This window comes from Girardinichthys multiradiatus, chromosome 4, assembly GCF_021462225.1.
Source record: "Girardinichthys multiradiatus isolate DD_20200921_A chromosome 4, DD_fGirMul_XY1, whole genome shotgun sequence".
NCBI lineage: Eukaryota > Metazoa > Chordata > Actinopteri > Cyprinodontiformes > Goodeidae > Girardinichthys > Girardinichthys multiradiatus.
Genome location: NC_061797.1, coordinates 10,707,820 through 10,811,713, shown reverse-complemented (window position 1 = coordinate 10,811,713; position 103,894 = coordinate 10,707,820). Strand labels below are relative to the sequence as shown.

Genomic DNA, 103,894 nt, shown 5'->3' with positions numbered 1-103,894 from the left:
TCAAGCAGGAGAAATATAATGGAAGTGGAAATTAGTAACTGATCTTCTGTTTTTTCTCACCGTCAGCACACTTTTGGGGATAAAGACTAATGTTTGAGTGCTGCTGTACAAGAGTCAGGGGCTTCACATGAGGGGGAAGGTTCCTCTTCAGTTAGGCCAAGCCCTAACGGAAGACACGAGGCCATCCCCAGTGGGCCCACCACCTACAGGGGAAACCATGAGGGACCGGTGCAAAGAAGATCAGACAGCGAATGAAGGTGAAGACCTTGACGACCTGATCTCCGGATGCTTAAACTGGCTCTAGGCACGTGTAATGTCACCTCGCTGGGGGGTGGGAGGTGCCTAAGCTTGTGCGGGAGGTCTAGAGATATCGCATAGAAATAGTCGGGCTCACCTCCACGCACAGTGTGTGCTCTGGAGCCCAGCTCCTCGAGAGAGGTTGGAGTCTCTTCTACTCTGGAGTGTCCCGTGGGCTGGGGTGGGTTTGCTTGTCGCCCCCCAGCACAGCCGTGTAGTGTTGGGGTTTACCCCAGCGGATGAGAGGGTCACATCCCTGCGCCTTCAGGTCGGGGAGATGTCTCTGACTGTTGTTTCGGCCTATGGGCGAGCAGTGGCCTCCCCAAACTGAACTTGAGTGGTGTTTGATTATTGGACTGTGCCAGTCACGGATTGTCCATAATGAGTAACCATGTTCAAGCATAAGGGTGTTCATCAGTGCACCAGGACACCCTCGGCAGGAGGTCGATAATTGACTTTGTAGTCATGTCTTTGGACCTTCGGCTGCATGTCTTGGACACTCGGGTGAAGAGAGGGGCTGACCTGTCTACTGATCACCACCTGCTGGTAAGTTGGATCAGCTGGAAGAGGAGGAAGCCGAACAGACTTGGCAGGCCTAAGCGTGTAATGAGGGTCTGCTGGGAACGTCTGGCAGAGCCCTCGGCCAGGTATGTATTCAACTCCCACTTCCGAGAGAGCTTTGACCAGATTCTGGGGGAGGTTGGAGACATGGAGTCTGAGTTGACAATGTTCTTCACCTCTATTATCGATGTGGCCCCCGTACCATCTCAAGAAGGAGGACCAAAGGATGTGTTCCAACAACATGGGGATCACACTCCTCAGCCTCCCTGGTAAGGCCTATGCCAGGGTGTTGGATAGGAGAGTCTGGCCGATAGTCGAAAATCTGCTTCAGGAGGAGCAGTGTGGTTTTTGTCCTGGCCTTGGAACATTGGACCAGCTCAATACCCTCTACAGGGTACTCGAGGGTTCATGGGAGTTTTCCCAACTGGTCCACATGTTTTTTGTGGACCTGGAGAACACATTAGAGTACGGAGTCAGTGGCCCTTTATTAGGGCCCATCTGGTGTCTGTAAATGAAGCCGGTGCTAAGTCGGACTTGTTCCCAGTGCATGTTTGATTCTGGCAGGGCTGGATATCCTGTCCATCACCGGTCCTGATGGACAGGATATCTATGCGCAGCCAAGGGCCGGAGGGTGTCTGGTTGGGGGACCAGTGGATTTTGTCTCTTCTTTTTGCAGATTATGTGGTCCTGCTGGCCCCCTCTAGCCAAGACCTACAGCATGCACTGGGGCGGTTCGCAGCCGAGTGTGAAGCAGCCATATTTCTCTACTGTGAGGTGGTTTGGGGATCTGTATCGGATGCCTCCTGGACGCCTCCCCTAGGAGGTGTTCCAGGTACGGTCCACCAGGAGGAGGCTCAGGGAACGGTCCAGGACACACTTGAGAGACTATGTCTCTCAGCTGGCCTGGGAACACCTTGGGTTCCCCCTGAGGGATCTGGAGGAGGTGTCTGGGGAGAGGGTAGTCTGGGCATCTCTACTAAGCCTGCTGCCCCTGCGACCCACTCCTGGATAAAGCGGAAGACGACGGGTACGAGTAAAACAAATAGAAAGATCAAATAACAAAATAAAAAAGGGGGAGCATGTTACATGAATCAAAACATGGGAGCCTACTGAAATTGAAGCCAGCTTAAGAGGACTTGACAAAAAAACTTGCCATCATCAGAAAACATCCTGGAATTCCACGTCATGCCATGTCATATCTTATCTTCTCAAGTTTGAGAAAAAAATAGTGTATCCCTCAGCCAATAAGCGATAGTGGGAGCTATGTTTTGATTCTGTTTATTTTGCGGAACATTGCCACATATTGAGACATTTTTTTACTGTAATCTTTTAAGAGTTGAAACATAGGTTGCATGAAATGCTTGAAGACTCAAAAGCTATTATAAATTGTTTTTAAGGCATCTACATCATTTTCCTTCTGTGGCTCCATGAATCCAATTAAGTCATCAGAAGACAATGACGTTGCTTAGTGGAGCATCTTTCGCAGCTCTGATTGAAAGGGTCTTTAGAGAGAAACTCCTGCAAATTAATTTGCAAATTATCATACAAAATACAACACCTGACAACTGCAAAGACATTCAGTGCAACATCCTGCAAATCAATGGCTGTCATTTAATTTTGCTGTGCACTATGTTTGCAGTAAAGGCCAAGGGGAAAAGATGCAGACTGCAGTTTGCACAACATGAAGAAGCCAGAATGTTAGTGAAACAAATTATTATGTGTCTTTGTGTGTATTTTTTTTTTCTTTTCAGCTATTCATATTAATTATTTTGTTCTTGCTGTGCAGCACTTTGGTGCAACTTGTTTGTTGTCACCTGCTACATAAATAAAGTTAACATTGAGAAAACTTCCAAAATTGGTTAAAATGGACAATTTTAGGGCTACACAGGATTAACTGTGGACGCAAGAGGAAGCTGTCTGAAAGGGATGTTCGGGTGCTAACCCGATTGTATCCAAAAAACATAAAACCCCGGCTGCCCAAATCACGGCAGAATTAAATGTGCACCTCAACTCTCCTGTTTCCACCAGAACTGTCTGTCAGGAGCTCCACAGGGTCAATATACACGGCCGGGCTGCTATAGCCAAACCTTTGGTCACTCATGCCAATGCCAAACGTCGGTTTCAATGGTGCAAGGAGCAGAAATCTTGGGCTGTGGACAATGTGAAACATGTATTGTTCTCTGATGAATCCACCTTTACTGTTTTCCCCACATCCAGGAGAGTTACGGTGTGGAGAAGCCCCAAAGAAGCGTACCACCCAGACTGTTGCATGCCCAGAGTGATCTCATGGCATTCCCTTGGCCCAATACTTGTGCTAGATGGGCGCGTCACTGCCAAGGACTACCGAACCATTCTTGAGGACCATGTGCATCCAATGGTTCAAACATTGTATCCTGAAGGCGGTGCCGTGTATCAGGATGACAATGCACCAATACACACAGCAAGACTGGTGAAAGATTGGTTTGATGAACATGAAAGTGAAGTTGAACATCTCCCATGGCCTGCACAGTCACCAGATCTAAATATTATTGAGCCACTTTGGGGTGTTTTGGAGGAGCGAGTCAGGAAACGTTTTCTTCCACCAGTATCACGTAGTGACCTGACCACTATCCTGCAAGAAGAATGGCTTAAAATCCCTCTGACCACTGTGCAGGACTTGTATATCATTCCCAAGATGAATTGTTGCTGTATTGGCCACAACAGCAGGCCCTACACTATACTAATAAATTATTGTGGTCTAAAACCAGGTGTTTCAGTTTCATTGTCCAACCCTTGTATATATATACACACAAGGGTCTCGAGGGGCAAGGCATGATATATGTCCCAATTTATTGATGAGGTGAGTCATACCATTAACCAGGTTGGCAGGTTTCCTCCTACATATTTTTTAATGTCAGAATTCCAAACCCATCCAGAGCTTATAATCCATTCGGAAATTATAAATACCCAGGTTCACTGAATTTACTGACTAATAAACAGGTGGATGAGCCATAACTTGGTTAAGATCACCCTCTAGTGGCAAAGAGAGGATCTGAACACAAGTTTGAGAAATACAGACCCATTTTATCTCTACTGAAAACGCAGATTAAACACACTTTATTGCAAAAAATATTGGGTCACAGCACCAAATCCATGTCCAATCACTTCCTTGGCTACAGGTGTATAAAGTCTGGTGTGGAGAAACTTGACTGGCACAGAGTCCTGACCTCATCCTTCCTGAACACATTTGGGATGAATTAGAGCAGAGGCTGCAGTTCTACTTTCCTCATCTAACTTTAAACACACCACTAAATAATTCAGTTAACAAACTTGGAGAACAATTCAACTAAAACTACCAAGCCAAATGATAGAAGAAAGAAAACCAATGAACTATATACAAAGAGGGAACAAGAAAACGAATAAAAATGGTTGAAAACCATAACCATAAAAAGATGTAATATTACAAATTTATTGTTATGTATGTTTGAGAACTAATATTTATCTTGAGGAATTTAGAAATGAGAACAAATCAGTTTTGTTCTAAAATTAGTCTTAGAACTAATTAAGAACAATAATTGTCATGTCTTCAAACAACCAATAACAATGTAAATCTTAGTAGATAAAACATTATTTTAATAATGTAATATTTTAATGGATGATGAAAGGATGGTCACAGGCTGTATCGAGGACTGAAGCCTCTATCTATGGGTCGCACACTTTTACCCCAGCACCACCACCTCGCCATGCATTAGTGATACTAAATGTTAATCTATCCCTCTTTTTCTTTACATCACTGGCGCTGGCATTAGAAATAGCTTCCCGATGTTGAATGAAAGTTCTCAATAGGCATGGCAGAGAGTGCGGGAAATATCCCCATGTCTTAGCAGAAGTAATTGAAGAGAAGACAAAAACACAAAGCTTTGTTAAGTAGTTTAAAATGAAAGCTGAACCATTCAATGATAGTAACAGTCTGGTATCTATAAGGCTGGTATAGCAGATGAATCCATAAACCATCCCCCAACCCACATTTTCACACCCCTACTGGGCTTCAGAATCTCAACACCTGTTTTATTGTGGAGCTAGAAACAGAGATATGTTACAGCTCCATGTTCAAACAAATACATGCACACGTACAGCATATGAAGCATTTCCGGGTCCTTCTGGGTTGCAGCTTGGATTTTTATTTGACAAGGAACAAGTGACAACAGTTTTGTTTAAAGGTATATTTTTATGTTACTTGGTTCTCTGAACAGAAACCTGAATTAGTTTCAATAATTTGAATCCTATGGAAGTAAAATAGTCTCATTAGAATCAGACATTTTTTAGACATTGAATTTATAACACTGAATTTTTATCCTGTGCAATTATGTATGTGAATTTTGTTTGTACTTAAAATTTGCCAGCAAAAATTCACCTGCAAGAATTCGCATGAAACAATTCACCTGCAGAAATTTACCTGCAGAAATTCACCAGCAAAAATTGTGAGTGATGAGATTTTTCTGCCAAAAATATATAATTACAAAATGCTAGGTAATTAACACCCATTTGAATCTCATCAATGATCTTCATTAAGCCACTATCCAGCAAACTGTTGAGACTCGCCTCTGCCCAAGGCATTGGTGTGTCACGTGATCAAAGAAGCGTAATCTGATTGGCTAAAAGATGCTCGACTCGATCTAGTGCTGATTGCTTTGGCTTGAGTCACCAGAAGGTCAACACATTTGCAGGTGAATTTTTGCTGGCAAATTTTAAGTACAAAAAAAAATTCACATACATAATTGCAGAGCATAAAAATTCAGTGTTATAAATTCAATGTCTAAAAAATGTCTGATTCTAATGAAACTATTTTACTTTTACCTTGTTAGACCATTCAGTTAGCTGCAGTTAATCTTAATAGAAATTGGTGCCACTGTGTATGACCCACCGAGAATCAAGAGTAGCTTAGTTACAGTAAAAAATATATATTATGTTTAGATCTTTTTGATGTTCATTATTAAGGAAGGTATTACAAATTGACACCAGACCTTATGTCAGGTTGCCGATCTGTAATGTCTCTGGTACCAAACAAAAACAGAACACACTAGTGAATGTTTTTTACATTTCCTTTATTTAAGTTATTCCAGTTATTCATTCTTTCACATGAACCTCTGGAATATGTTTAGAACATTTTCATTCATCTAATACATTGTTAGCAGTTGTAGAGCAGGTTGATCCTTGTGATGTCCCAGCGGGACAATCCCTGCCATTGGCCAATCTGGACATTGGGATTGGGGATGGGGGTGATGGTGTCCTTTCCATAAGCGATGGCGAAGGCATCTCTTCCATAGTGCATGATGGAGGAGTAGTCGTAGGGAGTGTTCAGGTTGTTGGTGTCGTGCTTGTAGAAGTTGTTGGCGCTCTGTGGGATGATGTTCTCCCAGTTGATCCTGACATAGGAGTCGCGGTCGCTCCTGGTCTGCTCGTGCTGGAAGCCCAGAGCGTGGTTGAGCTCGTGCTGGGCGATTCCACTGTAGACGCAGCCCTGCTTGTCGAGTGAGAGCTCCTGCATGCCTCCTGTTCTGCCAAGTTCAGAATAGCATCCCTGTTTGCTCACAATGCTAATGAAGTCGTTCTGATTGGTACGGGGTGTGAAGTGGATGCAGGTTTGGCCGGCGAAGGCCCTCATACCACCTTCGATGGTCTGCCTCTCATAACTGCTGAACTCCTGGCCAATTACATAAGGAACCACCACTTTACCACCGGAGTCTTTTTTCCACAGGCAGCTGTTGTACCAGCACTTCATGGCATTTCTGGATTTGGGAGCCACTATGTCTCCTTCCAGCAGAATTTCTTCTGAGCCGTTGTTGGCGATCAGAATCCTGGTGGTCATGTCAACAGTGTCTGCTTCTTTTTGTTTTGTCTCTTCCTGTTGTCCTTCCTCCTGGAGAGGAAGAGCCTGAGAGACGCCAAGCAGGAGCAGCAGCAGGAGGCTGGTGGAGGGAATCATCTTCAGGGTCGATGTGGAGACTTAGGAGTTTCTGGAGAGAACTGCTGTGGAGAGACTCCTCGAAGCGTGATGTCTGACTCTGTTCAGTCCAAGATATTTATACTCTCCTTTACAGGTGTGTCTGCAGGAGGATTATGGGTTGGGGTTTGCACTGTTTGGTCTAAAATAAACCTTTAAAGGGAGGAGTCTGCAGACAAACCTAGTCTTTAAACATGGTTTGTGATCACTGGTTATTGAATGGATAAAACAGCATTAAAGGCTGGGTCTGGTTGTACTAAACACTATTTGCTCTTTAACAAAGAACATGTCAGCTGTCAGAATAACATTAAAACAAGAAACATACCAGTGTTTACCCTTTTTAAATTTATTTTAATTACTTTTTCAATTACATTATTAATTTGTGTATTACACCTTCCTGAACAAAATCTTAACAACTATTCACATTTAATGTTGGTGGACTGTGACCAGGTTTCACTTATATGTTGATATTGATTTGGGCTTAACACAATTCTTAATACAAAACTTAAAGCAGAGATAATTTGCCATTCATCTTGTCTCCAATCTGCTTTTTCCCCTAGCATACCCCAACTGACTAACCAGGAAGATGGGGGAATAGATTTGACTCGTGTGCCTCTTGAGTATCATGACCTTAAGGGAGTATTCAGCAAAAAGAAAGCCCTATCCCTACAGCCTCACAGACCCTATGATCGCGCAATCAACCTTCTTCCCGGTGCACCGCTACCCTCTAGTAGATTCCATAACATCTCACATCCAGAGCAAAAATCTATGGAGCATTACATAAATTAATCCTTATCTGCAGGTATCATTTGGCCTTCCTCCTCACCACTTGGGGCGGGTTTTTTCTTTGTTGGGAAGAAGGATGGTTCACTACGTCCCTGCATTGATTACAGGGGCTTAAATCAGAATACAGTTAAGAATAAGTACCCACTTCCCCTCATCACTTCCGCTTTTGACCCCGTTTATGGTGCCACCGTTTTCTCCTAGTTAGATCTTCGTAATGCTTATCATTTGGTCAGGATTCGCTAGGGGGATGAGTGGAAGACGGCTTTCAAGACCCCGCTGTGCCATTTTGGATATCTGGTTATGCCCTTTGGACTTTGTAATGAACCTGCCGTTTTCCAAGCCTTAGTTAACGACGTTCTCAGAGATTGTTTGAACATTTTCGTTTTTGTATACTTGAATGACATTCTGATTTATTCAAGGAACATTCAGGATCAAACCTATGGTCTCCAGTGACTCGTCAGATCTATTGCTAACATAATTCCATTATCATGGCCAAAGAGAAACATTTGTAGGGAAGATGCAATGTCCTTCAACCTGATTTTGACTTTATTTAACCCTATCATGGCACAGATTATGTATGGAAAGAAATAAAAGGTATAATTGGCAGCACTGACAACTGATTATTTCAAGGGTAACCCCTTTAAATGTACCATCTCAATTTTTAAAGGGTCCTTGCAGAACATGAAGATTAACAACAGTAATACGAATCAAACAAATATGAAAATTCACACAGAAATACCCACAACATTCTCAAGGACCCATAAACACACACTCTCACATCCACCAGCATGGCAACTGCATGGCACATACACTTAACATCAAGACACAAAATAAGACAACACATACAGATGCAGAGTTCATGTGCATATCTCTGTGAGGATTAAGTCCAGAATAAATGAACCGTTATTCTTACTGAAAGCAAGAGAAAGATGTTTTACAATAAAGTAAATATGAATAGCAGTGATACAGCTAAGTAACTCAGGTAAAGTATTCAAGCTGATGAAGCTTTAAACTGAAATGCAAAACGTCACATTTTTCCTAATTCTTGGTGTAAAACACAAAAAAGATAACTGATCAGTATTTCTCAGGCCATATTGTGAATTAAATTGGATTAAGTATTTCTAAATACGGAGTACTTGAAAGTTTGAGGGGATAAAGATTAGTTTCTGTGGCATGGCCATTAATAACATCAGCGTGTTCTAGGATCGGCAGCACCAGTTGTGGAAAACTCTTTTACGAGCTGGAAGGGAAAAACATTCAACAGAACGATAATGTGACAATTTTAAGGCAACAGGCTTTCGAACACTATGAAATTTAAGATTTTAGCTCGACCAGTTAGACTCAGATTTTATCCGACTCCAAAAGATAATTTTTTTTGAAAACTTTACAACAAATAATTGCAGTGATTAAACTTGGAAAAACTTTCACTCATTTAGGACTTACAGTAGGAGGTAAAATGATTAAGTTTGTACAGAATACGCTAATTACTTTTATCTAGAATTGGGGGTAGAGGTTATGGGGAAGGACTCTAAAGGTTTTATTTAGGTAGATATAATCAAATTATCAATGTGCTTGAAAGTAGATTGTCCAAAATACTGGACACCTTCATGCTAAATGATGCGAATACTTTGTTCTGGGGATGATTTCAAAAATTATTATGGAAAATAACGGTTTGAACATATCTAACAATGGCTACTAGTTAACAGACAATAAATTAGCAACTAACTGGGTTACAATATAAATATGATTTTTGGTGAAAGGTGAGAAGAACTGTTATATTATCTACATATAAGATTCTCATGAAAACAGGTATTGGAGCATTTCCTGTTCCCCGACAAGCCCTAAAGGAAATTGTTATTGATTTTATGGGTTCTGACAACAGAGTGAAAGGATGTAGAGATGTGCTTGACACTTTCACCAGGTCAGCTGAGAGAGCTGATCACACAATCAAAAAACGATTGGGTAAAGTAATACAAAAATGAAGTGCGCTGAAGATGCGCTGCCCTTGGTGATGTTTTACATAAGATCATCACCCACTGAGCTCATGGGTTTAACTCCCCATCAGCTGCTGACAGGAAGAACCATACCCTGACCTTTCACCTCCTCTCTTCAGTCAGGTGTGCACCCAGTCTGGATTCACAGAGAGAGCAAATGATATGCTCAACGATTCTAATCTGCTGTAAAGTTTTTGTCTCATAACACACAGGAGGCTCTAACCAAGAACCAACAGGAGAAACAAACTCTGGATGAGAGCAAAACTGAGGTAAGCAGATCATATAGCAGGAAGGTAGAGCCATCCTCCGAAGGAAACCTCAGAGAAATCAGAAAGCACCTGAGGAAGGACATACGAATAGGTTCTAATGGATATCTTTTGACTTAACATTTAATTTTCAGCTAACACATCAAAAATGTGCTTGTGGAATTAAATTAATTTATTCCAGTAACCATAATATCATAAGGTAAGATTAACTCATCTTTTTGCTTTCAACTAACAAAATACTATTATGTGGAACCTGTTTCATACATTTTTGAGTGGGCTGGGTTACTTCAACCGAGGGAACGTGATAAAGAAATAAACAATAAAACTTCTATTTGTTGAGTTAAAGCTTGAAGGAGTATGTCCCGGTAAATTTGAAAGGAGGTCACAAAATCACAAATCACAGAGGGCAGAAGGATTTCGAAAGTAAAACTGTGAATAATCAACAAACAAATGTTTACTTCTGTGAATGTGGGAAATAGTGGAATAAATTGCATAAAGGGTTAAAGGAGTGTTCAACTATTTAATCAATTCGAATAACTTCATGAATACAAATGATAACTTCCCATGTGCCTCTGAGTTAATTATTTATAGATGATGATATTTGTAACTTAGATTGTAAATTAACTTGATACAAGGCCTTGAACTTTTACTTGCTGTTGAACAGAACTGATTTAGGGGGAATAATTGCTTTAATAAGCAATAATAATTGCTATTGACTGGACAGGAAAGATGTGCCCTGGTTTCCCTCTCCATCCAGGACGCCCTGACACCGATTGGCCTACTTCGTCAGGGGGGAACCTTTCAGAAAATGTGTTTTTGAATTTGATATGTCTGCTAGAATACAAACTGCTTCCTGTTAGAACCGATTCTAATCTTTTAAATGACACCAAGGCAAAACAGGAGAGACAGCTGAAGGCTGCTTAAACAGGATGTTGAAATTATTTCTTGTCAAAATAGAATAGCTTTGGATATGATCCTAGCAAAAGAAAAAACAAACAAAACAAAAAAAGACAGAAAAATGGTTATGTGGGGTTTTTGGAGAGGCTTGTTATTCTTTTATTCCCAAACATTACAGCACCTGATGGATCTCTAACGAAGGCCCTAAATGAATTGCAATCACTATCCATTAAATTAAAATCGCACTTAGGAATCGATGAACAATTCACGAATATGTTTGAGACGTGGTTTAGAAAATGGGGAAACCTACTGGTGAGTATATTCACTTCATTGACTGTTGTTGTGGTGATCGCAGTTTGTGTTTGCTGTTGTGCGACGTGTATTCAAGCTCTCATACTTAGGGGCATAACTACAACCATGGATTCAGGGGGTCCAGGAGTGCCAACCGCCTGTCAGATGCAAATAGTTAAGGGGTCATGCCCCTCAAATCAAGGATGTAAGAAAGAGGGGGCCATGATCAGGCTCACTGGATTGACAGAAGATAACCCATAAGTGAAAAAGGGGGCCACCGTCTGATATCGGGTCTGACCCGTCTGACCCGATATCCTTTACAGGGATTTCTGTGACTTAATGAATAATGTTGATATTAAAAGAATCAGAATATTTTATTTAATGGTATGAATGATGTATCAGATAAGTTAATGACAGATTGATTAAGTGAAATTAGTTAAGCACATGTCATGAATGAAAGTATTAATAGGACCTCGCAGGTTATTTTTGATTAGGTGTTCACCTCTCCATAGGTTGATTTTATGCCTGACAGCTGGAAGGAAATTCCCTGGTCATATATAGGTTTAATGCATTCATACAGGGTTGAATGATTGTTTCTGGGGGTGGGTACCCAGTTGCGGGTGGTCCAAAATCTACCCAGTGCCTAGGGGGTTAACTGATCTAAATTAGTTTCGGTGCCTTTAAATGACACCTCATCAGGGGGGTTGTTAGGAATAACCTTTATTAATATCATTCATAGCTGGTTTTCCCATTTATGCCATAGTAATATAAAACATAAGTTCTAATGTCTCTCTTTTGTTACAATAGGATAAGAATGTTCATAAATATACAGTACAAGAATAAATGGCCCAAAGTTTGTCATAAATGACCTGAAGCTGGGGTACTGGGGTAGATAGTGGAGCAGCCGGTATAACTGGTTTGATTAGAAAGCTACAGCACACTTAGATTAAGTATGGACACCCTCTACTGCACAACCTAACAGATAGACACCACAATGGTGACACATAGTCTACTGATAATCACTGAGGGAGTGAACATCCATTGCATTGGAGTGCCAGATGTAAAACTACATGTGACCTTCGTTTGGGGCTCTTCATCATCCTTTTACAGACTGCGACGGTACAAGACCGGAGCCTCAGCGCTGATCTCTGTAATCATTCCTCTGCCTAATTTAGATTAAAGGAGCTGAAAGTTAGAAACTGTTTGAGAGTCATTCATTTGATAGTCAGTGTTAAATAGAGTGTGTGATTGCTTCTGGGGACCAAGTACCGGAGGAACTCTGAGACGTCTGACCGCCAACAGGGTACGGTAGCTCGGACAATATTGTGACATTACAACCACACACATAAATATATTTTATTGGAACTTTATGTGAAAGACCAACACAAAGTGGTATACAATTGTGAAGTGGAAAGAAAATTAATTGTGTGATTTTTAAGTAATTAATTTGCATTTTATGGCATGATATAAGTATCTGATACATCAGAAAAACAAAACTTAATACACAGACACAGTCAGTAGAAGGAAACAAGCGCACCCCAACTAATTCTGTGACCTAGCAGTTGCACACTGTCATTCTATTGGCTGATATGGTTGCTAGGAGATGATAAGACTTTAATCTGAGAGACAGCAAAAGGAACTTGCGAGCAGGGAAGAAACTTGAGAGCGCAGTTTTGTTACGAGCAGAGAGCAAGTTTGCGCGCATGGCGGATGAAGCAAGCAGGAGAAGAAATTATCTATGCAAGAAGCATTAGATCAGAGCACAGAAACAAAGATTTGAGAGAGAACAGAGTATATTTGAAAGAAAGCAGAAGTTTTGAGTGCAAGCAGAATGAAATCCTGCTCTCAAATTGAAAATATATGCTCTTGATTTTTGGCAGTAAATTTCCCCCATTGTTTCTCCGCTATTTCCCATTGTTACAACTTTGCACTTTAAGGTGACACATTAACACACACAGCTACTCTACAAACAGACACTAATATACAAGTTCACATTTACGCAACCCAAAGGTTGAAGGTCATACAAACCCAAGTTCATATTTAATTAATGCATCCTGCCTACTTTTTACGTTTTAAGCAAGGCTTCAAAATGCAAGAAGAAAAAACTGGAGCAACAGACAATGTAAAAAAGCAGGTAATAAATTAAAGCAGGCTACTCATCAGCTGATCAAAAGTTTAAAAACATCCCCCTAAACAGTTAAAATCTGTTCATATATCTGGGTTTTATGCTGTGAGATCTGGGATTGGGTTGGCAGTGGCAGACATGGAGTCATATCAGAGAAATATAACCTCATATATATTCAAAATACATTATTAGAAAATATAAAGAAATGTGGATGTTTGTGTTTTGTTAGTCACCTTTGTTTTATATTTATATAATTTTGAGTTGTAATTATTTGTTGGTTTCAGTCAATTCCAGCATTCCACACATTTTCATTGATTCTGGTGTGTTCTTTGATTTCTGTATTTGTTTAGATTAGAGTATTTGTGTCCTGCTAAATTTCCTTTTCTGTGTTCAGCTGGGGACACACTACCCACACACCTTTATTCTCTTTAATTATTTGTGTTTGTCAGTTATTGAATTACCTTTATGACACTGTAATGTACTTTTCCTATCATGTCCTTTCTCTTTTTTCATGTACTCTTTTTTTCATGTACAGCACTATGAATTGTCTTGCTACTGAAATGTGCTATATAAATAAACTTGCCTCACCTTGCCTTACCCAACCTTCACAGATTTTGAAAAGACTTGGAGTCAACTCTAACAGGCTGGTCTCAAGCAGATCTTTGTTTCATGACTGAAAAACTGGGAATCACACACTTAACAACTGCACCTGCTGAGGGATCACCAACTACATGACAGGTCAAACCAACTAAAGCCAAATAAGTGTTTAAACTCCTGAGGGTGACAAACATACCAGTCAGGGACAATAATAGAAGATATTCTTAGAATTGTTAGAAACACTCAAAGGTTGTCCCACAAAAAAAATCGGATTCAATTGATGTTGAGTTTGTTCTAAATGAGGTTGGATTGACTTTTAGTGTTGGCCCTATTCAAATGAAAATGCTACTACTTCTACCTCAACAGACAAAACTGTAATGTTTGGACTAGATTTGCTACAGAATTTTTTAATTTAGTTATAATGAATACCTTGATTCTAATTGCAAAATATTTTACTCAGAATTGATGATGAAATGATTTAAGATAGGGCCCCACCAAAACCACTTTATTTTGTAAATTACTGACACCTGTTAATTTAGGAGCATTTTACCTTTATGTCCAGTATTTGTAATGTGTGGGTTATCTTCATGAGACCCTTGATTATTTAGTTTACTCTAGTCTTAAATATCTATGTATCTCTCTGTTTAATTTTATTTGATGTTTTAAGGCTTTTTTTCTATCACTATCTGATTGTAAGTAGTTAGTTGATAAGTCCGTCTTATGTACACTGTTCTTTAGCTTTTACGTTTATATTGTGTAGACTTAAGTTGCTGATGTTGCATCACAGCCTCTGTTTTTATACTTGGCGGTTGGCAACACATTTTCGGAGCGGCGTCTGGACTTGCACGCTCCAATCTTCACCTTGTGTCACACTAACAGGTTTTTGTGCCAATTAGCCCTGTGATTGTCTGCAGCAATTGAGGACTCAACTAAAAATCAGGCTCGTAATCAGGCAAGAAACTGTATGGTGTGTCCCCAGTTTTAGTCATGTTAACTCAGCCCCCCTGTTCAGATCCTCATCCAGCTGGACTATTGCAATAGTTTGTTCAACCTGGTACTCATGACACTCAATCACCTCCTAACAATAACAGTATACACATGGCAGGCAGAACTGTCACTGCTAACACATAAACTTTGTAAGGTTAATATAATAATGCGTTATAGTGCTCAATGGGCATTTGTCGATTACCAGTATCAAGGGGTACCAAAACGTAAAAACATTACAGTTTTAAACATCCTAAAAATGTCCATTATATCTTTAAGAATGGTTCTACAGGTCTGCCAGTAATAAGGCCTTGATGTGGATACTGAATTGAACACAATTTTACAATTTAAAGTTATTCAAAAGTGTTGAACAGTTAAAATATATCTTATATTACTTGGATCTTTTTGATGTTCATTATTAAGGAAGGTATTACAAATTGACACCAGACCTTATGTCAGGTTGCCGATCTGTAATGTCTCTGGTACCAAACAAAAACAGAACACACTAGTGAATGTTTTTTACATTTCCTTTATTTAAGTTATTCCAGTTATTCATTCTTTCACATGAACCTCTGGAATATGTTTAGAACATTTTCATTCATCTAATACATTGTTAGCAGTTGTAGAGCAGGTTGATCCTTGTGATGTCCCAGCGGGACAATCCCTGCCATTGGCCAATCTGGACATTGGGATTGGGGATGGGGGTGATGGTGTCCTTTCCATAAGCGATGGCGAAGGCATCTCTTCCATAGTGCATGATGGAGGAGTAGTCGTAGGGAGTGTTCAGGTTGTTGGTGTCGTGCTTGTAGAAGTTGTTGGCGCTCTGTGGGATGATGTTCTCCCAGTTGATCCTGACATAGGAGTCGCGGTCGCTCCTGGTCTGCTCGTGCTGGAAGCCCAGAGCGTGGTTGAGCTCGTGCTGGGCGATTCCACTGTAGACGCAGCCCTGCTTGTCGAGTGAGAGCTCCTGCATGCCTCCTGTTCTGCCAAGTTCAGAATAGCATCCCTGTTTGCTCACAATGCTAATGAAGTCGTTCTGATTGGTACGGGGTGTGAAGTGGATACAGGTTTGGCCGGCGAAGGCCCTCATACCACCCTTGATGGTCTGCCTCTCATTCCTGCTGAACTCCCGGCCAATTACATAAGGAACCACCACTTTACCACCGGAGTCTTTTTTCCACAGGCAGCTGTTGTACCAGCACTTCATGGCATTTCTGGATTTGGGAGCCACTATGTCTCCTTCCAGCAGAATTTCTTCTGAGCCGTTGTTGGCGATCAGAATCCTGGTGGTCATGTCAACAGTGTCTGCTTCTTTTTGTTTTGTCTCTTCCTGTTGTCCTTCCTCCTGGAGAGGAAGAGCCTGAGAGACGCCAAGCAGGAGCAGCAGCAGGAGGCTGGTGGAGGGAATCATCTTCAGGGTCGATGTGGAGACTTAGGAGTTTCTGGAGAGAACTGCTGTGGAGAGACTCCTCGAAGCGTGATGTCTGACTCTGTTCAGTCCAAGATATTTATACTCTCCTTTACAGGTGTGTCTGCAGGAGGATTATGGGTTGGGGTTTGCACTGTTTGGTCTAAAATAAACCTTTAAAGGGAGGAGTCTGCAGACAAACCTAGTCTTTAAACATGGTTTGTGATCACTGGTTATTGAATGGATAAAACAGCATTAAAGGCTGGGTCTGGTTGTACTAAACACTATTTGCTCTTTAACAAAGAACATGTCAGCTGTCAGAATAACATTAAAACAAGAAACATACCAGTGTTCACCCTTTTTCTATAATAATATACATTTTTGTATTGCACCTTCCTGAACAACGTCTTAACAACTATTTACATTTAATGTTGGCGGACTGTGACCAAGATTTACATAGAGCTTTAAAATGCAAAAAAGATCAAACTTGAGCAAGAGACAAATGATACAGAGACTTTTTCCCTCTCTCAGAAGAACGACAAATTTGGCGGTTTGAAAATATTTTAAATCGTAATGTGGAGATTGAAGGAGGACCACCCATCACTCCTTTTGTAGTGTGAGTTTGGGTTTTTTTAAGTGAGGTTTAATAAATCACGAGATTGCTGGGAAAATTTTTCAAAACGTTTAAGAAAGACCTGGAAAGCACAACTCAGTGTGATGCAGTCTCTAAAAGTTTACTGTTAACTGAGTTAGAGCTCTGATCTTAAAGGTATTGTTCGATAACTACGGTCAAAATGGAATATATGTAACTGACTTTAAATTTGTCTGTAAGATTTGACTGAATGGGTTATATATTTCTGTATATAAATTGGATCATCTTAGGATATTTGAGATGCCGTTTGTTGTGAACTGGCTCTATATAAACAAATTGAATTGAATTGAATTGAATTGAAGTGATAAGTCTCAGTGGATCTGATGGACTGATATCACCACTGCACTTAAGCAAGGTAACACTACATAGTACAAAGAACGTTGTTGTGATGAACAGTACAGCACCAACCTTAACAACACTATGCCAGTTCACTCTGAATTGACATCTGTCTGCTACAGTTAAAGGGAACTATTACCAGTAATAACTTTACAGAACCTCATTTTGAAAATTTGTGAACTAAACTTTTAATTTGACACCTTTTATTTGGCAAGCTGTTACTTAATAAATAGTGAAACAACATAAATTTGTTCTCTTTGTGTCACTGCTCTGTTCTTTCTCTCAAACCTCCAGTCGGTCGTGGCAGATGGCTGCTCACACTGAGCCTGGTTCTGCTGGAGGTTTCTTCCTGTTAAAAGGGAGTTTTTCCTCTCCACTGTCACTACATGCATGCTCAGTATGAGGGATTGCTGCAAAGTCAACGCCAGTGACTGTCCACTGTCTCTACATGCTCATCCAGAAGGAGTGAATGCTGCAACTCACTGACTGGATGCAATCTGCTGGGTTTCCTTAGACAGAAAAACGTTTTATCCAATGTGAATAAATAACTGAATCTGACTGCACTGTTCAATGATTAGGATTAATTGGAATGTATGTACCTTACTGTTGTGAAGTGCCTTGAGACAACATGTGTTGTGAATTGGCGCTATATAAATAAACTGAATTGAATTGAATTATAAGAAGGTGCAATAAATGCTTCAAAAGTTAAATTTAGTGGAACTTTATACTATATATTTAATCAAATCTATCAATCAAGCTAAAATTCTACTGAATAAACATTGTTAACTGTATTAGAACTGCAATAATCAATGGCATGTTAACAACAGCAGGAATAACAGTTGGTATTGTGGTTTGAAGAAAAGTGATTATATCATGTTGTAGATGACCATTATAATGATACTGTGGAATATCATACTTGTACCAAAAGATTTTCTTCTTTTTTTTAAATCACTTTTGAAGAAAATAATTCTAAAGTAATTCAAAAATGTGTTTCCTTGGTGGCTATTCTTTGTTAACATTTTGACAACTACAGCAACAATATTATTTTGTCTTTTAAAATCTTTTACTGCTACACAGGTATTAAACATTCTATAGTTCATTTTACACAGCTCTTATCATAGAAAAGCAAAAATCTAGCATTAGGGCTTTGGGAATTACGTTGCTTATCTTCTTCATCTGTGTTTGATTATTTATTGGTTTGCTTGAGCACAAATGGATTATGACCCTCTTCTCTCGGTGGACCTTGTGATTAAGAGGCATCCTAAAATAATGTCCTCAGTGGGCTTGTTCTGCATCGGCAGACACCGTGCTGGATCTTAAATCACAGCTGCTACTCTGAGGGACGCAGTGAGAAATGGACGCCCAGTCTGCTGAGTCCACACTTCACCTGATGGATTGTCCTTCCCTCAGATGCTATCGAATCAGTCCTGATCGGGCATTTTAATTGTTCGAATATTGTGAAAAAGAAAATTGCATGGTGGTGATGGTATTTGATCTCAGCACTCAGTATGCATTTATTCCTATATTAGAACCTGACGCTTTGGGTTTTTTGGATGTTACTTATTTATTCATCCATTTAAAGTGGATTCCTAACAATTTGAGGTATTAAAATTGGCCAATAAATGTACTGCACCCAACTATCTTCTTATTAAGCCCATCTAAGGCTCAGAATCAACACCCTGAGTGGCAATGTAGCCTAAAGCTCACATCTTGAATAAGGTGTTCCAAAAACATTTCAGAAAAGGGACAGAAATGATTTGGTTCTTGGATTAGTTGCATTTGTTGCATATTTCGTGTCATGTTTTTATTTGCCTTGCTTAGTAGATGCTAATTTTGAAGGTAAAAATATTGTTCTGAGTGAAACAAATAACAAACATCTGGTTTCTCTTTAACCAAGAAGTATGTTAAACATTTCTGATGTAGAACCTCACAACATTTTTTCACACACTGTATGCACCAGTATGTTGAAAATAGTTAATTCATGAAAAAGTCTCATAAAGCATAAAGCCTGCTGCAGAATAAAAATACTTTAAAGTTTAGAGACCGAAAACCCCTCATGCATTCTGGCCAAGACTTTGCAAAAGGTCTACGTTATGATCTTATGGGGAGCTAAAATAAATGTCTATCTTGCAGATAATTGTAAAACATAACACCTTTATGAGCCTGAGCTATTAGGATTATTTATTATTTTGTTGAATGCCAGATACATATCATAGTAACATTTAAAGTTAATGCTCATATTCTGCTAGTTCAGTAAGCTTTTGAAATGATCTACAACAAACTCACATGTAGTTATAACCTTAAATAGCGATTCAGTGTACAAGGCCATGGGAAGTAGTGGTGCGGGAGCATCTGCATGGATAACATTGTTATGGTGTGTGGAGGTGAAGCAGGACCGAAGTGCATACAGGAGGAGGGGGCATGGTGAGTAGATGAATGATTTAATAATAAAAAATGGATAAACTTACAGGATGGAACTTAGGCAGGAATACAGACTGGAACACAGATACATGGAATGGGAAAATCAGCAGTACGATCCAGTGACCAGAACAGAAAACCAAAGAGTCTAAATACTGAAGGAGGGAGGAGAATCAAAGGGAATCAGTACCAGAACCAAAACACAAAACTACCCGACCAGGGCGAGTGGAGGGGGAAGATCTGTATGGAGGAGTGGTCCAAAATCCCTGCTGCAGTGTGTGCAAACCTGGTCAAGAACCACAGGAAACATCTGATATCTGTAATTGCAAACAAAGGTTTCTGTACCAATTATTAAGCTTTGTTTTTCTGATGTATCAAATACTTATGTCATGTAATAAAATTCTAATTATTTACCTAAAAATCACACAATGTGATTTTCTTGATTTTTGTATTAGATTCCATCACTCACAGTTGAAGAGAACCTATGATAAAAATGTAAGACTTCTACATGCTTTGCAAGTGGGAAAACCTGCAAAATCGGCAGTGTATCAAATACTTGTTCTCCCCGCTGTATGTGTATATGTATATAAAATTGTTTTGTTTTTCTACACATGAAGTTTCCATACCACTGCATTATAAGGTATCGTTGCATGAATGCATCATCTGAACTAGGAACTAGGTAATTTTTTATGTTGAACTGAACAACGCATCAAGTAGCCTGTCTGCTGAAGCTGCATGTTTTGGTTAATATTACCAGCACTGTTTCTGTTCTGGACATAGGTACTAAGGAAATACTAAAAACATCTGTCCACATGTGGAGGCTCCATTTTTTTCAAGTCCATTTTTAATGTGCCAATAAAATGGTAAAACCTGTTAAGTTTTCTAAACTTACATAGAGACAACAATCTAATTTTCACCTTTCACAATTACTACATTTAACAATCTTACACGCTCCTTATGGTTAAAGGATATATTAAAGCTTGAATAGCTTTTGGGGTTGGGGTAGATGTTGCAAAACCATAATTTCACCTAGGGCACCAAAATGACTAGAGCTGGCCCTGGCTGCTTCCCAGTATATTGCTTTATTCAGTAAATAAGTAAAGAACCCTAATGTATAAATGAAGACCTAAATACACAGATGTGTAGTAATAATGTATTACTACAAAGCTCAATGTTTTACAACTGCATGGCTTGAGTTTATTAAATTTAATTTTCATTCTAATATTTAAGTTTGTGTCATTTTTATTTTGTGTTATTTTGTGTATTAATTAAATTAGCATAAATAAATTTATAATAATGACTACAATTATGGCATTTAAAACCAATCCAGCTTACAGGCATTTTAAAAGCAGAGATAGAAGCAGGCAAGAATTGAATCCCGAATTTACGTTTGTGGGAAAATCAAAAGAAAAATATACTTTTGGTGTTAGAGTGTCATGCTTTGGTTAGGAAGGACTCACAGAGCAGAAGTGAAATCAGGCAAAGGGCTTTAATAATAAAATCATAAAGTAACTTACAAAAATGGCTTTGGACAAGGGACACATGAAGCACTGTAAATACTGGGCATGGAAACAAGCAAAACAACAGGGAAATAAAGAATATGCCAGAGAGTGGCGACAACAGAAGAGTCCAGCAGAGAACAATGAGAACCAGTGATCTTATACAGGTCCTTCTCAAAATATTAGCATATTGTGATAAAGTTCATTATTTTCCATGATGTCATGATGAAAATTTAACATTCATATATTTTAGATTCATTGCACACTAACTGAAATATTTCAGGTCTTTTATTGTCTTAATACGGATGATTTTGGCATACAGCTCATGAAAACCCAAAATTCCTATCTCACAAAATTAGCATATAATTAAAAGGGTCTCTAAACGAGTTATGAACCTAATCATCTGAATCAACGAGTTAACTCTAAACACCTGCAAAAGATTCCTGAGGCCTTTAAAACTCCCAGCCTGGTTCATCACTCAAAACCCCAATCATGGGTAAGACTGCCGACCTGACTGCTGTCCAGAAGGCCACTATTGACACCCTCAAGCAAGAGGGTAAGACACAGAAAGAAATTTCTGAACGAATAGGCTGTTCCCAGAGTGCTGTATCAAGGCACCTCAGTGGGAAGTCTGTGGGAAGGAAAAAGTGTGGCAGAAAACGCTGCACAACGAGAAGAGGTGACTGGACCCTGAGGAAGATTGTGGAGAAGGGCCGATTCCAGACCTTGGGGGACCTGCGGAAGCAGTGGACTGAGTCTGGAGTAGAAACATCCAGAGCCACCGTGCACAGGCGTGTGCAGGAAATGGGCTACAGGTGCCGCATTCCCCAGGTCAAGCCACTTTTGAACCAGAAACAGCGACAGAAGCGCCTGACCTGGGCTACAGAGAAGCAGCACTGGACTGTTGCTCAGTGGTCCAAAGTACTTTTTTCGGATGAAAGCAAATTCTGCATGTCATTCGAAAATCAAGGTGCCAGAGTCTGGAGGAAGACTGGGGACAAGGAAATGCCAAAATGCCAGAAGTCCAGTGTCAAGTACCCACAGTCAGTGATGGTCTGGGGTGCCGTGTCAGCTGCTGATGTTGGTCCACTGTGTTTTATCAAGGGCAGGGTCAATGCAGCTAGCTATCATGAGATTTTGGAGCACTTCATGCTTCCATCTGCTGAAAAGCTTTATGGAGATGAAGATTTCATTTTTCAGCACGACCTGGCACCTGCTCAGAGTGCCAAAACCACTGGTAAATGGTTTACTGACCATGGTATCACTGTGCTCAATTGGCCTGCCAACTCTCCTGACCTGAACCCCATAGAGAATCTGTGGGATATTGTGAAGAGAACGTTGAGAGACTCAAGACCCAACACTCTGGATGAGCTAAAGGCCGCTATCGAAGCATCCTGGGCCTCCATAAGACCTCAGCAGTGCCACAGGCTGATTGCCTCCATGCCACGCCGCATTGAAGCAGTCATTTCTGCCAAAGGATTCCCGACCAAGTATTGAGTGCATAACTGTACATGATTATTTGAAGGTTGACGTTTTTTGTATTAAAAACACTTTTCTTTTATTGGTCGGATGAAATATGCTAATTTTGTGAGATAGGAATTTTGGGTTTTCATGAGCTGTATGCCAAAATCATCCGTATTAAGACAATAAAAGACCTGAAATATTTCAGTTAGTGTGCAATGAATCTAAAATATATGAATGTTAAATTTTCATCATTACATTATAGAAAATAATGAACTTTATCACAATATGCTAATTTTTTGAGAAGGACCTGTATACTGAGGCAGGGTTGTGAAATGACAAGCAAATCAGATTAGCTACTCAGAAGAAATGAGTTGCAGCTGAGGCAGAGAAAGGCAGAGCACCTAAAGGCAGGAGACCATTTAACACAGATGAACTGAAAAGAGATACAAGGACTATAAATCAAGCGGAGGCAGAGATAAACAGAGATCTAAGAGGAATACAACTAAATGTAAAAAGACCACTAGAGTAAAACACAAAAGAATGAACTTCTAAGGAAAACACCTAACAATAATGAGTACAGAGAAATAATTGTAAGAAAGCAAAATCTTAAGAACAAATTAAACAGCAAAGAAATGGTCAAAATACAAAAAGAACAGAAAATCAAAACACCTCAGGATTGTGACATAGTGTCTATTTTGCAAAGGATTTTCTGAGAAACAAGTTTGTGACTGGGATAACTGGTGTTCCTGCTTTTGATGTTTAGGTATTTTTATTGATAAACAGTTATTTTAATTTTAATGAATTAATAAATAAGGGGAATAAATCACAGGAATCACCTCCAAGCAATCCACCAGGGAGCCGTTCGCCTTCGACCAGGAGGTGTTCCTCCACAACAGCAGCCATCTTCAGCTGGTATCAGCAGACTTCTTTAGTGAGATCCAACCTCCAGATGCTCTGTCTGTTCCCGCAGGTTGTTCTCTCAAAGTTACAAGAAAGACTGACGACTTCTAGGGCCCTTAAAAGTCTCCCTGCATGTCATCTCTCATTCTTTCCAGTGACCTTTGTTTTGTGTGACGCACACATAACAACAGTTTGGTACATGAAAGGGCCTGTAATACGTAAACTTGCACATTGCACCAACTAATATAGTGATTCTCTAGTAACAGATGCATCCTCAAAGGTAGGAAGATGGATGGAGCCAAATACAGGGCAATCTTGGAAGAAAACCTGTTGGAGTCTCCAAAAGACTTGAGACTGGGGCAGAGGTTCAGGACAATGACCCTAAACATAAAGCCAGGGCTACAATAGAATGGTTTAAAACAAAAAATTGAACGTGTTAGAATGGCCCAGTCAAAGACCAGACCTAAACCTAATCAAGAATCTGTGGCAAGATCTGAAAACTGCTGCTCACAAACGCTCTCCATCTAATCTGACTGAGCTTAAGATGTTTTGCAAAGAAGAATGGGCAAACATTTCAATCACTATATCATGTATATATATATATATATACATATACATATATATATATATGTATATATGTATATATATATATATATGCAGGGGTTGGACAATGAAACTGAAACACCTGTCATTTTAGTGTGGGAGGTTTCATGGCTAAATTGGACCAGCCTGGTAGCCAGTCTTCATTGATTGCACATTGCACCAGTAAGAGCAGAGTGTGAAGGTTCAATTAGCAGGGTAAGAGCACAGTTTTGCTCAAAATATTGAAATGCACACAACATTATGGGTGACATACCAGAGTTCAAAAGAGGACAAATTGTTGGTGCACGTCTTGCTGGCGCATCTGTGACCAAGACAGCAAGTCTTTGTGATGTATCAAGAGCCACGGTATCCAGGGTAATGTCAGCATACCACCAAGAAGGATGAACCACATCCAACAGGATTAACTGTGGACGCAAGAGGAAGCTGTCTGAAAGGGATGTTCGGATGGTAACCCGGATTGTATCCAAAAAACATAAAACCACGGCTGCCCAAATCACAGCAGAATTAAATGTGCACCTCAACTCTCCTGTTTCCACCTGAACTGTCCGTCGGGAGCTCCACAAGGTCAATATACACGGCCGGATTGCTATAGCCAAACCTTTGGGCACTCATGCTAATGCCAAACATCGGTTTCAATGTTGCAAGGAGCGCAAATCTTGGGCTGTGGACAATGTGAAACATGTATTGTTCTCTGATGAGTCCACCTTTACTGTTTTCCCCACATCCGAGAGAGTTACGGTGTGGAGAAGCCCCAAAGAAGCGTACCACCCAGACTGTTGCATGCCCAGAGTGAAGCATGGGGGTGGATCAGTGATGGTTTGGGCTGCCATATCATGGCATTCCCTTGGTCCAATACATGTGCTAGATGGGCACGTCACTGCCAAGGACTACCGAACCATTCTTGAGGACCATGTGCATCCAATGGTTCAAACATTGTATCCTGAAGGCGGTGCCGTGTATCAGGATGACAATGCACCAATACACACAGCAAGACTGGTGAAAGATTGGTTTGATGAACATGAAAGTGAAGTTGAACATCTCCCATGGCCTTCACAGTCACCAGATCTAAATATTATTGAGCCACTTTGGGTGTTTTGGAGGAGCGAGTCAGGAAACGTTTTCCTCCACCAGTATCACGTTGTGACCTGGCCACTATCCTGCAAGAAGAATGGCTTAAAATCCCTCTGACCACTGTGCAGGACTTGTATATGTCATTCCCAAGACGAATTGACGCTGTATTGGCCGCAAAAGGAGGCCCTACACCATACTAATAAATTATTGTGGTCTAAAACCAGGTGTTTCAGTTTCATTGTCCAACCCCTGTATATATATATATAAATCATCAGAACACATCTTCTAATTTATTGAATATGACTTTATAGAGCACGTTAGCCTTTCTGGGTGGTAATGCAGCATCCCGGATGTAGGGACGCAGCATCCAATCACTGTACGTGTTAGAAGCCGTCATCCATACACGCGCAGCTACGTAAGCTGACATCCACTGAGAGGACTGCTGAGGAGGAGGAGGAGATGTCTCTGACGGTCTCTGTGTTTGTGTACTCCTGAGCGGACCGTGCTCTTCTCTACATCCCTGCCGACACGTTCTGTCCGGAAAGGAAGGTTCGGTGTGGTTCTTCTCGCAGTAGGACTGTCTCATTATCATCCTAACCAGATGCTCTCCGCCAGACCGGACCCGCTTAGTTTCACACCGACCGACCCCAGCGGAGCCTGAGCTGAAGGATGCAGGTTAAAAGCCAGATTTGCACAGAGAGGAGCAGTACGGACGACCCGGAGCAAGATGACAATCAGAAGAAGACGTCCTGTTTTTCCAACATAAAGATTTTCCTGGTGGCGGAATGTGCGCTCATGCTTGCACAAGGCACCGTGGGCGCCTATCTGGTGAGTTAAATGTTCGTCTTATGGAGGGTCACACCAACGATGCGGCGCTTCATCTGATGCCATATTATTCCCATCCCATTACCATAATGGCATCCTTCAGTAAACACGGCTATTGATTGATGGCTTGCTGCTTCATCCATCAGGGCCTGTGTGCGGTCTGGGTGACACAAACCGCGTCACAGCGCCAGTGTGCTCCACGTTGTTTGAAAAATATCTCTATTCATCTATGGACAGTGCGAAGCAGACTATGAAACTGGGGTTTATCCATCTACTGGTTCTGCTCCCCTCTGCACAGAAATGCCTCAATAAATAATGCAGGGGGCCTTTCACACTGGTGTACACAGGCCCAAGAGATGACGTGATCTCCACAACACAAGACACAAGAGATTTATTTCCTCATTAACACCACATTTCCTCTGACAGTGCCTTCCCCACTGCTCTAATATTAATATATCAGTAGCAGCATTAAGTGTCAACTCTGTTCTATACGAAGAAAACTGTAAAATGAGTTTATGACCTCTGGAAGAATTCAAATTTAATACCTCTGATGACATTTTGATGCAATGATAAAAGGTTGTGACTGAAGCTTCATCCTCAGTAGAATGCTTTCTACAGGACCACTTGTTCCTGCACAATCACTTTCTGAAATTCCCTATACAATTTATTTTCCTTATCAAAGCTAAGCCCACTGATAGCTTTCAATACAGACTGATTATTGTAAACTCCTGCATGTTCAATACAAGATTTAATTGAGCACACAAAAGCTTTTTTTACTTGTCTTTGAATGCGTCCCAAAGTATGAATAGAAAATATTTAAACTGAGTCACTATCAGTATAGTTGTGAAAATCATTGAAAGCATGAACGTCTTTTTAGATTAGAGTTTTAAGTCAGTTAATTTGGCGTTTAACTTGGGAAACTTGGGAATAGGCTGCATTTTTGACAATTTGGGGTGCTCAATTTTTTTTCCCAGAATGCAAAAGCAGACCTACAAGTGACATCCTATCTTTCACGTTTTTTTTGTTGTAATGTAATCTGGAGAAATCTATGAAAGAAGTCTGCCCCTAAACAAACTTTAGACTTTGACTGGCCACTGAAAAACCTTGATTCCCTTTGAACCATTTAGAGCTGGACTGATCATTGTCCTGCTACATAACTCAAGTCCAATTGAACTTAAGGTCATACACTGATGGAAGGACATTCATTTTTAGGATTTTCTGATAGAGAGCAGAATTTGTGGTTTTATTAGTTAAGGTAAGGTATCTAGACCCTGAAGCAGCAAAGCACTCTATCTGTTTTGTTTTTTGTCAATGCTGTGTTGGTTTTATGTGGGATGTAACAAGTCACACCTACCAAAAGGTTCCACTTTTATCTCATCAGTCCACAGTGTATTTTTTCTAAATGTTTTGGTGGATCATAATATGTTTTTTGACAATTGTGAGGCAGGCCTTTGTGTTGTTTTTGGTCAACAGTGAGTTTGGCATTGGAACTCTCCCATGGATGTCATTTGTAACCAGTCCCTCCTTGTTATCTGAGGAACCTTAACCGAGGCAAGTGAGGTTGAATTGAGGTTTCCGAATCCTTTTGTGACCTCCTAGATGACTTATTGATGCGTTTAGCAGCCATTCTGGTAGACCTGCATTACCTTGGAAATTTCACCACTGTTCCATGTTTTCTCCATTTGTAAATAGTGGCTCTCACTGTGGTTCACTGCTGTCCTAAAGCCTTAGAAAGTGCTTTGTAACCCTTTCCTGACTGATAGATGTCAATCACTTTGTTTCTTTTCTGTTGTTGAGTTTTTTTTTAGATCAGGGCATAATGTTTTAATAACTTTTAGCCTACTTTAAGTTCTCAGACAGATTCTATTTAATGGGTTTCTTGATTTTGCAGGTTGATACATGTGTTGATTTGAAAAAAATAAAATCAGAATATTCAGTATTTGACCTGCCAATCAAAAGATCAGAGGTGATCAGAGGAAGACGGGTAGACTGATTGGTCGACTTATTTTAGACTTAGGTCTAATTTTATTCTTCACCTTGAACTAACTCATGACCTGTCATAAAACCCTAGTGTTATCACAGTGCACACTACACAGCTGGTTGGCTAAATATGTGTGTGTGTTGTTTAATTAGAACAGCAGTAGGAGGCTTTTATGCTTAAAACCACGCACATTAATATCATTTCTCAGGCTGACACCAGTCTGTCTTCAAGTGTACTGTATGAGTTTGACTGAATAGGACGGTGAAGGAGATGATAAAGCAACCCAGTCTATTTAGCTTTTAGTTTACTGTTTACTATCAGTTGTTCCCTATTGTTGATGAGCTCAGAGGAAACAGAAGTTAACATAATTTTACAGTACGTTACAAAATATCTTCTTATTGAGACAAACATTCAAACAGACTTGAAAATACACCCCCAAGAATAACTGCTAGAATAGCACAGAAAGTGTCTGAAATAATGGGGCCATCTGGTCACAATAATGGTACTGGCTACTACCTGTAACACTCGTTCTTTATCTGTTTCCCTGCTAGGTAAGTGTTCTAACAACTCTGGAGAGACGGTTTAATCTCCAGAGTGCCGATGTGGGCGTCATTGCCAGCAGCTTTGAAATTGGCAACCTGGCCCTAATCCTGTTCGTCAGCTACTTCGGCGCCAAGGCCCACCGGCCCCGGCTGATTGGCTGTGGGGGGATTGTCATGGCGTTGGGGGCACTGCTGTCAGCTCTGCCAGAGTTTTTGACTCATCAGTATGAGTATGAGGCTGGGGACTCGTGGCACGCTGAGGATGGCAGGGACATCTGCTCCAACAAATCCAGGTCAGAAAATCAAGACTCTGGGTTTAACTGCGGCAACCGAGCCAACACCAACATGATGTACCTTCTGCTGATTGGAGCACAGGTTCTGCTCGGCATTGGGGCCACCCCTGTCCAGCCTCTGGGAGTGTCTTACATCGATGACCACGTCCACAAAAAGGACTCTTCATTGTATATAGGTGAGTCACACAGAGTTACTTTAAGGTTACAAAATGATAGTAAAATGTTTCAGTACACTATTAGATTGTAAGGTACATAAAACAATGTCAGCTGGATGAAACATTTTTAATGGTTGGGCTTGTACCTTTGACATCCATCCATCCATCCATCCATCCATCCATCCATCTATCCATCCATCGATCCTCTGCTTATCTGAGACCTGCTATAATATCTATCTATGTCCACGAACAATCTCAAACCCATTCTGAGGGATTTCAAGTTGTTCCCTTGGGATATATATATATATATATATTAGTGTCACCACCCGCACCTCTCTAGCGATGGAGCTCATCACCCTCTCTATAAAGCTGTGCCCCAGAACCCTGTGGAGGAAGCTCAGTTCTACTAATTCTATTCTGGATCTCGTTCTTTTGGTCTTAATCAATATGTCATGAGTCAGGTGAGGGTCAGAATGCAGATGGACGACTGGTAAAATGAAAGCTTTGGTCTTAGGCTAAGTTGTTTATTTACCACAACAAGGGAAAGCAGCACCTGCTTTACTGCCGACCAGGTCCTAATCCATTTAACCATCTCCTGGTCCGTCCTATCATTACTGATGAAAGAGACTGCAAGGTACTTGAACTCTTCCAATTGAGGTAAAGACTAACCCCTGGCCCAGAGGAAGCTGTCAACCTTTTACAGGTTGAGAACTTTAGCTTCATTTATGTATTTAAAATGGGACAATGCATATTAATTAACATGAACACAAGTTCACATAAAAATGTGCCAGATTTAGCCATTAAGGCTAATCTGGCAAATTCAGAGGAGCTTGCTCTCATCCTGTCCACATACACTGATTGTGGTAAAAAATCAAGTCCATGTTGCTTCACGGTAATATGGAAACTAAAGAAAAAAGAAATTCCTAATGAAATTCCGAGGCTGTTTTACTCTTAAACGCACCTTGATAGTCCAAGTGCTAAAAGTACCAGTGCCACATGGTTCTATTTAGTAGCTTTTGCGGTTTGACACAGAGGCTGTCAGATGCTGCCAGTATAGGATGCTGATTGCACACCTGCTGCTTTTTGATTTGTAAGGTAGTGTGATAAGCTGCATCATCATTAGCATGCTGGACTTAGCTATTTTAAAATCCGTGCACATTATCACAAACTACTGAGGTAGAGTTTGGCCTTCACAACAATATTACTTCCTTTTTAAGAGAATGAATTGTGTAAAGAAAATCTGCATCGCCACACCAGCTGCAGCAGCCTGGACTGATGTCTCAGGGCATGTTGGTTTTTTAACATTGGTGCCAGATTCTAAGTTTACCATCTGCTGTGTCTGCAAAACGAGGAAAATTATTTTCCAGCCTTTAGACTGCATTTCTTTTTTGGCAACCACAGCAAAAGCTAAACATGTTTTACTCAGTGTGGAGCTGCCTCAAAGTTGGATGTTTCACATGATTAGATGGCATTTTGCTTACCAGTTGCAAAAAGAGGTTACGTGGGGTCTTAGAGCCGGTCACCTCTAAGTCTCAGTAAAGAGACAATGTCATCTGAAACACCACCGCTCGTGTTTTGTTTTGTTTTCTTTTGCCGATTTTTATTCAGATTCCTTTACTCTGAAACCACAAAATGAAATCCTTTGTAAAAAAAAAAAAACTGCTTTCAGAAGTCACCTAATCAGTAATTAAAGTCCACCTGTGTTTAAATTAATCTTGGAATAACTTCAGCTGTTCTCTGAAGGCCCTCAGAGGTTTGTAAGAGAACATTAGTGAACAAACAGCAAGCGAGAAAGTAGACCTCAAAACTTTATCTGTGCAGTTAGTTCTTCAAGAATGAGCCTACATTGAAATGTTTTTTCGGAGTTTTGGGAGCAGCGGAGCTCCCCTTATAGGTTGGCCTGGTGTCTAAGCTAAGCTAAGCTAACAGGGTGCCTGGACTGGGACTTCCCCACTAACCGCTGCCTGATATCGAAATCTTTAGTACCAAAAAGTAAAACTGAAATATTGTAGGCATTAATTATAATGCTGCCACTTTCTTTTTTAATACAGTGTTAATGATCAGAGCACATGTACATACAAATACACAATTCTCTAAGATTATCTTTTCATGTTAACCTAACTTAGTGGAGTGTGAACTCTTTAGTATTTTTCATAGTTTTATGCAGACGGTTCTGCAGGAGAAGAGACAACAGTTCCAGGTTTGGATGCAGTCTCCCAGAAGATCTGTGCATCCTCTTCGCCCTTATGTCCTGCAATCCTCTAATCCATGGTCTATGCATTTTCTACTTTAAATTAATATTTGGTTATGATTATGGATTCAAGGTATCAATTCCCTTTAGCTCATGACTGATTATCAGTTTTTTACTCTAATAAGTAAAATCTTTACTAAAACATGTTCTGTAGTTAAATGATATGACTTTAACAAATGATAATAAAAGAAAAATAAGAGTGCTTATTAGTGTTTAGTAGTTATTGTACATGAATCATGCAGTTGTAAAGCAACAACTCTGGTCAGATGCAGGTTGGTAAAAAATGTAATGTAAAATAATAATTTAGACTTTTCCTGCTTATGGATCCAGTTCAAGAAATAATGGAAGGAATAAATCAACTGTATAACTAAACCAACTCATCATCATCTATTATGTATCAGTTGAAACAAAAACAGTATTGCAGGTGTAGTGCAGTTTTCTTCACAACTTCCTCATATGTCATTAGGCTGATTTAAATAAAAGGTCTGTGGAAAAAGCAAGCACAGAATTCCATTCTATTACTTGGGTAAAGCAAATCCTGGGGCTTTAAATCCTGGGGCTTTTGATGGAAAAAGGCTAAAGGAAGCTGCTCAGATTTGATGGGAAGATTCATGGTTCTAAATGCAAGACATACCTCTCTGAAATCTTGTCAGTGGGTGCAAAAGACTTGACACAGGAAAGCATTTTCACATTCCGGCAGGACAAGGTTACTAATCATGCAGCCAGAGCCATGGTTTAGATGAAAAATAAGGTTTGTGTTAGAATGGCCCAGTCAGACCAAAATCCAAAGAGGAACCTATGGCAAGACATAACATGACAACTAATGTTCCCAGATGTTCTATATACAGTGCCTTGCGAAAGTACTCGGACCCCTTGAACTGGTCAACCTCTTGCCACATTTCAGGCTTCAAACATAAAGATATAAAATTCTAATTTTTTGTGAAGAATCAACAACAAGGGGGACACAATCGTGATGTGGAATGAAATTTATTGGATGTGTCAAACGTTTTTAACAAATAAAAAACTGAAAAGTGGGGCGTGCAATATTATTCGGCCCCCTTACTTTCAGTGCAGCAAACTCACTCCAGACGTTCAGTGAGGATCTCTGAATGATCCAATGTTGTCCCAAAGGACTGATGATGATAGATAGAATCCACCTGTGTGTAATCAAGTCTCCGTATAAATGCACCTGCTCTGTGATAGTCTCAGGGTTCTGTCCAAAGCGCAGAGAGCATCATGAAGACCAAGGAACACACCAGGCAGGTCCGAGATACTGTTGCGGAGAAGTTTAAAGCTGGATTTGTATACAAAAAGATTTCCCAAGCTTTAAACATCCCAAGGAGCACTGTGCAAGCAATCATATTGAAATGGAAGGAGTATCAGACCACTGCAAATCTACCAAGACCCGGCCGTCCCTCTAAACTTTCATCTCGAACAAAGAGAAGACTGATCAGAGATGCAGCCAAGAGGCCCATGATCACTCTGGATGAACTGCAGAGATCTACAGCTGAGGTGGGAGAGTCAGTCCATAGGACAACAATCAGTCGTACACTGCACAAATCTGGCCTTTATGGAAGAGTGGCAAGAAGAAAGCCATTTCTCAAAGATATCCATAAAAAGCCTCGTTTAAAGTTTGCCACAAGCCACCTGGGAGACACACCAAACATGTGGAAGAAGGTGCTCTGGTCAGATGAAACCAAAATCGAACTGTTTGGCCACAATGCAAAACGATATGTTTGGTGTAAAAGCAACACAGCTCATCACCCTTAACACACCATCCCCACTGTCAAACATGGTGGTGGCAGCATCATGGTTTGGGCCTGCTTTTTGTCAGCAGGGACAGGGAAGATGGTCAGAATTGATGGGAAGATGGATGGGGCCAAATACAGGACCATTCTGGAAGACAACCTGTTGGAGTCTGCAAGAGACCTGAGACTGGGATGGAGATTTATCTTCCAACAAGACAATGATCCAAAACATAAAGCCAAATGTACAATGGAATGGTTCACAAATAAACGTATCCAGGTGTTGGAATGGCCAAGTCAAAGTCCAGACCTGAATCCAATCAAGAATATGTGGAAAGAGCTGAAGACTGCTGTTCACGAATGCTCTCCATCCAACCTCACTGAGCTCGAGCTGTTTTGCAAGGAAGAATGGGCAAGAATTTAAGTCTCTCGATGTGCAAAACTGATAGAGACAAACCTCAAGCGACTTGCAGCTGTAATTGCAGCAAAGGGTGGCACTACAAAGTATTAACGCAAGGGGGCCAAATAATTTTGCACACCACACTTTTCAGTTTTTTATTTGACACATCCATTAAATTTCATTCCACTTCATGATTGTGTCCCACTTGTTGTTGATTCTTCACAAAAAATTAGAATTTTATATCTTCATGTTTGAAGCCTCACATGTGGCAAGAGGTTGAAAAGTTCAAGGGGGCCGAATACTTTCGCAAGGCACTGTGTGTGTGTATATATACAGGTCCTTCTCAAAATATTAGCATATTGTGATAAAGTTCAATATTTTCCATAATGTAATGATGAAAATTTAACATTCATATATTTTAGATTCATTGCACACTAACTGAAATATTTCAGGTCTTTTATTGTCTTAATACGGATGATTTTGGCATACAGCTCATGAAAACCCAAAATTCCTATCTCACAAAATTAGCATATTTTTTCCGACCAATAAAAGAAAAGTGTTTTTAATACAAAAAACGTCAACCTTCAAATAATCATGTACAGTTATGCACTCAATACTTGGTCGGGAATCCTTTGGCAGAAATGACTGCTTCAATGCGGCGTGGCATGGAGGCAATCAGCCTGTGGCACTGCTGAGGTCTTATGGAGGCCCAGGATGCTTCGATAGCGGCCTTTAGCTCATCCAGAGTGTTGGGTCTTGAGTCTCTCAACGTTCTCTTCACAATATCCCACAGATTCTCTATGGGGTTCAGGTCAGGAGAGTTGGCAGGCCAATTGAGCACAGTGATACCATGGTCAGTAAACCATTTAGCAGTGGTTTTGGCACTGTGAGCAGGTGCCAGGTCGTGCTGAAAAATGAAATCTTCATCTCCATAAAGCTTTTCAGCAGATGGAAGCATGAAGTGCTCCAAAATCTCCTGATAGCTAGCTGCATTGACCCTGCCCTTGATAAAACACAGTGGACCAATACCAGCAGCTAACACGGCACCCCAGACCATCACTGACTGTGGGTACTTGACACTGAACTTCTGGCATTTTGGCATTTCCTTCTCCCCAGTCTTCCTCCAGACTCTGGCACCTTGATTTCCGAATGACATGCAGAATTTGCTTTCATCCGAAAAAAGTACTTTGGACCACTGAGCAACAGTCCAGTGCTGCTTCTCTGTAGCCCAGGTCAGGCGCTTCTGCCGCTGTTTCTGGTTCAAAAGTGGCTTGACCTGGGGAATGCGGCACCTGTAGCCCATTTCCTGCACATGCCTGTGCACGGTGGCTCTGGATGTTTCTACTCCAGACTCAGTCCACTGCTTCCGCAGGTCCCCCAAGGTCTGGAATCGGCCCTTCTCCACAATCTTCCTCAGGGTCCGGTCACCTCTTCTCGTTGTGCAGCGTTTTCTGCCACACTTTTTCCTTCCCACAGACTTCCCACTGAGGTGCCTTGATACAACACTCTGGGAACAGCCTATTCGTTCAGAAATGTCTTTCTGTGTCTTACCCTCTTGCTTGAGGGTGTCAATAGTGGCCTTCTGGACAGCAGTCAGGTCGGCAGTCTTACCCATGATTGGGGTTTTGAGTGATGAACCAGGCTGGGAGTTTTAAAGGCCTCAGGAATCTTTTGCAGGTGTTTAGAGTTAACTCGTTGATTCAGATGATTAGGTTCATAGCTCGTTTAGAGACCCTTTTAATGATATGCTAATTTTGTGAGATAGGAATTTTGGGTTTTCATGAGCTGTATGCCAAAATAATCCGTATTAAGACAATAAAAGACCTGAAATACTTCAGTTAGTGTGCAATGAATCTAAAATATATGAATGTTACATTTTCATCATTACTTTATGGAAAATAATGAACTTTATCACAATATGCTAATATTTTGAGAAGGACCTGTATATAGGGGTTGGACAATGAAACTGAAACACCTGGTTTTAGATCACAATAATTTATTAGTATGGTGTACGGCCTCCTTTTGCGGCCAATACAGCGTCAATTCGTCTTGGGAATGACATATACAAGTCCTGCACAGTGGTCAGAGGGATTTTAAGCCATTCTTCTTGCAGGATAGTGGCCAGGTCACTACGTGATACTGGTGGAGGAAAACGTTTCCTGACTCGCTCCTCCAAAACACCCCAAAGTGGCTCAATAATATTTAGATCTGGTGACTGTGCAGGCCATGGGAGATGTTCAACTTCACTTTCATGTTCATCAAACCAATCTTTCACCAGTCTTGCTGTGTGTATTGGTGCATTGTCATCCTGATACACGGCACCGCATTCAGGATACAATGTTTGAACCATTGGATGCACATGGTCCTAAAGAATGGTTCGATAGTCCTTGGCAGTGACGTGCCCATCTAGTACATGTATTGGGCCAAGGGAAGGTCATGATATGGCAGCCCAAACCATCACCGATCCACCCCCATGCTTCATTCTGGGCATGCAACAGTCTGGGTGGTACGCTTCTTTGGGGGTTCTCCACACCGTAACTCTCCCGGATGTGGGGAAAACAGTAAAGGTGGACTCATCAGAGAACAATACATGTTTCACATTGTCCACAGCCCAAGATTTGCGCTCCTTGCACCATTGAAACCGACGTTTGGCATTGGCATGAGTGACCAAAGGTTTGGCTATAGCAGCCCGGCCGTGTATATTGACCCTGTGGAGCTCCCGACGGACAGTTCTGGTGGAAACAGGAGAGTTGAGGTGCACATTTAATTCTGCCGTGATTTGGGCAGCCGTGGTTTTATGTTTTTTGGATACAATCCGGGTTAGCACCCGAACATCCCTATCAGACAGCTTCCTCATGCGTCCACAGTTAATCCTGTTGGATGAGGTTCGTCCTTCTTGGTGGTATGCTGACATTACCCTGGATACCGTGGCTCTTGATACATCACAAAGACTTGCTGTCTTGGTCACAGATGCGCCAGCAAGACATGCACCAACAATTTATGCTCTTTTGAACTCTGGTATGTCACCCATAATGTTGTGTGCATTTCAATATTTTGAGCAAAACTGTGCTCTTACCCTGCTAATTGAACCTTCACACACTGCTCTTACTGGTGCAATGTGCAATCAACGAAGACTGGCTACCAGGCTGGTCCAATTTAGCCCTGAAACGTCCCACACTAAAATGACAGGTGTTTCAGTTTAATTGTCCAACCCCTGTGTGATATATATATATATATATATATATATATATATATATATATACACAGTAATTTTAATAAGTGGGATTTCAAGCCTTATAAATGGGGTTGGGAGTCTTGGGACCATCAGTTGTGTTGTGCAGGAGGTGGATACAATACACAGCTGATAGTCCTACTGAATAGACTGTTAGCTGCTTTTTTCTTGCCATAATACAAATTCTAAGTAAAGAAAAACGAGTGGCCATCATTACTTTAAGAAATGAAGGTCAGTCAGTCCGAACAATTGGGAAAACTTTGAAAGTGTCCCCAAGTGCAGTCGCAAAAACCATCAAGCGCTACAAAGAAACTGGCTCACATGAGGACCGCCCCAGGAAAGGAAGACCAAGAGTCACCTCTGCTGCGGAGTTCATCCGAGTCACCAGCCTCAGAAATCGCAGGTTAACAGCAGCTCAGATTAGAGAACAGGTCAATGCCACACAGAGTTCTAGCAACAGACACATCTCTAGAACAACTGTTAAGAGTAGACTGTGTGAATCAGGCCTTCATGGTAAAATAGCTGCTAGGAAACCACTGCTGACGACAGGCAACAAGCAGAAGAGACTTGTTTGGGCTAAAGAACACAAGGAATGGACATTAGACCAGTGGAAATCTGTGCTTTGGTCTGATGAGTCCAAGTCTGAGATCTTTGATTCCAACCACCGTGTCTTTGTGCGACGCAGAAGAGGTGAACGGATGGACTCTACATGCCTGGTTCCCAGTGTGAAGCATGGAGGAGGGGGTGTGATGGTGTGGTGGTGCTTTGCTGGTGACGCTGTTGGGGATTTATTTAAAATTGAAGGCATACTGAACCAGCATGGCTACCACAGCATCTTGCAACGGCATGCTTTTCCATCCGGTTTGCGTTTAGTTGGACCATCATTTATTTTTCAACAGGACAATGACACCAAACACACCTCCAGGCTGTGTAAGTGCTATTTGACCAAGAAGGAGAGTGATGGGGTGCTGCGCCAGATGACCTGGCCTCCACAGTCACCAGACCTGAACCCAATCGAGATGGTTTGGGGTTAGCTGGACCGCAGAGTGAAGGCAAAAGGGCCAACAAGTGCTAAGCATCTCTGGAAACTCCTTCAAGACTGTTGAAAAACCATTTCAGGTGACTACCTCTTGAAGCTCATCAACAGAATGCCAAGAGTGTGAGGAGCAGTAATCAAAGCAAAAGGTGGCTACTTTGAAGAACTTAGAATATAAGACATATTTTCAGTTGTTTCACACTTTTTTGTTCAGTATATAATTCTACATGTGTTAATTCATAGTTTTGATGCCTTCAGTGTGAAGCTACAATATTCATAGTCATGAAAATAAAGACAACTCTGAGGTGTGTCCAAACTTTTGCTCTTTACTGTATGTGTATATATATATATATATATATATATATATATATACACACACACTGTATAATATATACTGTATATATTCTTTTCTTTGCACTTCACAAATATGTGCTCCTTCGTGTTGGTTGGAAACATGGTTCCACTAAGTACTGAGTCAGGATGGCTTAAAACACGAACTGTAAAAACATTTGGGAACCATTTGATGTTTTTCTTTCACTAAAAAATTATGGAAGAATCTGTAAGTTGGCAAAAAACAATCTTATTCTTTTAAGGCAAGTTAGGAAGAAAATTGTGTCTTGTACTTTGCTTGCAGTCATATAGTTTGGGATCCCAGGAGAAAATCAGGTTCTGCAAACATCAGCAAACTTTCCCAGGCCGGCAGAAGAGCAGTGACTTACAGTAACAACCAGGAGGTTGACATAACTTTCATAATAGGCTATGTGTCAATGCTGCCAAGGTAACAGTGGAGAGAGAGGCTATGTGCCATTGCCGTTCTTCACACACCTCAGCAACTTGCCATTAGCTGATTGCCATCTGAGTAAATAGGGAGAAGGAAAAAGGACAGGGCAAAAATCCTTAGTTGTTTCAAAATGAGAACTTTGAATCAAACTGTATTGTTGAAGCCATAATTGCAGTGCCATGGACAGACACCTTCCAGCATGACAAACCTTTGAGTATCAGGCACTGGATAACCGTCACTGCACTCTAACCGCTCTCTCAGCATCTTGAACACAATATTTTTAGGTTGCTTCCATCAGGTCAACCATCAGACGACACTAGAAGATATAAGCCTATTTATTCCTGGAGCTGTTTCCATTGTAAAAAAATGCAAAACAAAAGGCAACACAGAACTAGCGGATTTTGCCCAGTATGAAAAGGCACAGTAAACAAAATATTGGCTCTACATCACTCAGCAGGCCCGACACCGAACACTGCTTGGGGATTTTTAAACACCTGGTGGTGTTTATAGTCTATAATTCAAAACTTGCTCAGAGTTTATCTACCTAGCTGTGCCTTTTAAGGTTGTACTTTTTTTTCACATAGAAAGTACTCCTGGATCACTGCTTCTGTGTTCTTTTTGTGTCTCTGCTCTGTTCTCTCAAACCCCCAGTCAGTCGTGGCAGATGGCCGCTCACACTGAGCCTGGTTCTGCTGGAGGTTTCTTCCTGTTAAAAGGGAGTTTTTCCTCTCCGCTGTCGCTACATGCATGCTCAGTATGAGGGATTGCTGCAAAGTCAATGCAAGCGTCCACTGTGGCTACATGCTCATCCAGGACGAGTGACTGCTGCACGTCACTGACTAAATGCAAACTGCTGGGTTTCCTTAGATAATAAACTATACAACTAATTTGAATATTAGATAATTAGGTTTAATTACAATCTATGTACTTGACTTAGAATCTGTATGATTCGACTGAACTGACTTTGTAATATGCTTTGAGACAACATGTGTTGTTAATTGGTGTTACATAAATAAACTGAATTGAATTAATTTGAATTTATTTAGTGACACTTATTTAATTCCTGCTAGCATCTGATATGCACAGTTAAATACAGAAACATTTAGCCCCGAAATTATTCATACCACTATCAGATATATAAGGGTTGGACACCAGGTCACTACGTGATACTGGTGGAGGAAAACGTTTCCTGACTCGCTCTTCCAAAACACCCCAAAGTGGCTCAATAATATTTAGATCTGGTGACTGTGCAGGCCATGGGAGATGTTCAACTTCACTTTCATGTTCATCGAACCAATCTTTCACCAGTCTTGCTGTATGTATTGGTGCATTGTCATCCTGATACACGGCACCGCCTTCAGGATACAATGTTTGAACCATTGGATGCACATGGTCCTCAAGAATGGTTCGGTAGTCCTTGGCAGTGACGTGCCCATCTAACACAAGTATTGGGCCAAGGGAATGCCATGATATGGCAGCCCAAACCATCACTGATCCACCCCCATGCTTCACTCTGGGCATGCAACAGTCTGGGTGGTACGCTTCTTTGGGGCTTCTCCACACCGTAACTCTCTCGAAACCGACGTTTGGCATTGGCATGAGTGACCAAAGGTTTGGCTATAGCAGCCCGGCCGTGTATATTGACCCTGTGGATCTCCCGACGGACAGTTCAGGTGGAAACAGGAGAGTTGAGGTGCACATTTAATTCTGCCGTGATTTGGGCAGCCGTGGTTTTATGTTTTTTGGATACAATCCGGGTTAGCACCCGAACATCCCTTTCAGACAGCTTCCTCTTGCATCCACAGTTAATCCTGTTCGATGTGGTTCGTCCTTCTTGGTGGTATGCTGACATTACCCTGGATACCGTGGCTCTTGATACATCACAAAGACTTGTGTCTTGGTCACAGATGCACCAGCAAAACGTGCACCAACAATTTGTCCTCTTTTGAACTCTGATATGTCACCCATAATGTTGTGTGCATTTCAATATTTTGAGCAAAACTGTGCTCTTACCCTGCTAATTGAACCTTCACACTCTGCTCTTACTGGTGCAATGTGCAATCAATGAAGACTGGCTACCAGGCTGGTCCAATTTAGCCATGAAACCTCCTACACTAAAATGACAGGTGTTTCAGTTTCATTGTCCAACCCCTGTAGCTTTACAATTATTTTCATTTGACCAACCATTGTTTTGTGATAGATAATGAGACAGGCATCTCATAAAAGATACTAAACCAATCTAAAAGTGCCAATTAAAATACTTGTACCCTTGTAACCAGTGGAAGAACCTTTATTAGTAATACGGCAATCAAATCTCTCTTATACTGTAATTATTGACAAGCTTTTTGCATGCTTGTTGCAGTGCTATTTTTAGGATTTATCTTTGCTGAGCTCCAAGTCTTTGGGGTTGGAAGGCTTCCTTGCCATCACTAATCACCTAATCGTTAGCTCCGTATTCAAACTATGACTGTGGCTGCTTCACTTTATGACATTAATATTACTTCCAGTCAGGAGGAAAATGTTGGAAAAGTTAAAAGATCCCTTTAAACCTAAAATTTCTTGGAATGTGAATAATGTTGCACTAATTGATAATATATAACTGACTTTACATATATCCATCGTAAGTTACCCCAAAACTTTGTAAATGGATAATGATATCTTTATAGGTTTATAGTCAGTAATGCACAAATATGCACTGTTTTGTGTTAGTCCATCACATAACATCCCAGGAGAACATGTTGAAGTTTGGTATTGTAACTTGTCAAATTTGGAAAGGTTTCACAAGGCAGTGCAAAAGTATACCATGCAAGCTGTTAAAGCCATGTTTTGGTGCACCATGAACGCATCTTCTGCAATAGAAATCAATAATATAGTAACAAGTATTGCAAACTAAACTGTGGCAAAATTAGACGGAAAAGAAACATTTCCTGGGTATGGTAAGCAAGGCAACAACCTTAGAAGTTAAGTCTCTGAGCTCTTAACTTAAATAACCAAAAAGAAGAGTAAAAAGGATTTGTTTGTTTCATTTTTCTCAATCCTGTGGTGTCTTTCTTTTACAACATCGGCCAAGCCTCTCCCTTCAACACTTAAATGTAATATATATCAATCCTTTCTCACCACCACCCCCGCTGCGTTCCATGTTTCTGTGTGCTATCTGATCAACCAGACATGTTGATCGCTATGGCTACATCCTATGGCGGTGCTGCTGTTGAGGTGCCATAATTGCATGCTTTTTTAAAAGGTACTCGCATGCTTTGTGCTGCTCTGTTATTTTTGCTGCCACTATTTAAAGACAATGATGTTGTTTGACAAGCTTGATGTGTGAAAACGAAGTTGCCTTAAATCAAGTGACGTGACAGAAACAGTTCAGTTCAGTTTAGCAAATACCTACACAGATGATTAAATATTAAAGCAGCAGCTCTGGTGTAATGAGTGAGATGATCAAAGAAGAGGCTGCTCTTTAGAGATCACACCTTCACCCACATGGATTAATGCAGCCTGAATGAGTAATCAAATAAACACCCCTTGCCCTAAGTGAAAAAGTAATTGCCCCCTAAACATAATAACTGGTAGTGGTGCGAAGAGCTAACATCAAGCTCCTGTGATAACTAACAGTATGTCTTTTACACCACTTTGGAGGAATTATGACCCACTCTGCTTTGCAGAATTGTTTTAAATCAGCAACATTGGAGGGTGTTATATCAGGACAGCCTGTTTTATATCTTGTAACATCTCAATTTGTATTTATGTTAACTAACTAGGACACTTCGAAACCTTCTTTTTGGTTCTTTAGAGCCATTCAGAGTAGCTGGACTAGCTGCTGTGCTGTAAACCATTTTTTTGCTGCATAACCCAAGTGCTTGAGCCTAAGGGCACAAACTGATGGTCAAACATTTTCCTGAAGGATTTTCTTTAGAGAGTAGAATTCATGGTTCCATCAATTACAGTAAGTCGTCCTAGTCTTGAAGCAGCAATATATTCCCAGACCATCACACTACCATTACCATGTTTGACAATGATGTTCTTTGTCTGAAATAATATTACTGAGTACTAAGTGTAAACATGAGATGTAACAAGACACCCACTTTTCAGAAAATTGGAACTTGTCATTTATGCCATTTTTACCCAGTCTTTTTCTTATTGCTAAACCATGAACATGGATCTCAAGTGAGGCAAGTGATCTCTGCAGTGCTTAACATTTTTTGGGGTTTATTTTGTGACCACCTGGAGGAGTTGTTGATGCACTCTTAGAGTAGTTTTAGTAGGCCTGCCACTCCTATGACGGTTCACCATTGTTCCATATTTTCTCCATTTGTGGATAGATCTCACTGTGGTGCACTGAAGTCCCAAAGCCTTAAAAATGGCTTTGTAACAATTTCCAAACTGATGGATGTCAATAACTTAATATGTTTTACATATTAGTTATTAGTAATAGTAATAATAGTAATTTTTTAGATCCTTTAGCCTACTTCATGTTGACTGACATGTTCTGTTTGAGGGAGTTCCTGACTCAACAGGTCTACATTAATCAGATTTGGTTGTTGCTAGTCAAATTGAGATCAGCTTTCCCATAACTGTTTTGTTAATTACAGTTAATTTATGATTAAACAAGGGGGGTATTTACTTTTGCACATAAGGCTAGGTTGGGTTCGCTAGCTTTTTTTCTGTATTAAATTAAACCACCATTTGAAAACTGCACTTAATTTTTGTTTGATACTAAAATTTGTTTTAAGATCTGAAACATGTGATCTTAAGTGGGACAAAAAGCATCTATAAGGGACCAAATTCTGTTTCACAGCCCTGTAATTGGACTGCATCTGCCAAAACAGTTTTCTAAGTCTTGTGCACGTCCTTTGTGTGTTTTTCTGAGTGCTTCTATCTTTCCTAATGTTTTTCATTCAGTGGCCAATGCATCAGATCATTGTACCTGCTGGCAGATTAAAGTGAAGCAAAAATAGATTTAAAGCTTCAAAGTATGCCACATTGTTATGGGTAGAAAATGGCTGCTCGTAGAAAGCCTAACCTGCTCTTTAGCTGTGTAGACCCTAATGTCGGAGCCAAATTGTAATTGGATTATTGATTGCTGTCCCCCACTTGACTGATAGGCTGAAGTAAGTATGCTTTAACAGGAAACAAGCGTCCCATCAGTCATTCACCACACTAAGGTTCTGAACACAGAAGCATCCATTACTGATATATTTTATGGCATTTTTTTGTGACAGCAATGCAGACCCCAAATAGTTTTACATGCAAATTGAGTTCAGTGTGTGTATTAAAGAAGATGCTAATCACGTCCAGCAAACACTTTAGCCTTTTGTCAGATTAACAACAATGTGCACGTGTTTATTAAATGCAAAAGGCTGAAGTAAAATAGGTCCCACGGATAACCATGGAATTTTGATGAAGTCCCTTATGTAGCTTTAAATGTTTTAATACAGCTACAACTGAACATCTGTATCTAAAAGAGCATGATGCCAATCATCTGTTTGTGTTCAGTTGTTTAGGACTGGAAACTGCCACATTGCAATCTGTGGTTTAAAGATGCAAAGGTGCCGTCGTTGTGTGTTTTTGTGTGTAGAGCAGAGGGAGGTGGTTTAATAACTGTAGCCCCTTGATATGCTGCAGACTGTTGTGCCACAGTGCTGTGCCAAAGAACCCAAACACTCAACAATGTTGTTCTGGGGTTGGACTCACAGTCCCTAAACACCATGTATTCATACACAATGAACCTTAACTTATTTTATCACATTAAAAACAAACTTCAACATATTTTAGTAGGATTTTATATGACAGACCCAAAAAAGTAGTGCATTAGTTATGAAGTGAAAAATATTACCTCATTATTGAATGTTTTAAAGATAAAAATCGTTAAAGTGTGGCATTCGACAGCCCAGATTTAACAGTGCAGAACCACTGTTACAGCTGCAGGACTTTTGGGGTAGGTTTCTATCAGATTTCCACATCTGGAGACTAAACGTTTTGGCCATTCTTCTTTGCAAAATAGCTCAAGCTCAGTCAGATTGGATGGAGCACATCCATAAAATAATTGTTTTTTATTCAATTCATAAATATTGCTATGGATTCCCAATTGGATTTGGGTCTGGACTTTGACAGGGCCATTCTAGCACATGACTATCCTTCGGTTTAAGCCATTCCATTGTAGCTCAGGCTGAAGGTTAAGGGTCGTTGTCCTGCAGGAAGGTGAATTTCTGCCTCTCTAATCTTTTGCCCTGAATTATTTTCGTTCATCTTCCCATTAACTTTGACTAGCTTCCCTGTCCCTGCTGAAGAAAAGCATCTCCACAGCATGATGGGACCATCACCACAACTCACCATGGCGATGGTGGGTTCAGGGTGATATTCAGTTTTAGTTTGGTACCGTACATCGAGTTTCACATGAGGCCAAACTGTCTGACTAGAGTCCCTTCTTCAGCATTTTTGCTTGGTCTTCTGCATATGGCAGAATGCACGTGGGAATTTTTTTGGATTTCTTCTTACTATTTTTGATAAGATTTGAAGTGAATACAAATAATATTTATGTGTCAACAGATTCTCCCCTCAGAGCTATGGATCTCTGTAGTTACCATGGTTCTCTTGGATACTTCTCTGATTAGTTTTCTCCTTCTGTGTGTCAGTTTAAGTATATAGCCACGCCTATCATTTTCAGATGATAGACTGAATGAGATGTTCAAAGCTTGGGATGTTGTTTTATAGTCTAACCCATCTTTAAACTCCTCCAAAACAATGTATTATATGAAACACTAATAAACCTCGTGAGTAAGTTTTGTTTTACGAAATCTATGCAAAACTCCGCATTCTGCTAGTGGGTAGTGACGATATGTGTGTTTGTTACAGTTTATAGTCCCTGCAGTTTGAATGCTTTCTTTTGGTGGTGTCTAAAAGCATCATGGCACCACAAAAAGATGAGAAATAAGTGACTTAATAAAGGAAGTTCCTCTAAAACGTAAATTACTGGTAACTTCTACAGGCTCTGACGGCATGCGTAAAGTCAGCAACTTTGGTACAAGTCTATATATTCTTTTATTTTTTCTATTTAGCTTAAAAAGTTCCTTGCTGTTATTTTCTACTAAAAGGATCTTCAAATTCAGTCTGTATCAATGTTTCGGTATGAAATGAATAATCTCAGGCTGTGAACTTTAACATCAGTTTATCTAGAGTACCAATCACCGAGCAAGGGTGAAATGTGAAAACGTCACATCTAACTAGCAGATTCATACAACGGAAAAAAACAGACTATTGTTAGATACCATAGATGTGTCATAGTAGCTTGATCTTTTCTGAAAGTGCCATGTTGAACAAACGTTTAACAGACGTTTGCTTATCAGGAATTTCTGCAGAAAGTTGGAGTGAAATAAAAACATGGCAGCAGCACGGTGCAAGACTGCAAGAATACAGCCAAATATAATATCATGTAACCCACAATATGTTGAAGTACAGCGAGAGTAGTCTGCCAAAAGTCCAGCTCTGAGTCTCAACAATTCAGCTGCTTTTTCCCCTGCATCATATCTCGGCCTCCGTTCATCTCTGTAATACGTCAAATGAAGCGGTGTGAGGCAGCGAGTTGAGAGTCCACTGCAGCAAAATGTTTTTACTCCGCCGGGGTTATTACTCTTCCACTGTAGGACAGCGGGGGAAGGAATGGACACTGACTCAGCACACTCGGCCCGTTCAGGCCAACCCAGGTTGTTTTATGTGAGCACCTTTGCCAAGAAACGAAGGGCCAGCGATTGAACTGCACTCTAATGTGAGTCTGAGTGTGAAATTATTCATGTGCAGGGAGCGTGACCAGGTAGAGCAGCCTTGTCCCACACAGTGTGACCTCTCTGCTGCTCTATTTATGACTGCTGAGCACAGAGGACATATTATGGCTCTGGAATTACTATCATCTCCAGAATAATTCCCGCTATTCACTTGTGGAGACACCATATTTTATTTGGTCTTTTTGTAAAGAAAGTGTCTGATAAATAAACATCTCCCCTTGAAATGTGAAAACGTCACATTTCAGGCATTCTGCATATTAAATGGTAAAAACAGTAATACCCCTACAACTTTTTCACAATCTGTCAAACTCCAATGCATTTTATTGGGCTGATATGTAGTAGACCAACACAAGGTAGTGCATAATGATAAACTGGAATTATTTGTTATTTTACAAATACAGATTTGGCATGCATTTGCAATCAGCCCCTTGATTTAATACTTTAAGGAACCGCCTTTTGCAACAATTTCAGTTGCAAATCATTTCATGTATGCCACGACCAGCACTGCACATTTACAGACTTAAAGTTTTGCCTGTACTTGCCTTGTGCACAGGTATGTTTACCCAATGTGCAGAATATTCTCAAAAGGAATATCCTAGACTCTTTGGTTAATTGAGGTCACACTCCTATAGTTCCTCGGTCGGCAGAAAAGCATTAAAGCCACGACAAGTAAAACTGTACTGAAGCTTAGCTAAAGACATGAAGAGCAGTCTGGAGCCTTAGGTACCCTGCATCTGAACTGCAGCAAGTTCTCAATAATGTACTTACTGCATCTAATGAGAAATGTTAGGATCTAATAAAACAAAGTGTGCACATACCATTTTAAGATTGCCTTGTAATCTGAAAATAAGTCTAGTACTGTAAGTGCTGATGTTTCCACAATTAAGGAACAGTCTGTGTTCAGTTGTCAGTTTATTTACTATCATGGGAACAAAAAACGTTTTAGTGACTGTCAGTAAAGTCATTGATTATTACATCCTTGTTGTTTTCTTCTGGTTTAAGAAGAAACGAATATTGTAAATAGCAACCCGGCGCTGCTAATCCAATACACTTGACTGATCATCAGCAAGTCTGACCATATGTATGAAGGTGGCACGTTGCTGTTCTGAAGCATACTGTGTTAACACATGCCAAGAAGGGAAGACATCAGCAATGGCCTTAGAGAAGCTATTGTTGCTTATCTTTGTTCTTTCTCTTATGACAATGTCAAAGCTGTTGGCATTATTGCCTTGCAGCAAGAATCCTCTGGGTTTGAATCCCAACCTGGGATCTTCAGGCATGGAGTTTGCATGCTCTCCCCATGTGTGGGTTCTCTCCCAGTACTCTAGCTTCTACCCACAGGCTGAAAGTTGGTGTCTCTAAACTGCCTTCAGGAGTGGGGGCTTTTGTCCATGGTTGTTTGTCCTGTGTGTTTTTGTGTTGCCTTGTGATGGACTGTCCACCTGTCCATGGTGTACCTCTCGCCCAGTGACTGTTGGATGTAAAAAGAATATTTTTGAACAAATGAGTGTAAAATTAAATTTTTTGACACCAGAACCTCTATTCCAGAAAAATAACCACATAACAACTGTGAACCATACAGGTTGGAGATGCTTTGCTTCAACTGGATCCGGCAGCTCACCATCACAGAACCCACCATGAATTTTACTCTGTATTAGAGGGTGCTTGAGGAAAATGTGAGATCATCTGCAAAAACAATAAAGCTGAATAAGAACTGGACCCTGCAATATGACAATGACTCAAGACACATACCAGTAAATCGTCCAAGGACTGGCTGAGAATTAAGAAATGGAAAGTGAGCAGAGTCAATTCCAGATCTTGATCTTATTGGGATGCTGTGGGGTGACAGGCTGTGCATGCAGGAAACATCTCACAGCTGAAAGTGAGGATCAGGTCTAACATTCCTCAGAGAAATGTCAGAGGCTGATAGGTGGCTACATTAACAAAGAAAATATATGTTGCTAAATTGTTTCAGTGAGTACAACAATATTAATGTTTGGTGTTTAACTGTAATTACACTTAAATCACAGTTTTTGAAATCTAAAAAATATGCTGCGACATTGATATGTGAAAATACAGTATCTTTTGAAGGAACTAAATGTTTAACGGGTTTTATCTTTTAGGCTGTCCTAACTTTCACAACTGTAAGTTTTAGGATTTAGGTTGACTGAGTTACTTAGTCTTTCCAGCAGAAGACAAACATTTAAAACTGAAATAGTGGCTCACTTCTTCAAAGCCTCGGTAACTTATCAGGTACCACCCTTTCTTGGCCACTGACCTCAGTGATATTTCCAACCAGAGCAGCAGTTCACAGCAGATAACCATTCATTCCAGATGCATTTCCTAATTGGTTCAAGTGTTTTTTTTTTTTTATTCATTGCCACTGCATAACAAAGCTTACTGCACATCTGTGTCAACATTATTGCTGCTGTTATCATCAGCTGTTTCACTTTGGAAGTTGCTCCAGGCACTTAGCTTTGTATCACTTTGTATTGCGGTTGGTTAGGATCCATTAAGGGTAGGAGCATTGGTGTGCTGTTGATCAGATCATCTGGGTGCCTACTGCTGGGTTTGTATTTACCCACCATCCCACTTCACATACTGTACATCATTGATTAAACATCATGTGTTGCCTGTTTGGCCCCCGGTGGAGGCAGAGGGAGATATATAAGTGTGTTCATTGGTCCGCTGTATAGTTGTCCCAGCATGAGCTAGCCTGCTGAACTGAAATCAGCTGACAGAAAAAGACAGGCCGACTGAGGCTGCTAATGGTCGGGGTCACGTTTAATTGCAGATTGAATCAACTGTAATATAGGTTAATGACATATAGATGGACCTCCCGGTTGGATCTGTGACAATTCCAAAAAAACATGATTGAACCTTTTAAATAATTTCTGAAAGAATAACTTTTGATATGTTCTAAATAAGGTAAAACAAGCTATTAGAGGGCTTGTACCTCATTTAGCAGATAGAGGTTTGTTGCATTGTTGTAATCTTCAAAATGTTAGTGCACAGAACAAACAGGGAGTGATTAAATTAGAGAAGTGCGCTAGTGTGTTTTTCCTCTTTATTGCTAATAAGTGTTACATAAATGTGCATGAAGTAAAGTCCACAGAAGATAATTAAGAGCATCAAAGCAGTGCTTTAAAATAGAAAAAAATTACAGAAACACATTCACATTCATCAAGATCTCGGTAGCCTCAAAACCTAAATTTGCAGTTCTGTGTGCTTTTTAGATTCATTCCAGTAAATGTACAGCATAGTGCAATTACTAGTGTCAGACATTTACAAAAACTCATTGTAGGGATGAATGCCACAGAAATCGGGGGCTTTTTTTGATGCATTTGAATTGTTCTGTTTTTAGGGTGCATTTGTATTACGGCATACAACTTTAATCAACTTAAAAACAAGAACGGGGTGCATTAGACTGAATTTATCATGGATTTTCTCTATTCCATGTGATGTTCAGGGTTTACCCCGCCTATAGCCCAATGACCACTGGAGCTCTTCTGCAACCCTGACAGGGTATAGAAAATAAAATAGTTGGATGGATGGATGGATGGATGAAAGGATTGTATTTAGCTCCCTTAAGTCTATACCTTGTAGAAGCCCCTGTTGCTGCAATGGCAGCTGCAGGTCTTTTGAGGTATGAATCTACAACCTTTGCACATTTAGACCCTGAAATCTTTTCCCGTTCTTCTTATAAAACAGCTCATGTTCAGTCAAACTGGATGAGGAACATCTGTGAACATCAATTTTCAAGCTTTGACACAGACTCTCATTTGGATTTAGGTGTTGAACTTTAACTGGTACATCTAAACAAAATCATAAAGGACCTAAACCATTCTATTGTTGCTCTCTCTGTATGTTTAGAAACGTTGTCCTGCTGGAAAGTGATCCTCATCCCCAGTATCAGTTTTTTTTACAGCTCATGCTTCCATGTCCTGTATTTACCTCCGTTCATTTTCTCATTAACTGATCGGCTTCCCTGTCTCTCTTTCCATTTTTACATGTTGGATTGACTTGACCCTGCTTTAATCTTCTTCACCACTTTTCCCTGACCTGTCTGCTGGTCGTCTCTCTAACAAACCTCTGAGGCGTTCACAGAACAGCTGTGTTTATGCAAAGATTAAATTATACACAGTTAATGTGTGGTAACAGAGTAAAAGAGGCCAAATACAAATTTTCACCTTTTTTTTTTAGAAAAAACAACCAAACTTTGCACATGGAACTGAAACGGGTGCATAGGAAAAATAGGGCCAACACACTTATGAGATTGTGTTAATTGATTCATTTCTATATATTTCTTGTACACTTTTTATGATTGGATGTGATTGGTCAGACACAACCATATCCAATTTAGGTGAGTATTCAATTATTGGAATGTGTTTGCCTGATGAAAGTCCATGACCAAAATGCTGCATATTGAAGTTTTGAAGGTTTCAAAGTGTAAAGGAGTTTTCCTTTAAAAAAAACAAAACAATATATATTTCAACGAGTTTTCTTTATATTCATGACTATGAATATTGTAGCTTCACACTGAAGGCATCAAAACTATGAATTAACACATGTGGAATTATATACTGAACAAAAAAGTGTGAAACAACTGAAAATATGTCTTATATTCTAGGTTCTTCAAAGTAGCCACCTTTTGCTTTGATTACTGCTCCGCACACTCTTGGCATTCTGTTGATGAGCTTCAAGAGGTAGTCACCTGAAATGGTTTTCACTTCACAGGTGTGCCCTGTCAGGTGTAATAAGTGGGATTTCAAGCCTAATAAATGGGGTTGGGACCATCAGTTGTGTTGTGCAGGAGGTGGATAAAATAAAGGCCACTAGAGTCAAAAAAATATATCTAAAAAGAATTTGTATTATGGCAAGAAAAAAGCAGCTAAGTAAAGAAAAACGAGTGACCATCATTACTTTAAGAAATTAAGGTCAGTCAGTCCGAACAATTGGGAAAACTTTGAAAGTGTCCCCAAGTGCAGTCGCACAAACCATCAACGCTACAAAGAAACTGGCTCACATGAGGACCGCCCCAGGAAAGGAAGACCAAGAGTCACCTCTGCTGCGGACGATAAGTTCATCCGAGTCACCAGCCTCAGAAATGGCAGGTTAACAGCAGCTCAGATTAGAGAACAGGTCAATGCCACACAGAGTTCTAGCAGCAGACACATCTCTAGAACAACTGTTAAGAGGAGAATAGCTGGTAGGAAACCACTGCTGAGGACAGGCAACAAGCAGAAGAGACTTGTCTGGGCTAAAGAACACAAGGAATGGACATTAGACCAGTGGAAATCTGTGCTTTGGTCTGATGAGTCCAAGTTTGAGATCTTTGGTTCCGACCACCGTGTCTTTGTGCGGCGCAGAAGAGGTGAACGGATGGACTCTACATGCCTGGTTCCCACCTTGAAGCATGGAGGAGGAGGTGTGATGGTGTGGGGGTTAGGAACGTATGGAACAATCAGATCTCTGATGTATGATGGAGCTAGATCATTAAGGGCTTTATATGTGAGGAGGAGAATTTTAAATTCTTTTCGGGATTTAACAGGGAGCCAATGAAGGGAAGCTAAAGTAGGAGAAATATGATCTGTCTTTTTAATTTTCATCAGAACTCTTGCTGCAGCATTTTGAATCAGCTGAAGGCTTTTAACTGCATTTTGTGGACATCCTGATAGTAAAGAATTACAATAGTCCAGCCTTGAAGTAACAAATACATGGACTAGTTTTTCAGCGTCACTCCTGGATAGGATATTTCTAATTTTGGCAATGTTCCGGAGGTGAAAGAAGGAAATCCTAGAAACCTGTTTTAATATGGGACTTAAATGACATGTCCTGGTCAAAAATAACGCCAAGGTTTTTTACTTTATTTCTGGAGGTCAATTTAATGCCATCCAGGTTAAGTGATTGACTAAGCAGTTTCTTTTTTAAAGACTCCGGTCCAAAGACGACCACTTCTGTCTTGTCTGAATTTAGAAGCAAAAAATTTAAAGTCATCCAAGTTTTTATATCTTCAAGACATGCTTGTAGTCTATCTAACTGGTTGGGTTCATCAGGATTTATGGATAAGTAAAGCTGAGTATCATCAGCGTAACAGTGAAAATGTATCCTATGCTGCCTGATAATTTGACCTATTGGAAGCATATACAGGTCCTTCTCAAAATATTAGCATATTGTGATAAAGTTAATTATTTTCCATAATGTCATGATGAAAATTTAACATTCATATATTTTAGATTCATTGCACACTAACTGAAATATTTCAGGTCTTTTATTGTCTTAATACGGATGATTTTGGCATACAGCTCATGAAAACCCCAAATTCCTATCTCACAAAATTAGCATATCATTAAAAGGGTCTCTAAACAAGCTATGAACCTAATCATCTGAATCAACGAGTTAACTCTAAACACCTGCAAAAGATTCCTGAGGCTTTTAAAACTCCCAGCCTGGTTCATCACTCAAAACCCCAATCATGGGTAAGACTGCCGACCTGACTGCTGTCCAGAAGGCCACTATTGACACCCTCAAGCAAGAGGGTAAGACACAGAAAGAAATTTCTGAATGAATAGGCTGTTCCCAGAGTGCTGTATCAAGGCACCTCAGTGGGAAGTCTGTGGGAAGGAAAAAGTGTGGCAGAAAACGCTGCACAACGAGAAGAGGTGACCGGACCCTGAGGAAGATTGTGGAGAAGGGCTGATTCCAGACCTTGGGGGACCTGCGGAAGCAGTGGACTGAGTCTGGAGTAGAAACATCCAGAGCCACCGTGCACAGGCGTGTGCAGGAAATGGGCTACAGGTGCCGCATTCCCCAGGTCAAGCCACTTTTGAACCAGAAACAGGGGCAGAAGCGCCTGACCTGGGCTACAGAGAAGCAGCATTGGACTGTTGTGGTCCAAAGTACTTTTTTCGGATGAAAGCAAATTCTGCATGTCATTCGGAAATCAAGGTGCCAGAGTCAGGAGGAAGACTGGGGAGAAGGAAATGCCAAAATGCCAGAAGTCCACTGTCAAGTACCCACAGTCAGTCTGGGGTGCTGTGTCAGCTGCTGGTGTTGGTCCACTGTGTTTTATCAAGGGCAGGGTCAATGCAGCTAGCTATCAGGAGATTTTGGAGCACTTTATGCTTCCAGCTGCTGAAAAGCTTTATGGAGATGAAGATTTAATTTTTCAGCACAACCTGGCACCTGCTCACAGTGCCAAAACCACTGGTAAATGGTTTACTGACCATGGTATCACTGTGCTCAATTGGCCTGCCAACTCTCCTGACCTGAACCCCATAGAGAATCTGTGGGATATTGTGAAGAGAACGTTGAGAGACTCATGACCCAACACTCTGGATGAGCTAAAGGCCGCTATCAAAGCATCCTGGGCCTCCATAAGACCTCAGCAGTGCCACAGGCTGATTGCCTCCATGCCACGCCGCATTGAAGCAGTCATTTCTGCAAAAGGATTCCCGACCAAGTATTGAGTGCATAACTGTACATGATTATTTGAAGGTTGACGTTTTTTGTATTAAAAACACTTTTCTTTTATTGGACGGATGAAATATGCTAATTTTGTGAGATAGGAATTTTGGGTTTTCATGAGCTGTATGCCACAATCATCCGTATTAAGACAATAACAGACCTGAAATATTTCAGTTAGTGTGCAATGAATCTAAAATATATGAATGTTAAATTTTCATCATAACATTATGGAAAATAATGAACTTTATCACAATATGCTAATATTTTGAGAAGGACCTGTATATAGTAAAGAGAATTGGCCCAAGTACTGAACCCTGTGGTACTCCACAATTAACCCTGGAGTTTAAAGATGATTTATCATTTACATGAACAAACTGGAATCTGTCAGACAGATAAGATTTAAACCAGCCTAGCGCTGTTCCCCTGATCCCTACAGCATATTCCAGCCTTTCTAAGAGAATATTATGGTCGACTGTATCAAATGCAGCACTGAGATCTAACAGAACCAGTACAGACACAAGTCCATTATCTGAGGCCATAAGAATATCATTAGTGACTTTCAGCAGAGCTGTTTCAGTGCTATGATGAGCTCTGAAACCCGACTGAAACTCTTCAAACAGATCATTGCTGTGTAAATGCTCACACATTTGATTAGCAACTATTTTCTCAAGAATTTTAGATAAGAATGGAAGATTGGATATAGGTCTGTAATTTTTCAAGTCATCTCAATCAAGCGAAGGTTTCTTAAGTAAAGGTTTAATTACAGCTACCTTAAAAGCTTGTGGTACATACATACTAAAGAGATTAATCATATCTAAAATGGGGCTGGTAATCAGAGGGAACACTTCCTTAAATAATTTGGTTGGGATTGGGTCTAACATACAAGTTGAAGGTTTAGATGAAGCTAATATTTCTGATAACTCAGGAAGCTTCACAGGATCAAAACAGTCCAAACACAGATCAGGTTCTACAGTTACTTCCAATGTTGTCTCACTTGCTGAGGATGAAGTAATCATCTTCGGGAGTTGTCAAAGATTTTATTTTTAATAGAATCAATTTTATTTAAGAAAAATCCCATAAAGTCATGACTGCTGAGAGCTAAGGGAATGGATGGCTCAACAGAGCTATGACTCTGTGTAAGTTTAGCACTGTACTAAAGAGAAACCTAGGATTATTCTTGTTCTCTTCTATTAACGATGAGAAATAAGCTGTTCTAGCTTGGCGAAGTGTCTTTTTATACAACAGTAGGCTATTTTTCCAGATTAAGTAGGAATCCTCTAGGTGTGTAGAGCACCATTTTCTCTCCAATTTTCTAACATTGTGCTTTAATGTATGCAGCTCTGAATTAAACCAAGGAGTTAGCCTCCTATTAATGATTACCTTGTTTTTCAAGGGAGCTGCATTGTCTAATGCACCACGCAATGATGGAGTAACAATATGAACAAGAGAATCAATTTGTAAAGGGGAAGAAACAAAATTATTGCCCTCCACTGTGCTTTTCAGTGAAAATGAGGAAATTAAAAGTGGAACAGATTCTTTAAAGGTTGTTACAGCATCGCCTGATAATGATCTACTATAATGAAATTTTCTTTCAGGTGTGGAGTACTCAGTTAAATTAAACTCAAAGGTTATTAAACAATGGTCAGACAGGACAGGGTTATGAGAAAATATTGTTATGTCTTTACACTCAATGCCATATGTCAGCACAAGGTCCAGAGAATGAAGACAAAGGTGGGTAGGTTTGTTAATATTTTGATCAAAGCCAATTGAGTCTAAGATAGCATTAAACGCTATATTTAGGGTATCACTTTTAGTGTCAACATGAATGTTAAAATCCCCCACTATAATAACTTTATCTGTATTTAACACTAAATCAGATAAAAGGTCTGAAAACTGATCTAACAATTGAGAGTAAGGGCCTGGTGGACAGTACAAAACAACAAACAGAAGAGGTTTTAGTGCTTTGCAATTTGGATGAGGAAAACTAAGGATTAAATATTCAAAAGAGTTGTAGCTATTGATATGTCTGGGACTAATCAATAAATCGGACTGAAAGATGGTTGCTACTCCTCCTCCTCGCCCAGTATGTCGAGGAATGTGAAAATTTAAATAATTAGTAGGAATTGACTCATTTATAGTAACATAATCCTCTGGCTGCAGCCAGGTTTCTGTGAGGCAAAATAAATCAATCTGATTGTCACAAATCAGGTCAATAACTAGCAAAGTCTTTGAAGAAAGAGATCTTGTGTTCAGTAAGCCAAATTTAATTGTTTTATTTTTATTTTTAGTCGGAGTTGTGTTTATTTTTATAAGATTTTCATGATTTCCTCCTTTTAGATTATTTTTTAATCTATTAAATTTTGACTGTGGCCAAGACACTGTCTTAATAGGGTAATGGGTGGGTAGCAGTACAGAAGCTGCAGAGAGGAGTGTTAAACTACGACCCTGCTTCCTGGTCTGAACCCTGGGTTGTCAGAGTTTTGGAGAACTAATAAATTCGGCCAGATTCCTAGAAAGAAGAGCTGCTCCATCCAAAGTAGGATGGATGCCGTCTCTCCGGATGAAACCAGGTTTTTCCCAAAATGTTCGCCAATTATCAATGTAGCCCACATCGTTTTCAGGACACCACCTAGACAGCCAGCAGTTTAATGACAGCATGCGGCTAAACATGTCGTCACTGGTCAGATCAGGAAGGGGACCAGAGAAAATTACGGAGTCCGACATTGTTTTGACAAATTTACACACCGAAGCAACACTAACTTTGGTGACCTCCGATTGACGTAACCGGGTGTCCTTATCGCCAGCGTGAATAACAATCTTACTGTATTTACGCTTATCATGTGATCATGAAATAATTTCCAGAAGGGTTGGATGTTTGGTCTACCAGGAGCGAGCAGCACCTCCTCTGCTCTGGGCTCATTATTAGCAGACATTGCTTCCTCTTGTTGCACTTATCATCCCCATTCTCTATAACATATTATTTGCTCCAAACAACACACACACACTCGCGCGCTTCTACCCAGTCTGATAGCTAATGGAAAGCTCTTAGTCACGGCGCCAAAGAGAGGCTACTTTTTGCATTTAAGGTTCAACTGCAGCCACTGTATGAGTGATTCTCCATCCCCCTGATACTCATTCACTAAGAAGCCATTTCCTGCTTGATCAGTCCTGATGCTGCTGCATTATCTAGTCTTAGATCAATAAGTCTGTGCATGGTGTTGACTGCGCATCAATGTATCCATGGGAGACATAAATTTTGGAACTGGACAAAGAGGAAATGGTCTGCATCAGGCTCTTTGTAGAAGCAGTCATTGTTGATACAATGCTGCTCTCTGCTGGAAGATGAGGTAAAACACTGGTTCCCTTCCCAGCTTTTCTTCGATTTAATTTCACATGGTGGGAGGGGTAAAATAGAGAGGTGTTGCTTTCTTCTGCCTTATCTGATATTTAATATTCATTTGTGATTTTCTTGTTCTTTCAGGTATCTTATTTTCAACATTAGTTTTCGGCCCAGCTTGTGGCTTCATTCTAGGTTCCATCTGTACCAAAGTCTACGTTGATGCGGTTTTCATCGACACCAGTAAGTAGAAATGAAATTAACAGAACACAACTTTAGAATAAATGGAAAAAAATATATATTTTTACCACAGACAGTCATTACATGCTCAGAGTAAGTTCTAAATTGCCTAAAATGTGTATTTTTTTCTTTCACTCACATTTTTTCTATGTGGTTGTATTCCCAGGAACAAACCAGTAGAAATGTAGACGTCTGGTGTTGATCTTAAAATAATACCAACTTTTTGTTTACAGGATAACCATTGAAAACATTCAGTCACTTCCTCAGTCTTTTTAGGATTGCTTAGGCCCAATTTTAAAAACTGAGCCATTTCTTTCCCATTTTTAAACTATCAACAACCGTAGCCAAGTGAAACACTATACAATTATACTCTATTTTATAAAAAAATGTATATGCCATATTTTCTAAAAATGTCCCCAAAAGGTACAAGGTGGATTTTAAAAAGAAGAGGATCTAAGAGATCTGAGATATACCACTCAAAACTGGTAAAGCTTGCCATGTAAAATGTTTTAGCTCTGAATACTGATTGCGGACTGAGATGTACGATTTAAATCAGGCATGTGAAGAGTCAACCACACCAGATGTTATAAATCTTGGGAAATTGTGTCAAAGGTAGAGCTCATAGCAAACCACATTATTGCACCCCAGAGTTAGCTGCTTTTAGTAGATTATTTGTAATTTTAAACAGGGCTGTCTCTGTACTGTCTAGCAGCTGAAAAACAGACAAGAACTACTCAAAAAGATGACTACTAATAAACTAAGAGTAGACCTGTGAAGTAGCAGTTTTTTTATCTGTGTCCAAGTGATAACAGGTTCTCAATGGGGTTAAGATTGGTTAGTTTTACTTATCACCAAAGCGTTTATTAAAGATTGTTGAAAAATTCCCAAACTTCTTTTCCAGGTAAGCTGGACATCACCCCAGATGACCCTCGCTGGATCGGGGCGTGGTGGGGTGGCTTCCTCCTTTGCGGTGCCTTACTCTTCCTGTCGTCCCTCTTCATGTTTGGCTTCCCCCAGGCTCTGGATGAGCAGGACATGGTTGCTCAAGGGGAGAGTGAGCAGGCCATGCTGCCTACTTCTTTAAGCCTGGAGAGCCAGGACTCTAAACCCAACGGAGACTTTCGTGGCTTCGACATAAACAGTGGACTCTCAGTCTGGGAGCATCTGAAAGGTGAGGGGGTGATGAGTTGGTTGGAGAAGTTGGAGGAAAGAAAAAGAAAGACACAATACTTTTATTCTTATACCTTACTTTTTTTCTCCCTGCACACAGTGATCCCACGGGTAACCAGGCACCTTCTCTCCAACCCTGTGTTCAGCTGCATCACACTGGCCGCCTGTATGGAGATAGCTGTGGTTGCTGGCTTTGCTGCTTTCCTGGGTAAATACCTGGAGCAGCAGTTCAACCTCACCACCTCCTCAGCCAATCAGCTGTTAGGTAAGATGGCCATTTTCTTGACCTAATTTTGGAAAAAAAACATTTACAGGTATATAATGTAATATCATATATTAAAATTTGTTTTATCTTTTTAATTTAGTAAATTATTTTCCATGATTTATTTCCCTAATCAGTTTGGCCTTTTTATTAATTTAATTAATCGGAAAAAGTGAAATGGAGTAGCCAAAATTTAGATCCAGAAACCTTACAAGCTGCTGTGAAAACTCCGCTTTGCCTGCAACCTCAGTTAAACAGCAGTTTGCAGCTTAGCAACTGTGACTGAGCATGTACTGTTGTACCAGGTATATGCACTACCGTAACATTTAGGGGGTTTTCAGTGTGTGACTTTAGGAAAAGCAAGTCTTCAATGTAACATAAGGGAGAGCAGCAAACCAACGCCACTGGAGATAATATGCTAACTCAGCTAAGAGCTGTGCTTACTTGTAGTGCATAACAAAAGTATATTCATACCTACTTTTCCACGTTTTATCACATTGTAATCACCAAGTTCACATAAAAAGAAAATAGTTTTCTTTTCTTTTTTGATTAAAATCTGAAAAGTGTAAATAAAAAGCAGTGCTACCAGTTGTCTTCAGAACTAACCTAATTAGTATCTGAAGTCAAGCTATGATTAGATGAATCCCAGTATAAATCAAGCAGGCATGTGGAGGTTTCACGTGTTTGTTAGAGAGCATTAGCATGATAAACAGCATCATAAAGACCAGGGAACACATCTGACAGATCAGAGATACTATGTTGAGAAGTTCACCGCAGGGCTAGGAGAACTGTTTAATTCATTATGTAAAAATGGAAAGAGGATGGCACAGCTGCAACCCTACCAAGACATGGACATCCACCTAAACTGACAGGCCAGGCAAGGATAGCATTAACCAGAGAAGCAGCCAAGAGGCTGAAAGAATAATGAAACGAAGCACTAATAATGATCATTTAAATTTTGCTACAAGTCAGTAGGGGACACAGCAAATATGTGGAAGAAGGTTCTCCAATCAGTTCAGACCATAATTGAAGGAACTGACTTATGTGTAGCAGAAAATGCTGCAAATCACCCTGGACACAGAATACCCACTGTGAATGTGAAACATTTGGGTGGAAGTATCCTTTTTGGAGGTTTTCTTCTTCCACAGGGGAAGAAAAGCTCATCAGAATTCATAGCAAAACGGCCGTAGCTAGATTCAGGACAATCTTGGAAGAAAGCGTCTTTGAAGCCTGTAAGACTTGAGTGTGGAGCAAATGTTCTCCTTTTAGACAACTATCAACATACAAGCCGAACCTACAATGTAGTGGTTTCGATCAAATAAAATTCATGTGATAAAATGACTCAGTCAAATACAGACCTAAATCCAATTGAGAATCTGTGAAAAAACTTGGAAATTGCTGTTGACAGATGCTCTCCATCCAATCTATGAGGATTTCAGACACGAGATGTGCAAAGCTAGACATACCCAAACAGACTTGCATTGAAAGGTGGCTCTACGAAGTATGACTGGGGATGGGTACATTCCACATTTCAGATTTTTATTTGTAAACAATTTTGTAAATGTATGATTTTCTAATTTATTTGACAGTTATGCACTGCTTTGTGTTGGTGTTTTACATAAAACTGTGCTAAAATAAACTGAAGTTTGTGGTTGTGGCAAAGTGTGTAAAATGCATGGGGTATGAATACTTTTGCTTTGGCACTGTATATGATGCTGATGAAATGTGTTTCAGGAGTTTATCCTGATACATTTTTCAAAAAGCTTGGAAATGTATTGTGTGCCTTCATTTACTTCTACGTCTTAATTTTCCTAATTCCGTCATAAATTTAATTTTAATAATCAATGTTATTAAAAATTGTATAAATTAACACCAGTATATTTGGAGAACCCTCTGTTTGTAAAGAAATGATCCAGTTGACATCTTTGACTTCTCCAGGTATGACAGCTATCCCCTGTGCCTGTCTGGGTATCTTCCTTGGAGGGCTCCTGGTTAAGAAACTGAACCTTTCAGCTCTGGGGGCTGTCCGCATGGCCATGCTGGTCAATCTGGTGTCCACAGCCTGTTACGTCTCTTTTCTCTTCTTGGGTTGTGACACGGGTCCTGTCGCTGGGGTTACAGTGGCCTACAACAATGAGTAAGACCTTTAACTGACTAAAATGTGAGGAAATAAATCCTGATAGAAAAAGCTGTTTATTTCTCTACATGACCTTCACATATTATGTAGACTGTATGTTCAGCATACTCACTGATATAATCTTCCAACACTTCTGTAGGACGCTGCAGTCAAAGAAACAACCTGAGTCAGCCTGCAATAGTAACTGTAACTGTTACACAGCCTCAGTGAGTCCTGTCTGTGGGTCCAACAGAGTCACCTACCTCTCAGCCTGTTTCGCTGGCTGCACCAAACCAGTGAGTGGAGACAGAAAACACCCAAAAGAAAGAAAGGAGCTGTTCATGACTTTTCACTGGACAGTGAGGAATAAACAGTGCTTATAACCCACTTCTTTTCTTTGTGTCAGAACCTGAGCAGCTGTGGGTGTATATCCAGCATCAGTGACGAGAACGTGGCTTTACCAGGGAAGTGCCCCAGCCCTGGCTGTCAGCATGCATTCCTCACCTTCCTGTGTGTTATTTGTGTTTGTAGCATGATCGGAGCCATGGCTCAGACACCCTCTGTCATCATCCTCATCAGGTATGATGCCAATTTGAACACAAGAGGGAGCCACTGACATGTGGAGCTGGAAGAATGTGTCGCTAAGATTATAGTAGTGATTCTTCGGAATAGGTGTCATGGAGAGATATACAGACAGACAGGGGAATGTTATATCACATATACATAAAAACGATTACAGTTCCAAAGATGACATATACCAGTTGTCTAGATAGGTGTCCATTTGGGGGCTGTTTGTATCTGAGCACATGGTGTCCATGATGTCTAGGTTTGCTTTCCGCTTACATCTGCCTCTTTATGCTGTTTACATACATTACGGGTCAAACATTTTAGACACGCTTTGTCATTTAATGGTTTTCTTTATGTTTCTGACTATTTACATTATACATAGATTCTCACTGAAGGCATAAAAACAGTGAATGAACACATAGAATTATGTAGCAAACAAAAAATTGATGACTGGAATATTAACCCTTGGGCGTCTCTCAATGAACTTCTGGAAAGTTCTTCCAAGACTCTTTGGAAAATCATTTCAGGTGACCAGCTCATGGAGAGAATGCTGAGGGGGCAAAGTAGTAATCAAAGCAAAGGGTGGCTAATTTTAAGACTCTAAAATATAAAAATGTTTAGAGTTATTTCACACTTAGTTTACTCCATGATTCCATGTGTTTTCATTCATAGCTTTGTTGCCTTTGGTGAGAATCCACAATATAAATACTCATGAAAATTAGGAGACCCATTAAGTGAGAAAGTGTATCTAAAGATTTTCACTAGTGGTGTATTTGACAGAGCATTCCTAGAACCATGGTTTCAAAGTATTAAACCGGCTTCTTCCATACAGGGTCACGGGGGAGCTGGTGCCTATCTCCAGCAGTCTATGGGTGGGAGGCAGGGAACACCCTGGAGAGGTCGCCTGTCCATTGCAGGGCAGCACAGAGACACACAGGACAAACAACCATGCACACACTCATTCACACCTAAGGGCAATTTAGAGAGACCAATTAACGGTCATGTTTTTGGACTGTGGGAGGAAGCCGGAGTAACCGTAGAGAACCCACGCTTGCATGGGAAGAACATGCAAACTCCATACAGGAAAAGTTTGGAGTTTTATATTTTTTTGGTAAACATGATGAATGCGCAGAATATTGTTGCTTTGTGCTTCTATGCTCTTTAAAAAGTGACACTGGGAGTCTAAAAAGCTGATATTAGTTGGTGAATTAGCCAAGCTATTGGTTGAGTTGGCTCGCCTGGCCTGCACACTGCTGCTTAACCCATATGCCACTCTAGCCTCTGAGCATGCCTGCCTTACCTTCAAAAATGCATAATCTTAATAACAGTAATGGGCGGCTATCCTTCAGTTTCAAAGTCATTACTTTCCAAACTGCCCTAACCCTAACCCAAAATCTTTCTTGTAAACAAGAGAAACATTTATGTTGTGTGCTTAAACAGGCAAGAGAGGGAAGAGTGCACGGTGTCAGAAAGTTGACATGGTGGGGCAGGACGCACGCAGTAGCCTGTTTAATAACAACCTAAATCAGCTGATACAAAACCAGGTGTTCAGATGCACATACACTTTCCTCAAAACACACAAAACAATACCACTATGAAATAGACAGACAACACTGATGGCTTGAGGTGGGTCTTCAAGCCATATCTCCAGCCGTCAGTGATACAATGGAATAACAGCAGGTTCCGTACAGAGTAAAGTGAGGACGAGCGAAGTAGAGCCTTGCGGAACTTGAAAATAGGCATTTGTGTACTTTGGGACTTTCTCTTGCATGTTAATAAACCCATAGGAACAATAAACCTTTGAAGTTTTGAAAACCATAACTTCTGAAAGTCATGCTATACCTTGAGACTGGTAACCAGTGCATGCACATGTGTGTGCGCATTGGGGAAGAACTCCACTATATACGATATGGAAAACAGAGGAGAAATGTAATTGTTGTAAACATGTAGAGACAGAAAATACCTGCTAAAGTGTAGTTAATTTGTACAACAGGGGTCTCCATCTCCAGTCCTGCATGGCACACCTGAATCAATTTAAAGGTTTACTACCAGACCTCTCATCTTTATTACCACCAGAACTTGATTACATACTGAAGAGATAATAAAGACATTCATTCTGCTGGTTAGGAGCAAGGGCATGACACTGGCTTGGACTCGATAGACACCTCTGATATACAGTCCCATGATCCCAAGATTTTCTGATTGGATTTATTTCAGTAGTTCAATCCACTAAGTGAAACACAAATATATATATTAACAACACTGAAACTGATGTATTTAAGCCTATATTTATGTTAATTAGGCTGAAGTGACTGCAGCGCCATGTAGTCTTACAAATCATAGAATGCTATACTAACTGACCTAACACAAACAAATATTCATTTTTTTAAAAATCACAAAACTATTTTAGAAAAGTGTCACAAAACTCCAAATCCAAAACTTGCAGTCCCAGACAAATTGAAAAAAAAAGTTCAATACATTCTGGAGAGCAGGTGGAAAGAACAACACGCCTCTACATGAGTAATTTTTGGATGGTTTGGCGACATTTTCTTCTGCAGTACATTTGTATCAGTTTACAGTATCTCACAAAATGAGTGCACCACTCACACTTTTTAAATATTGTTGTGGGACTATAAAATGTTTTGCTTTGTCTTTTCATGGGACAACACTAAAGATATGACCCTTTGATACAAGTAGTGAGTGTACAGCTTCTATAGCAGTGTAAAGCAATGTAAATGTGCAGTCTCCTCAAAATAACTCCACTACTCGGTTATTAGGGTTCTCCATAGTAATGGTTACTTGGTAGCCTGACCTGCACTTTGCTACTTAACACATAATGCAACTCTAGTCTGGGTGACCCCCCAGCACCTTCAACCTCTGCAGCAATGCTGGCAGCACTCATTCATTTATTTTCAAAGACATCCTCTGAAGATGATGCTGAGAACGTGCACTCAACTTCTTTAGTAGACCATGACGATGCCTGTTCTGAGTGGAACATGTGCTGTTCAACCGCTGTGTGGACTTGGCCACTGTGCTGCAGCTTAGTTTTAGGGTATTGGCAATCTTCCTATAGCCTAGAACATCTTCATGTAGAGTAACAATTCTTTTTTCAGAGCCTCAGAGAGTTCTTTGCCATGAGGTACTTTCAGTGACCAGTATGAGAGTATAGGAGCGACAACACCGAATTTAACACACCTGCTCCCTACTCACACCTGAGAGCTTGTAACACTAAGGAGTCACATGACAAATGAGCCGAGTCGACCTGTGCTGAGTAGGTACAAGTAGAAAAGGGGCTTTGCGATGTTGTCAAAGAGGAGTAGAAGTTGTCAGAATCAACAATGATGTTCTTCAAATTGAAAATTAGCAGGTTGTAATAATCTGTGGCAATTGTAATTATTATTACAGCAATGATTCCTGTGGAAACATCACAGTGTGTGTAGGCATGGCTTCCTACACAACTGAATAGACCATAAGAAACCCTACTTTAGAAACAATGGATGATTGGAGTTATAAACCGCTGCTTTCTTGATGCCTGTATTATGTAGCAATGTTACAGTGTTAACTGATTTCGTTTCAGATGTGTTTTCATGTTTTTTTGTTGGTTTTTTTTGTTTTGGTCCTTGTCTATGACAGTGATACAGCTAACAAGATTTAAAAGTCATTTTCCTGATGCAACTTTGGATCAAACACTTCTAAATGGATATTAGTTTTGCACATTAATCAGTGTTTTTTTTGTTTGTTTTCTTTTCAGAACCGTAAGTCCAGAGCTTAAATCTTATGCTCTTGGCGTTCTCTTCCTCCTCTTGAGGCTGATAGGTAAGAAATTTCAATTACATTTTTACACTTCAACTGTCTTAACACGCCCACTGTCATTGTGTCACGTTCTGTCGTTTTGTCTGCTGTAAGTTCTCCCTGTTGTGTTTGCACTACGACTGTTCTGTAGTTTAACTGTGAGACTGAGATGTCAGAATTGTTTTTCACCTTCCTTAAGAATTTCATTAGTCTGTCAGCTCAGACACAGCTGGAACGTGAGCTCAAACCTGTGCTCATATTGGCCTTTTGACCTGCTGTCTGTGCACAATCCCCCTTCTGCTCCAGGCTTCATCCCTCCCCCTCTGATTTTTGGAATGGGCATCGACTCCACCTGTCTGTCCTGGAGCTCTGTCTGTGGTGAGAAGGGCGCCTGCATGCTGTACGATAATGTGGCCTACAGGCATCTGTATGTCAGCATTGCCATCGTGCTCAAGTCCTCTGCGTTTCTCCTATACGCCACCACATGGCAGTGCCTGAAAAACAACTACAGGAGATACATCAAGAACAACGAGGGTTACCTCACGCCTAATGAACTTTTCGCCTCCAATGTGACTCTGGATAATTTGGGTAAGGAGATTACCCATAACCCAAGTAACAGGACAAAGTTTATATATAACCTGGAGGACCAGGAGACAAGTGACAACATGGAGTCAGTTTTATAGTGGTGATTTACACAGGGCCAGCAGGAGCTGTTAATGTACATCTGATCTGATGTACAGACTCTTGTAGAGCATGTAGAGCATTGTTCATCTAAAACATTAGATCTGTTAAAAAAACGAAACTTCCAAAAAACCCAAAATCACAAACTGACTTAGTAACACATTTAGTCATATGTGGTATTTTTTCATCTTTCACTCTCAAAGCAATGAAGAAATGTAATTCAACAGGTGGACCTTGTTGTACTGGTTAAATGTTTGCCTTCACCCATCATTGCCATGAATGTTAATTTGAGGTTTATAATGATGAATTTGAGCATTTACTCATTTAATTGTCACGATTATAAAGAAAAACACCTCAATGATTTTCAAAAACAAGAACTGGATCCACAAGTTGGAATTTAGTATGGATTTTCTCTGATCCAAAGAGGTTCAAAATTATGCATCCAGGCTCAAAAATAAACATACACTCCCACTAATATTTGGTTAAATCTATTTTACCAAATTGCACAGGAACTACATTGTTTTTGTAACCTTCAAAAAGCTGCTGGCATAATTCTGCTAGGATTTTTGACCACCCATTCTATACGAATTGGTAGAGCAGATTAGCTTTTAGTCCATTTTCCATTGACTTAATGTTGGATTACCTTGTTCATTCCAGAACCAGATCTGACATGTATTTAGGATCATTGTTCTGTTGGAACACCTCACTGTGTCCAAGTTCAAACCAACTATCTGTTGATTGGTGGTGAAGATAAAAAGATCTGAGGTAGTCCTCCTCCTTCATTATTCCACCCAGTTTATGCTATGTACCCTCCCTGGCAGTACAGCAGACCCATAGCATGATGCTACCACCTCCATTCTTGCCAGTTGGTAAAATGTTCTTAGAGTTGAAAGCCAAACCTCCAAACATACTTAATATGGTCAAGTACCTCAGTCTTTGATTCCTCTCACCATAAACCTTTCCCTAGAAGGAATTTGGCTTGTATCGGATCCTGGGTCATCTCTCTTGGCCTGCACACTCTCAGTCCATGTTGACGTTAAACTGACTTCACTGTCGACAGTGACACTGGGGATCCAGCATCTTCTAGTTTAAAATGATCCCAAACACACGTGAAAACTGGTTTCGGAATGGATAATTAAGACTGACATTAAGCTTCTGGAACAGTTCTGACCTTAACCCTGGAACAAGAGGGATTTTAAAAAAGCCCAAAATGAAGATAACTTTCATGTCAATGATGAATGTATGTAAACGTCTGACCAGCATTGTTATGTTAGGGACACGCCTACTTTCAGATCTGAGTAATCACCAGTTGTTACCTATCTCTCAGGTGAGGTTAGACTAGAGATGAAAGAGATTACAGTTTTTAAGTTTAACTACTTAGGAACCAAACAGAAGTGTTTTAAACACCAACATTCGTTAATCTCTAAAACTCTGTTTTCTCAGTTTTACAAATTAAAAGCAGCCAAATATTTAAATATTTGGTTCAGATAATTCTAATATGCTTTAAGTTTTAAATGTAAAAAAATTATTTTAAAGAAATGAATACTTCAATGTTTTTAGAAAAACTTATTTATTTTACACCAACAGTTATTTAAAATCGCAAAGAGACACCACCTCAAGCGGTTTATTATTCACATTTTTTACAATCAAGAAAGATTTCTCAAATTTCTAGAAAAAAAGCTATTTAACCAATTATATTTATTGAATTTTCTGACATGCCTATAATACATGAATGTCAACCAAGAATGAATAATAATCACATCTTGTGATAATGCCTTGGTACATGCTGGATAAGACCAATTTTCCTGTTCATTAAACCAGAGAACAGTGAGCTCTTTTTTCCCACTTCAACAGAAAGGATCCAGATTTTAACAAGTAATTGAAAGAATAACTTCAAACATCCATCTATAAATAAGAATGTTTGTCAGTGCAAGTGATGTTGCATATTGTCACCTTCCTAAAATAATGGCCTAAGTCATTTTTTCAAGTTTTTCAGGAAACACAAAAAACGTCACAAAATATATATAAGTGATTGAAGTGTTTTTTGTTATTTAAATCTTGTTTTGCTTGTAATTACAACTAATCTAAAGGGATGTCTTGCATACATTATGTTTATTGGAACCCCTGGTAAGGATTTGTGAAAAGCCTTAAAACAAATTCAGCTTTTAATTTTGAACAAATATTGTACCACTGCTGCCCCCTACAAGATGTCTGTCTGATTATTTCTGGGGACTGTGGTGGCTATGGCGAAGGTTCAGTTTTGTGTCTGCTAAACCATTTCTGTGTTGATTTGGCCAGATGTTTTGGATCATTACCTTGCAGAAAGACCCAATGATGACCCAAGTTTCAGTTATTTGGCAGAACCCGCTAGACAGTCGTTCAAAATCAGTTGGAACTTCTAAGAGTTTATGATGCCCTACACTTTAATAAGGGTCATATTACCTTTGGAAGAGAAACAGGTCCACAGCATCATAGATCCACCATTATGCTTAACAGTCTAAAGGTAGGACAGAAAACCCATAAACTAGCAGTTGGCATGTAGATATCTAATGGTAAAATATTTATTAACAATTTCACCCAAAAGGTTAATAACAGCAGATAAGTGTTGACATTTTGACCATTTTATTAAGCTACATATCTTTCTCAGTTAGATCATATAATGTGGAAAATTTATAGAATAACAGTTGATGAAGTAATTTTTAAAAAGAAAGAAAAGAGTTGACAAAAACGATTACTTGTTAGAGCCACAGGTTCTGGAGCTCTTCCACTCTTTGCTAAATGCTAGCTTCATGAATGTAGCTCCTTTGTGGACAAAAATTCTGACTGAAAGACAGAATTAAAATACTAAATATCTATGCAATATTTAATACCTGGCCTAAATTGTGGCAATCCTTATCACTTACCAATAAGGAGAGAGCCCTGAATTATGGAAATAGCTTCAGTGGCTCAATAGATTTTGGTTTTTCCTGAAATGGTCGCCATTTTGAAAAGCATGTAGAACTGTCTAAGTCACATTTTTGACATAGGCCATTATACAACAGGCATGGACTTGCATGACCTCCTCAACTGAAGATTTAGACAGTTATACAGGAGGTGGCTAGCATCATGAGGAGATGATTTAGGCAAAAAAGGACTCGTGCCATAATTTTAGGAAGGTGATGATATTTATTTACTTTATGTAACAATCTTTGGAGTATAAGAAAGAAATATATGGTTTAGCTGAACCAACAGTGTAATTCTAACAGGACCGACAAAGACATGCAGTTTAACTGAGTGGTCTAATCCTACTTGTGGGGATGCCCCCTGCAGCAGTAATGCATGGATTAAAACAGCAACAGAAATAACATAACAAGCAAGAGACTTTGTGAATACCTTTCTTTAGGCTTCAGTAAGCAACAACAGGTGGAGGGGAGGGGGGAGGGTGTCCAACACCTGCAGCGCCAGGTGCAGAGCTCACACTATGAGAATACAGTCAAAGTTGAACACAAACAATGCATTGAGACTTCTTGATGTGCAGGAAAATGGCTATTAGCATATACAGTCTTCTGCCAGAGTTAGGTCAAAAGCATGCTGGTAATGCATGCATTTAAACACTGAAAACAAACATTTAGTATGACGTCACTAAGTTTCACAGTTTCAGTCAGCTCTTTAGCTGAACATACAGCATATTAAACACAAACGTTTCTCAAATTGTGTTTTGGACTGTGAAAGAGCTTTATAATGCATAATGCATTGCAATGCTGCCATTTTTTATTCTAACTCAGCTGACCCATAACCACTGACATTAAAGTGATTGAAGTGTTTTCTGTTATTTAAATCTTGTTTTGCTTGTAATTACAACTAATGCATACATTATGTTTATTGGAACCCCTGGTAAGGATTTGTGAAAAGCCTTAAAACAAATTCAGCTTTTAATTTTGAACAAATATTGTACCACTGCTGCCCCCTACAAGATGTCTGTCTGATTATTTCTGGGGACTGTGGTGGCTATGGCGAAGGTTCAGTTTTGTGTCTGCTAAACCATTTCTGTGTTGATTTGGCCAGATGTTTTGGATCATTACCTTGCAGAAAGACCCAATGATGACCCAAGTTTCAGTTATTTGGCAGAACCCGCTAGACAGTCGTTCAAAATCAGTTGGAACTTCTAAGAGATATGATGCCCTACACTTTAATAAGGGTCATATTACCTTTGGAAGAGAAACAGGTCCACAGCATCATAGATCCACCATTATGCTTAACAGTCTAAAGGTAGGACAGAAAACCCATAAACTAGCAGTTGGCATGTAGATATCTAATGGTAAAATATTTATTATTATTGTTATTGAGAACATGGGACTTTGTGCTGCCGCTCTCTGAAACGGAGCTGTGGAGATATTTTGGCCTTCTTTACCATCCTGCACACTGTGGTGGCAAGATAAATGTGGGTCCTCATCCAGCCTAGTGGCCAGTTGCTAAAAGCATTGACCTCTGTCAACATGCCAGGGAAAAGGGAAGGTAAGGGGTTACTGATAAGAAGATCCTAGAAACCCATATAATTTTATTTTAAGACTTTTTACACATATATTTCAGAGGTTCGAATAAATTTGTAAACACTGTACCATTACAGCCCAATCCAGTATAGTGCAGTTTTCTACCTGACTCCGTAAGTATTATGTATGTTTTGCATCAAAAATCCTTTATTTCCCTTCATTCCATTTGAAGATTTATACTATGTGATCTGGTAGGGAATTTATCTTCTAGCTTTGAGACTAAAGGATTGATAGTACATTGATTGCCCTATGCTAAGAAATAAAGCAATTACCAAGTTTAGCTAGAACATTTGGAATGACATAAAGTAACTAGCTTGGCTCTGTTTTACCTATTTAAAAAAACCACAACACCTACATGTAATTTCTAAACAGGCATTTAACAAAAATGTTTTATTTTCTTCATACTCTAAAGGCCTCAATATGCCACAACTTCTTTCTCTGCTCATCATCTGACCTGTTGTTTCTTTGTCTGTTGTGTGTTTGGCACCACCCTTTGAGAATTTGATGGTCCCTGTCGGCACTCCCAGCCAATGCTGCTCTAAAAATCTTAGCTGCATGGGACGTCCTTAGAAACCCCTGCCGGGCCCTAGTGCGAGGGTACATGTGATGAAATTTATACACAGGCTTTGTGGTCGAATGGACTGGGAAGTATGCAACAGGTCTAAGGGTACCAGTCAGCTGAATTTTTTTTCCTGAGTCATGCTAGGTGCTTTGACTTCTACTTGCGCTCTAAATTTGTTAATTGCTGGTTAGTTTTCTATTGAGAATGAAGGTAAATAAAACAGCATGTATGTACAATCCCAAAGATTCTAAACTGTCCTCTTTGAACTTGTAAAAAACCTGCTTTTGTTTTCTGAACATATCCAAGCCACATCTTGTGTTAACAACTATTTTTGCTGGTCACTTTGATAGCACACTAACCATAAAAGATTATTTGTACCTCCTTTAAATAAAATATTTAAATAGTAAAGGATTTAAATGCTATATTGGTGCTTCTGAAGCATCAAAAACAGATTATTTTATCAAGTGAAAGTGATGTGGTATAGCTTTAAGAAATGTAATATAACAATGTTAAAAACCAACTCTCAATAGACCTAAAAATAAGATTTTCCTTTGAAGTGCGGGTATAATATATTTAAAAACTCCAGATGTTAATCCTTAAAAATATCTGACTAGATAATTATAGATGGTAAGACAGACTCGGACGTTGAAGCCAGCTGGACATTCAGGACAGCTGTCTTTAATGCTGAACATCATAAAAGAGAGGTTTTAGGGTTTCTTACTGACAACAACCTCATATAGGGGGCTTTGTCTTCAAGTTCTGTATCATCCAGTCTGTCATTGTACTAACTCTTCTGTCCATGCAAGTGCCAAAAGTGACACCATAGAAGTGTTGTGTAACGTCCTGAGGAGAATATAGTCTTAACATGCTGCAGTACCGCAGTTCCTTCAGCATTTTGTAGCCTCTTTGTGATGACCTCAGTTTATTTTAACCATATCATACATAAGTGTTTCCAAAAGATTATAAACTGTTGTATATTGAGCTAGAGAACAGTAATATTTAAGATGTAGTCACTGTTAATATGTAGGACTTTTCTACTAGTAAAGGTCTTGTCTAATATAGATTAATGTCTTTCCATCTGTGGCAAAGTTGACAAATGTGTGTTGCTTTGTTCAAAGAAACAACACTTTGCTTGTACTAAGAGTCTCTAATGTTGAGCCACTGCTTGACATTGAACAATTAATACTATTGAGAGAAAACAGCAAAACGTCACAGAGTGCATCCCTGCAACTGTGCCCTCATGTTTCTGACAAGAGCCAGTTGTGCCATATCAACCTGTGCACTGTAACATTTGCAAAAGAGCAACGGAGAAAAAACAAGACAATGTATTTTAGGTATATCCAATGAGTTGGCAAGTGAGACATCACTTGCTTGACCTTGTTTTCACCTGTGGCAACAGGACTGTTTCTTTAGGGGACCTAAATGTGCTTGAAATGTTTTGCCTTGTGATGAGAAACGAACTTGAGAGCCTATATGTTTTTTAAATTCTATTTTCTCATTATTCCTTCTTTGATGGCCTTGCTTTGTGATTGACTTTAATAGAGGAACTTTAGTGAATGGATTATCTACATATGAAGAGTTTACTGCCAAAATATGACACGTTTGTGCAAAAGCATCATTCCTAAAGTATTTCACAAGATATTTTAGAAATAAATATATGTTCTGTAAATATGGTCATTATCTGGATCTATTTTGGTTATCAGAAAACTCTTCATATATTATCCTTTTGTTTGAGCCTTAGCATGTTGCCTTTAAGTGAAACCTTGTGCTAACGGGTGTTAGTAATGGTTTAGACTGGTATATAAGCTTATATTGTAGGTGGAATTCAGTGTGTGAATTTCAGGCTCTTTGAAGGAGACCTTTATGAAGAAAAAGGACACTAAAAAGAAATAATATAACTTCTATTTTCAAAGGCGCTCTTAAGAATTGAAATGTGCCCTTTTGCTTCTCAAAATTTATTTTCTTTTCTTTGAATTTTAGGAGTTTGTATTAAAAGGCTTTAAGTTTTGTGTAATTCTTGGAGATGAAACCATGATTGTATGTTTATTGTAAATATATTAAATATGCTATTTTTGTTTTCAATTCTGAGGGTTTTCTGCTCAATTATTCAAAACACAGTTGTGATCAATTGTTTTTTTTTATATCTAAGTTTGTATATTGACCCAGTCTCAGTAACCTTATTAGGTTGTCAAAAATGCTTCCTCGAAGAGATAATTTTTGCCCATAATCATCTAGCATCATGTCCCAGAGAATAGTTAACATGCATTTATCTGGAATCGACATTGTCTTGACAAAGTGTTCACATCCCCTTGAACTTTTTCAGATTTTGTCACTGTCAAAACACAAACTTTATAAAATGGGTTCTCAAACTTTATGTACGTTTAAAGGTCTGGATCTGATTTCTGGATAAGGTTGAAGGTCTGGAAGGAGGGATAAGCAAATCCTGTTGGTTAAATTTGCTTACAACTTAAAAGCAAACAAAGGGCGCTTCATGCTTACAACTGTTAGTTGCAACTCTAAGCCGCTGAAATCTCTGACAGTAAAAGGCAATGAGCACTCTAACTTTATAAGACACTTGAGTTTAAACTTGACCGACGTCATTGCTTTTCAAACAACAAACAAATAAGCTGAACTTAGCAAGACAGTAACTACTAACTGAGGTAATACTTGAGATGCTAAGAAATAAATGAGTGGGGAAAATTACACAGGCATGTCTGCCTTAAATAAGCTGCTTTAACCTAGCACCATATCAAATGTGTTTCATTCTTTTTTTCCAAATTTTAATTTGAATATTTTTTGAATTTGAGTTTCATGTTTTATAATTCCATGTATTACAAGGCAAACACATTCTTTACCCCTAACAAGTATCTAACCATATGGTTAATGTAATCAATTTCATCTTACCAATAGAACAATAACCCAAATGTCTCAAACATTTCATGATTTTGTGATGCTTCTGAAAAATTACTGACAGTTGTTAAAAAAAAAAGAGTTATATGTAAAAGCTCTTGAGATATTAACCTAGATTTTACACTTTCAGTATAACATGATCCACAGTACTTCTGTAAATGAGTTCTAACTTGCGCATCAATAAAGGTCATCAGGATGCTTCTTTTTGACAGCGATTAATGTTTGCAGCACTGCAGTCAGGTTTGCAGTCAGAGTGACAGCCACGCACAGCTGAGCTTCGGCTGAGATATACTCCTAAATCAAAATCTTAATACCAGTTAAAACATTGCCAGATTTAGCATTTTGCACTGTTGGATCTTAAGAAGGTTCTAAGTAGAGCTTCACAATGTTAAAAGAAGGAATGTGAGCAAGAGACAAACAAGTTTGAGCCGACAACTTATTGACAATGACATTTGAACTCAAACATGTTTAAGAAGTTTAAGACCACAGGCTTTAAAAGCCATAATCCTTGGAAATATTTTGATTCCATGTCATTTTCTGTCAAATATTCACAGTGTTAGGACCGCCTGATGGGAAAGGCAAAAAAGCTCACTCTCTTTGAACCTGGTAGGATTGTTTAGCTGCATTTAGACGGTCATTTTGAATTTCCTAAAAGATCCTGAGGTTTATGGAACAGAAAAGATTGGTGCTAGACCCAACATAAAGCACAGGCGCCAAGCAGGATGCGACTGACTCTGTCAAGACACGGGACGATCCTCATTGTCCCTAATTAGGGGAATCACTGGTGCTGACTGCAGCCCAGTAGCCATCAGATTGCATCTGCAAGGGAAAGGCTTCAAAAACAAAAAAATGTCTTCAAAGACCACATCTCCTTCAAGGCCACAAAATGGACCGTTTGGACTTTGCAAGGGAGCACCAAACATGGGACATTGAAAGGTGCCTGAACGTTTTATCCTTTGACAAAGAAAATGTAAGTCCTAATGGCTTCCAATGTTACTGGCATGACAAGGAGATGTTTTCTAAGTGGCAGGAACTTACAAAATGTTCGAAGCTCCTAGCTCCTGAAGCTCCAGTGGAACAATGAGCTTTAGGGTGTCAAACAGCAGCTGGCTATGTGGAGATGTTGCAGCAGGCATCCCTCATGACTGAGGACCCTCGTCTGTGTGGTAATGACTAGTTTTTTCAACACTACAGTGCTGCAGTTCACAATGCCCTCCTGATATAGTACTTCTTCCAGGAGAATAACATCACTATTTTGGACCATATGTTGTATTGCCACTGATCTAAATCCGATTCAGAACATTTGGAGATGAATGCCAAGGGAAGTTTACAAAAATAGACATCAGTTCCCGACAGTGGAATCCCTTTGAGAAGCCATAGAGCAAGGTTCCCACTAACGTCTAGGAAACGCTAACGTCAAGCAAGCCTAAATGTCTGTTTGATCAACAAGAGTGGTAGAACTACTCATTACTGAGTCCTTTTTTGACTCGTGACTAGAGAGTGTACGCTCTACACTCAAATGACCACTGATTTTCATGAAGATCAGTCAAAGCTATGGGCCCTCAGAGCTGCCAGCAAAACATCTTCAAAGGTTTTTAGCAAGCGAGAGGGCTTACCTGCTGTGGTGACGATGAAAATATTGGAACAGTTTTATCGTGAGCCTCAGTTTTGGGGCACCTAAACATCCATTCAGTGCTGGCATGTTGTTTACCTTATCAATGTATGATAGTATGATAAACAAATCCAACTCAGGTTCATCTGCTGCATCTGGCAATAGGATCATGTTCTAAATCTGCTTTATTTAAATTTAGCAGGAGCTCATCATCAGCGATCACAGAAAAACAGCTGCTAAAATGTGTGTGGGCAAATGTGGCTCTGGTGTAAAGTGCTCTGAGTGGTCAGCATGATTGGAAAAGTGCTACATATGTTCAGTCCACTTGCTATTAAAGGTGACCTATTATACTTCCTTTTAAACATTTGGGATTGGTCTATGGGCTATACAAAACATGTTAATTACATTTTTAGCACAAAATCATTTTCAGATAATGAGATTTCACCTCTCCAGTTCCCCCTTTTTTGAGCTCTTTTCAAAATTAGCTGTTTTAGGGCTCTCACTTTTAAGCAAATTAGCCGTATCCGGCACACCCCCAACCACCACTTCATACACGTGAAAATGAAACTGAAACTTATAAGATACAACAATAAGTACTTACATTTCTGTCATCTGAAGATTTACGACCAATATTAAGCAAATCTGAACTAATATGAGTTCTCAAAGCAGTCCGTGGTGAAGTGATTTGTGCAAACTAGTAGTCTTCGGCAATGTGACTGGAACAGTGCCCTCAAAAATAAAATGAAGCTACAAATCTCCGTTATGCGAAAGCAGGAGAACGTGCATGGACATGTGGGTCTTTGCAGCCAACAACAGAACATATGCCTTTGAGGGGAGCCATGGTAAGTCGTGTCTAAGGTAAAACCAGCCGGTGAGACGTGATCCTCTACTGAAAATCAAGTGGGTGGAGCTCCACTTCAGTTGCTAATCAGGGACGGGACTCAGGTAACACTGCTAGGTGCCAGTGTAATTGTGTCGTCACAATTACACAGCTTTTGAAACCGTGCGTTTTCTAGAAAAAATTAAACATTCATTTATAGCCAAAAAACAGCTGAATGTATTTTTTTTTGCGTTTGTAGAAGCATTAGAGACCCAAATGGAAGTATATAAATGATCTAAAAGTGAATTTTGCATAATAGGTCCCCTTCGACCTTTTATAGAGAAGGTATGCGTCACAATTGGTGGAATAGCAAGGGCAAGTTTTAGTGACAGTATAGCATCCCCACACTCACCAGTCCATTACACAGTCCAAACACTAACAACTTCCAATGTCTATACAAAATCTGTAGCCTCCATCTTTGTCACAGGAACAACAGGGGAAGACTATGGGCTGCAGCTCTCTATAATGATTTGTGCTGCACCTATCTCTCTATCTCTGCTCTGATAGTTGGGTAAAGTTCTCTGTGCTCTGCTTAATGGAAGGAGCATCGCCTGTCTGGATCTTATGTCTGACCATATCTGTTTGTCCATAGTCTTAGTCGTGAACAGTGAACATGTCACTGTAAGTTAGTAACAATCCCTCAAGTTGTCTCCATTGGTCATCCTTGAGTCCTAAGTGATGAAGATCAACGTCAGGTAAGCATGGTGTAGAAGGAGAATTGTTTGTTGTTTAAAACTGCTGCTATAGTAGTCTCCACTACATAATAGTCATGTATCACTATTATTCCCTAGGGGATAAAAATCACCTAGTCTGGTGTCAGAAGGCCCTTGGATGTCAACTGTAATTGGATTCATTACTCTGACATATGTCAACCCTGTCTGTACCTAAGCAAACATGTTTACTGCTAACAAACCATGATAACTTGGTGGACAGGGCTGTAAAACACCTGTGCAGTCAGTTTCAAGATCAAGTATTTCAATAGTGGGTTGAACCTTAGCTATAACGGTCAGCTGTGACCTAGCAGAGATTACTATATGAGACAGAAGGACAACAATAAAATCAAAATAAGCTACCTCACTGGTGGATAAAATAGGGTATGGTAAAGTGATTTCCTACTTTAAAAACACCTCGTCTCAGATCCAAAACTGCATGGTGTGACAGCAGAAAGTCCCAACCTAGAACAACTGGATATGTGACATCTCTAAAATCCTGAACCAAGTGAGTGAATAGATTTTTGCCCAATCATACACTAATAGGAAGTATTCCCAGGTTAGCTAAACAGTCACCAGTAAAACCTACAGGGTAAGAAAGAGCACACAGCGTGGGCTTTGTATGCAGACAGGGAATAGACGATCTGAAAGCCCTACTAACCAGAGAAATGGCTGAGCCTGTGTCCAAATGGACTTTTGCAGCAATGTTTTCAGCAAGCACATAACGTATGGGTGCATAGTGTGGGGTGTGGTCAGGTCTCATCGGTAGTATCAGACACTTTTCTCTCAGTCCTTGTTACTATACCTTTCCCTGACCATAGAAGTGTTCATTAAAGGGCATTACAGCTCTGTCTATGTTTGGGGTGTCTGTCCCTAGCAGCCTATGTCAGTTGAGAACCAGATGGCGATCTAAGAAATCTGTTTCTACCACACTCACTTCGGAGGTAATCTTCGTCATTACTGTGCTTAAAAGTTGGAGAATCAGACACATGGTGTTGACGTGACTGCCAACTCTTCAGCTCGATGAACAAGATATTCATAGAGGGCTGCTAACAACACCAGAAATGGTCCCAACAGTTCCCCAGGCAGAGCTAGTCTACTGCCTCAGTTCACACAGAAGATGAAGCTTGGAAATAAAACACCATTGCCACCAGTCATTGTTTCGTAGCTTCTCCTCTCTCTCAGGTTGTATGAAAATTTAGGCTACAAAATATTAATGGAGTGAATTAATCAAGGTTACATATGTATTATTTTGTTTCTCTCCTGCTGCAAAGTCAGAGAATCAATGCGACAGAAAACATTTTACCTCTTGAAATAATAAACTGAACTTCACTGGAATGTTTTAAAACTCAGTTAACTGGACTCACTTAACTATATGATTGTATTCAATTGTTTATGTTTTGTCTTTTAAAGTGCCTTGAGGCAACATTTGTTGGAATTGGCACTATAAAAATCAACTGAAGTAAACACTCTTTTGACAGGAGTTTGCCTTAAACTAGTTTAAAATACAGCAGTTTGGTTTTTAACAGAAACAGAGAACATCACTCAGGTGTTAGCCTCTTTCACTGGTAGCCTATTTATTTAAGGATCAATTTTAAGACATTTTAAAAGGGTCTTAATTACCCTATTAAGACAGTGTCTTCCCCAAAACTGAATAGATTAAAAATAATCTAAAAGGAGCAAACCATGAAAATCTTGTAAAAATAAACACAACTCATTATAAAAAGAAAAACAATTAAATGGGGCTTACTGAACATAAGATCTCTCTCTTTGAGACTTTGTTAGTTAATGACTTGATTTCTGACAATCAGATTGATTTATTTTGTCTCATAGAAACTTGCCTGCAGCAGGAGGATTATGTTAGTATAATGAGTCAGCTCATTCTAGTAATAAAATTTTTCATACACATCGAAATACTGGGCGAGGAGGGGGATTAGCAACTACCTTTCAGTCCAATTTATTGATTAGTCCCAGACCAAATAATAGCTACAACTCTTTTAATTTAATTTGATCCTTAGTTTTTCTCATCCAAATTGCAAAGGCCTAAAACCACTTCTGTTTGTTGTTTTGTACCGTCCACCAGGCCCTTACTCTCAATTTTTAGATCAGTTTTCAGACCTTTTATCTGATTTAGTGTTAAATATAGAGAAGGTCATTATAGTGAGAGATTTTAATATTCATGTTAACACTGAAAGTGATGGCCTAAATATAGCCTTTAATGCTATCTTAGACTCAACTGGCTTTGCTCAAAACATTAGCAAACCTACCCACTTTTGTCTTAATTCTCTGGACCTTGTGCTGACATATGGCATTGAGTGTAAAGAAACAACAGTATATCCTCATAACCCTGTCCTGTCTGACCATTTTTTGAATAACCTTTGAGTTTAAATTATCTGAGTACTCCAAACCTGAAAGAAAATTTCATTATAGATCATTATCATTGTTAACAACCTTTAAAGAATCTGTTCCATTTTTATTTTCCTCATTATCAGAGAATAACACAATGGATGGCACCAATTATGCTTCTTCCTTTTCATGAATTGATTCTCTTATTCATAGTGTTACTTCCTCATTGCGTGGCGCATTAGATAATGTAGGCTTATAGTTAAAGTGGCTTAGGTTATCCTGAGCAATCTCTAGTTATGCTGCTATAGGCTTAGGCTGCTAGAGGACATAATGACCACTTTTACTCTCTCTGCTACATTCTCATACTACTCTCCAATTTTGCATTTGTTAAGAAGCACTAAGTTCTTCTTTAACCTTTTTACATTAGTTCCAGAGTGTGGGATTGATTGCAAACATTGTGTATTCATATAATATTGAATTGTTTGTTTACCATGTGGGTGTGTCTTCTGTGGCAGCAATCCAGAGTTCAGCTAAAGTGGAGGCCTGCCTCAAACCCAGCTCTTATATAGGAAGTGAGTTGATAAGAGCAGGAGTTTGATTGGTTGAAATTGTGTAGAAAGTCAAAGTAATTTAAAAAAATGAATTGAATTGTAAAATATGTATCTGTACACATACCATGTTTGCTAAATGTTTTATTATTAATAAGGACTTGTTAATGTCTTCAATATCTATGTGAAAATTAACTTCTTTGTTTCTTTTCCCGCTCTGGAAGACGGAGATGATTGGCTGTTTTGAATTAGGGTGGGGTCTGGAGTGTATATAAGAGGACTGATGGATGTAGTAGGGTGACTGACTGAAGGACTGGCATTTTGAGAAACGTCGTGATAGCCTGAAAATAAAAATAAAAAATCAGCTTTGTTTGCTGTACAGCAAAGCCAGAGTAATGTTTTCTTTTCTACACTAACTACTTGCAGTGTAACAGCATTATTTGCTGTTATTTCAGCTTTTAACCTTATGTTCTGTCTGTGTTTTTCTCTGTCTAGATGCCACATCTGGCCTGTCTCTTTGTTTTACATTCCAACCCAAAATCATTCCATGCAAATAGAGATCAGAGCTACACTCTGCTGATGTTATTGTTGGGCTCGCAGCACGTAATACCTACAATTAGTCAGTTATCATTAATAATTGGTCATTAATAACCAAAACCATGCTAAATGTCCCTGTGTTATCAACGGTTTTACCGAATGGTAAGGAACACTAACCTTATTTTGACAGATAAACACTTACACGAAATAAACACAAATGCCGTCTCTTTATTTATGTGAAAATTTATTAAACCGATAGTCCACGATTACAATCCACTCTCCTCGTCCAGCAACCTTCACCTCATCAGGCATGCATTGTTCTACAAAAGTGGTAAATTAGCAATTAAAAATAAGAATGCGTACTTATTCTTACTGAGTACTGAGTGGGAATGAGACAACAATTTGGATTGACTTGGAAAAAATTTGCTTAATTAATAACGGTGACGTCTTCTTTTTGGTCCTTGGATGCGTCTTGATGGCAATGTAAAGCACCTACCAGCTGTCCCCTAAGCCACTAACCACTGATAGCTGGCTAATAAAACTCTGAGACAAGAACCCAGTATAAAAACACAAAGGCCATAATCAGTGGAAGAATGGAGATGAACACGAGGCTAAGTTTGCAGCCTCAGTCTACTTTAAAGTCCACATTCAACTCCAACTGTGTCAGCACTCAGTTGATCAAAACATGGTGAATGCACCGAGATTCAAACTTTGCTACGCAGCTCCGTTTCAGACTCCAACAGTATTCAAATAGCAATCAAAACAGTTCAGCATAAACTTCAATCAATATTGCATGCAACAAGTTAATACATTAACTAATAGTGATTCTCGGCCACCTCTATCTATATACCTCACCGTGCCCATACTAAAGTCCAAAAATGTCAGAAGTAGGAAACAAAACAAGTTTACTTGGTGGCGAATCCTCTGGGAGAAGGGGTGCAGGTAAGTGGGCTCCCTTAAAGGAAGGATGAAGTTGTGAGTGGAAGGTGTTGCGCTTCCGCAAACACTCTAAACGGTCACCTTCTCCTCCATGGCAGTCAACTGGAACAAACAAGGAGGAAACTTTTTTCCATGGATCCCTGCTGATCCCTGCTTCTGCTTTTGTCTGTATTTTTCTCCGAGCCTCACTTTGAATATCCTCCAAACTTGTAAATTATGGATTTGGTCAGCTGGTCTCTCAACGTAATTGATCAATTTTTTCGACGTGAAGACTTGTCCAGATGGGACGTTCTTCTCTGGATACACAATGGATTCTTGACAGCAGTGGAAGATTGTGTGCCTGACAACGATGTCGGTCGAGGACGTAGAAGATGTGTACATATTTGGACTTTTGATGACAGGATTTCTGCTTTTTGGAGTTGGTGGTTACCTGGCTTATCGAGTGATTCGCAAAACGTGGGCGGCTGTTCAAAGCATTCCAAAGCTGCCTGCGATGTTGGATGGAGTCTGTAGAGCGATCAACACTCAGACTGAAATGTTAAGAGAACAGAATCGCAAGCTGGACACGATTCTTGAACAGAATCGCAGCCTGGCAGCGGTTGGACTCAGAGGTTAAAGGACATAATCTTGGAGAAGTTGTAATTCAGTTTTTTTTTTTTTTTTCAGTTCAATTCAGTTTTATTTATATAGTGCCAATTCTCAACACATGTCGTCTCAAGGCACTTCACAAAGGGTTTATAATGGTATAGGGTGGTCGGGGAGGTTAGATTAAACTACTGAGTGTTAGAGTTGGGCAATTTTAGAATGGGCTATGTGTAGGGGTACTAAATAAAATAATACACTGATAAAGTGTGTCCTTGTAGAGCCCACTGGTGGCCATTGTTATACTAAAAACCACAAGGATTGGGTGTACCTCTCTGTCAGACTGATTATAACCATTGGAAAAGAGAAGGGGTCATACAGGTAGCAAAAATGGAGGGTGTGTTTGCACCTCAACCATAACTGAGCCGGTTTAGGCTAAACCTGACTCCCCCTTACTCCATCCAACAGGGAGGGAGGAAGGCAGAAGTAAAAAATAATTGGAGAGTGTTGTTTCCTGTTGCATTGTGTGAAAGTTGGGTAACTTTAAAAGCTCAATCAGTTGCTATGTCTAGGAGAAAGAAAGGGTTAAACACTGAAAGACAGGGCCATGTGGATCAATGGTAGAGGGTGAGCATTAAGTTGTTGCCAGCAGAAGCTCAGACAATGCCACTCTCCAGAAAGTTGTCACAGAGAAGGATAATGAACAGAGAAGCAGAACACAGTAGCACTGATCCAGGAGTACTTTCTATGGGAAGGAAAAGTAAATGTTAATGGTTGTTAGTTGTTTAATCTAGGAAGAAAGAATAGATAAACTCTGAGCCAGTTTTCAAGGTTAGAGTATGAAAGAGAGCACTTACAGATAGTCACAGTAAAAGCTCAGTCAGTAGGAGAGAGACAGGGTTAAACACTGAAAGACAGGGCCAAGTGTATCATCAGTAGAAGGTGAGCATTAAGTTGTTGCCAGTGGAAGCTTGGATGATGCCCCCCTCCATGAAGGTGTCACAAGTAGACACAGAGTCAGGCCAGGTGTAGCTTCTAGGAAGAGAAAAGAGAGACAACATAAAGTTAAAAACTGAAATAACAGCAAATAATGCAAAATTGGAGAGTAGTATGAGAATGTAGCGAAGAGAGTGAAAGTGGTCATTATGTTCTCCAGCAGCCTAAGCCTATAGCAGCATAACTACAGAGGTAGCTCAGGATAACCTAAGCCACTCTAACTATAAGCTTTATCAAAAAGGAAAGTTTTAAGCCTAGCCTTAAAAATAGACAGGGTGTCTGCCTCACGGACTAAAACTGATAACTGGTTCCACAGGAGATGAGCCTGATAAATAAAGGATCTGCCAACCATTCTACTTCTAGAGACTCTAGGAACCACCAGTAAACCTGCAGTCTGAGAACAAGTGCTCTGTTAGGAACGTATGGAACAATCAGATCTCCGATGTATGATGGAGCTAGATCATTAAGGGCTTTATATGTGAGAAGGAGAATTTTAAATTCTATTCTGGATTTAACAGGGAGCCAATGAAGGGAAGCTAAAATAGGAGAAATATGATCTCTCTTTCTAATTTTCATCATAACTCTTGCTGCAGCATTTTGAATCAGCTGAATGCTTTTAACTGCATTTTGTGGACATCCTGATAGTAAAGAATTACAATAGTCCAGTCTTGAAGTAACAAATGCATGGACTAGTTTTTCAGCGTCACTCCTGGATAGGGTATTTCTAATTTTGGCAATGTTCCGGAGGTGAAAGAAGGAAATCCTAGAAACTTGTTTAATATGGGATTGAAATGACATGTCCTGGTCAAAAATAAAACCAAGGTTTTTTACTTTATTACCGGAGGTCAATTTAATGCCATCCAGGTTAAGTGATTGACTAAGCAGTTTCTTTTTTAAAGACTCTGGTCCAAAGATGACAACTTCTGTCTTCTCTGAATTTAGAAGCAGAAAATTTAAAGTCATCCAAGTTTTTATGTCCTCAAGACATGCTTGTAGTCTATCTAACTGGTTGGGCTCATCAGGATTTATGGATAAGTAAAGCTGAGTATCATCAGCGTAACAGTGAAAATTTATCCTATGCTGCCTGATAATTTTACCTATTGGAAGCATATAGTACAGACCAAACGTTTGGACACACCTTCTCATTCAAAGAGTTTTCTTTATTTTCATGACTATGAATATTGTAGCTTCACACTGAAGGCATCACAACTATGAATTAACACATGTGGAATTATATACTGAACAAAAAAGTGTGAAACAACTGAAAATATGTCTTATATTCTAGGTTCTTCAAAGTAGACACCTTTTGCTTTGATTACTGCTTTACACACTCTTGGCATTTTGTTGATGAGCTTCAAGAGGTAGTCACCTGAAATGGTTTTCATTTCACAGGTGTGCCCTGTCAGGTTTAATAAGTGGGATTTCAAGCCATATAAATGGGGTTGGGACCATCAGTTGTGTTGTGCAGGAGGTGGATACAGTACACAACTGATAGTCCTACTGAATAGACTGTTGGAATTTGTATTATGGCAAGAAAAAAGCAGCTAAGTAAAGAAAAATGAATGGCAAAAACCATCAAGCGCTACAAAGAAACTGGCTCACATGAGGACCGCCCCAGGAAAGGAAGACCAAGAGTCACCTCTGCTGCGGACGATAAGTTCATCCGAGTCACCAGCCTCAGAAATCGCAGGTTAACAGCAGCTCAGATTAGAGAACAAGTCAATGCCACACAGAGTTCTAGCAGCAGACACATCTCTAGAACAACTGCTAAGAGGAGACTGTGTGAATCAGGACTTCATGGTAAAATAGCTGCTAGCAAACCACTGCTGAGGACAGGCAACAAGCATAAGAGACTTGTTTGGGCTAAAGAACAAAAGGAATGGACATTAGACCAGTGGAAATCTGTGCTTTGGTCTGATGAGTCCAAGTTTGAGATCTTTGGTTCCAACCACCGTGTCTTTGTGCGGCGCAGAAGAGGTGAACGGATGGACTCTACATGCCTGGTTCCCACCGTGAAGCATGGAGGAGGGGGTGTGGGGGTGCTTTGCTGGTGACACTGTTGGGGATTTATTCAAAATTGAAGGCATACTGAACCTGCATGGCTACCACAGCATCTCGCAGCGGCATGCTATTCCATCCGGTTTGCGTTTAGTTGGACCATCATTTATTTTTCAACAGGACAATAACCCCAAACACACCTCCAGGCTGTGTAAGGGCTATTTGACAAAGAAGGAGAGTGATGGGGTGATGCGCCAGATGACCTGGCTTCCACAGTCACCGGACCTGAACCCAATCGAGATGGTTTGGGGTGAGCTTGACCGCAGAGTGAAGGCAAAAGGGCCAACAAGTGCTAAGCATCTCTGGGAACTCCTTCAAGACTGTTGGTAAACCATTTCAGGTGACTACCTCTTGAAGCTCATCAACAGAATGCCAAGAGTGTGCGTAGCAGTAATCAAAGCAAAAGGTGGCTACTTTGAAGAACCTAGAATATAAGACATATTTTCAGTTGTTTCACACTTTTTTGTTCAGTATATAATTCCACATGTGTTAATTCATAGTTTTGATGCCTTCAGTGTGAAGCTACAATATTCATAGTCATGAAAATAAAGAAAACTCTTCGAATGAGTAGATGTGTCCAAACTTTTGGTCTGTACTGTATATATAGTAAAGAGAATTGGCCCAAGTACTGAACCCTGTGGTACTCCACAATTAACCCTGGAGTTTAAAGATGATTTATCATTTACATGAACAAACTGGAATCTGTCAGACAGATAAGATTTAAACCAGCCTAGCGCTGTTCCCCTGATCCCTACAGTGTATTCCAGCCTTTCTAAGAGAATATTGTGATCGACTGTATCAAGTGCAGCACTGAGATCTAACAGGACAAGTACAGACAAAAGTCCATTATCTGAGACCATAAGAATATCATTAGTGACTTTCACCAGAGCTGTTTCAGTGCTATGATGAGCTCTGAAACCTGACTGAAACTCTTCAAACAGGTCATTGCTGTGTAAATGCTCACACATTTGATTAGCAACTATTTTCTCAAGAATGTTAGATAAGAATGGAAGATTGTATATAGGTCTGTAATTTTTCAAGTCATCTCGATCAAGCGAAGGTTTCTTAAGTAAAGATTTAATTACAGCTATCTTAACAGCTTGTGGTACATATCCATTTACTAAGGATCAGCATTGTCTGATAATGGTCTACAATAATGAAATTTTCTTTCAGGTGTGGAGTACTCGGTTAATTTAAACTCAAAGGTTATTAACAAATGGTCAGACAGGACAGGGTTATGAGAAAATATTGTTATGTCTTTACTCTCAATGCCATATGTCCGCACAAGGTCCAGAGAAAGGTGGGTAGGTTTGTTAATATTTTGAGCAAAGCCAATTGAGTCTAAGATAGCATTAAAGGCAGTGGCGGATGTCGGTCTTTCAAGGAGGGGAAGGTCAATTTCAAGATCGCTGATTCGCTCATTTTGCTGTCAATCAAAAAGGGATTCAGCCTCAGACAGATCATCCAATCATCATGCAGAACCTGAGAGTCCGGGACAGCCGAGGCCAGCCCACTGCCCCATGGACCCCCAGAGACGCCGAGTGTCCGATGGGCGGGACAAAGCCCAGCATTTATCCAATGACTCGTCTTGTTTCGCTGCAGCTGAGGGTGCCCAATAGACCCCAGAGATGCTGAGCGTCCGATGGGCGGGACAAAGACCAGCATTTTTTGCTTCGCTATTGAACTCACTGTTTAAAGCACTGTGAAGCTGCGGGAATGAGTGAGAGGAAAGTCACCTCATTACCAGTGATAAAAAGCTGATTCTGAACAAAGGTTGAGCGTGTTGTAGCGCATATTTAGTCAATGACATGTACACACAACAGTATGTATTTGATCACTTATTTTTTGATATTTTAGCGAAAGCTGAGCTTCCCTTGCAGTCTGAGAGCAATCACCACTGATTAAGGGCTATGTTTAGGCTATCACTTTCAGTGTCAACATGAATGTTAAAATCCCCCACTATAATAACCTTATCTGTATTTAACACTAAATCAGATAAAAGGTCTGAAAACTGATATAAAAATTGAGAATAAGGGCCTGGTGGATGGTACAAAAAAACAAACAGAAGTGGCTTAAGTGCTTTGCAATTTGGATGAGGAAAACTAAGGATTAAATATTCAAAAGAGTTGTAGCTATTGATTGGTTTGGGACTAATCAACAAATCGGACTGAAAGATGGTTGCTACTCCTCCTCCTCGCCCAGTATATCGAGGAATGTGGAAGTTTAAATTATTAGTAGGAGTTGACTCATTTATAGTAACATAATCCTCTTGCTGCAGCCAGATTTCTGTGAGGCAAAATAAATCAATCTGATTGTCACAAATTAGGTCACTAACTAGCAAAGTCTTTGAAGAAAGAGATCTTGTGTTCAGTAAGCCACATTTAATTGTTTTATTTTTCTTTTTAGTCTGAGTTGTGTTTATTTTTATGAGATTTTCATGATTTCCTCCTTTTAGATTATTTTTTAATCTATTGAATTTTGGCCGTGGGCGAGACACTGTCTTAATAGGGTAATGGGTGGGTAGCAGTACAGGAGCTGCAGAGAAGAGTGTTAAACTACGACCCTGCTTCCTGGTCTGAACCCTGGGTTGTCAGAGTTTTGGAGAACTAATAAATTCAGCCAGATTCCTAGAAAGAAGAGCAGCTCCATCCAAAGTGGGATGGATGTCACTCCGGATCAGACCAGGTTTTCCCCAAAATGTTCGCCAATTATCAATACGCTCAAGATCTACAGAAAGTACCAGCAATTTGGCTATTTGGATTCGCAATTGAGACATACCAGTAAAACTCTTAAGGTAGTTGGAAATTCACAACTCCCTGAACCAGAACATTTATTGTTTTTCTAAATCTGGCGTCCCAATATGGTCTTGGCAACTTCTGCTAACTGGCTATCGACAAAATATCTCCTGGATGTTGTATAAACACGATGCTCTTCCCCTACCAGCTGTGTGCTGATAGGGGTGAACTTCCACCTCTCTTCTCAAGGACAATGGCGCTTCTATCAGTGTTGACAGTCTAATTCTTGAAAACACATTCAGACTTATATATTCGCACCCTCAAGATTCCACCATATCCTTGCTAAATCTTTACTTATGTGTGTGTTGCTTACCCCTGCTGAGGTTTTTTTGTACTACTCCAGACTGTATTCTGCTCAGAATAGAGTCTGAAATATGATTTTGTTTCCTCCTATCTTACTTTACCTAAATGTGTGATTTCATTACTTTTCATAGATTTTCAGAATTCTCAGAAGGATTACCAGCAAAAGCCAAATATTATTAGTATATGAAAATTTGACTAAACTGTTTTTACACCAATGACCAGAGATTTTTAGATTTCTTAGAACGATTGTATTACAACAATTTCATACCAGTGAAAGCCAAACATTATAAGTATTTAAAAAGTTTGGAATAAAAATGTTTTTACCAGTGACCCAGCTTCTCTACTTAAACTTCAGTGAGTGCCCATGACTGTTATTATTTGAATGACGGGACGACAACTGCCTCATACCAGCAACCTGAAGGATTAATATTATAATTTTTCTTCTAGCACAGGATGAATTCCTTATCACAGAGGACTTAATGAACTAATTACCTCTATTAGAAAGATTGGATTAGAACCAGCTCTTACCAGTAAACTCCCAAGGATTATTAGTGTAATTTGATTTGTTTTTCTGTGTTTGATTTTCTGTATCATTGTAATGTTTTTCCTCATGTACAGTGCTTTGAGTGCCTTGTTGCTGAAAAGCGCTATATAAATAAACTTGACTTGACTTGACTTTACACCTGCGCCTGGATAGCGGCTGACGGTCTTTGATTGGGATATGAATCTTCTGATCTTCTTATATCAGATACTGTAGATTTCCAGCTTTGTCAAGCTCTTCCAGGGAGGGCCATGAGGGAGACAAGTAAACTTGCCTGCAAGCTTCTTTTTCTCCTGAGATCACCCCCGAGCACAGGATCGGCAAGATACTACGGTTGGAAATGGCACCAAGCAATGGCTTCAGCTGGTATTTATCACTTCTGGCGGTGACGTCAGAGCTGCAATGCATGCTCGGAGCTGTAGTAGTTCGTTTGTTTCCAAATGGATGATGACCCAACAGTGTTTAATCCTGTCTCTCCTAGAAATAGCTCCTGGCTAAGCTTGTACTGTGACTAACTGTATGTGCTCTCTTTCATACTCTTGAAAACTGGCTCAGAGTTCAACTGCTTAGCTGTCTTTCTCTCCCAGGTGAACCCACTAAAGGAACTACTACCATTAATGTTTTACTTTTCTTTCCCATTAGAAGTACTCCTGGATATATAGTTTGGGTTCCCAGGAGAAAAGCACATTCTGCAAACAACAGCAAACTTTCCCAGGCCGGCAGAAGAGCACTGACTTATATAATGTGCATAATAGGCTGTCAATGCTGCCAAGGTAACGGTGGAGAGAGAGGCTATGTGCCATTCCCGTTCTTCACGCAGCTCAGCAACTTGCCATTAGCTGATTGCTATCTGAGTAAATAGGGCTGTATAAATAAACTGAATTGAAATTAATTGTAACTCAATCAATTTTCAAGTTCTTCTATTTTTAAGTCTCTTAAGGCCTTGTGTCAGCATATGTTTTCAACCTGCTGCAGCCCTAGGTACCATCTTGTTCTTTCAGATTAGCTGAACAGACGCTGCTGGTGGTTCCTAAATCACTGGAAACTGAGATATGGTTGATGGTTCCTCTGCACATAAGACAAGCTCTCTCAGTTGATGTTTTTTAAATCTCACTTGAAAACACAGTTTTACTCTTTGAATTTTAACATAAATTTGACATTGATTTTACTAATTGCTCAAATTTTATTGTGCTATGTTTTTGTTTTTAGGATTTCATTGTTTTTACCCCTGCCCTGTGTTTCACCTGTTGTGAGCCTAATTGGTCAACCGTGTGTTGTTTTTTTAAAGTGCTACATAAACAAACATGATATGATATTTAGCTCTGCCCATCTTCTCATCAACTATAGCTAGGCTGTTAGTGCTGATAAGAGATAGACTTTTTCAGTACTTTCTAAAAAATTCAGAAATTCACACACACTAAGATTACTGTACCTTTAAAATTTTGTGAAGGTAATCAAAGAACCAGTAAATATGCTCTGGTGAGAAAAATGTGTTTCAACCCCAGAAAAAGAGCAGATGACCTTATGACACTGTTTGCTGAAGCTCATAAGAAAGTGTTATTATCCACAGCGAAGAGTTCTATACTGACATGGGCTGAACAGCCACACAGAGAGAAGGAAACCATTACTCATCATGAAAGGCCATATTGCAGTTTACAAATGCACTCAGGGACAAACACTTTCATTGTTGTAAACATGTCCTGTGGTCTGATGAGAGTAAAATGTCAGTGTTCGGCAATAATGAGCATCCTTATATTTTATCTTAAGGGTTATTTTGTTGTGTGATAACAATTGTAAGACAGGATCTTGCATGCCAACTAATGCTCTTGTTTTACTGACACAGAAGTCACATTAATTACATTTTCTTTTCTCATGAACAAGGACTGGTTCCAAAGAGCAATTCAAATGTCCCACTCTTTCAAAGATCCACTGTCCTCTATCATATGTGTTGAAATACCAACAGGTACAGGGAACATGATCTTAGATGTAAAATCTGATTAACTAGATCCACCATCTTGTTACTCATTCCCTCATTTTACCCACAGCAATTAAGTTAGTGCTGACTGATTTTAATCATTGTTGCTTAACTTTAATTTATAAAGAGCAGTGGTTTGTTACTGTTTTCCTTTGCCTTCTGTGATAGCAGCTGGTTGAAAGGCCCATGAAAGTATACCTTTTGTGGTCTGCACTGTAAGAGTCATATCATTATATACCAACAGATACAGGTCAACCGACATTTGAGCCGAATGGTTAATTACTAGTTCCTAGTTTCCAGGTGTTTCACTGATAAATATTAATTTCATTCATTAATAACTGTCTGTAGAGATTTAATGATATTTGCTAACAATTAAACTTGTTCCTATGGTATAGAGCCTTAAAGCTTCTCTGTAGAAGGCATATTCCCAACAACAGTGTATGGAAATATCTGGTTTCAATTGTACACATGGTTGTATTCTTGTCATAAAATGCTTTTTATTGGGTTAAGTCTTGGTTAGTCAGAAGAAAAGGCAGCATTTTTTCCCTATCCAAACGCACTGATGGATGATGACAACTCTTGACATCAGTCCAATCTAAATGTACTTGTGCATTGCCGTGATCTAATTTCCTCCCATCCAAGCCTTCTGGTTATCTGCGGCCTCCCCATCGTGCTACACCAGCCAGTGGAGATAATAGCTGAGGTTATGGATTGACCGGTGAGTCATCGTGTGCCCCTGCTTTGGGGAGCGATGTATGTGTTCAAGGCCAAGTCGCAGCATTGCTTTGTTATGAGAGCGCCTGGCATGAGAGCTATCCTGTTTCTCAAGTGCAGACGGGGTCTTGCCGAGGCCACAGTGCAGTGAAATGGAAAGAATGCCATTCCCTGTTCTGTTTGATGCCGAGTGACTGTTAGAGGTTGTGTCATGTTCCTTGGCTATTGACTCAATGACTTGGGACTTCACGACAAAGCCTTAACCCATGCAGGCTTTCTGTGTGCTGACAGGAAAATGTGTCTTCCACTTGTCTTCACATTGACCCAAGGACTCTGTTGGACTGATGTGTTCACATTCACATGGTCTCACCTCCTGAACCCAGAAATAACCTTTGTAGAACCTTATCTGTCTCTAATGCTCTGTCAAACTTCAGTCTGGCTTCCATCAAAACCATTTATTCAACTTATATATATATATGCATGCATTTTGTATTTAGCCCTGTTCTACACTACTTCGTATGATCACCTTTGGCTGCAATTACAGCTTCAGGTCTTTAGGGGTATGTCTTTACCAACATCTAGTGGCTGAAACGTTTGCCCTTTCTTCCTTGCAAAATAGCTCACTCACAATTAGACTGGGTAAAGACCATGTATAAGAATGAGTTTTTAAGATTTTCCAAATATTTACAATTGGATTAGCTCTGGACTTAGTTCTGGCCATTGGTCTGCATTAATCCAAACCATTCCATTTCAGCTCTGGTTGTGGGTTTAGGATCTGCTGGCAGGTGAACATCAAACAGGTTTTCTTCTAGGACTGCCCTGTATTTATTCCAACTAAAGCTTCCCTATTTCTGCTGAAAAAAAGCATCCCCACCGCACAATACAGCCAAAACAATGTTTCACTTTGAAAGGAAGATGTGTTCAACCTACTGTAACTTCTTTGTTAGTTTTTCTCTTTACAGAGTTAATTTTGGTCTCATTGAACTGGAGTACCACCTTCTACATTCTAACATAAGATGTGTCAAATTTTTAAACACTGGCTTTCGTCTTCCCAAGCTCGCAGAAAGGTCAAATTTGTGTGCACGACTAATAGTAATAGTAACAGTATCCCTCACTCAAGAAGGGGCTTAAAACAAAAGCTCAGCACACCTCCACGTCACAATTATGCACTACTATGTGTTGGTCTACCTTTAATGTATTGAAGCTTGTAGTTGTAATGTGACAAATAGTGCAAGGCGTATGAATAGATTTGCAAGGCATTTTATGCACCTCCTTTCTTTATATCGAGATCTATATCAAGAGGTGTGGACTTTTTGTATGGTCGTAGTGAAAAGGAATATCTGCATATCTGAGTATGCCTTTTCTTGTGACATGTTTCAGAAAGTTGACCTGATTTATTGTGAGGTTCCACACTTTGTTAAAAAACACCTATACAACTCTGTGACAACAGGCCCAATTATGCTATTTCTTTTCATATTCAAAAAAGAATGTGAATTGCAAATCCAGCTACTAGTTTTCCTTCCTCTTCTATAATCTAATAATGTGATCCATCATTTCTGCGAGGACAGCCCAACGGCTCAGGCATAAAAACGAATCCCAAGGAGGATTACTACCAGGATTTTTGCATATCCATACATGCAGACTTAAAAGATTCCAGAGGATGGGGGAAAATTGTGCATAATTATGTTGATTTTCTTTAGGACATGCAAAGAAAATTGCAATTATAGATAACATTCATACAAACTATGATTAACCTACAAACATACGCTTGACATCAATGACCTTCATAGATCCCTTCAAGATTGTCTCTTTCTCAACAGAAAAAAAAAATCACCTGCAAATGTGAACTTCAGCTCAGTGGTAGCGCTGTTGGTTAAGGAATGGTCTTGTTCCACAATCATTTATTACCCTGATGAACCTACAGCCCCAGAGCTTTGACAGCACAGCCAAACGATGAGCGAGACAGCCGACTGCCACTATTTGTTCTGCTGAGGCATTCATCACACTAATTACCCATGGTGCCAAGCCGCTCCTCCTGCAACCCAGTGAAGCTTCGTCTTGAAACGAGGAGTGGTAGGAAAACCTCAGATGAGCCTAAACAGAGCGTGTCCCTTTTTTGGCTCTCCTGCACATAATTAAATCAGCACTCCAGAAACTTGACAAATTGGAATGATGAATCTGGCCTCTATGAATAGACACAAATACATGATCAATCACCATACTGAGCAGTTTTGGGAATGAGGAACTGTGCTGCTGTGAAGGACAGGAGTATCTTTGCTCTAAAGGAGATGATTTGTGTCTTTGTTGTGTTTGTGGTGTTAAAATGTCGAAGCAAGGAAGTGTTAAGTGGGTGTTGCAGAGCAAAGCGCTTACAAAACTCCCACAATTCATTATTTCATGGGCCAAATAAAAACAGTGAAGTGAGTTATGCATGCATAATACCTTTTCTGAAGGGCAGCACAAACAACCTGCTTCACATTACTTTTCCTTCAGTGCAGACAGATACACAAGGACAGTCTGTCTACATTAAAGTCATGTCTGCCACCTGACCTTGAGAAGCACCATGTCACATTCATGTTTTCTTTAAATTTCTGTGTCATTTACAGCAATTTGAACAAGCCTCCAACTGTCCCTCCTGGCCCTGACACAGACATCTGAACTAATGTAACACCCGGTACGTCACCACTCGCTTGCATCACCCTCCGGCAGCGGCCAGAGATCAACAGATCAGTTACAAAGAAACTTCCTGAAGACACCAAATCCTCCAAGCTGGCCTCCTGGCCATAGCTTGAGAGTATCAGTGCTGCTCACAAACAAGGGCAGAAAACTATGCTTGACATTAAAAACACACAAATGACTAAAAGTGTAGATGTTAAATTAACATGCATACAAATTGAAAACATTGATGTGTTTATTTCATTAACACTGATACACTTTATGTAAAAATAAATACTTTGCTACAATAATCTTTTTCTGTCAATTGTGTAAAAATGAATTGATATTCTGCAAAATAATTTAAGAGGTAATTGAAAAATAATGAAAATGAAAGACAGCATCTATATCAGTGAAATAAACTATGCAGAAATAGTAGTCAGTAGTCCTGAAAGTATTTCATTGATATACATTGTTATTCTCTACATTCTGGTTGTTGCAGTGTAACGGTTGAGTGTAAAGCTTAGTTGTATTTAGATTTACTAACCTATGTGGGTTAATCCTGAGCCAGATAATGAGTTATAGCCTGAATTAGGTTAGATGTTAAGTAGGACTGTGTGCAAGTTCTCTAGAGGATCCTAACTTTTTACCAAGAAGAATTTTCTCATAAAAGGGATTGCCGTTGGTCTTCCCGTTGCGTCATTATTGCACACTGACCTGCAGTGCAATGTGTCTCTCAAGCATGAAATTTGCCCCATGTAGACGGCTGCCGTGGCTCTGTTAGAGTCATAGGTTGGCTGTCCACGGTTAATTAAGGTGGAGAGATGCTCCGGCGGGCACAGGTGAAGCAGTGGATGGGGATGAGTTGATCTAACTGACAAGCTATTATTGCTCTGTGAACAGGATCTGACCCTGCATAATAGTGTAAAATGTTCCTGTTTGTTTAGCTGACTGTGTAAGCGGCAAGAACCCAACCTGTAGGCTGGGTCCAGAATGAGATCGACACGAATATGAGATGACGGTCTCTGATACACGTGAAACTCCTCTCAGTTAGTGTCTTATTGTACTTTCAATAATGCATTGCCTTGCAAAAATATTTATACATTTAGCATTTTGTCACATTACAACTACAACCGTCAATGAATTTACTTGGAATATCATCCAATATACCAAAATAAAGCAGTGCATGATAGTAAAGCAAGGAAATTTATAAATCATATTCAAATTTTGTTTAGAAATAAAAATTCTAAACTCTTTACTCTAAAACCCCTAAGTAAAATCTACGCAAACCAACTGAAGTTATGCAATTATTAACCAGAGTTAACATGTGTGTAATTACACCTTCCCAACCTTGTAACATGGTAGTGGCAGGATCATGGGGTTGTTTTTCTTCAGTATGGACAGGAAAGGTGGACAGATTAGATGGATGAAGCTAAATACAGGGGAAAATTGTCTAAAGACTTGAGACTGGGGACAGGACACCCATACACATACAGCCAAAGCTCCAATGGGATACTTTACATCAAGCCATATTCAGGTGCTAGAATGGCTCAGTCAAAGTCCAGACTAAGACCCATAAGATAATCTATGGGAAGGCTTTAGAATCTATGGCAAGGCTTTAAAATAGATATTGACATTTGCTCTTGACAAATCTTGATGACAGAGCTTGAACTGTAGTATTGGCATCACAATTAATGACGCATGGAAGTTTGTGTTTATACAGGTCCTTCTCAAACAATTAGCATATTGTAATAAAGTTCATTATTTTCCATAATGTAATGATGAAAATTTAACATTCATATATTTTAGATTCATTGCACACTAACTGAAATATTTCAGGTCTTTTATTGTCTTAATACGGATGATTGTGGCATACAGCTCATGAAAACCCAAAATTCCTATCTCACAAAATTAGCATATTTCATCCGACCAATAAAAGAAAAGTGTTTTTAATACAAAAAACATCAACCTTCAAATAATCATGTACAGTTATGCACTCAATACTTGGTCGGGAATCCTTTTGCAGAAATGACTGCTTCAATGCGGCGTGGCATGGAGGCAATCAGCCTGTGGCACTGCTGAGGTCTTATGGAGGCCCAGGATGCTTCGATAGCGGCCTTTAGCTCATCCAGAGTGTTGGGTCTTGAGTCTCTCAACGTTCTCTTCACAATATCCCACAGATTCTCTATGGGGTTCAGGTCAGGAGAGTTGGCAGGCCAATTGAGCACAGTGATACCATGGTCAGTAAACCATTTACCAGTGGTTTTGGCACTGTGAGCAGGTGCCAGGTCGTGCTGAAAAATGAAATCTTCATCTCCATAAAGCTTTTCAGCAGATGGAAGCATGAAGTGCTCCAAAATCTCCTGATAGCTACCCTGCCCTTGATAAAACACAGTGGACCAACACCAGCAGCTGACACGGCACCCCAGACCATCACTGACTGTGGGTACTTGACACTGGACTTCTGGTATTTTGGCATTTCCTTCTCCCCAGTCTTCCTCCAGACTCTGGCACCTTGATTTCCGAATGACATGCAGAATTTGCTTTCATCCGAAAAAAGTACTTTGGACCACTGAGCAACAGTCCAGTGCTGCTTCTCTGTAGCCCAGGTCAGGCGCTTCTGCCGCTGTTTCTGATTCAAAAGTGGCTTGACCTGGGGAATGCGGCACCTGTGGCCCATTTCATGCACACGCCTGTGCACGGTGGCTCTGGATGTTTCTACTCCAGACTCAGTCCACTGCTTCCGCAGGTCCCCCAAGGTCTGGAATCGGCCCTTCTCCACAATCTTCCTCAGGGTCTGGTCACCTCTTCTCGTTGTGCAGCGTTTTCTGCCACACTTTTTCCTTCCCACAGACTTCCCACTGAGGTGCCTTGATACAGCACTCTGGGAACAGCCTATTCATTCAGAAATTTCTTTCTGTGTCTTACCCTCTTGCTTGAGGGTGTCAATAGTGGCCTTCTGGACAGCAGTCAGGTCGGCAGTCTTACCCATGATTGGGGTTTTGAGTGATGAACCAGGCTGGGAGTTTTAAAGGCCTCAGGAATCTTTTGCAGGTGTTTAGAGTTAACTCGTTGATTCAGATGATTAGGTTCATAGCTCGTTTAGAGACCCTTTTAATGATATGCTAATTTTGTGAGATAGGAATTTTGGGTTTTCATGAGCTGTATGCCAAAATCATCCGTATTAAGACAATAAAAGACCTGAAATATTTCAGTTAGTGTGCAATGAATCTAAAATATATGAATGTTAAATTTTCATCATTACATTATGGAAAATAATGAACTTTATCACAATATGCTAATATTTTGAGAAGGACCTGTAATGTGACAAATTTGAAACTTTCTAACCTTTATTTCATGTACAGTCATATTCAATAAATCTGAATATGCTTTACAATGAAGCTGGTTTGTTAGATTAAAGTACCTTTTAAAAATAACAACCTATAGGGCGCGGCGGTTGAGCAGAGGGAAAATGGGCGGTTTATATTCAGAGGCTTTAGTTCTCGACGCAGCTGTTGCAGGTTTGACTCCAGGCCCATGTGACTTTTGCTGCATGTCTTCCCCATTTTTCCACCCCTTTCTTGTCAGTTTACTGGCAAAAATTATGAGAAAAAAACATAAAAGAAGAAAATAATAACCTTAAAGCACGGTTTAACCATACCTGTCATTAAGCCCACGTTTTATTGGTCTGATGTATAACTCTAGTCTTAAATGTGGTGTTTTATTAGCTGTAAGCAAAAAATCATCATACTTAACAGAAATAAAGGCTTGAAAACATCAGACTGTGTCATTAACCTATATAATGTGTTTCACTTAGTGAGGAGAGTTACTAAAATACATGAACTTTTCAATAATATTCAAATTTATGAATATGACAATATTTCCCATGGCTACATGATAAAAGCCATTGGTGTATATATACACTAATGGCTGTAGATATATATATATATATATATATATATATATATATATACATATACAGTACAGACCAAAAGTTTGGAAACACCTTCTCATTCAAAGAGTTGTCTTTATTTTCATGACTATGAATATTGTATTTTCACACTGAAGGCATCAAAACTATGAATTAACACATGTGGAATTATATACTGAACAAAAAAGTGTGAAACAACTGAAAATATGTCTTATATTCTAGGTTCTTCAAAGTAGCCACCTTTTGCTTTGATTACTGCTCCTCACACTCTTGGCATTCTGTTGATGAGCTTCAAGAGGTAGTCACCTGAAATGGTTTTTCAACAGTCTTGAAGGAGTTCCCAGAGATGCTTAGCACTTATTGGCCCTTTTGCCTTCACTCTGCAGTCCAGCTCACCCCAAACCATCTCGACTGGGTTCAGGTCCGGTGACTGTGGAGGCCAGGTCATCTGGCGCAGCACCCCATCACTCTCCTTCTTGGTCAAATAGCCCTTACACAGCCTGGAGGTGTGTTTGGGGTCATTGTCCTGTTGAAAAATAAATGATGGTCCAACTAAACGCAAACCGGATGGAATAGCATGCCGCTGCAAGATGCTGTGGTAGCCATGCTAGTTCAGCATGCCTTCAATTTTGAATAAATCCCCAACAGTGTCACCAGCAAAGCACCACCACACCATCACACCTCCTCCATGCTTCACGGTGGGAACCAGGCATGTAGAGTCCATCCGTTCACCTCTTCTGCGCTGCACAAAGACACGGTGGTTGGAACCAAAGATCTCAAAGGTTGGAACCAAAGATCTCAAACTTGGACTCATCAGACCAAAGCACAGATTTCCAGTGGTCTAATGTCCATTCCTTGTGTTCTTTAGCCCAAACAAGTCTCTTCTGCTTGTTGCCTGTCCTCAGCAGTGGTTTCCTAGCAGCTATTTTACCATGAAGGCCTGATTCACACAGTCTCCTCTTAACAGTTGTTCTAGAGATGTGTCTGCTGCTGGAACTCTGTGTGGCATTGACCTGTTCTCTAATCTGAGCTGCTGTTAACCTGCGATTTCTGAGGCTGGTGACTCAGATGAACTTATCGTCCGCAGCAGAGGTGACTCTTGGTCTTCCTTTCCTGGGGCGGTCCTCATGTGAACCAGTTTCTTTGTAGCGCTTGATGGTTTTTGCGACTGCACTTGGGGACACTTTCAAAGTTTTCCCAATTGTTCAGACTGACTGACCTTCATTTCTTAAAGTAATGATGGCCACTCGTTTTTCTTTACTTGGCTACTTTTTTCTTGCCATAATACAAATTCTTTTTAGATATATTTTTTTGACGCTAGTGGCCTTTATTTTTATTTTTTGACAGTAGACAGACAGGAAAGAGGGGTCAAGAGAGGGGGAGACATTTGGCAAATATTGCCGGGTCCGGGACTTGAACCCGGGACGGCCACTTCGAGGACTGTAGCCTCCGTATATGGTCGCTAGAGGGTGACACGGGAGTGGATTTTCTCTCCTGTCCCATCCCGCTCCCACAGAAAAATGTCTTGTCCCATCCCAATCCCGGGCCAGCATAACGAAAAAAATCTTGTCCCGTCCCACTCCTGGTAAATTGACTCCCACTCCCATCCCTCTCCCATTTAGAACGACTCCCACTCCTGTGCCACTCCCATTTTTGTTTTCTTCATTTAGTCTTTTGGCAATTTCTTTGTTTGAAGGACCAGTTAGGTCCCTGTTTTTAGTTGTAGTAAAGGCCAGTTAAAGTAAAAAGAATAATAATGAAGAAATAATAAAATATCAAACAAGGAAACAGACCATGCCTATCTTAGCTGAATAAACAAAATGTACATAGTTGTATTTTACTTATTTATTAAGTGATCGTTTCCTTTGAACAATGACATCACTTTTATGTTTCAAGTAGCTGAAACGAAAGAAAAATGCACCTAGCAAGAGAACTGTACTTGTTGAACAAAAGGACAAAAAGGCATTACCTTCATAATTTAGAAACTGTACCTCAATGGTTCACAGCCCTGGTCCTCAGGGACCCCTTCCCTGCAAGTTTTAGATGTGTGTCTGCTCCAGAACACCTGATTCAAATTCTGACATGACCTCCTATACAGGCATCAAGAATAAAGGGTCAAACTAAATTAATACAATAAAATCATTATTAAATAAATAAATGTTGTGAATGTCCCATAAGTGAAGTAAATGTAACATGAAAGAAATGTAACATTAAATGTGCCATTAAATTAAAGGTACCATTTATTTATTTAATACATCATTAGAAACAATAAATGTACCATTATATCATGAAATGGACTATTATGCAATTAAATGTGCCACTGAATAATTAAGTATAATTTTAAAGACGACATGACGTAATTAGTGGTACACTTAATATTTAATGATGTATTACATAAATTGTACATTTAATGGTACATTCAATTTTTTTCTATTTCACAACATATTTATTTAATATCTTCCCTTAATGAAGCCTTTCTACGGAGTCCACGAGGGGACATGGGGGAATTTTTTCTCTTTTTGCGTTCTTACACAATAGTCTTTGCGTTATTTCACAATACTTTGTGGGATAGTTTCCAAACCAGATAACTGCAAAAATGAAACAAACACTACACCCGTTTTGAGATTTATTGAGTTTTATTTTGAAATCAGCCTTAAATAAAATTATCTTCAAATCAGACTAAAAGACAGTTTTTATCCACAAGCTGTCAAACAAACTACTGAACTCTGGACCATAAAACTGCACGAAACCACATCTGTGACACTTTATTTCCTTATTACTGCTGCATGATGTGTACTTTTTTTTTGTACGCCATTAGTGTTTTTGTTTTTATAGTGAGTTGAACGGTTCTTCTTATCCTAAGCATTTAATCGCATTGTTTACTGCGTGTTAACCTGCATATGACAAATAAACCATATCAATCACATATCAGCGTTGTTTGTTTTATGAGCAGTTTGTCATCTGTGCTGCTGTTCCAAAATGCCGAACGTAAAAGTATTGCGTGGGGACGCAAAAGAAATAAATTTCCCCATGTCCCCTCACGGGCTTCCGTACCTTACCTCTTAAATCTTTAGAGCACATGCAGCAATTTTGTTGGTCAGATGAGACTTGACACATGTTGGTACTTTTGGTTTGATGAATGAAGAGATGCAGGGCTGATTTAATCCAGAATCTGTTTTACAAGTGTCCCTTAATCACTGGTGAACTTGATTACAACTAAACACGTTTTACAAGCAGCAGACTGCGTGTTAAAACCGCTACATTCAACTCTCCTGAAGTTCGGTAATATTTGCGACTTTCCTGTCAGCTCTATGAGTTTAATAGATAAGTCCTTATTTCTGACTTTACGTTGCTAATCCAATTTTACCACGTCCAGTTCTCCCCCTGTGTTTGCTCCCTCCATCCTGAACGCAGGAGGAAAACATCGAGCAGAAGAACTGTTGGCTTGTGGGTCGTGTAGTTCGTTTGACTCGCATTATGGTATAGACTTCTTGGAAAAAAACTACACAATGGGGGCGTCAATCCAAGTTTTTTTTCCTTAAAGTTTATAACAAAGTCTCAGTTTTACATTTCCAAAGACAATTGATCCTAGTTTATTTTCCCTCCTATTGGTTAGCTCCCGCTCCCGTCTGCCCCGTTCATTTTTTATCCTGTACCGTCCCAATCACGTGATCTTTATTGATGCTGTCTCCTGTCCCGCAGGATTCCCGTGGGAATCCCGTGACCCGTGGGACTCCCGAAAAAATGTCAGCCTCTAATGGTCGCGCACTAACCCCTACACCATCAGCGCCGCGCCCACCATAATACAAATTCTAAATGTATATTCTGTAGGACTATCGGCTGTGTACTGTATCCACCTCCTGCACAACACAACTGATGGTCCTAACCCCATTTATAATGCTTGAAATCCCACTTATTAAACCTGACAGGGCACACCTGTGAAGTGAAAACCATTTCAGGTGACTACCTCTTGAAGCTCATCAACAGAATGCCAAGAGTGTGAGGAGCAGTAATCAAAGCAAAAGGTGGCTACTTTGAAGAACTTAGAATATAAGACATATTTTCAGTTGTTTCACACTTTTTTGTTCAGTATATAATTCCACGTGTGTTAATTCATAGTTTTGATGCCTTCAGTGTGAAGCTACAATATTCATAGTCATGAAAATAAAGAAAACTCTTTGAATGAGAAGGTGTTTCCAAACTTTTGGTCTGTACTGTATTTATATATATATATATTCTTTTTAAGATATCTTTTCGGCACTAGAGGTCTTTATTTTGATAGTAGGTAGACAGGAAGGAGGGGCAAAGAGAGGGGGAGACATTCGGCAATGGTCGCCGAGTCCAGAACTCGAACCCGGGACAGCCACCTCGAGGACCACAGCCTCTATACGTGGTCGCTCAACCCCACCAGCGCCGCGCCCATGACTCAAATATATTTTAATGCAAATTCAGATACTCTGTAACTGGTAGAGACAGATCTGTAAATCAGACAGAATTTGCACTACCAGGTCAGTGAGTTACAGGATTTAGAGTATTTTTGTGGACTAATGGGTTCTCAATCTTCACTTTGAATATACATGTTAGTGGTTGAAAGTATGATGACAAGGCAGCAGTGCAGCTAATGAAATTTGTATCCAGTCAACAAATAAGAAAGTTAAAGAAAACAGGATTTTCTTAGCCATCATCTCAACTGTTGGCTAAATCTGTAGATGTGCAGGAATTAGCCAACATGTTTCATTTTCATCTGTAGTCCCTGACTTGTTAATGGTTTAACAGAAAGTTTAAAAGCAATAAAATCAGAAATACATTAAAAAGGTTCATATACAACACCAGAGATATTTGATTATCTGACCAGTACCATGTTAGTTGGCAAAATATAATAGACAAGAATGTAAATTAAATTAAATTATTCCATACATATATGTAATACAATAGTATACTATTAGATATATACTGCCTGCACACCCTGCACATAAACTGTTTAGAGTTTTATCCTCAGGCCGTTGCTACAGAGCGATACTTTAATACTTTATTTGACAACTCGTTATTTTTGCAGGCTACTGAAGATGAAGGGGTTTTCTGCAAAGGGATGAAAGTTGGTCTGGTGATGGTGAAAGATGGAGAAGAGATCGTTGACGTGTCTGTGGTCTTGGAGGAAGCGGTGGTCCTGACTGATCTTAAGGACATCCCAAGTGCTGTTGCCATGCTCATGGGTCTGCTCTACTGTCTGAACATGGACTACCCTAAAAATCAGAAATACGCCTTTGAGGTGATTCAGAAGGTGTTCATGAACATTGGCGGAGGGCAGTGTTCATCCCTTGTTCATGGCCTGAGAAACAGACTTTTGCGGAAGACAATGTAAAACCTCAGTTGAGTTCGGATCTTTATTATGGACTGTGGCTGATTCAGTTTTTCTAGTTTTTCAGCATTGAATTAGATTAAGATTGTTAAATGGCTCGTTACAAATATTCAAATACAAGGATAGTGATAGTGGTATACAATATGTTGTAGTGTTACTTTAGATTTAGATTTAAACAAAACATTGCTTATAAATATTTGAGCCATTTTGATAGGCTTGGTTAAACTTGACCTGTAGGCTGCTATGGCCTGTTTGAGGTCCTTCTTTCTGAAGAATGTTTTTTTACTTCAGACTAAATTGTCCTAAGCTTCAAAGTGGTTTATTCCATGCATGGCAAATAATTAATAAAAGTTGCTCATTTAAAAAATCATTTTTGAGCAAGTTTCATTGATTTTTATTATGGGGTAATGGGGGTAGATGCTGTTTTCATGTCAATGTCTATATCTCAATTGACTTAATTGACAAATGTTTAAGATGAATCAGATTTAAGAGTTATAACAACTAATTGAAGTAGTTACATCAAGTAATGAATTTATATTGATTTAATTCACAGAAATATTGAAGATGAAATATATATCAGTGTTTAAACAACTAGTTTAACTAGCTAAATCAACTACAAAGGTTTAATT

The 103,894-nt window shown here is 39.8% G+C and overlaps 3 protein-coding genes across 5 annotated transcripts; 1 reads left to right on the top strand and 2 right to left on the bottom strand.

The window, feature by feature from the left end:
- Positions 1 to 5,925: 5,925 nt before the first annotated feature.
- LOC124867241 (high choriolytic enzyme 1-like) lies at positions 5,926 to 6,878 on the bottom strand. The gene has a single exon (XM_047363591.1). The coding sequence runs from the start codon at positions 6,821 to 6,823 to the stop codon at positions 6,026 to 6,028; it is 798 nt and encodes a 265-aa protein (XP_047219547.1). The 5' UTR covers positions 6,824 to 6,878; the 3' UTR covers positions 5,926 to 6,025.
- An 8,416-nt stretch (positions 6,879 to 15,294) lies between these two features.
- Positions 15,295 to 16,247, bottom strand: LOC124867243 (high choriolytic enzyme 2-like). The gene has a single exon (XM_047363594.1). It carries the CDS (start codon positions 16,190 to 16,192, stop codon positions 15,395 to 15,397), a length of 798 nt encoding a protein of 265 aa, XP_047219550.1. The 5' UTR covers positions 16,193 to 16,247; the 3' UTR covers positions 15,295 to 15,394.
- Positions 16,248 to 25,590: 9,343 nt separating this feature from the next.
- On the top strand, positions 25,591 to 103,624 carry LOC124867218 (solute carrier organic anion transporter family member 3A1-like). 3 transcript variants are annotated; one of them, XM_047363540.1, is made up of 11 exons: positions 25,591 to 25,960; positions 28,490 to 28,949; positions 57,103 to 57,201; positions 58,100 to 58,369; positions 58,469 to 58,633; positions 60,569 to 60,767; positions 60,907 to 61,042; positions 61,153 to 61,325; positions 65,065 to 65,129; positions 65,412 to 65,693; positions 102,963 to 103,624. In XM_047363540.1, exons 1-11 carry the CDS (start codon positions 25,802 to 25,804, stop codon positions 102,968 to 102,970), a joined length of 2,016 nt encoding a protein of 671 aa, XP_047219496.1. In that variant the 5' UTR covers positions 25,591 to 25,801; the 3' UTR covers positions 102,971 to 103,624. The 3 variants fall into 3 exon arrangements, with proteins under 3 accessions (XP_047219496.1, XP_047219495.1, XP_047219494.1); XM_047363539.1 differs by lacking the exon at positions 102,963 to 103,624 and adding an exon at positions 93,930 to 94,289; XM_047363538.1 differs by lacking the exon at positions 102,963 to 103,624 and having other exon boundaries at positions 65,412 to 72,959.
- The last annotated feature ends 270 nt before the right edge of the window (positions 103,625 to 103,894 follow it).

Bases quoted from the DNA above. Each gene is read 5' to 3' on its own strand.
- LOC124867241 (XM_047363591.1), bottom strand. From the start codon at position 6,823: ATGATTCCCTCCACCAGCCTCCTGCTGCTGCTCCTGCTTGGCGTCTCT.
- LOC124867243 (XM_047363594.1), bottom strand. From the start codon at position 16,192: ATGATTCCCTCCACCAGCCTCCTGCTGCTGCTCCTGCTTGGCGTCTCT.
- LOC124867218 (XM_047363538.1), top strand. From the start codon at position 25,802: ATGCAGGTTAAAAGCCAGATTTGCACAGAGAGGAGCAGTACGGACGAC. The intron at 25,961-28,489 runs GTGAGTTAAATG...TTTCCCTGCTAG, and splicing joins GCACCGTGGGCGCCTATCTG to GTAAGTGTTCTAACAACTCT. The intron at 65,130-65,411 runs GTAAGAAATTTC...CTTCTGCTCCAG, and splicing joins CCTCCTCTTGAGGCTGATAG to GCTTCATCCCTCCCCCTCTG.